Source organism: Acomys russatus, chromosome 26, assembly GCF_903995435.1.
Source record: "Acomys russatus chromosome 26, mAcoRus1.1, whole genome shotgun sequence".
NCBI lineage: Eukaryota > Metazoa > Chordata > Mammalia > Rodentia > Muridae > Acomys > Acomys russatus.
The window spans coordinates 16,311,577-16,455,755 of record NC_067162.1 but is presented as its reverse complement, the minus strand read 5'-3'; the positions used below and the strand labels follow the sequence as shown (position 1 = coordinate 16,455,755).

Here is a 144,179-nt window from a genome sequence, read left to right as displayed (position 1 = left end):
TTTGTCTTGTAGACAGGGCTATTGGGGACAGAACTAAAACATTTCCAGCCAGCCAGATTTCAGCCAACTTCTCTGCTTCCTGTTTATGGGCTATGTGTGTAATGTGTAGTTGCCCTATGCTCAAGCCACCGTGGACCTGATGCCATGTCTTTGGCACTGCATCATCTTAAACTAGAAGCTTCCCTATTTTGAGAGAGTCTGCTCACAGCAGTGATGCAGGTAACTAGACCACCATCCTAACGCGTCTCTGCAAGCAGAACTTAAGGATCCCAGTAAAACCTAGGTGATGAATGGGGGTCATCGAACCATGGGTATCTAGGCTCAGGCCTGCTAGGGACCACTGGGAACAGTGAAGAAATCCAGCTCAGAGCCCCATCCCCTGACTAGGGAGTGGGGCGGTGTGGTATTTACAGAGCATCTCCCACAAGCTGTTGGTAGAGAGTTGCTCCTGTGAGAGCATTAACCTTCCTGATTCCATTCTTGTGAGGACAGAGCAGGCTGAAGTTGCCAGAGAGGTGAGGTATAGAGACACCTCAGCAGTAGATGTGGGGACAGTCCAACCACCAATGCCAGCAGTCTCCTGGCATTCACTTTCATGTTGAGGCCTGGAATGATACGAGTGGACACAGCTTGGTTGTGTAAAACCTTGTGGACATCAAATCTTCTTTCCCACTGCTGTGAGAAAAATACCCAACCCCAGAGATATGGCATCAGGTGACTCCACAGTATCGAGTATAGGACAATACATGTTATGTACATGGCCCATAACAGGAAGCAGACAACAGGCTAATGTACCAGCCTGCGTTTGTAGTTACCGTCCGATTAACTCCATTGTCACATGGATGACCTGGCACATGGCCCAAGCATGGTGCTGAGCACATGGTACGAGTTATGTCCCAGCTGGCACAACAAGCCCGTGAGGAAGATCCTGGCTCAGTCTCCATCTTGAATCCTAAACAACTTGCTAAAGTAGAAGAACAAGGATTTTCCAATCCAGGCAGCCTGGCCCCAGAGCCTTGACTATCTCATTCAGATCTCTGTTTAGAATCTGAGTCTGGCAGCACTAGGCGTGGGCTCCCTTGCTAGAACAACTCATTGTTGACTATTTCTTGTGTTTCATGCTGGGGGCAGGTTATTTCCATTCAGTCACTTGGACTGAGTTTTTCATCGAGGCTGAGCTGCGCATCATTCCTACTTTGGTGCTAAAGACAGCAAGATTCAGATAGGCTAAACCCCACAGCTCGTAAGTGACTATGTGCAAACCCTGAGCCGTCCTGACCCTAGATGCTGAGGTTGACTGCCAGGATGCTATCCTTTTGAACTGGGCCTCAGAAGAAGGGGATGGATAACAATAAATGAGCAAAGTGTCCTCTTAACTCACCTCCCCCCCCCCTAGAGAAAGCAGGTGGGACAAGTCAAGAGTCAGGTGGGTCAGTCAAGAGTTGAGAAGCATTTGGAATGTCACCAACTGTGCCTCCAGCCTCCTGACACAGGCTTAGCACAATCAGCTGAGGTGGTTGATGGCACACAAGCGGACATGCGTGCATCCCTTAATAATACCCAAAGTGTTCTACCACCTACTTCCCCTTCACCCAGCACAGCAGCAGAGCTACAGGTATGGAGCCAACAACCCCACTGTCCTTTTACAAGCCATTCTCCCAAGCCTCTCTCTCTTTTGGAAACATCTCTTCAAGCCAGAAACTAGCATGATGGTGCCGGTGTCCCGCAAGTTGGATTCTGGACATCAGTTGTTATGTCAGGAAAGAGCAAATCCAGGGATGTACTGGGACAGGTGAGAAAGAGGACACCCACCTTGGGTCCTCTGAAGATCACTCTGCAAAGTCACTAGGTAATGCAGGTAGGAACCTGTCTCCCTGCAAAGGAAACAGAGTGACAAAGTAAATGCTGCCTAGGACACCTGACTATGACCAGCAAAGAATAACAAAGGCTGCAATTGACCAAGGTGGCTCTAGATCTTGTTGGGGGACCAGCCAAGCAGCCTTTACTACTAGCTGGTACCAGATGATACAAAGATTTGGTTCTACATATTGCTTACAGTTAGTTAGCATGTATTTTTTTTAACAGCAGATTTTGTATTTGAAGAACTCGAGAGCAATGGAAATCCTTGAAATTCACATGTGGACACCTTGAACCCATTCTAATTCATGGCCATTATCTACCAGGCACTGGTTTCCAGCTGCTCCTTCGAGGACAGGCTTGCATCCTTGGTTGGCCCTACACATAGCTTGCTTTGAGGCGTGTCCCTACTTCCTTTCAGTTGCTGTAATAAAACACTCTGGCCAAAAGCATTATGGGAAAAAGGGATATATTTGACTTTCACACTTCCAGGTCGCAGTCCATTGTTGAGGGAAGTTTGAAACTCCAGCAGGAACCTGATGCAGAAACCGTGGAAGAACGCTGCCTGCTGATTGACTTGCAGACCTGTGCTTGGGTAGCTTTCTCATACAGCCTGGGACCACTTGCAGAGGGAATGGTACCACCCATAGTGGGCTGGAAGCTCCTGTGTCAATTAATACTCCCCACAGACAGGCTCATAGCCAGTCCCATCTAGGGAATACCTCAACTGAAACTCCCTTTTCAGGTAACTCTAGGCTGGATCAAGTTGACAGTTAAAGCTAATTAGGATGGGACGTGTAAGATATAATAACCCCAGAGGAAGCTGCCAAAATGCAGATGGCTGAAGAATTTATATGTCTGCGCTTCTACTGTATGAGGAAACATGGGTATTTTTATGAAAGATCAGACCTTGGAAGATGACAGAAATGACGTGTCCTGTACATGAAATGTGGAAGATGCCTTTAGAGAGGGATCTCCCTGGGTTCTCTAAACCAGAGATGGCCAGAGGAAGCCGCTATCAACCTGTATGTAAGAACAATTATTGCTTAATACACAGTCCAAGGGATAAGAAGGCACACAGTGAGGCCATTGACGTAAGTAGGCAGTTTTCTCTTTGGTATAATATTTCTCTCTCCTCTCCTCTCCCCTCCCGTAACCCCTCCCCTCCCTTCTCCTCCCTCCCTCTCTCTCCCATCTACCACAGAGTTCTAGAATCTATCACTCATGAAGCTCCCTGTATACATGACAGTTTCCCACAAGATGTCTGTGATTACCTGATGGTTGGAAGGTGGTTGGGCCATTTTGCCACTCAAGAGGCCCCCACTGCAGAAAAGGGAAGGCCACTGCTTGCCTATTGCTGGATTATGCATTGCGGTTGGCTTTTAGTTCTTCATGGGCAACTTCAGGGTTGCTACTTTTAATGTCCCTTTGGAACTTGATTTAAACTAAGTAGTGCACAATCAGGAAGTGAAGGGCTCACTCCACACCCTCGACATGATGTACTAGAGAGAAGGGAGTAAATATTAACCAGCAGGTAAATACGGAAGAACCAGCGAGCAGCAGGACGGAGAACAAGATGCAAGCCAAGCTGGGTAACAACAATTACGGTAAAGGCCATCGAGGCTCACATTCAGATTCCTGTGACGCACGCTGACTGTGTGGTAGGAGGCACGTCACTTAGCCCTCTTTAGTCTTTGCTTTCTATGAAAATCTGAGATGGTCGTTTATTCCTTTGAGACTTGTCATACAGATCAAATGACCTCAGGTATAGGCCATGTTAAGGAGACCGACTGGCACTGTTACAGATTCAGTCAACGGTGCTATTTATTTATGTATGCTCCTATGCACAGTCAAACAATAATAAACTTACTATAATTTTGTCTCAAATTTCTTTGCTATGCTCATATTTCAGAAGAAAGGTCAAATTTGGATTTTATGATACTATTCTTTCTAAACATCCAAGTACAAGCTAAACCACATTTGACATGAGTCTAGCTGCCCAAGCAGTAATGTCTACATTATGATGACAGGCAAGGCTTACAGTCCCTGGAGAAAGACTGAGATGCGCCACTGGACTGTGCTGATGCGGGAAGGGTATGGTGTGTGTGTGTGTGTGTGTGTGTGTGTGTGTGTGTGTGTGTGTGTGTGTGTGTGCGTGCGCGCGCGCGCGTGTGTCGGGAGCAAGGGGGTTACCCAACAGGTTGTTAGTAATCAGACAGCTATACAGTCACCCCTAAAGGTCCTAAAGATGGTGGGAAAACAGGCAGCACCAAAGCCACTACAGAAGCATCTTGGTGGAAACAAGCGCCGGCAGGACTCAAGGCCCCTAAGCCATGTGTGCACCTTCTGCACATGATTATGTACTTCCTGCGCATGCACTAGGTAGTTTATAAAAGGAACGCCTCCCATTCCTCTCTCTTTCTCTCTTTGCTCATGCATCTCCAGAGACTGTCTCTGTATTCCCTAATAAACCTCTTAAGTGGATCTGCTGTGTGGCGTGGTTCCATTCCTCCATTCAGCTCTGCTGTTCATTTCTTAACACAGGTGTTTAGAAATACATGCAGAACAGGCTTCCTAGTCCCGAGTGGGCATCCTGTTGAACTCACATCCCATAGCAATGGGAACTGGCAAAGACTGGAAAATAGTAGCCACGGACTGGGGCAAGTATGATCCTAGTTCTTAGGAGACAGAGTAGAAATGGAAACTGGCCTGTCATGAAAGAAGGGGGAAGGGATCCAGGAGACTATAGTTTCATGGTACCTGTTATAAAGTGGTAACTGGCTGGGTACAAGTATTCACTGTGCCATTTTGGAAGCCTTGTTGTAAAACAAACAGGGCACCATTGGTGGGGCTGAAGCAAGGCAGTCCCAGCGGTAAAGGGCACAAAGTCCATGGCCACTTTAAAAGGGAAGTGAAAGGAGGCTGGTATCCTCCTGGGGAGGAGAGATGACGAGGAGGCCACTCCCCCCTGTGACACAGCACTCTGAAGTGAAAACTGAGAGGTTGAAGAGGCCACTTGAGGTCATCATCTTTCTTTCCTTCTCCTGTCACTCTTCTGATGCCTGACCACAGCATGGATATGAAAAGAGGGTCTATTCACATGGGCTTTTTCTTCAATATATGGGAACTTTTGAGGAGGAAACACGAATGTACCTAGGAATATGAGAAACAGATGTAGTCACTGACCCTCTTCACAGCCATTGGTGAGAAACAGAAAGACACATTCCACAATCAGGGCAAGGAATGCCTTTGGGAACCAGTCGGGGTGTGTGTGTGTGTGAAAGCATCAGGTGACTGGAGAAATGGGTATAGACAAGTGTGGAGCAACTGACCTGCTCTAGAAGTGACTTCGAACTCAGCCACCTAGAATAGGGTCTGGCGTGCAGTCATTGCAGCCTTGGTCACATCCCTGGGAGAGGCTCATGCCTTCATAAGAGCAAACCACAGCACGGAGGCTCAGAAAAGCTAAACCCTTCTCCCCATACTCACATGGGCACTATTGTTGGAATGGAGGTTTGACTTCTCATTTATCTAGTATGTTCACACCCCATCCCTTCCTTATGGCAGGCAATAAAAGAAGAAACAAAGACCTAGACAATAGCATAGCCATGCTGAACAGGCAGCTGCTTTACTGAGACCCACTGCCCTGGGGACCTAAAGCCTCAGTAGGTGTTGATAGGAGCCTTAATCTCTGAGTCCCCAGCTTCAGTGAAGAGCAAACTCTCCTGAGGGGGATCCTGGGGAGAAAGGCAGCTTCAGAAACAAGATGAGGGGAGCTGGGGCCTGCCCACTCTTCAGTAGTTTCAAGACCACCTGGGACCAATGACTAGGAAAGGGCAGTGACTGTGCCCGTACTGTGGAGGAGCCTCTGTGTGTCTGGCCTTGTGTCCAGCCTCAGTAGATCAGCTCAGTAAATGGCTGTTCTTCATCATGGGTTGGCAAAGATGAATGCGGAGGGAGGGAGGGAGAGACATTCTGAGTGAATGTGTGTGGGAACCCCCCCCCCCCCCGGGACCCATGGGAAGTGGCAAAGCCCTCCCTAGGTCAGGATCAGGGAGCTTCCCTGGTCTGTATGTAGACCCTGGTAGTGTGGGCAGAAAATGTCTCCCAGAAATGGGAGAGGGAAGAAATTTTTCCCCTTACTGCTCCCCTACAGAGCCTGCTCCTAAGGAGATTTGCTAAACCTGCCTCCTTAAGTTAGCTACCACGAACCTGCTTGTTCAGGCGAGTATCATAAATATGCTAAGCTCCCAAGGTGCTGTATCATCTCTACTTGAAGTCCAGTCTGTCCAATTCCAGCCCCTCTGTGCATCCTTTTGTCTGTCTGTCTGTCTGTCTGCCCTTTCTTCATAACCTGTCGCCCCTAGTTAGAACATATTCTGGGGCCATGTAAGGATGAAACATGAACACAGTTTTTCTTTCTTTTCTACATTTAGAGCCTAGATTTTGTTCAGCACAGTCTAGCACCAACAATGTCTCATGCTTGACCTAATGCAATCTGAATAATCCATTCCCCTTTGCTAGTGATGGTCCAGTGATGTGGACATGGGCACCAGTATTAACCAGTCAGATGTAAGGAAATGTCTGCAGGAAACAGATTCTCTTATTCTGGTAAGACAGGCAGCATGAAGAATACTTGTCTGCTTCTTGTTGGTGTACGGATGTGATGCTTGGGGCGTTGGCAGCTGTCTGTCAACCATGAAAGATACTGCTGACTCATGGAGAGTGGCAGATGACAAAGAGAGCCTGGGTTCATGAAATTGCGCTACTATCCTCCGAAGCACTCAATTCCATATACCCTGCTATGTGAGTTAGCCAAATGTCTTTACTGTTTAAGCTAATTTTGCTTGAAGCTTCTATCAGACCAACAGTGTGAGCATATCATAAAAATGGGATCTGAGTATGTATGTGCCAAATATCCCCAGGTCATCTTTCTGTGACATGAACACACTAAGTCCCAGGAGGTTTATTAGGCCTATGTGTATGAGAAAGAAAGACTTCTCTCTGGATAGATTGAGAGCAATAAAACATTTGGGAGAGGACAGTGTTGGGTTTGCACTGGGCGGGATGGGTGGGGTCTGAGTCTATGAGGGTGGAATGAGATGTCTGAGCAAAGCCCTGCAAAAAAGCAGAGCGTGTGGATAGGGAAGGGCAGCTAGCAATGATGGAGTGGATTATAGAATGGTTCCGGCAAGAAATGAAGCTGGAATGATGACTTGGGCCGGACTGGATGTTCACTCGTGCTTCCGCGTCATCTTACAGGGTGGTGCCTGCCACTGAGTTAGCGTCATGTGTGAGGCAAGAGAAGCTGGGGGCCCAGTCTGCAGTACCTGTGCTTCATGGCAGTTAGGAAGAGCAGAAACCCTTCTGGAAACTGTCAGGGATACATATTAGCTTTATTATTTTAGGACCTCCAAGAAAAAGCCCAGAGAGAAATAGCCTAGGCTGTGGGGACCACAGGGTGTGAGAGGTGCCCAGTGCATGTTTAAGGTTCCAAATGATAGTGGGTTCACATCTCTGATGCTCTTAGGGATGAGCTAATGATCTCTGTTCAACTTCTGCACCACAACATTTCTATCCTTGGACATTCCTAACAACCATTTATTGTTAACTGCTTTACGCCCAAACACATCTTCCTTTAGTAACTTAGGAGCATGGATGGTAGTTTTATTTTATTAGTGTCCAGTGGATAAATAGGATCATTGGCTCCTGTCTATTGTGATATATTGTGAATATATGCATCTCCCTTCTGGTGGTCCCAGAGTAGCTAGGATATAGTTCTTTACCCCTTGACTTTAGATGGCTTAACTTGGGACGTTAGTCAGTATGAAGCCTGCCAAGGGTTTTTAATGTGCATGCCTCTTGTGCTTCTTACATTACCATGAGAAAGTTGCTCTCCAGGGGCATGTTGATTCCAAAAGGAAAAGGAGGAGAAGGAGGAGGGAGAGGAGGAGGAGGAGGAGGAAGAGGATACAGAGCATCTGAACCCCAAGCTACAAGCTGCTGCCTGAGTCTGAGTTCAGTTTCCTCCACCAGGCCAGGGAAATCAGCTCACCTGTAGATGCATGCTAGATAAATGGCTGCTGCTGTTGCCCACGAACCATTAATGTGGCCATAGCTGACTAAAAGGCAGAGTGAGGAGGATATGTTGACTCCCTTTTGCACCTGAGTGCTCGTCAGATAGATGAAGGCTGCTATTATTCCTATAAAATGTTATCATCTTGTTCTCATTTATCCCTGGTGCTGATAACCATTCCTTGTGTGACACGTGCTTGAAATCCTGCCTGCATCTAATTGCTTACTCTTTCACCCAGACCTGAAAAGCCATTGCTCCAGCTGTAGTGTGCCCCTCACAGAATCTATTAAGATCATCACTGCCCTTCTGCTGAAAATAAGACCTATTGCTGCAGCCTAAAATTGCTTTTAAAAATAACTATTCTTCTGGTAGATCTTATTGAGTCTTGGGTTAATTAAAACCCTCAGGTTTTCTGATTCAGTGCCTATCAATCCGGCTCCCCACCTCTGGATGGACATGACTGACTTTTATTTGTACTGTTGAATTGAGATTCTATTGTTTTTAAATATTATGCCAACTTGGTGTTACCTAATGTCACGGCCCCTATTCTACCACCAAATGCAACAACTACTCGGCCTGCCTTATGCCATCTGTGAATCTGGTGAACGTGGCTGCTGTCTTTTCTTTCACATGGCCAAAGAAAATATATTGAGCAACACATGAGGAGAAACTGGAGCTCAGGAGACGTGAGCCCTGCTGGATAAAAAGAACAACAAACTCACATTTAACTGTACGGCTGTGCTACTGTGTTTTGAAAAAAAATATTATCGGTGATATGATAGGAAAGATGCCTTGCTTAGGTCAAACTTTGTAACTGCAATAATTTTACCAAGAGTGGATATTTGGTACAATATAATATTCTGAGGAACTAGACTTGGGTCTTAGCAATCCTTTTTCTTTTCTGTGTGCTCATTAATATGTTTTAATGTCCTCTATTTTATAATGATCAGGGAGCAATACTGAGGTGATGCCTGTCTCCTTGAGAGTCACTCTCTAAGTGTGTTTCGAACCTTCTTATTGGTGGAGCTCTGCAATATTGCCCATTGTATTTCATGATGTGAATTATCGGGGCCCTCTACCCTGCTTAGTCTATCTCGTTGCTTTCTGGACTGGATTAAATTTGGGTACCATTTCAAGATCCAACCTGGTCCTCGATGTCATCTTGCATCTTCTTCCTGTGAATCCTGGATATTTCAGCTGCTGCAGGTGATAGGACAGATGGAAGGACTTGCTGTGGTGGCAACTCTCAGATGCCCAGGGTTACTAGGCACCTCCTCTCCTTAGCCCTGTATTGCAGGCCTCTCACTCACTAACCAGCCTAGGACTTTCCAGTTATCAGTGAGGTGTAAGACCCTGTGAGCCCCACTACCACCACCATTTATGTAACCAAGGAGCAGAAAAGCCTTCTCCTTCCTTCTCCCTTCTCTCACACGCATAGTGGGTCGACCAGATAGCTCCCCATGGTCTCCACAAAGATGCCCACTGGAACTAAGCAGTCATCCTATCAAGTGTGGTACACAGTCCTCTTTGGTTCCTTCATCTTCCTCATCCCATTAGCATAAGCTTTGGCCAAAAGCTTTACTTTGGAGGTGAGAAGACCCTAGTGCCCCTTCGGGAGCTCTCGGTGTTCACACTTCTGCAGCCACGATCTCTGTGACTCAGCCTCCAAGTGGGGCTCTCCAGAAATTCTACGGAACTGATATGCCCAGAAACAAAGGGTAAATATCTCAGACTCCCTCCTCGTTTGGGAAAATTCCAAAGTATGTTCTACATTGTTCTGCAGTGGCCCCTGGTAGGACTGGAACCCAGTGCTAAGTCACTGACACTCTTTATTGGCCTTCTTTTCTTCTTCTTTTCCCTTTATGGATCCTCCTATTGCAATTTCTTGCTGCTAGAATTACAGCATGTGACCCCATGCATCATCATCATCATCATCATCATCATCATTATTTTATTATTATTTGTGTAGATGTTCTGCCTGCCTCTCTTCCTGTGTACCACAGGCATGCACAGTGCCTGAGGGCATCAGAAGAGGGTATTGAATATCCTGGAGCTGGAGTTACAGATGGTTGTGAGCCACCAACGCGTGGGTGCTGAGAACCAAATCCAGGTTATCTGGAAGAGCAGCCAGTGCTGTTTTCAGCTAAGCCATCTCTCCATCCCCCCTTTTCAGATAATTTAACTTCTTTGACATAATCAAAACTCCAAGTAACATAATGTCAATCCTCCAAAACATGCTTTAGAGTTTTTTTTCTACATGATTTAGGGCTGGGTTCATCTGTGACACTGGGCACCTGGGGTTCTCTCTCTCTCTCTCTCTCTCTCTCTCTCTGGGTTCACGTGGTCTCAGCATTCTTGCATTTCTTTGAAGCCTTTCCAGCAGGGTAACTGGCTTTCTAGAGCAGGAGGCCAGGGAAGCTGCCATACCGTCTTCATTTCTGACACATCCACAGGCCAGGCTAAAAGCTAAGGGGATAGAACCTTCCCAAGGCATGGGCACAGAGAAGTGGAGCTATCTGGGAGTCACACAGCCACTGTCCTCCTAGGAGAGGCTTTCACCGAGGCAGAACAGGGCCCCAGACAGAAGGGCATTCTTTATCATTTCATTTGTAAAGATAATTGCACTTTTAAAAAACAATGGTTGAAAACTCTTGTTTCCAATCATAGGATTATAAAGGGACCACAGAAGCCTTTCCTTTCCATTTGTGTCATGCACCATCTAGGAGTCTCAAAGCTAACTGCTCAAAAGAATCACAACTTCTCTCTGACTCGTAGTCTGGTGTTAACATCCTCAACTTCACGTCCTCCTCCTGGCCCTGCCCCCACCCGCTGCTCACTGAGTCCCCATCTGTGAGCTTCGGTCCACCCAGTTCCTGGGTAAACAGCCATTTGCAGAGCACCTGCTATGCTCTGGGCACTGGTCCAGAAGGTCACGATTCCACTAATTTGGTAATTCCCAGCCTCACACACAGCAATGGTGAGCTGGTACCAGCTTTGCCATCTCACAAGATGTGGTTATACACAGCCCTTCCAACTCCACGCTTAGGTGCGGCATGCTGGAATCTGAGCCTCACTTTGGGCCAGGGGAAGGGGCGGGGAGACTTTTAGGTTCATCATGTGAATCTGCACACCCTACAAATGTGGACTTCCTCTCTCTGAGGAGTGGGTTGTTCGACATTCATTAGCATACTCTGGACTTGGTTTTATAGCACTCTTCATCCAGGCTGAGATCAGGCCACTGGTCAGGCTGGCCTACTGATTTCTAACTCTCGTCACTCACATTCAACCACTTTTGTTATTTATGCCGCATCTCAAGATCCAGTCTTCCTGACATCCCATCATCGAGCGCAGAAGGAAAACCAACTCTTCAAATGCAGCCTTTCCAGAACTTCCTCAGAGCTACCCCGTGGTCTAACACTGAACACGAAGGTCTAGATGTGGCTAGTCCCCCAGGGGCTCATGTGCTGGAGTCTTGGTTCTCAAGCCAGAATCATAAACAGGTAGGGTCAGCGAGAGAGGAATCTGGCCACAGAGATTCCGTCCTCAGGAGAGGATTAATGCTGTCTTGGGTGCATGGTTCAGATCTAGTGAGGGGTAGTCCCCAAGTCCCCAGGAGACAACTGCCCTAAAAAGAGCAGACTACCATCTCCATGGTCTCACAATTCTTTGTGGCCATCTTGCTTTCTGCTCTCTTCTACATTGTGGTGCAGCCTATGGCTCTTTGGACATTCTAGACACTAGAACCATCAGCCGAACCTTTTTTTCTCTATAATTTACCCAGCCTCGGGTACTTTGTATAACCACACAGAGTGGAACAGGACAAGCACCCCTCCCACCTCTCTCTTTCATAGAAGCACCTCACCTGATGTCTGCACTAGTTTTCTCCAGGCTCCTTTCATTTTCACCCGCTCAGACCCCTCCCATTAAACCTCCATGTTTATCCTTGTTTTAGCTCTTGGAGGACCTAAACTAAAAAGAAGAGTATCTAGTGTGCTGATGAATTTATACTCATGTACCATACCAGTCGACACTCTCTTAGACTGGACTATGAGGGTAGAGACCAGATCTGTGGGTGTCTTTGGCTTCATCTGCCATTAAGTCCCAGCCACTACTCATGAATGCTTGAGGATTTAACAGAGAAAAGAGGAACACTGGAAAATACAACCTGCTGTGCAAGTAGACGGGTGGCTGAGTGGAATGTGCTCTTGCCTTAACTATAGGCTGTACCTATTTCAGCATGGGAAATAATGATATTGGGGGAGTGTTGTCTGGAAGGGAAGGCCAACAGCCATAAGACTTAGTCAGCAGTCCAAGCGGTCCACGTGATCATTTAGGGACTCAGATTGTATTAAAGTTTGGTGTGCTTAAAGGAGTGAACTCATGGCCTTTGCTCAACCATGAGAGTTTGGTAAAGGAAAATTTAGAAGAATCAATCTAAACGCTTTCCAGACTGACAAGCCAAGAGGCAGGGGACACTGAATACAGGTGACAATGGAGCTAGAACACCTGGCTTGCCTGACTCCACAAAACAACCTTGACCTGGGTCTTGGGGAAGTCTCTTTGCCTTTTCAGCTTATTTTGATATTCCCACATGTGTTGGGTAGTGTGGGGACTCCGGCACTTGTAACTTGGACAGGCCTGGATTCTAAGGGGAGAGGAGGACCCAGACGAGGGGGCGGCTGCTTTCTTGTCCTTACTTTATTTCCAGTACCCACCTCCATCCTTATCCTTTGGAGGGACCCAAGCTGTCTTGCTTCCACTAACAAGTGGAGGACACCTCCTCTTTCTCATGGGCACACAATGTCAGGGCCCCAATCTGTGCCAGCTAAGAAGGCAGGAAGCAGCTGTTTGCCTTTCAGGGAGAGGCTGGGTGATCTGCCTGTGTAAACAGCCATTCACCCAGGTGTCAGGAGGAACAGCTAAGGGGACACAGGCTTCCTCTCGTTGCTCACAGTAATGGTGCAGAGAGCCCAGCTGTTACCCTGCATTTTCCCAGGCACCCTTGGAGTGGGAAGCTGGTCTCTTTCTGACAGGGCTCAAGCAAGATGCTTAGCCACACTCTGTACTCTTGCACTCTTTGCTCAAGTCATTAACTCTTTAGTCACCTGCCTAGAGAAATACGTGCTTATTACCGAGTAGTTTCTTGGCCTATGTGCTGTTTGGGTCCTTCTGTTATGATCAAAATGTTTTGACAGCGACTTGTCTTGTTCAGTGCCCTATCTCCACAACTGGAAAACTGTCTGTGTCTGCTGGTGCTGCTCAGTAAATGGACACTGGCTGATGGACACGTGAGTTTGCTCTAAGTCTGGCACACAGCCACCAGCCTGCAGTTCCATAGTTAGCCCCACCTATCTGAGCGCAGTCAGCGTGCTGTACTTTGTCACGGTGTACCCTTGCCTTTTTCACATCTCTTACGCACTCTAACTTACTTCCATTTACTTCAAAGAAATGTGAATATTATAACTGTAGGTTCCAATCATAACAGATATCAAAAACGCTCTCCACAGATTAAAAAGCAGTCACAAGAGGAAGCCTAATACTGTCATGTACCTCAGAACCAGAGGAATAGTAGGTAGAATTCTAGCTTAATGTTTTTCCTCTTTTTTCTTTTGTCAAAGGCATTTGTTTTGTTTTTGTTTTGTTTTGTTTTGTTTGTTTGATAAAAGATTCTGGTTATGCTAAATGCCCAAGAAGCCTATGGCATCTTCCTAAACAACCTAAGAGTAGAGAAACCATGACACCCATCTGTCCAGTGGGCCAAGTTGCAGGCCTGTAGTTTCCTTCTTAAAAGAGAAAAATCTAATAATGTTAAGGTAGTGTAGGAGACAGCTGGCACTAAGCTGAAAATTTTGCCCAAAACATAATCGTCTGGACTGAATGTTAACAGAAGAGTGAATGACTTTCTCCATGTAATTTAGTGTCTGTGGGCCACATTAAATCATGTTGGTTTATGGTAGAATCTTTGGATTATGGTAGGATCTCTAGAAATCTCAGTTAAATTACACATACATTATCTAGAGTTACATTGTCACTATACCAGTGACATTATTTTGGATTAATTTTCTAGTATGCATCACCTAATATTTACCAAGAAAATACACGGAGAAAAAGCCATGTTCTAAGTAAGTACAGAAAGCCCACAACTTATGATGGCTGGGTTAACATCCTTTGATCTGCCCATGCTACAAAAGCAACATGTATTTAGTAGAAACTGTATTTGGACTTTTGAATTTTAATCCTCTCCCAGGCTAGCCACATACATCATGCCATTTTTTATGATGCCAGGCAACAGCAAGGCACATATCCCACCTGTCTGTGGAATCATCAGCATAAGCAAGAAAGTACCATACAAGGTACTGTATTGCCAGCATTCAGAGAATATAGGCATTTAGTAACTGCATGAGATAGCTAGCACTTTATTATAAAACAGATGTTGGATTAAATGATTTTTGTCTAGCTGTAGGCTAATCCCTGTGTTCTGAATATGTTCCAGACAGGGCAAGCTAAGTTAAGATGCTTGGTAAGACTTAAATCTACTGAGGTTCAAATTGCATTTTTAAAAAACTTACATTGGCTTTATCAGGTCATAGCCTCATTGTAGCTGAGGAGCATCTGTGTCTCTTGAACAAGGGCTGAGATATTGAATAATATCATTCCAGTTCTTGAAAGTCCGTGTCTAATAATTTCAACATCTGGACACACTTTAGGTATGCCCTCAACATCTGTATCTCCAATCACATGGTCCTGACTCCAGAGATGACTGGTTGTGTAGGAGAAGACTTCAGGTGTAAATAAACACAAAATGAAGATAATTTGAGAGCCTGAGTGCTTTTATAAAGATTTGCTCTCCCCTTCCCATGCCCAGACCCCACCCAGTAAACAGTGGAGAGACGGAGCAGTAATCTGATCAGGGGTTAAGGTTGTTCAGATTTGCGCCTCGTTCTCTGTGGAACTGGTCTGTTTCTAGTTTACTCCCACTGCTAGGACATAGCCCTTTGTGGATGCCAACTGAAAACCTAGGGTCCTTGGCACGGTATCTTTTCCCCAGTAGTTTCTCTGCAGTCCATCTTGTGCTGCTATAAGAGAACGCGGCAGGCTGGAGGACTTGCAAAGAATCAGATTGGTTTCTTAGCATTCTGGAATCTGGAAGACCCAATACAGAGATGCTGGAATCCTGTCAGGGTTTCTATGCTCTGGTCTCCCCTGGCAGAAGGCCAATGGTCAAGAAACATAACTGAGTAAGCAGAAGGCTAACCTCTGTCTTAACACATCTCACTTTTGATATCTAGTCTGTTCCAGTACTGAAGAGGTTAATTCATTCATCAGACCTTATACCTAGTCACCTCTCATTAGGCCATGCCTACCAACACTGTGCCGTTGAGCACCGAGTTCCCAACACATTATGTTAGAGGGTTCTGATGTGCCATTTCCTCCTTAGTATTGTTACAGAGTTAACTTCTTCCTTCCTTCTTCCCTTTCTTTACTTTTTTTCCGAAACAGGGTTTCCCTGTGTAGCCTTGGCTGTCCTAGATTCACTTATGTAGGCCAGGCTGGCCTTGAATTTACAAATATTTGTCTGCCTCTGCCTCCCGGAGTGCTGGGACTAAAGGTGTGCACCACAACGCCCGGCCATCACATAGTTTCTCATCTTTTGAATACTGTGTATGGATCTAATCAAGGCCATAAGAGAAGAAGCAGACAGTGTTGAAACCACCACTCTGTACTTGCACCTGTTAGAGAACTTAGCCCCTTGCTGCCTCACTGCCTTGGGCTCTGCTGCTCTTCAAATTAAGTAAATCAAACAAGTCACCTTGCTTATCTAGTTGTCCACAGCTGATAGATTGATCTGTAACAAGCAAATCTACCATTGCCCACTGAAGGGCTTATTACTGTTACTTGGGAAAGGGATAAAACCATGTGTATCGTGGTCTTCCATGACATGTTGGTGACTCGCCAAGCATGCGCTGGACTGGAAGTGTGAAGAAGACCTGTCTTACTACAGACATTGGTTACCTACTATGTAGCGCTTCGTTTTCTGTACATTTTAAAAAATAATACTTAGGCTTCAGTCCTCAATGAGGATCTATTTCTTATCTATTTAGTTAAGAAGAATGTAATATGGTTATTTAGAAAAAGCAAAGAAATAAAAATAGCATAACATAATGGCTCCAAATGGATGAATCAATCAATCTCTCTCTCTCTCTCTCTCTCTCTCTCTCTCTCTCTCTCTCTCTCTCCTTTATTTTTGTCCTTTGAGGGGAAATCTGCTCATGGATATTCATCTATAGATGGCAAAATAGGATGTCTCAGGTGACTCATGCTGTGTCCTGTAGTAATTGTACCACACAGAGCTATCGTAGGAAGGAGCCTCTTCCCTTAGGGATTTTTCTAGGATGTTGAATTACCCTAAAGAACACAAATTATTTTCTCATTATCTTCCTGGTTTTAAATAAAAAGGAGATCAAAATTACAGGAATATTCTATTCTAAGACATTCATAATGCCAACTTTACACTAACACACAACAAATGAATAGGCTTCTGTATTAGAAAGAAAAGCACAGCTCTACAAAGGTCTGCAATTTACACAAAGGCTCAGTTTAAGCCCCACTGCATTATTTTGCCAGCCAATACTGCCAAATTTAGAAGTTAATGTTCATTTCAGTTAATTTTCCTTAGTTTTAATTCCACCTAGATTTCTAGTCCTTTAATATTGTTTTGAGTTTGGGATTTTCCCCAAGTACATTAACCTCATGTTTCAAACATTTTATGAACTAAGAATTCTAGAGACATCCCTTCTATATCCATATTGATTTATTAAAATATTATAATTAAAAAATAATTCAGAATTTAGGGCAGAATAAAGTGCAACTTCACTAAAGACTTTCTTCTATCTTATCTATGCTAAGCCATAACATTGTATGGGATTATGTACTCTGCTTCAAGTCCCTTTAACTACAACATAATGTATGCACTTGTCCTTGATCCAATGGAGTTACCAACACCCTTACCGCTACTCAAATCTTCTTGGTTAATGAACTTAGCCATTGGTTGTAAATTGAAACCAAAGTGGGGGAAGATGATACAGAGAGGACTGGTCCACTGGCTCCTCAGTTCCCAGGAGGTCTGACTTTGTAACTGTCAGTAAGTTTTTTTGTCAACCTCTCATAAACCTAGATACCTTGGAAATGAGACTCTCAAGCAAGGTATTGCCTCCATCAAACTGGCTGGGCGCATGTCTATACATCATTTTCTTGATTGTTGATCAATGTGAGAGGGCCTGCCCACTGTGAGTGGTGCCATTCCTAGCTAGTCAGGTGGTCCTGGGTCTTATAAGCAAGGCAGCTGGGCAAGTTAAGAGAAACCAGCCAGAAAGCCTCATTCCTCCATGGTCTCGGCTTCAGTTCCTACCACCCGGTTCCTGCCTTGAGTTTCTGCTTTGGCTTCCCTCAGTGATGATGGACTATAACCTATAAGTGAAGCAAATCTTTTCCTTCCCAAGTGACTCTTGGTCAGTGTTTTATTGCAGTAATTGAGAAGCAAACTAGAAGAATAATGTCTGGTCCTATAAGGGTTTTTCAGTAGTTTAAAACTAACCAATGTTTGGGCAGAAACAAATATTATGAGCTGGACATGTCTCTCCCAGGTTCATATGCTGGAGTCATCATCCCCAGTATCTTAGGAAGTGACATTTTCTGTACTTAGAGACCTTAATGGTCTGGTTACCTTCAAATGAGGACTTTAGAGTGGGCTGTGAAACAATTTGGCCAGTATCCTTATGAAAAGGGGGGCAGGAGAACAGAGAGACACTGAGAACAGGTGCACACAGAAAAGGCCGTGTGAAGAAACAATAGGAGGACAGCCATCCCTAAGCCAAGAAGAGAAGCCAAAAGGGAAAGCAAAGCAGTGACTGTGCCAGCTCTTTGATCTGGAACTCCAGCCTCCAGAACCAGACCATGAGACATTTCTGTCACAAAACCCATTCAGTCTGTGGCGTTTTGTTACAGCATCCCTAACTGACTAAAGCAGCAAGCTTCAGTGGGATTCATTGCCTTCCGTTATGTGTAACAGAAAGTAGAGTCACTCATGTCAAAGGCTGAGTCAAGTGTTATTTCACAGAGCTAGCAATCAGGACAAAAAGACATCCGGGCTTGGTTTATCAGTAGCTCATAGCATTGCCAAGCATTACCTTTCTTTCCATGTTTCTGTTCCAGCATCCACTAATTAGTACAGTGGTGCTGACCTCAGAGGGGATCACTTCAGGCTGACATGATAGATGTGGGATTTGGGAGGCATGACACCAACAGTGTCTGGAGAAGGACTTATTGTTTCTTGATGTCTTATAAAGGCAAAGAAATCTGTGTTATACACTCTCTGTACTCTTTTATACAGGTCTCCTGGAGACCGGAAATGGATCACGGCTAACCTTCTTGCTGTTGTAAGGAAACACCCCAGGGAACAAGTTGAGAAAGCAGAGATTTATTTTGCTCACGGTTACAGAGGTTTTAAGGGAGGAGGGGGTCGAAGAAGAGCACCTCACTGGCAAAGTGTAGAACAGTGAGAGAATCCTCATGTTATCTAGCTTTCTCCCTTTCCTGCTTTCCATTCTGTCCTAACCAAACTAAACACAAAATTGGTATGGGTTTTCATCTTCTTGGATAATTAAAAGAATTACATGTGTTATCTTATTTGCTACAGATAATTGGATAGGGTGTGGAATTTGCTCAAGACAAGTTCAGAGGCTTGAAACAACTTCCTCAGGACCATGGAGTGTTTGCTCCCGGGACAGTGAAAAAAAAAAAAAAAGCCGAAAAGGTAATAGGATGAAATGATACATCAGAAAGATAATGTCAGTCACTATTTTCTGAACATGACCATGGGTAGCTTAAGTGTATGTCATGCAGAGCCCAGATTAAACTTGATATTCATTCATTTTTATCTCAACTATATGTTGAGCAGATAGTATGAAAGGCCCTCTCTTTATAATTAGCATTAGGAATGAGGATCTGAGAAGGACAATATGCTCGTTCCTTTTAGTAAATAGAGTCAGAAGGATGTCTGTTCATAAGGATGGGTTGGGAGGGCTGAGTGCAACAACAATGAACCACTGATGCCTTAAAACCAAGTGCCATAAAGATGCGTGATTTTGCTCCTGGACAGCTTGAGGCATACATGGTATCTTGAAACTGTTATTTGTGATACCTAATATCATCCAAAGATACCACCACAGGACAAGGAAGGGGTTCGTGAGCTCTCAGTTGTTTTACCCGATGTTATCTCACAGCCTACTCGCCAGTTCTGCTCACACGACTCCACCCCCACCCCTCCCCAGTCCCCACACCCCCCTCCCTCCACCCCCCTCCCCCCATAACAGCAAGAAAAGCTGGGCAGTACACCACAGGGACACTTGGAAAACCGTCCATTTCTGCCACAGGACTTTCGAGAGAATACCTCCTAGATCGATGTGTTGTTTTCTAGTCACTTATGACACTGTACTGGGCAAGGAGTGTTTATAGAAACATCATCTTTGTGACACCTTGAGGTCCGCTGTGCAGGGTGCCTTATCCCCTTGCTTTCAGGCTCTAGATATAAGAAGAAAAAGGTGTTTCTACTGAAGAAAAGTGATGTGTTTATTTCCTTGCCCTGCCAGGGACTGAAGGAAAATACCTGACTTTTTAACCATGCTTTGTCTGAGTTAGGGTTACTATTGCTGTGACAGAACACCACGAACAAAGCAATGAAGCGAGGAAAGCTTTATTAGGCTTCTACTTTCTTATTACAGTTCATCACCGATGGAAGTCAGGACAGCAACTCAAACGGGTGGGAATCTGGAGGCAGGAGCTGATGCAGAGGCTATGGAGGCATGCTGTTTACTCGCTTCCTCCTCATGTTTTGTTCATCTTGCTTTCTTATAAAATCCAGGACCACTCACAATGGTCTGGGCCATCCCATACCACTCATTAAGAAAATGGCCTATAGGCTTGCCTACAGCCCCATCTTATTTTCTCTACCATTATTCATTCATTCATTCATTCATATTACATCTCAATTGTTATCCCATCCTTTCTATCCTCCTATTCCTCCCTCCCTCCCACTTTCACCCTATTCCCCTCCCCTATGACTGTGACTGAGGGGGACCTCCTCTCCTGTATATGATCATAGGGTACAAAGTCTCTTCTTGGTAGCCTGCTATCCTTCCCCTGAGTGCCACCGGGCCTCCCCATCAAGGGGACGTGGTCAAATATGGGGCACAAGAGTTCATGTGAAAGTCAGTCCCCACTCTCCACTCATCTGTGGAGAATGTCCTGTCCGTTGACTAGATCTGGGTAGGAATTCGATGTTTACTGCACGTATTGTCCTTTGTTGGTGCCATATTTTGAGCAGAACCCCTGGACCCAGATCTGCCCATCATAATGTTCTTCTTGTAAGTTTCTAGGGCCCTCTGGATCCTTCTATTTCCCCATTCTCCCATACTTCTCTCACCTAGAGTCCCAATAGGATGTCCTCACATCTATCCCACTTTCCTGGTATATAGCCCCATCTTATAGAGGCATTTTTCTTAACCGAGGTTCTTCCTTGCAGATGACTTTAGCTTGTATCAAGTTGGCATAAAACTAGCCAGCACAGATGCCCTTAAACAAGACATCTCACTTCTGTGACACCCCTTCTTCAACATGAAAGTAGGGAGTAGTATTTATCTATCTGGAGAGATGTCATTGTAAAGTTCTTAAGGCACTAGTGGCCAAGTCCCACCCCTAGTATGCTCCAATGGCTGAAAGGGCTTGCCGCCTGCTGCCAAGTTGTCCCAGCCATTATAGACTCTAACCCTCTGAAACAATAAGCCAAAAATAAACTTTTCCTCCCTGTAAGTTGCCTTGATTGTGGTGTTTTATCAGAGTATCAGAAAAGTAACTAACTCAGTGAGAAAAGTCATCAACAGACTTACCTAGCTGTGAACCTGTGAGTACAATAGCAACTGGCCTGGCAAGATATGCCCATAGGTCAATAGTGGCATGAATATTATGCGTGCAACCAATGGCTTTCTGATTGGACTTGGGCTTATTCCATGGGAGAAAGCACATGGTGTAAATATGGCTAAGAACCCTTGAGAACCTAAGATTATTATTACACTGAAAAGACATAGGGTCAAACTGTTTCCTAAGCGCATACACACATAGATTAGTGCAGCTCTCAGTTCTCATCAAAGAAGCTTCGTTTTTCAGTAGAAAGTGATTCATGTATGACAGGTCAAGTGCAGAGAACAAGTGTCCATGGAGTGCCCAGCCATAACTGGGACCTTAGTATCACCCTACTTTCTCCCAGTGCTCAAACAACATCGTAGACGAGGAAGGAACAGAAAGATTGCAAGAGGCAGAGTGCAGGGAAGACAGATATGAGACAATGTCTTCTGGACATGAAATGGCAATTGCACAAATGAACTCACCGTAGCCGCCCACACAAGACTGGTCAGCATTCCAGCACGGGCTAGGGAAGGAGCTTATGAGCCCCCATTCCTAGCTGAGAAACTATTGGTAGTTGATTGCTTCTAGGGAGAGCGTCCATCTTCTTTAGGAGTATTATCCATGGTAGGTTTCCCCGTGACCCAGTGGTTGGCTCTATATCCCTGTGCCCACGGGGCAGTAGTAATCAGACTCAGTGGTTTTAAAGAGAGAGAGAAAGAAAAAAGAAGAGGACAATGGGAATGGGAAAGAGTTGGGGGATTAGTTGGGATCCCGAAGTAGTTGGAGTTGGAAACGGACTAGATATTGTCAAAATACTTTCTGGCAAACAATAATTGATATGTTGTCTTGGTTTGCCCAGTGGATTTCTTCAGATCAGTTAAATTAAAAAATTTCCTATATTTCCTTTCATGGCACTTGAGAGCTGGCTAGTTCCAAAGAGGTTCACCAGGAAGTTGGAGCTTTCATGGTAAAATTTACCAGTTTTTTCTTGCTCTAGATGCTGATGCATGGCCACGGCATCTCTGAAGAGCTTTGCACCACGGCAGTTTTCCCTAGACCTTTCCTCGTCGGAACTCTTTTATACTAACACATTTTAAATTGACCTGGGTATATAGGTCTATTAAACAGACATACAGTTCCAACATTTGATGATAATACATCATAAAAAGGTATTTTCACACAGTTTGCTGGTCACATAATTTTCTCATTTACTACAGATAAAAGCAAAACCTAATGGATTGGGTTCCCATGATTATTTATTTTTATGTAAAACTTTAAATCTTGGCTGAATATTTGATACTGCAACTTCAACACTTTTTGTTGTTCACCAGGGAAGGGACCAAAAAGGAGGCAACAGCCAAGGACACAGGCAAGCCTGGAACTCATCACCCTAAGGGACAGAGCTGTGGCTTATCCTGAACCAGCACATCACAAGGTCAGTTATCAGTGTTGAAAATCCTTTGGGTCCTTCCTTGCATTTGTCATTTTCTTCCTGGCTACAACTTCTAGGGCGTGTGATTGGACAGTAGTAGACACCATGGAGGTGCTGTTTCATCACACAACTCCAGGGGCAGCATGCCTACTGCTCATCTCAAAGAAGGAAGCTGGGTCTTCCTTGCCCAGCAGTAGCCTCAACAGGAAGGAAGCAAGAGTGTTTTCCCAGCACCACTTGCAAAGACCATTCTTCTGTTTGATTTCTATTATATACTTAACTCTGTTCAATTCCCAGGGTCCTCATTTGAAATTTTTTTAATATTTCCCTTTTCTTCAACATGTTGACACAGGACAGTGTAAGTAGATAAAGCTAAATGATTTTACTTGCTGTCTTTAAGGGGGAAAGCTCTTGGGCTAACTAGCCTTACTTCTTTAAACATGCTTTTTAAAAAGAGTGCAAATCCACTAATCTAACTTGTAAAACATTTAATATTTTGGATATACGGTTTTAATGACCATCCAAAAGTCACAGTGGCTGGACAATGGGAGCTGCCGGCCTATTGTGTGTTGGCCACAAAGCCATGAGGTGGCCCTTTCTCTCGGGTCATGAGGTCAAGCTCCACAGCATTAATTCTGCTGAGTTTCTTTGTTATAAATAACAAACAAGGTCATTTATTTTCCTTCTCTTGTTTCTAATTGCATGCATGGACTCACAGGATGAACTCCACAAACAGGTGGCTGGAATGCTGGGGAGAAAACTTGAAGCCGTTCCAGGAAAGAGGGCATGTCTCACTCTGGTGAAACAGTTTGATGAGGTAGAGACTTAGACCCTGCAGGAGACGCACCTGCACTGTTCCTGGAAAAGCAAACGCTCATCTGTTTGGCATGCACAGATCTACGTAAATGAAGGGAGATGATTTTGCTGCTAGTCCTTGGCTGTTCTCTGATCAAACACAATTGTTTCTCCTTTCTCAAGAAACACACTCTTTATTAGACTCAGACCCTTCTCAGTTATTTATTTATTTGTTTGTTTGTTTATTTACAAGTTTATTGTTTTACAGTTCTTAAAGAGAACATTCCATATAGGTGGATAATCGGAATGCTGGTGTTTTTCCAAGTGCATCACGGAGATGCATTTACATGCAGGGCTCTTTGGAACTGCCCTGGGAAGGTTTAATGTATTATCTGTCTAAGGATTTTCTCTCTTTCTTGCCCCTATTGCTATCCTACTGAAAATAAAATCTGGACTGACCCCCCCCCCCACCTCACCCCTGACTATTTTCAGAGAAAGTACTGGGTCTTCAGCCTTCATTGTTTAGCTGGGCATTGTGGGCAGCCCTGTTGGGGCCTCCTGCTGTAAACTGGCTGAGTTTCCCCATTCCCACTACTGTGGAAGCCTCCTTGCTAGCCACCACTACCTTTGTCTCTTTGAGGGGGGAAAAAAAAAAAAGGAAACCTTTTTCACTTGAACAAAATAAAAACTACCTAGCATTTGTTTCTGGAGCGTAATTATAAACTTCATTGTGCATTCTTCCTGGCTTTGATGCTTATCTTGAAGAGTTCAGTGAAAATAAATTGTTTTTATGAAAACAGAGAAACCATTTGATAAACACGATGTCTCTGAAAATTGTTCCTGCAAAAGAGGTCATTCTTTCACTGTAGAAAAAATAGAATATGTTTCAGAAAACATGCAGGACAACAGCTTAGGATTTCTGTGAATACAGGAATTTTTTTTAAAGGCAGACACACTGAAAATTGCACACCTCCTGATTGCATTGAGTGTATTGGCTTCTAAAATCGCTTCATTGAAGAACTATTTAGACTACAAGCAAATACTTGATGCAGGAATTAATTCTCAGCTTAGAACCCTTAGCTACTAGGTTTCTGGAGTTACAGGTCCATAATTACAGTCTTTCAGAACCTACCGGAAAATCTATCCTTAGTAAAAGTATTAATCAATGGGAGATGTGACTAGTTTTGTGGCCTCTTCCTGGATCTCCTGTACAGAGACAAATATGAACAAATTTGTCTTAATAATGCAAGAAGTAACCTCACAGACACAACTGAGTATATATTTATTATTAAGGAAAGGTTTACTGTTTTCTATCTGCCCATGTTTCTACATCTTTAACTGTAGTAAAATTATGAAAGAAATTTGCATTTCTAGACTAGCAGTTTAGATTTATTAAAAACTGAAACTATAATCCGCTCCCCCTCCCCCACCCTCCCCCACCCCCCACCCCGGAGGTTTCTCCCAGGCAGCATTCCCTGTGAAACCCTTGCCTGTTGACTAGTTTTACTTGGGGCATTGCGCTAACAATCTGTAACTCACATATCCCTTCACCCTTGCGCATGTTAGCCATTGTGAGAACGCTGGCCGGCCAGTCTGACCCTATTTGCATGTGATTCCAACTACAAATGTGACATGCTGATTCTCTGACAGGAAACTTCAATTTCGTGGCCATGTATGAAGGATCCAGACTGGCTGTGTACACTGGCTTCATGATGTGACGCCCAGCTCAGATACAAAACCAAGCCCCAGCCATTTGCCCTCATAATATGTTAGCTGTTACTATGGGAATCGAAGAGGAACTTGAGAAGCTCTGGCCTTGTTAATTTCCATTTGGAGCTGCCGTTAATTTGGCTACATTACACACTGCAAACAAGGATCATAATATTTGGATAGGACTTTTCATCACCCAAATGCAAGAAACTAAGCATATATAATATTTAATAGTGTCTGTCTCATCTGGCTTACATGACTTTCAGAATTTCCTAAAAGTCAGATTTTTTTTGCCAGTTACATTGTCCAGCAGGTTTTGGTTTAACCCAGTCCTCTTGGGTCCTTGATTAACTTGAGGCCACAGAAAGTAGAGAAAAAAAAAAAAACCAACATTCAGAATTCTGTAAAAATTTAAAGTAGCTTTCATACTTTGTAACATTTACTTATTATTTCCTTTAAAAAAATTTAAAAAGATGTTCTTGGATGAACATAGACATCAACCAAACTAATAATGATGACTCAATCATAGATTTCCCTCCCCGCAACTTTACCCACTGCATGGAGTTTCTTTACGCTCAGAACTTAGATTTTGGCTTCATAAGGAATTCCTCTACTGTCACTTAAAAAAAAAAAGTATGTGTATTTGTTCAGGGATGTGTATTTTCATGTGTGTTTGTGTGGGGCGTAATGTGTGTATCTGTGTGGAAATCAGACCTTGGGTGTCTCAGAAAGGTCAGCTCTCCTCCTCCTCCTCTTCCTCCTCCTCCTCCTCCTCCTCCTCCTCCTCCTCCTTCTTACAGGGTTTCTCACTGGACTGCAGGTCACCCATTAGGTTAGACTGGCTGGTCAGTAAGCCCCAAGATCTTGTCTCTACCTTCCCAGCCCTCTTATCACACGCTTGTGCTACCGTGCCCAACTTTTTCTTGTGGGTTCTGAGGACTGAAGGCAGGTCCTCCGGCTTGCAAGGTGAGTGCTTTGCCAACTGAACCGTCCTGCCCTCCAGCCCTCTGCCTCCCTTCTCAATAATGTTAGCACTAACCAGCATGAACTGGGATCCCACTGAAGATGACTTTTTTTTTTTTTTTTTTAAGCAGCTTCCTCAGGTTCAAGGCTAACCAAGTATTGGGAGCCTTTGGTATGGGATGCAGAAAGGAAAACTCCGACAGACTGGAAAGCAGATGTCCTCTATTATAATCACGTCCCAATTGGCCTCAATACTCAGGGCTCTTCATGGGCAGGCCTTATTGATATCCCCTGAAACTTCTAAAATGAGGTGCTATTACCCACACAGTGCAATGGAGAGTTTAATCAAATCAGTTCTAAATGAAGCCTACTATAACTTTAGCGCTCCTGTGCACAAAAGCCCTAAGGCATCTGGATGCCTAAGGTACAGTTCCCCTCACGGAATGTTCCTCAAGTCAGAGGTCCTGCGTGGCCTTGAATCCCACAGTAGCCAGATTCCCTGTAAAGAATGTTCCAGCAGTTAAGTGCTCACCCTTCTTCCCCACCCTCAGCTTCCTTGTAAACCTTCCTCTTATCCACTGCAAAGAGTGCACCATGCATCGTCTGCTGCTCTTGACAATACCAAGCTTCTTGCTATGCGCATCACCTCACCCTCCACTTAAAATACTCCACGATAGCTGTAACATGACAGGTTCTCTTGGGGTAGTTGAATGAGACAAGACCTGTGTGTGTGTGTGTGTGTGTGTGTGTGTGTGTGTGTGTGTGTGTGTGTGTGTTTATGTAGTCCAACACGTAGTCCCTTCTAATAACTTTCTCTTATGAGTCATGTTGGGGCTTTTCTTTCTTATACACAAGTGGGTAAACAGAGGCTGGCATATACTGGGTGCTCAAAGACAGTTGCTGGACACATAGAGACAGACTGCAATGATCAAGTGCACAGACTTCCAAAAGGACCCCTGGACTTCTCACTCTGATGCCTCAAGCACATCTCGGGCCCCAGCGTCCCATTCACCCCTCCCCCCAATACTCACACTTTTGTTTACCTCTCACTCTAAACTATCAAACTATGCAGACTTGTGAGTATTGTATCCTCTCAAAGGCAGACATGACAGGCAGAGGCTTCATGGGAATAGTTTCTAAAACAGTGGGCAAGAGTGGTATGGGATATGGGCAGGCGTTCCCTAAATTCCAGAGGCTCTTGGGGCAAGGTTCTCCAAGTTTCTGTGGGTGCTGCACCCCAGCACATGTAATTCCAGAACCTGCAGCTAGCAGGATTTCTGTTGCAGTGTTTGTGTGCCTGATCCTGGAGGTCTGATGACAACTTCAGGTTTTCCCTCTCTGTAACTTTGATTGTTCATTGTTACGTCTTCCCCTGTAATTAAGCTCATATTGTTCCAGCTGTGTGACACACCTAACGTAAGGTGAGAGAGGGTAACAGTGTGTAGAGACAAACTCATCTTCCTGGCTTTTGATGCTGTGCTTGCTCCCTTTAGGGGTTGCGTGGTAGGAGAAAACCATTTTTTTTCCCCCCGATACCCTGAGTCAGCAGTTGGCTTCTCTCCCTTGGTCAGACCCTGCACTTTGCCGCCATTGTTACTCACAGTGAAACTTAAAAGACGTTCTCTTTCGGGACAACAGGTGGCCACTACAACCTCCAGCTCTGATTGGTGGAAAGGCCACAGGCGCCCAGTGGCCCAGAGAAAGGGCCTCTACTTCTGCATTTCAAGAACGTACTCAATGGGGTGTTGTCCTGATAATATCTCAGCACACTGCCAATTTGTGCAACCCGCTGGGCCATTAGGGAGCGCCGCTGGGTTGTCAGCGTTAAATGGAGACTCGGAGAGGAGACTAGAGCTTTTTCAGGAGGGGGGGGGGGGAAATCAGAGTTAACCCAGTAACAATGTGGGGAGTTGTTCCTTCCCTGAACACACACACACACACGGCTCTCTCAGGCAGTCCTCTGACAAATTTTTGCTAAGCGTACGTACACACACACACACACACACACACACACACACACACACACACACACACACACACTTCACCTAGCTGAAGCTTGGTTCCTGAAGTCCAGTATTGAGCGAAGGTACACACACAGGTGTCCCCGCAAGCTGAGAACATACAGAAACCGGTGCGTGCCTGGAAAAGTTCAGGCCCCCGGGCCAGCGAAGTGATCCAGAGACCACACCGTTAGAGACTGTCCCTGGAAATAGTTTAATACCTTTTCCTTCTAGTCCAAGGTAGTTCCGCAGATAACTGAGCCGGGAAAGGGAGCTCTCACCGCTCCGCCAACGTTTTCTACCGCCAAGGCTGAAGGCCAAACTTTCAAATTAACTCAGAGCAATAAAGCCAAAGGGTGGTGGTGGTGGTGGAGGGGTGGGAGTGGGAGGAGGGAGAAATGTAGATTAAAGAAAGAGAAAGAAATAAGGAGGCGTGGGTGGGTGCAGCGCGGGCAAGTTAATCACCCAGAACCTTTAAGGAAAAGAGGGACATTTTCTCTTGGAGAGCAACGGCCGATTGCCTAGATCCAGTTACTTAAATGCCTTTCAAAAACAAACAAGAGTAAAGAAAATACAAAGAGACCAGACTTGAGGCTTAACTTGGGAAGCTTCAAGTCTGCCTACCTGTGAAAGGTCAGGCCCTAACACTCCTGGAAAATACATGGGGTCCCGAGTGCTGGCTCCCAGGAGCCACTTGCACAGGTTAGTTTTCCGGGATGAAACTCCACCAGGGACTCCCGGGCAGAAGGGTAGGTAGGGTAAAGGAGCTGGGAGACAGGTCCCCATCAACAAGAATTGGGACTGGGTCTGGAGAGAACAGCTTTGGGATGCTGGGACCTAGGGAAGCGAGGGTAGCATAGGAGTACAGCCGGACTCGAGGAGGGGCTGTGCTGGCAGCGGTGGGGCGGCCGAGAGGCCGGGGAGCGAGGAGAGAGGCGAGGCCGCGGGGACAAAGAGGACCGGAGAGGGAAGGGGTGGAACGGAGAGGGGCCGGGATAGGGGCGCGCGGTGGTCCCGGCTGCACGGGCCACAGGGCGGGGCGCGAGCCCGGAGGCGGTCGGCGGCCGAGCGCACCGGCGGGGCGGGCGGCGCGCCAGCTGCCCGCGGTGGGAGGGGCGGAGCGGCGGCAGCGCGGGGAGGGGACCGGCGGCGGCAGGAGGGGGAGCGGTAGGGGAGGGGCCGGGCCCCTTGTCTCAGCGGCTCCTCCGCTCAGTCCGCCCGGGGAGGAGGAGCGGGGCCAGCCGCCGCCGCCGCCGCCGCCGCCGCCGCCGCCGCCGCCGTCCCAGCTTCGCCGCGCACCTGAGCTCGCCAGCCGCCCCGGGCCCCCCGCGCTGCGCCCCGCGCCCCGGGCGCCCGGCCCGCGCGCAGCCAGCTTCCGTGCCCCGGTGGGGCGCGTTCCCCGAGCTGCCTCCCGCTCTCCCGCGGCTCGCGTGGCCGCGCCTTTGTGTGCCGCGGCCGAAGCTCCCGGGCTCGTCGGCGGCCCCCGCGCGACGTCTCTCTAGCCCCACGGGCCGCGCGCTGTTCCCGGGCGCCCCCGGCCGGGCGTCCCTGAGGGTGGATCGTGCGGCCGCGAGGAGGCGGGTAGCGGCCTCGGCGAGCTCCAGTCCCGGCCCCAAGCCCCCGGCCCCGGCATGGATGTGAGGTTTTACCCCGCGGCGGCCGGGGACCCCGCCAGCCTGGACTTCGCGCAGTGCCTGGGGTACTACGGCTACAGCAAGGTGACCGGGCCGGGGGCGGGGGCCACCTCTCTATCCCGGGCGCTTCCCGCGTCCCTCCTAGCCTGCTGCACTTTCTTTCCCATCTTTCCTTCCCACCCTTTGGTTTCTCGGTGCGCCTTCGTCTCTGACCAACTCTACTAGTCTTCTCTTTCGCTCTCCTTCCTACCCACCTTTTTGTCCCTCTGCTGGCGCTCCCTCTGCCCTCCTGGTCCCCTCCCCCGCTCCTCCAAAGCTGTGTGAAGCGAAGTCCCGGGACTGAGCTGAGACTCCTGTGTGATTCTTTGTTCATGTTATTGGTAAACACGATTGCAGCACCCCTACTATGTGTGTACATGGGGAGGGGGGGCACGCTACGTAGGGGGTCCAGATCTCATCCTCCTCCCTGTAGCCTATCTCACCTCACCCACCCAGTCAGGAGATCGTCCCAGATGCTCCTGGAAAACGAGGAACAAACTTTACAGAGTGCCCGTCCCGGGTCTGGGTCTTGGAAGCCTTAAGTTGTAGGACCCTAGCAGGTGCCTCTTATTTCCCTTCCCCTAGGGTGTTTTGGTCTACCAGAGGAAGGTCTCTCTGGAGTTAGCGCAAGTGGCTGCTCTTATTTTATTTTATTATTATTATTATTATTATTATTATTATTATTATTTTGCGGGGGCAGGTTAAGTTTTTCTTTTTCTTTTTCTTTCATGGAGCTCAGAGTTGTAGCTCCACACCATGCCCCAGGCCACCCCGTCTTCCACACCTCTTGCCGCACTAACTTACAGGAGCTAGCGATTCAGGTAGCCATAGGCGAACCTCGGACGCAGTCAGTGGGCTTCCCCAGGGCCGGTTGTCTCTCTTTCCTGATGCTCCCACCACACAGAGCTCTGAGACAGAACCCTGAGAGGGCGAGATTCAGAGAGAGGGCCCTACGCGTTTTCAATGTCTTTTTCTTTTCCCCTTCCCCCCCTCCCCCCACTCCTCCCTCCCCTCCGACTTTTCTTTCAAATCCTAGTTTGTTTATGATTGCTTGGATAACGGAGGAGGAAATACCGAGGCAGCTGAAAGAAAGGTGCAATACAAAACTAATGAATAAATAGCAGGAAGAGGAGGGATTGTATCTGGAGTCCGGACAGTTGGCGGTGCCCCTCGCTAATGAAGGTCTTATTCCTTATTGTTACAGTCCCTTCCCAACTTCAGTGCTAAAGTTTGCAAAAGATCAATGGAGTCTCACTGGCTCGATTCCGTGGCGTGGTGGGCAGCCCTGAACCAGGCACTCGGGGCCCTTCCAGTAACTATAGGATGGAGTGATTTTAGTCCAGCGGTGGTGGTACCTATTTACACTCCAAAATCTGCGATGAGTGCCTTAAGCGTCAAAAGCAAGGCAAGAAGAGGCCGAAGGAAGGCTGGAGGCGGAGTAAAGGATCGGTTCCTGTCGTCAGATTTTGGATTTACTCAGGTTATTAAATGCTTTAAAAAGTCCCCCATGTACGCTCAGTCAGGGACTTAGGCAGCCTAATTAAGTATGTGGTGTTTCTGAAAATCCGCCTAATTGTTCCGGAGGGGTATTACTTGTCTCCTTGGAGCTCAGCCCGCCTATGCAGCCCTCTGTAAACTGGGCATGCTCTTATTTTTGGAAGCCATTACCTTGGTCTACTGTAACTACTTCTTTCTCTGATTTAAGATCAGCAACACTCGAATGACATGCAGATAGAAACCTATTGTATTAAGCAAGTCGCTGCCATACCTGGCAGATCCCTGCTCACTGAGATCCCGAGGGCTTCCAGGGACTGAGGAAATTGTGGGTGTTTTGTGTGTATCTGCTTTCATTTTCTGAGAAGGGTTATTTTGAGTCTATTTAAACCCAGAAGCTTATTTCAGTGACCCTATGTAAAGCTTGAAATCAGACAGTATTTGTCTAGATGCCCTGTCAACTTTAGCAGGGGCAGGGGTGGGTGGGTGGGGGAGTATTTGGTGCCCCCTCTCTGAGTCCTGTGATGACCCTGAAATGTTCTTAGTAAAATCAACAGTGTGATGGTAGGAAAGGCTGTGGGGACCCAACTTGTAAAAGTTGGGATCAGCACTAAGCATTGGGAGGAGTCAAATTGTATTCATTCTAAGGTGTGTCCGCCTTGAATTGTTTGCAGGTAAAGATGTAAGTACCTTTAGACCCAAGCCACAGTACAAATATAGTGTTTCTATATTCTTAATTTCTGCATTATGTGTGTGGGGGAACACAGTTTTTTTCCCCCCCAGCAATTTATCTTTGTACGGAGAATATAACAGAAGAGGAAGTATTAACTTTGTGAGAACAGATCAGCAAGCGCTAATTAAAGGTTTACTGCGTTTGCTTCACAGCTAACTTGCATCTCGAGTGGAGCTTGTTGCCGCTCAGGGTAGATTTATTGACGGCGTAAAACAGCGTCCAAAGACATGCGTTTCTTTCATCTGAAAGTACCTGGAATTATTCATCTCTCTTAAGGCCTGGCTTTCTAAGACTTGTATTATCTCTTTGAGTGAGAAATGATGGATTACAAAAAAAAAAAAAAAAAAAAAAAAAAAAAAAAAAAAAAAGTATGTTTCTGCCTTTTCTTGTTTTAATGACCATCTGGGAAACTTGAGAAGAAATTGAACTCTCGGTGCCGGGGTTTCACAAGGGGAATGCTAGTGCTTATCTTAACATTTATTTATAAACCGTGAATAATAGGGTTCCATTCACTCTCCTTTTAACAAATGACCAGAGTCCTTTGTATAAATTATATGTGAGTGTATTATCTCTACATTCTGTGAGTATATGGGTCCTTTTTTTTTTTTTTTTTTTTTTAAATGTCATCACTCATGAAAGTATACTGTCTATGGAAAATGGATGAAAGAGTTAGGAGGGTTCAGAAGTCATTGCAAGTAGGAGAATAACTTCAAATAAAATATAGCCAGGATCATTAAAATCAGTTAATAATTCATGAGTCAGCCACTGATGTATAAACTTAAAGCCGTGTCTATTTTCTAAGGACTAATTTCCATTTTAATTTTGATCCACTGTTTGAAAATTTCTTTCTTATGATGTGACTAGCAAATTGAACTAAAAAAATCTGTATTTCAAAAAAAGGAAAAAAAAAGTCATTATTGCTGTTCAAGTGAGTTGGCAACCCACTGACAAATCTGGAATTCCCCCTTGGGTTCAGTTGTTATTTTACCAGCAGGAAAATAATGCATAAAATATCAATTACAATGAAGTTGTTTTAAGTGTGCTGTCCCAAAATAAGATCATGCATCTAACATGGGTGTGAGGTTAAGAAAAAAAAATCACACAGTAGGCGATTTGCTTAATACTTTCGGCTTTTTCTTTCCTTTTCAAAATAGGGTTATTACCTTCTTACATTTAGGCAGATTAAGGCCTCAGCCCTAAGCCTTACTTTCTCATTTCTGTGTGATCATCTTATTTAGGACCTTCTGTTGTTTATCCTATGATTCCATCTTACTGGGCCTCTACCTTGGCAGGCTTGAAAGGTAAGAGAGAATGAAGGCTGATTTGTTCCCTGTGTCTCTTCCTGGGGACCATGTTTTCAAATGGAAGAGTTATCGAGAGGGGTTTTTGACGGATATTTCCTAGATCGATATCTTACCCCGACATGAAGTTCGTCACTTCATTTCTAGCATCCGGAGTGCGAGGCTGTTGAATTTCTGAAAACACATTACGATATTTCCATATCCTGCCATGACAGGTCTTAAAATGAGATGTTGAAGCCATATTATGGGAGAGAAATAGGTTTTGTAAAGATTCCATAGCAGTGGCGATACACCCAGCGATCCATAGGGACAGGCAGCAGAGAACAGGGCAGCAGAGGACAGGACAGCAGACTTGCAGGAGCACAGGGTTTGTGGCCAAGCAGAAAGCACCACCCATTTAAAGGCATAGACTAGCTCAGCATTTGCTCCTGTAGTATCACCATGGTGATATTTGGGCCCTGTAATCCACATTTTTCAGTTCTCTTCTGAAAAGAATAATAATCTGGAGTCTCACGTGAAATATCCACAGTTATAAAAGTTGACGGTGAGTTGAATAATTAAAATAATAGCATGGGAGCTTCAAAGTCTATTTTCATGTTGCTTTGCAACGTTGGTCTTAGACAGATTCCTAAGTGGAATGGCACTCCAAGATTTTTTTTTTTTTAAGTCATTTGTAGTTTATGTTCAATTACATGGGGCATTTTACCCCTCTGTCCAGCAAACGTGATCTGTGTAGTACTAGAGTGTACATGGTCAAAGACCTGGGTATTGTGATAGCTGTAAGTTGACTAGACTTTGGGCAGAATGGAAGTTGGTCTGGGAAACCCTCTCCATCGTATCAGACCTTAACACCAGCCATGCCTTGAATTTCATGTCGTATGACAGTGTGGCTAGGTTCACGTTGATCAATTGACATATGTCTATATTTTGTAGACATTTAATTATGTCTACATAACATGCTCCCCCTCTACACACATACACAACTTTAAGTATTTTTACAAGCCATTGAGAAACTTGCAGTCCCAGCGGTCTGGCCTATGGTGACGAAGGAGTACAGTAGGCCCAGTGGTCACAAACTAGAGGCCTACACACTCTCCATTCGGTCACTCCAAATAGTGCGGTACTGAGCTGAACCCTGTGTTCAGTAGGGACAAGCACATAGTTAAGCAAAGAAAATCAATCTGAGGGATTGTAGGTGAAGCCAATGGATATATGTGGTCACAGGGTTCAGGTATGTTGCTGTTTCTGTGCCATCTCTTTCGGGGCACAGACTCAGCTGGAAGCTGAATCCACTTGAGGAGTTACTTTATTTAATCACCACAGTATTTAAAATAAGTAAGTAAATAAATAAATAAATAAATAAAATACCCTCAATTAGTAGACTGTTTCTAAAAACTTTGCATATAAATATAGCTTCCAGCATGCCTTTAATCCCAGCACTCAGGAGGCAAAGTCAGGCAGATTGCTTTGAGTTCGAGGCCAGCCTGGTCTACAAAGCGAGTCCAGGACAGCCAAGGCTAACACAGAAAGACCCTGTCTTGAAAAAGAAAGAGGGAAAAAAAAATAGTCACAAATTTGGTAACAGCGAGTCTGTGACGAGGCATCTTCTGGAAGCACTTCTGAGGGTAACATGTGTCAAACACAGTCTGTGAGCTTCTCTACTTCCTGCTGGGCTCTGCCAGCCCTCAGTATTCCTCTCAGGTGTTGGGAGGCTTGGAGTTTGAAGGCTCTCAGTTACAAGGAGATCCCATCAACCAAGCAAGGCATCATCCAGAAACTAGGTGAAATAAGGTTACTGTCAGTGGAGAAGTTACAGACCAAGTGTGTTGCTTGGTTTGTCAGGTAGGAGAGGTGATAGGAGCGGGAGTGGAGGGTGGGGAGGTGGGGGGGTCATGACCATTTATGGAGCGCTATTTCTCAGTCTTTACACACACGAGAACTTGGGGGACTTGTTAGAATGCAAACTTTTGGACTTTACTCCTAGAGATTCTGATTCATAGGCTAGTTTTAAAGGAAAGATAACGCTGATGACATATATTCTGGGGGAACATTCCCGCCAACACATGTGTTGGGGGTTCAAGAGGAGTTGGGAGCCAGGAACCAAAACTGGAGTCTTTGTGATATCGCAGAAAGTGAAGGAAACAAGAGTTGATGTCTTCCAGAGTGAGGCAGGCAGTAGAAGATAGCCCTTACTGGAGAGCTGATAAACTACTTCTTTTTTTTTAAACACAACCTTTCAGTTAGTGAGGCTGCCATTTAGAAAGTACCGTATGGAGGTATGCTTATTTGGAAATCCTACCAAATTCATAATTTAGAAAAGTGTGTGTGTTTGTGTGTGTGTGTGTGTGTGTGTGTGTGTGTGTGTGTGTGTGTGTGCATGTCCATGTTGTGAACAGAGGACAACTTGTGAGAGTTGATTTGCTCCCTTAACCATGTGAGACCCAAGTAAGGAACATTGTGTGTGACAAACACCTTTGACCACTGAGCCAATTCTTTTTTTTTTTTTTTAATGTTTTTAATGTATTTTATTAACTTATTCATATTACATCTCAATTGTTATCCCATCCCTTGTATCTTCCCATTCTTCCCCCCTCCCATTTTCCCCTTACTCCCTTCCCCTATGACTGTGACTGAGGGGGACCTCCTCCCCCTGTATATGCTCATAGGGTATCAAGTCTCTTCTTGGTAGCCTGCTATTCTTCCTCTGAGTGCCACCAGGCCTCCCCATCCAGGGGCCATGGTCAAGTATGGGGCACTAGAGTTCATGTAGAAGTCAGACCCCACTCTTCACTCAGTTGTGAAGAATGCCCTGTCCATTGGGTAGATCTGGGTAGGGGTTCGAAGTTTACTGCACGTATTGTCCTTGGCTGGTGCCATAGTTTGCACAGGACCCCTGGGCTCAGATCTACCCTAAATCTGTGGACAAATGGATTGAACTAGAATTGATCATGATGAGTGAGTTAACTCAGAAGCAGAAAGAGTCAAATGGTATATACTCACTTGTATCTGGACCCTAGCCAATTCTTTACTATAATAATTGTGGGGAAAAATAGACTAGTTACAGGCTTTCTGTCAGTGTACTGACCCATCCTTATACCTTTGGTAGTTATTTGGGAGGAAACACTTTTAAGTAGTTATTAGTAGTTGGAAGTGATGTACAGTTTGAGGTAACTTAAACTACTACCAGCCATTTATGAAGGAAGACATTTCATTTTCTTCCGAGAAAGATGTGTACTTTTACGTTGGACTGCTATGAGATAGAAATGGTGTTTTTAAGTGTCTCAGAATCACTTTCAAACTGGTTGTTAAAGCAAAGCAATTTTTGCTCAGTATGCTTATAAATTCAAATATTTTTTGAAGATATATTAGGGTCACTTGGAAAAGGAACAAAAATTATACTTAAAAGTAAATAGTAGAGGCTTTTATTCAAGGTGTCCCTGAGCTTCTGATATTTTTAATCTTCTCCTGGGGTGGTAGATCATTTTGTTTCCTAGGTTTGTGTCCTTAATCTTTCCTCAGGGAGGCCATGGTCTCGTAAAGTGTATTCCATGATTACGCAAGACGTATCAGGTATTAGAGCATGCTCCTTAATCCTAATTTAATTTTGCCCTGCTTATTAAAGAATGATTTGAATGTTCTGATAATCCAGAAATTAAACAAATAGGTCAGTATCAAGACACACTGGGATTTCACATACTTGAGTAATGTAAGCCTTACACTTTGAGAGCGACTAGATCTGAAGCTGGGCCCTTCTATTCCGATGTCTTTATGAGGAAAATTGTTTATGTGGAAGAATTGTACTAAGGAGGATGATGATGGGGGGGGGTGCGATTATTCAAGCTGATTTAAAATTGATTTAGAATGAGTAACTGTATTAGAGTGTGAGACTTCCCTGCTGACTCCTGCAGCTGGTTTGTAGTGGGTGAAGGATTTGTTCTCAAATGATACAGATCCCATAGTTTCCTTAAAACTCTTGTAGGAAGTAGTAAAGTGACAGAGGTGCAAATGCTGAGGGGTCTTGTGAACCTTTACAACACATGTGCGCTTTTCTAGAAGTTGTTTTCCTTCTAGAGAAGAAGGATGGGAGCAAAATCTAGAAAATCTGACCCATTAGAGACTAGGTCCAGCAGATCCCTGCCGCCGCCCCCACCCCCTCCCGTTCCCCCATCCCCCCCGCCCCCCCCACCCCTCACCCCATGTGTCTGCTTCTTTAATGAAGAACTTGTTGTTTTTGTTTGGCTTATTTTAAAAAAAAATTCTAGTAAAAATGTTTAGTGGAGACATGATTAAAATAATTACATTATTTAAAAATGCTTTGGGTTGCAAGTGAGAGAAAGCCAGCCAGCTGGGATTGTCGGTCAGGTTTCAGGCATAGCTAGATCCAGAGTCTGAAAGGACACCAAAGACTTACTCATTACTTCTGCCTTCATCTCTTTGGCTTTTAAAGTCAGCTGGTCTGATTTCAGGTAGTGTGACGATGTCCATCAGTGGCTCCTGATGAGAGCAAGTCTCCTTCCATAGACTCTGTCCCAAGGCCCATGGTCATGTGCTATCTCAGGAGGGGACTCACTTATCATGGTTGCCCTAGGGATCGTGGTTGAAGAGTTGGGGAGCCTTCCTGATTCTGGTGAGAAAAAAGCTAAGTGCTGCTATCACAAGATAGGAATCGAGTATCGATAGGGTGGAAATAAGCATCTGTGTATATGCCATCCCACATGATGCTGGAGGCACGGGAAGACTTCCGAGGATCTTCATCTCTCTGTTGATGATCATTCTTTCTGGAAACAAGAATGGGCCTGTGCTTATTTAATGCACACACACACACACACACACACACACACACACACAGGCATTAATATATATGTACACACACACACACAGAGGCATTTATGTATACGTACACACACACACACACATACACACACACACACACACACACACACACGCACACACACACACCGTGGCTATTTGTATTAGGTATAAACTTCTTGCTATGAGCCGAGATTAGATGTGGCTTGCCTTCTAGAGGTCTCTAGTTTGGCTGGGGGAGGTGTTAATGAAGCGTGTGTGTGTGTGTGTGTGTGTGTGTGTGTGTGTGTGTGTGTAGGTATTTGTAAGATGGAGGTTCTAGGCTGATGGTGATTATAAAGGAGCCCTGAGAGTACAAGGGGGAAGAAGGTTCTACAGGCAACTATGCAGTGAGGCGGGAGAGAGCTCATGGGGGCTCTCAGGCTTAGAGCAGATAAGTGGGTAAAATATGACCTTAGAGGAGAGGAGAGGATGAGAGAATCCCAGGTAGGATGTGTTGCCTGGACATAAACACGGGCAAAAGTCCTTTTAGAAGCTTGCATAGGTTGGCCCCACAGGATCAGCATGGAGATGGATTCTTATCTTCCTGGAGTGTGAGAAGTGGTTTCTTAAGACAAGGTTGTGGAGGACGAGAATGTCCGGTGAAGGGCCCAAGCTGCTTCCATGTAGTAGGTAGTAATAGAGTGAAGGGCGCATGCATGCATGTGTGTGAGAACATTCACATGCGCATATGCACATGTGTTTATGGGCATGCGAGTAACTTGGCGGGGATACTAATGAGAGTGTATTTTCAAGGCAGCATCTGGGAATGTCTGAGGAAAAACGGGGGTGGGGGGTGGGGGAGAATGCGAACCCATGGGAGTGATGTTAAGTGATGCGCAGTGGGTCGGTGTGGAGGGTTAAAGGGGAGCTCAGCCTTACACGAAGGCTTGTTAACCACCGAGAAGGAAAGGGAGATAGCTGGCTTTGTGTTGCTCGTTTGTACATATATTTGAGGAGAAAAGATGATAGAGAAGGAGGAAGAGACACCCCCAAAGTCAGGTAGAGGGATGGACATTGACGTGGGGTGAGCACTGATTGGCAAGGCCAGGATCTATGCTTGCCTAATTCTGTTTCACTGCTTCCCCTTACTCCTTGCTTTCTGTGTCCCTACCGCACCAGCCCTCAACCCATCGTGCTGTGTCTAGAACCGTTTCCTCACAGATCTTCACTTCCTCAACCCCTTGGTGCCCAAATGTCACCTTCCAGTATGGCCTAACGACTGAGAATACCCTAGTATCTAAAATACACTGTCCCCATGCTCCTGCTTAGGACCCCAGTTAGTCTGTATAATTTTATTCCTAGTGTGTAACTTCGTTGCCTGCGTTGCTGTTTATTCTGGTTTACTTCCTCCCACTGCATTTGAACCCCTCAAAGCTGGGATTTGTGAACCGCACTTGGCACACTTAAGAAAATGCGACAAGGCATGAAAAGGACACAAATAAAAATGCTGTTGAACAAATATGGCTATAGTCTAATCTTTGACTGTACATGTGTTGGACTCACCACATGCTAGACACTCAGTGATTTGCTTCAGAGCTTTTACATTCAGATCTTATAATTTTCTAGATCACCATTTTATGCGTTCATGGCAGGAACAGAGCAAGGGACTTGATGGTGGATCTTGCTGAGGTAGCAACAAGTCAAGCACAGGGATGGGAGGAACTGATCTTTATCCAGCTTGGCCAAGAAATGACCAAGGAGAGGGCAACCTCCGTGCAGGCCACGGGGAGAACGTATCAGGATTCGGCTTGCATGGTATAGAACAACCAAAGTGCCAAAGGAAAACCTGTGTAGTAATGGATTAAGTGAGCTAAACCTTTACTTCCCTGATCAAGTCTAGAAGGAAGTAGCCCAGGGGTGTTCCGAGACTTCGTGCATGCTGGAGGACCAGGGTGCTCTAGCCAATGGGAGTCTTGTATTCCTAGTTCAAGGTTGAGCTGCCAGTGGTCAGGCCAACAGGTGGGAGGAGGCCAAAGGAGGTCAGAAGCTGCTGTGCAAGTACTTTGCTCATAGCTCACTGGCCAGACTGAGTTAGATGCCCCCTGTGACGAATGGATTTCCCAGGCACGCATCTGTCCTGCAGCTGGCCATGGGGCCAAGCTAAACACCTCCAACTATTACTCTGGATGGAGTAAGGTGCATGAGGAGACATGGGGATTAGGAGGTATGTGGGCAAGAGTTTCTGGTGAGGTCCTACACCCACTACTCCTTGGGTCTATTTTCTAAGTTGAGATTGTGTGCAGTGGTCTAGTTTTTATGCACGTTTTTGTGGCCATTTCCTTCTTAGAAAGCCTTTGGTGAGGGCTGCACTGTGCCAAGATGAATGACTCTTTAGTCTTTTCTTCAGTTTGGACATTTTATTTGGGGCCTGCTTAAAATACCCAACGATTTATGTTTTTTCTTTGCAGACGCCGCAAATCATTATGTCCTCCTCATTTTAATTTCAGGCCCACACTAGCCCCTCTTTTCAAAATATATCTTCTAAGTTTTATAGTGCTGTGTCTCAAGTCCCAGCGTAGGTGACAAAGGTCTGAGCCGGAACCCCTTTCCACTCGATGTCTTTGAAGCCTAAATGTAGGAAAAATGTTGATCAAACCCAGTTTGCTGCTGACTCCTGTCTTCACCTACCTGCCAGACATCCCTTTCTCCAGAAGCCTCCAGACCCGAATGTCCCTTGACCTCTTTTAATCCATGGGTCCTTTCCCTTCACCTTGACTGCCGGATGTGTTGGTTGCCCTGGTTTCTACCCAACCAGCTCTGTTGGCTCCTTCTCAGACATCTTTTCTCTGAATAGTTGTTCACACAAGCAATCTTTACCTGGAGTCCCACCCAGACTCCTCTTCTTACCTCTACCCGCCCATCATGGACCAGTTCTCTTCTTCACCAAGTTACTGGTGGAAACATCTCCTTCAGTGAGCTTTCACTGCCATGTCAAATTCCTTATTCCTGCAAGGACGTGGAATGCCACTTCCAGGGAACCTAGTATTCTAAGCCCCAGCATTCTATGTATGATAGTGGGGACACTCCCGTGTCTATCCTTGGCCCTCTGTGTCTCCCCTTCTTCCCACATTCCTAGATCCTGCTGTTGTATATCTGGATGCTTCTGATGGCTGCTTCTTTGTCACCTGTCTACTGATTTTTCTCATCTTCCCAGAGACCGTGACAGTTCCTCTCAAACTTGGCTTTGTTTTTATTTGTCTTTTGTGATTAAAAACAAATAAACAAACAAACAAACCAAACAAATCCACAAATCTTTTTTGTAGGGATCTTATTTTGGGCCTGCTGTTGGCCCCGTTCTGATGTTTGTATTAGTTAGCTGTGGCTGTGTAACAAACCATTTCTTTAAAAAATTTTCTTTTAAAATTTATACCATATTCTGCCTACATGTGTGCCTGCATGCCCGAAGAGGGCACAGGATCTCATTGAAGATAGTTGTGAGCCACCATGTGGTTTCTGGGAATTGAACTCAGGACCTTTGGAAGAACAGACTGTGCTCTTAACCTCTGAGTCATCTCTCCAGTCCAACAAACCATTTCTAAGCATACTCTGGCTTACGGGTCTGTAAGTTAGCGATCTCAGCAGGGGAGCTTTTCTTTTCCTCTGGGCTTTCTTCTGTGTAGTCACTATAGGATTGCCAGGACACTTTGCCTCTGGAGGGCAGCTGGCTGTCAGTTTGGAGACCTTGTTTTTTTGCCATGCTGTCCCCTACTACAGTGTGATGCTTTGGGCTCATGGTAGCTTCCTGAGAAAGCATGGACTATATAAGAGGGCTAGAAGCCTGCCTGAGAAATGTCACGTAACACCCTCTATCATATTCCGTGGGCCAGAGTGAGTCCCTGGGCTAGCCCGGATTCTAGGGGAGAGGAGATGGTTTTGTTTATGATTGACAGAGAGACAGAATTACGCTGTGCAAGGGCATGGCCATGAAGGTATGCAGAACTATGACCCTTCTGCACTCTACTTCAAGTCTCAGATCTGTATCTCTGACATGGCCTTCTATTCCTCTCTGGCTCCCCATACTCATTCGCGCACCTGTCTTCCCTCCTTCCTTCCCCCCTCTTCTTCTCTTCCTCCCCCCTTCTTTCTCTCCAGCCTAATCTGTGTTACACTTGTTATCTAACCCTCACAAGGATAGTCTAGGCTATTGTTATTCTAGAAACACTTCTGGTGCTGCATTGGTTCACTGCAACACTTCCTTTTCAGTTGCACCTCGCCCCCCAACCCCCACCCCCCCCCCCGGAGTCACCTATCTGTGGTATTGAATAAATCAACACCTTTCCACAGTGGAATACTGGCCACCTTGTTGCATATGGCAACCCTACATTGCTATGCTGTGTGATAACTATTTAGTACGTTTACAACTACGGTGTTTGTAAGCACTGACTTAAGTACCGCTTTTGTTAACCCAGTATGCGTACTAGCTACAGGGAACATTGGCCAACAGAGTAAACTGCTGTGTTTTCAACTTGGCGTCGAAAACGTTTCGTGTTTAATAGCAATCTTATTAGAGTAAGCCAGTCTTTCAAATTCCTTAGCAAGTAGCTGGCGAATTTTCTTACCTGCCTAAGTCCTAGTCACTGTTAATGTCATCGCAGCACCACAAGCCGGGATTGCCTATGTTGCCTTTATAATGCCCCACCTTGCTCAGACATGCTGATTGTTTTAAAATATTAATTTGAAATAGCTATTTTCCTTCTGCCTGCAATCCCAGTTGTTTACAGAAAGTAACTTTCTTGGTGGCTAAATATCCTTGCTCTGTCTGTGGTAATGCTTTTTCAAATGCCTTCTCCATTCCTGACTTTGTTGTAAGTTTCTGATTGTTAGTGATGACAAATCATGTACCAGGAGCTGCTGGCTGGCTTTTTATGGCTTCTCAACCATAGATTTATAGAAAGCACCGTGGTCATGACAACACTGCTTTGGACATCTGGCTTCTCTTCTTCAGGTACTGTGAAAATGCTAGAGCTTCCAGGAAACACAAGATGGGAGGTGGCTGTGGTCAGCATTCTTCCTGCTGCCTGTGCTCACTCAAGCCTGCATGCCTGCGAGGGTGGAGCTTGGGGAAGGTTCAAGGTGCGGACAAAGCAGAGGGACCTCAGGTCAAGGTGAAGGCAACCTGTTAGACTAATGAGATGCCAGAAAGGGATGGACGCTAAAGATTTAGAGAACGACAGAGTGACATCTTTAGAAGGCGTGAGGTTAGGTCAGCATTTGCTAAGGAGATTTGATGACAAACGAGATTTCATTGGTTGAGTTACAGCCACCAAACAGAATTTCCAAACCACCAGAATTCGATGTTCTGAGAACTTTTTTCCCCCCTCTGGTGATAAATTATGCCATTATGCAATTATTGCCTCAGAATCTGTGTCCTCCAGTTTCTTCTCAGAAATGGTCATCTTGGCACCTCTGCTGCTCAGACCTTATTTGTTTACTTAGTTTTCAAACGTCTGTTTCAAGAACTAGCAGTGGTGCGAAGATGTGTTGTGTCCTCTTGTTCAGATAACCAATTCAGTGAGGAGCTTCTGCCAGACTCTAGAACTGCCACTACCAATGGTGAGCCCTTTATTACTGTGCCCTGGTCAGGGTTCACTTTCGCCTTGAGGTAATTTGTGTGAACTAAGCTCTTGAACCTCCTTCATTGCTTGGCTTAGAATGTGGCTCACTGTATCTCTTCAAGTCCTTAGGATGACTCAACAGAGACTCTTCCTAGAAGACTTTTTAACAGGGGGATCTGGAGAGATTTCACTTTGTTTTGTCTTAGGGGTGTATTATCCTTGACATTTTTATTTCTCTCTTTACTTGGCTGCTGAGCAGTTGGAATCAAACAGGAGATCTATGAAATAGCTGTTCAGGGTGCTAGGAGACACTTTGCTATTGGCCACCTGTTTAGATTTTATCAGTTTCTCTTTTTTTTTTTTTTTAAAAAAAAATCAATTTATTTTTCATGTATATGAGTGCTCTGCCTGAATGTCATACATGTGCACCATGTGTGTACCTGCTATCGTCACAAGTCTGAAGATGGAGTCAGATTCCCTGGAACTGGAGTTATGGATGGTTGTGAGCCACCACGTGTGTGCTGGGAACCAAACTCAAATCCACTGTAAGAACAAGAGTCTTGACCGCCGAGCCATCTCTCTAGCACTTTTTATTAGAGTCATGACTTTACTTTTCTTTGCTTCGATTCTTAAAAGTACCACCTCCCTTTTTGAAACTCAATCATGCAGGTAAATAGTTGAAGCGCCTACAAGTGCAGCTGAAACATGTTTGTTTAATGTCAAGGACACTTACATCCTTCGAAAATCAAATTTCCCCACCAGAAAAGGGACTTAAGTCTCCCGTTTCGGTGGTGTAAAACAAGAGAAGCACGCTCTCTCCATTCCTCCTTAGTGTTTGACATTTGCCAGAAGGTTCTTACTAGGTGTTTCCTTCAGAAATCTAGCCTCTACTGGCATGGTAAAAATGCAGAAATTTGTGTCCCTTCGCTGAGGAATCTTTCATGTTTGAGCCTTCACATTACCCAGGAGGGATTAATCCCTGAGAGTAGACCACACTGCGTAATTGCTACCCTACCTAAAGACCATGCTAAGATGGGCCTGTCGTTGGGGTTCCATTATGAACTGTTGATAGATCTACACATGAATAAAATGATATAAAAATGGGCTCCCAAAGGGCCAGAGAGTTTCCCTTTGAGAAAGGGCTGCCCTGGGCTTCAGGCATCGTGTCCAATGGGTACCAGGTGTTAATTGAAGAGAAAGAGTTAACCTGTTCTGTAGCCAGTCATGCTTAGATTGCTTTCAAGTGACTCATGGGTAATGCAAATGTACTTAACCATTGTTGGGCCGGGAGGCGGGTGTTTTGTTTAATCAGCTTTCTGAAAATTGGAAAACTTGACCTTGATAACTTTGGAAAAGAGCCTGACTCCCTCCTTAGGTGGTTCTTGGTTCTGCTTATCAAAGGTGAGACCTGAGAACTCTAATGGGTTTCATTGACTCCAGAGAGTCAATGGGATGCTGGAGGGTGTGAGGCTGGCTACAGATCCACACCAGCTGCCAGCGGAGCCAGGATTCAGCCCTCTACCTGTGATTCTGGCATCCCCCTGAACCTCTCAGGATTTTACTTGGTAGATCTGGGCAATCAATGGTGAGCACAACAGATTTTTCTCCTGCCCCGAAGCACTTAACTTCCTAGGAACACGGATTACTGTGTGATCAGGCCATTCACATCTACAGACAACCACTAGTATTTACAGCACAGGATCATTGGAATAGGGGCTATAGCTCTTATGGAGCGTTCTATTGATGTTAACTGCTGTCATCATTATTATTCTAAGACATTATCATCAGGCTAACATTAGCTCAGGGTTTTCACATGCGGATGAAAGCTAGTACAGACCGTGGGAGACTCATGGTCTCACCGTATCCCAAGGTTTTTTGGAACCATTTGGAGGATTTTCATCATGAGCACTAACATATGAAACTGTGTTCTTGTTTATTTGGACAGGTCTCTCATCCTGAGCAGTTTCGATAGTTGGGACAGGCAGTTCTTTGGGTGTACAGTAGTGTTCAGTAGCATCCCTGGCCTCCACCTATTGGAGGTTAGGCCTCTCTTTAGACACCGTCAAACATCTGGTTGGAACCACTGTTTTGTTTTGTTTTTAAGACTTTTTTGGGGGGAAAACTTTCTGGGATTGTCATTCAAAAACACAAACCAGTATGAGTTATTCATTGTTAGAAAGGGAATTTATTAGTGCACAGGGCAGGTATCTTTTTAGTGTCTGAAGGAGAAAAGGAGGCTCCATCACTGTCTGTGCCCCAGAATAGCTAAGAAGGCCTCTGCTCATTCTCACAATGTGGTCACCAGGGATGGAGGCTCCTGGACCGGCTAAAATAATCTAAGTTTGTCTTGACATTTACCAAACGTTTCCTTTCTTCTTTCTCTCTGGGAATCTCTCTGGGTTAATAAAAATATCTCTTGGGTTTACAAAGCTGTGCAAATAGAGTGGACCAAGGAAGAGAAAGTCTGTGTTCACTCAAGGAAATGCAATTTGTCTATCGACTGGGAATTGACTCAGTTAGGGCCCACCCCTCTCTCTCTCTCTCTCTCTCTCTCTCTCTCTCTCTCTCTCTCTCTCTATATATATATATATATATATATACATATATATATATATATATATACATACACACACATGCTTGAACTAAATCACAAAGCTATTTTGGATGAAGAGTCTGTGTACTGATTATAGCTGAATAGTAGGTAAGACCATCATAGCCTGGATTGTAATTTCCTGCACATTTCTTTTTAGCATCAGCGTGTGAGTTGATGAATTGCATGTTTGGCTTCCCATGTGTCTATTAGTTACTGCTGTTCCTTTTCTTACTTTAAGAATCACACAAACCTGAAAGAGCAGCAATCTTGGTTTACTTCACTCACTATTCAGAAATATGTGGAATGGCCACTGTGTTTGGCATGGAGAGCTCTGAAATTCAGGAGGTAATGTAGCCACTTCCACCTATGAGTTTTCAGGAGCATTGGCCACATGTACTTTGTTTTCTGCTTGGTGCAGTGTGCCCAGCATTTTCAGGCGAATCTCAGTATATAACTAGGTGTAAAATTTTCCAGTAATGATTTAGGGTTCTTCACTTTACTGGCTTTATTAGCTACTTGTACACCTTTGGGAACAGTTGACAGGGTGTCTTAAGCAAGCCTGGAAACAATGCATCTAAAGGAACAAATTCCAAGAAGCATTGTAGTGGTCCACAGTCGCCCAAGAAGTTAGTTGCCTAGAATACCTGGTAGCTCCTTCCCAAGCCCTGGGCTCTGTGACCCTCCCCTCTCTACTATGCCTGGAATTCGCAGAGGAAAGGGGAGTGCTGAAGACAACAATGTTCCCTCTCTGCCTCTGATCAGGGTTTATTGTCAGGAAATCCCCCCTTTCAGGGGCTTCTTTGTCAGCATCCTCTAACCAGCCCTCAGCCCACTACCCCGGCCCCCCACCAGGGGATGATTTCAAGGCTTTATAGAAATGAAAAGTTGCTCTTCTTCTTCTTAAAAAAAAAAAAAGATTGTGGGAGATAAAGTGATTAACACTTATTTTGTTCAGGAACCCATCTGAGCTACCATCCTTGAACACTCATTTGGCTTGGCAAAGGGTAATCTCTTTCAGAAACATGGGACAGAATTGACCAATTCATTATGTATGTAAGTCTGCTTAAGAATGTTTAATTCAGTGTGGCCTCATCTCCTGGCTTCCTAATCTGCCTTGGCTATTCCATTCTCTTTGAGTTTCTGCAGCTCATTTTCCCGCTGATTATTGAAGCTTTCCCTAGACATGCCGGGCCTGGTGGAATCCTGATGAATAGATTTATGGGGGGGGGGGGTGTGCCCTCCTCTTTTAGTTGCTTTTTGAGGACCAGATTGTTCTGGGGTAATTAAACTTGGGAAACTACAGGCTTAGGTATAAAAATATAAGACCACTTAAGCCAGCGAGAGTGTTGGCGAAGGACTTACAAGCAGTGGGAAATTCTTATAAAAAGTAACTATAGGGCAATGTAAACAGTCTGGCAGAATTATAAGATATATAGAGTGCATGGACCAAGAACATAAAATATTGGGAAATGTTGGAAGAACATGAATGCTTACGCGTGATCCATATGACGTGTGTGGACTTCCAGAGGCTACAAAACAGTACAGTCATGAGAAAAGCCTTCCCTTGGTGATGGCCTTCATAGTTGATGCCACCATTATCTATGATAGCAAAGAATTGGTGAGATCAGTTCATATGTGCTTGACAGTAGCCATTGATAGAGATCAGTGTTTGCCTTTGTGTGAGGCCTTGTGTGTAGCTGGTGTAGTTACTGTTGTCTAAACATACTCTTTTAGCAAGTGTTCAGGTGCCTCTTTCATCTGTGCTCTTTGACCTCAATAATTTTGGTAGGTACTTTGGACTCCAGATAAGTTTTCTATTTCCTCGACAGTAGACAGATTACAGAGAAAAGAGTAAAAGAGAAAGAAGACAATGACATCCCCCACAAATTAAGCATATCTTCACTGTGTGTGTGTGTGTGTGTGTGTGTGTGTGTGTGTGTGTGTGTATGGACACCCTCCAAACAGCCACCAACTTATACCTCCTTTAGAAGGAATCACAGCTCCTGTTATCTGCTGCCTCTGATTGACCGTAGCGTGTAGGACACTGCAGCGTGGAGTTATCAGGGTTTATACATTTATCTTGCTTTGTTTTATTTTGTAAGATTTTGAAATGAGAATAGAACAAAGTAGGATATTTTTCCTTTTGTGATTACTATTCCAGCTTTGGAGACTTCCTGAATGATTTTTTACCATAGTGTGAAGACAACATTGGAGTGAATAGGTCAGGGAGAGGAGAGCGCATCATGCTATGGTCAGAAGGCTCAATGTGGGGGCTCAGAGCGTAGAGTTGGAAAAGATGGCGGAGATTTTGAAAGTTCGTGTCTTGGTACAAAGATCAGCCCCATCCCTTCTCCTCTTCCTTCCTCCTTTTTCTTCTCCGCCTCCTTTGTCGGTTTTTGTTTTTTTTGTTTCTTTGTTTTGTTTTGTTTTGATAGTCTTTCTATGTAGCCCAGGCTGGTCTGGAAAACCAGCTATACTGCCTCAGCCTCTGCATTAGCTGCATTACTGGCACGCGGCCAGGGCCAGGCTTTCTCTTTAAAAGGAGATTAAAAACTCCCTGTGATTCATGTGTGCTGCTCAGGTTTCCATTTCAAAAGGTAGCGAGGGGTGGGCATGAGTGAGGGGCTGGTAAAGGAAGAGAAGGAGTGGCCATGTTCTGCTAAGAGCTGTCCCCATTTTTGCTTTCCATGGGTGAAGAGGGTATGCAAGTGTGCGTTTCCTTTAGTCCTGTCTAGTGAGTGCGAGCATCTTCTCCATCCTCATTAGGAGGCTGTATCACCATGCACATGTACCCGTGGTGATTGGAAGTCATTTGCACTTACTGCTTCACCATGTAAATCACGGTAATTTTAGGAAGAAGGAATTGCAAGCATCTAAAAAATTCATTTGAATGCATTCTTCAAATTCCATTTTAATATATCCATTTCTTTCAGGCCGTCGAATGTCTTATCAGAATTATTTTTTAAAACTGAAATAGACCATTTTTAGGCTCTATTGGATTCTGCGAGTTATTAAATTTCATATCTTCCAGGGTTTATTTTTTTCTGGTGCCCATAGTTCAAGATAATGTTTTTTTAATACTACATGCAGAATTCCAGAGATTCATAATCGCTTATGACATCTTAATGTCCACAGTGACATTCCACTGGTCATATCCAACTGTGATAAACAGCTCTATACTCTATAAAAGACGACAGTCACTAAGTAAATGCAGGAAAATGCAAACAGTCCCTCAGTCTCATGAATAATGTCACAGATCCTGAATGTTAATTTTAAAGAAAACACATGCTTAAATTTAAAGTTTATGCCTTCAGCGCATAGTCCTTTTATTCTTCCAGGAAAAAAAAAATCAAATAGCTATACTTTAAATGAATTTAATGAACTGCAAAGACTGACATTTTCACTATAAAAGTCACACTTCATTTAATGAGTAGTTAAATATTGATGCTATATTAAAATACAGGCAGAATAAAAATGGCACAATGGATTTCAAAATAGGAATTCAGAGTTCTTTCATGTTGAAATTTTCATGAACTAAAAAAAAAGTATCATTCATTACAATGTCTTCATAAACACAAATATTCTAGTGAAATAGAATATTAGCGTGCAGTACATTAAATTCCTCTAGATAAACTGAGGCAAGTCTCGCCTTTCATTGTTTGATCCAGTGTCTGTCTTAGCTGGCCAAGGCATCTAGAGATGGGGCTGGGATTGTGGAAGGAGGGGCCTTCAGTTGCCTTGCATTTGCCTACTTGAACAGGAGTGAGACAGCTAGGTGGAGGTATCTGGTCTTCAGGCCTAGCAGTCAGGTGCACTCCCTCTTGCTCAGGGCTCCTCTCCCCTTCCCTGGCAGTCCTGTGTGGCCTTCATTTAGTGTCGACCACCTGTGACTTTTCTGCCTTTGGACACCTACTCATTTTTGTTCCCATCACTTGGAAATGTTCCACACTCCCCTTCAGACCCTTGGCTTATTTTCCTCTGTCCCTAACCCTGTTTTCCCACATCTTCAGATCTTTCCTTCAAAGTCCGTTTCTCAGGGACCAACCTATCTCAAATAGAATCCTTTCCCTTTCGCCTTGTGCGTTTCAACCGTTTCCCTGTTTCACTTTTCTCTGAGGCAACATACTCTTTTATTTATTTATTTATTTATTTGTTTGTTTGTTTGTTTATTTGATTCCCCTGGGCTGAAGGTAACCTCAAGGAGAGAGTCTTGTCTCCTTTGGTCCTTAGTTTATCCCCCGGAGCCTAGGACTGTCTCTAAAGGAGGCATTCTAGATATGTCTGCAATGCAAGAATGAATGACAGAAAAGTAAGCTTTGAACCACACTTAGGATTCGTAAGATAATATTCCCTATGATAATTGGAAATGTGTGACACTGTTCTTGGGGGAGATGTGGACACATGTCTCTATTCACCCTAGATGGGGAAACAACAGCATACCCAAGTAACAGACGCCACCAAAGTCCAAATTGGTGAACCAATGAGTTTTATTGGGGTTACTTACAGGAATATGAGTGAGAAGTCACTAGTCAGACAACAGTAACTCAAAGAGAGCTGCATCACCAAAGCCCACCTCAGCATGGGTGACATCTCATGAAAACTAGAAACCTCAAGTGCACTGTACAGCTTGCAAGCAGCACAACCGGCTGGAGATTATCCTTTCCAGGTGGCTCGGTCCACTTAAGCCTCTTTGGTAGCTCAGCAGATCTCTGCCTCTTGTAGATGGCATTGTCTTGTCTGAACATCTTCCAGGCAGCCCAGCTTGCCGAAGAGTCTCTCTCATCCGTACTTACTGCTTATATATGCTTAGAGAGTGGAAGGCCTGGTGAATTTGGTCAGTTTCAGGGACTTCCTGAAGCCTTTGAGTTATTTGCTTCCTTAGATGTGAGCCTTTCTACAAGATGGGAACCAGGCTTTTTGATTTCTAGTCTATTTCTCATATTTAATTTTAATTTCTGTTTCTATTTTTGAGACAGGGTCTCATGTAGCTGAGGCTGGCTTTGAACTCACAGTGTAGTAGAGTCTGTCCAGGACGTTCTGGCCCTAACTCCTGACCCTCTTGCCTCCATCTCTCTATATGCTTGCATTCAGATGTACACTACCTTGTTCAGATAACTTAAAAAAACCAATTACTCCTAATTGGAAGCTGTAAGGATTGCATATATCTTGTGGCTCATTTGCCTACAGTGGCTAAAGTAGAGCCAGAGTTCTAACTCATTAGGAGTCAAGGCCCCTGAGATTCATGTTGACGAATGAAGGTGGTAAAAAGCTTTCGTTATGTTACATGAAATGCTATTAATATTTGTAGAATGTATCTAGCAACTCTTTCAAGTACACTGTATATATTAATACATTTAATCTTCAACATCCTATGGATGTCCCAAGCAACAGGAGAGGAATAGAGGCCTGACTGTGGTTCAATGAGAACCAACAGAATCATAGATTAGGGAGGGGTAGGTCAGGACTTTAAAGCCATCAGGCTGGTTCCACCTCTTGTGTCCCTTTGTGCCTCTTATACCAGACTTTTCTTTAGAACCTTCTTGAGGCCCAATGGGGTTATAAAATCTAGATGGCAGAAGCTGGAACACAGAAGAGTTTCTGATTCTGTAGATTTGAGTGGGTCCAAAAGTTGACATTTCTGCCAAATTCCCAAGTGATGCTGCTGCTATGATCCTGTATCCCAGTTCAAGTCTCAGTGTCCTGAAGACTCTCAAGATGTCTGGAGGGATCAGGGTCCCTTGAGGAGACAATTGTACCCACTGGAACTTTGCACGTAGTCTACCTGCTGATAATGGTGATGTCGTCACACATGGCCATCGACAGGGCAATGGGTCCTCGGGCCTCTCCTTAGTTGATTTTTCTATTGCTACAGTAGAACATGTAAGACTAGGTAACTGACATAGAAAAACGCTTTGTTTTGGCTTTTGATGTCAGTAGCTAGATTGAGCAAAGGTCGAGCAGTTGCTCCCAGTGAAGGCTATGATCTGCTTCAGCTCAAGTCAGGGGATGGAAGGGAAGTGAGTGAGTGAGTGTGTGTGTGTGTGTGTGTGTGTGTGTGTGTGTGTGTGTGTGTGTGTGTGCAAACGAAGCATCTGTGACTAGGAGGAGAAGTGTGCCGAGGAAGAGCCCTCTCTTGCAGGAACCAGTCGTTTCTGTAGGAAGGAGTCCAGTCTGGAGAGAACTAAGCCATTCTCACAAGAAAGACATTAAATCACTCCAGGGCTTGGGGGGCCCTGGGAACCATCAATGGCCTTTCCTACCAACACCTTCACTCTCTGGCAGGCACACTTTAACCTAAGTCCGGAGGGGACTAACCACAGCCAAGCCATGTAGCAGACTACATCTAAAATGAAGCATGTCCAGGAGCCTTGTGGACTTACGGCACTGATATTTAAGGCGCTGTGTGATCCCAAACATCTACCAAAGAAGGAGAGGCTGCCGGAAATGCTGTAGAACTGGAGGACGCTGCACAGTACTAAGTTTCTACTGTCAGTAGGACCTGGCTTGGTTTTGAAGTGCAGTGTGTTTTTTAAAGCACACTGACTCACACAGACACATTTTCATTTCCCTCTTAGCCTCTTACTACACCAGCGAGGAGCTCTGTTTGGTGCTAACATGTCTTTAACACCTACCACTTGCTAATCTTGGCTTTTTTTTTTTTTTTTTTTTTTAAATGCAGTGCTTGTGCTACAGGGAGAGGGGCTTGGGGAGCACAACGCAGGTCTCAGCCACAGTCGCCCCTGCAGCTGGTAGTCAGCTAGAATGAGATAGATGGCTTTGCCTTTGCCTTGTTGCTTTTCCATTTACAATGCGCACATTTTCCTTTCTGAGTAAAAATGCACATTTGTTTTTTATTCACATCGATGGGCTGAGAGAAGTGAAGGCCCTCACCAGATTTATTTATCTATAATCTTAACATCATAAAGGCGTTGAAGGAAAAAGTCCATAACATCATGTTTGCAGAAAAATCTGTTCTCCACTGACATGAGATTTAAAAAAAAAAAAAAATCAGTTATTATTATTGTGTGTGTATATGATGTGTGGGGGGAGTGCACATGCCATGGTGTACATGTAGAGGCCAGACGACAACCTCCGGAAGTCTGTTCCCTCTGTCTAGCTTTATGTGCTCCCAGGGAACCGAACTCGGGTTGTCAGGCTTGGGTGGCACATTCTTTACCCACTGTTCCACCTGTGCCAGCCCATGACACTATCTTTGTTTCTTGTCTCTTGTGCGTGAGGACTTAGACGTTCTGCTGCTAAAGTGTCGGCTACGGGGATTATATAAGGTGGGTTCCTGCTCCATCATCCCGTCTCTGAGTCTTAAAAGTCTCTCAAGGGCAACAAATTTGGCTCCAAGTTGTTGTATACAGAGAGTGGGGCGTTGGTGGAGCACGCCTTTAATCCCAGCGCTGTGGAGGCTGAGGCAGGTGGATCTCTGTGAGTTTGCTTTACAAAGAGATTCTAGGACAGCCAGGGCTCTGTTACACAGAGAAACCCTAGATCAAAAACAAAAACAAAAAAACAAACAAAAACAAAACAACAACAACAAAACCCAAACAAAACCCCCTGAAAACAACAACAGCAACAGCAGCAGCAACAACAACAAAATAAAACCAAAACCAAAACAAAACAAAATGAAAAACTCCCCAAGCAAGCAAGCAAACAAACAAACAAAAGGAGCGTGAATCTCCATTCACTGACCAAATCCATCCAGATAATCTGTCAGTCACTGGAATTGACAGGCACGGGTTCGAAGGCAGAGCTGTGTGCGTGTTGACGGGAACAGAGTGAACATGCCTTGGAACAGCGTTTCTCGACTCTTGCTCACCGTAAATAGCCAGTAATGGTTGCATCGCTGTTTAAGAGGAAACATTCTGTGCCCTGCATGAGACAAGGTGCAACAGTGCTGCCAGTTGCCTTTTTAAAAAAAACATAACCCTCAACAGTGACAGCATACCAAAGCTCACCATTTCGTGGTAAAAATCAAAGGAATCCTGTCAAGAGGTAGTTGGCTAAAAATCTGTTTCTAGATTATATCCCGAACTTTCATTGCACTAACTACTCTTGTTCTGCGTTCTGTGTTTAGGTTTTGTTTGTCAAGGGTTTTGCTTAGCAGTCCTTCATAGAGTTGGGCCCATTGGCTGTCTTCATTTGCTTTGCAGATTCCTTTGGTTATTGGCACTTTGTTTCTGTGGACATCCCTGCACATTTCACCCTTGTAGGAACAGTTATCCATTCTTAAGCCTATGTTATGGATGTGAGAAATAGATGATTTTTCAGCCATCGCGTCTTTCATCATTTGTGTAGTTAGAATTTATAAGACCCAGAGAGGTGTGATTGGGGCCTGCCTAACTCAAAGAGCCAAGCACTCTGGCGAGAGTCCTCCTTACCCGATAGCCACCTCTCTGATGTTAGGAGCTAATCCTCTGGTAAGTTGGTTAGTGCATCTTGCTGGGACAACTGACAGTGCCTTTTTATCAGTTTGTTTGATGAATGGACTAGCCATTATGCTTCTAGTTTAAATAAGATGAAAGTGGTTGAGGAAAAACTAGTTGTAGATTTGAATGTGACAATTGCAGACTAATGAATGTCTGACAGGCTTTGACTAACTTGCAGTCTCCAAATATTTGAAGATGAGTGGAGACAGGGTAGTCCATCTATCTGCCCAGGACAGTCGGGGCTCCAGAAGGTTATTTTTACGTGCCTTGGCTGAGACAAGCCCCTTTGATCTTCCTAGTGTGATAGCTGCCCCATAATTCATCGTCTCTATGAGGAAGGGTTTCCTGGTGACTGACGTCATGCCCTTCTGTCTCTTCCCCCAGCTTCTAAACCCAGGCAAATCAGTCACTGTCCTTTGTGTTCACACTCAAGTGTACATTTTGGGAGAAAAACAAAAGAGAAAGGATCTGCCCACCCATGGACCATTAATGGCCATGGACATCATATTCGCATCAGAAATGTCATCTTGTCAGAGAAGAGAGTGTTTGGAGGAAGCAGTTCACTGTTGTGGGAGACATAAGCCGAGAAAAGTAGCGAGTTAGTCTTAACATTTGTGTCATTCCGACGGACATGAAGCCCTGACTTCGGACTTACTCTGAGGCATTCTTCTTTCTCCTTCAGGTAGCATTTAACCAACGTTAACGTAGACAGTTAAGATATGCTGCTGACAGTTCTAGTAAACACTGGAATTCTGTGTGAGAATACTGATACTGTGGCTTTGTTAGGACAGATGCCATTAGCAGCAATATAGAGAAAATGTTTTATTAAATACTAATTTCATATGTTATTTAACAAGTAGCTGGCTTTGAACACATTAATCTCTCTTTTTAATTCAAGGTTGATGGTCTGGGTCTTACATATTGTAACCCCGAATAGGCCATTCAATAACTATGCAAAATATCTATTTCTCCCATGGGTATTTGTGCTTTGATATATTCTGATCCTTATTAAATTTAAACAGGATCAAATTTATACAGCTCTGGCAGAGATTTATTAAAATACACTGAATGGACAGCTTGTGGGAGCGCAGCGTACTGTAATAACATATGCCTTTTTACCAGAGAGCAGTAATTATTGAGAATCAAATAAATCTGTAGGGGGTTAAGTATATATGGAAAAGATATCAATTGCAGTTCTTCAAAAACCCAGCCTGGAATGTTTGAAGATGTGTTACTGTGCAAAATAATGAATGTCATCTTTTTAGACTCCAAATATTTAGCAGTGTTTGAAAATGCAGGTTTTAAGGGAATGTTTTAAGTTCCAAAAAGGGGGTGGTTCAACATTATCACAAGCGTTACATGTGTTTAGCACACTCCATCTGCACAGGCACCTGTTTTTCTACTTTGCCCTACTTTTTATTAAACCGAATTGAAAGCACATGTATTATTCTATGTGCAAGAGTTTTTTTTTTTTTTTTTCTCTTTCAGAAATCCATGTCTATTTTGGTTCATGGTTTGGAAGAAAGATTATAAATGGCCCCTCAGTAGGAATGTTTTTGATACTCTTAAACAGGTTCATGTTTTAAGATATACCATTTTGTTCTTATTCTTGTGTTTTTTGCTCTGTCCAGTCACAGTGGCCTTGGTGTGCTGAGTGTGATCAGGTCACAGGGATTTCAATTTAGTCTATGATGTGCTAGGGTGGCACATGCGAGGGTGGTTAAAGCCTAATACTACACGTGAAGGTAAGGGAAGTCAGTCCCTTTGCCCAGGTGGCATGCGTAATCTCACGGAGCCTCATGCATATACACAAATGAAAAATAATAAAACCATGAAAAAGAGACCTGCGGCCTGTTCCTTTGGAGAGTGTATGACACTGATGGTTTCTCCTTCATAACTTTAGGGTTCTCATAACCATAGCCTGTATGAGTAATTTTCCTTGAGCTGTTTATAGACTGGGGTAGGCTGGCCACCAAGAAGGGGATATGGCTGGGAGAAACTATTCTGATATAACACACCCTGCTCGCCACTACACTCTTCTTTTGGAACTGGCCTCTCTGACTGAATATTCCTGCTGTAGAGGTAGAAGCATGGGTGGGGGTGGCCACCCTTCTCCTCCTCCTCCTCTTCCTCCTCTTCTTCCTCTCTGACTGAATATTCCTGCTGTAGAGATAGAAGCATGGGTGGGAGTGGCCACCCTTCTTCTTCTTCTTCTTCTTCTTCTTCTTCTTCTTCTTCTTCTTCTTCTTCTTCTTCTTCTTCTCTTCTTCTTCTTCTTCTTCAAAAATATGTGAATGCTGAGCTGGACCAAGCCCAAGCCAAGGTATCTGGGGGCCAATGGCATGTCTGGGTGGTGGTAGCTAGAGGATGTGAGTTAAGAAACTCCTGAAAGTCCCCCCACCCCAACCTTGTGCCAGTCAGAGGTGGACAGAGAATTGGCAGCTGGTAATGCAATAGGGCGGAAAATCTGTTTTCTGTTCTGTGTGATGTTTTCAGACTGAATTCTTTTACAAATTATTATGCTATGTGTATGGGTGTTGTGCCTGAGTGTAGGTATATGAACCATGTGCATGTCTGGTGACTGAGATGGCCAGAAGATGGTATTGGATTCTCTGCAACTGGAGTTATAGATGGGTTTTGAGCTGTCATTTGGGTGCTGGGATTAGAATCCAGGTCTTCTGGAAGAGCAATCAGTGATCTTGACTGCTGAGCCATCTCTTGAGCCAAATACTGAACACTTTCCCCTAACACTTTGTGGTTTATGAATTTTAAGAGTTAGAACACACACACATATGTATATACACACACACACACACACACACACACACATGTTTCATGTATGTGCCCTTTGCCTACAGAGGACAGAAGCGGGCATCAGATCCCCTGGAACTGTAGTCACAGTTGTGAGCAGCCACTTGGGTGCTGGGAACAAAGCCAGGTCCTCTGCAAGAGCAACCAGTGCTCTTAACTGCTGAGCCACCTCTCCAGCCCTGTGGTGTGTGGTTTTTAGGAGCATTGCTTTGTGAACACTTGATAGGATGCTGGGTTTGGGTGCTAGCTGGGAGTCCATGACCTCATTAGGTACTCCATAGTGTTTACTCTGAGGAGGTCACTGCATTAGAATTCTGTGGAGGGAGGAGGAGCCTGGTGTATTGGTTATAATTTACCTGCAATACAATTTGCCAATGTTGGGTAAATCATATGCATCATCACGGTTTCCTTCTGTCCTTTTGCTGTCAGTCCTCTGACCCTGAGAGGCCTCTCTCATACGTCAACCAAACTGAATCATTACTATATAAGTGCTTATGTAGGCCATTAGGCCTTTAGTGGGTAGCATTAATGCTTTTCTTTCAAATATTTTGCTATATTTTGGTAGTTATTGGTAAGACGAGGAGGTGTCAGGGATTTGTGTTTCAATAAGACTTTATATTATTTGCAATGAAAAAGATTTGTTGAAATTTGTAGCTCTTGACAGTTTTTCCCCTTTCATTGTTCACGAGCTAGTTCTAAGTACATTGAAGTCATAAATCCACTAACTTTCACTTGTAGTTAATTAAAGGTTTGCATCTGTGTCTGTTTGTGGTTGAAAGAAACCCTGTGATTTGTCTTCCACACAGTCAGCTGGAGGTCTACAGTACAAAAGCCTGCTTCCATGGCCAGCTAGTTAAAGCTATAGCAGTATACGGACCTACCTCCTCAAACCTGACAGTTGATTAAAAATATTAAAGAAGACATATTAAAAAAATCTTAGTGTCTTAGTGTTAATCTTTGGCTGGCTCACACTCGTCCTTATGAAATTCTAGTAATCTGACCTTGGAAGTCAGCTGAGGTGTCAAGACTTTAGACCCGGTGGACTCATCCTTTCAGATCTGAAATATGTAATAAATTCTTTAAGGGTTTGTTCATCTTAAATATGTATGTGTTTGAATCTTAGGTAATGCAAGCGTGTGTATGCTTATAATCATAATGCAAGTTTTTTTGTTTTTTTTTTTTTAACACCGATTTTAAATGGTAAGGAAAAGGGCAAAGCCCCAAAGTGACCCTGCTATTACAAGTTAAGAGTTGGCTGAGAAGTTTGGCTGTGGCTGTAAGAAAGATCCTGGTAGTTTATAGACAGTGTTGCCATTGTTCCATAGCAATGAATCAAAGAGCAAGCGCTGGTGTACATCGCTAAAGGTTCCATCAGTCTCAGCATAAAGGAAGTCAGAAGGGCGATGGGGAAAAACTGTCTTACGCTCTTCTTCTGCTCGACCCTGTTTTAGGCAGAGGAGCGGGGTCACTTAGCTTTACGGAGTTGTCAGAAAGTCCTTTTGTATCTGGCACTGCAGTCGGCCACGGAGTGATTCAGTAGTCATGACTGTTATCTTCAAACTGAAATATATCATCAGGGAGGACAAGAAACACTAAATACTTAATTCCTGGAATGAGAAGGAAAAATACTTGTGCCATGCATGATTTAAAAATTTTAAAAAGTCGTTGAAAATTCCACACGGTCAGCTCCCTATGCTCAGAAAATAACTCCCAGCAACACGTAAGGACGGAAACGTCAAATCAAGAAAAACTCACTGGATGGGACCTCATAAGTCATATCTAACCAAGTACAACTCTTCAGGACCAAGGACAGCACAGCAGGGCTCTCTTCACTTAGTTTTCACATTTGCTTAAATTTAGTAAGGAGTCTAAGAAGCGGAGTAACAAACCCCGTCGTATTTTACAGTCTACATTTTGGATGCTTACACTGTGCGTTGGGAGTTGTCTTAAGAGTTGCTGATGGCCTAGCGTGAAACTGTAGTTTCAGAACAGTTCCAAAATGTCATCTCATATTTCCTGTGGGAACTAACCTTGACTGTAGGGCAGCCATGTTCTGGGTTGGGAGCCTTTCATGCCTTGTCCTGCTTTGACTATCAGAAGCTTTAGGTTCCCATGAACTTTTCAACTCCTGTTTCGTCTGCAGTTTTAAGCCTTTCAACTCACGCCATTTAACTGGCAAAAGTGCTAGTTGTTTGAATGGTCGGGGTGTATAGGGCAGGCCTTAGGGACGTCTATATGTTGACTATACAAAAATAGTTAGCCTCTCTCTGTGATGAACCGTGCAGCTCCTGTGGTCATAACAGGAATTAGTGATCATTAGTCTGTCATCATCTGTTGCTTGGAGGACAGTACTGTTTTTAGCCATGACTGGCCAATGACAGCTATGAAAGGGGCTCGCCTTGTCCAGACCATGCTCTTTAGTCCCTTTCATCCTTCACCACAAAGTTCTTAAACGTTCTTTGGTATTCACCTTGGAGAAGACATCTTAGCTTGCTTGAATGTGTCCTACTTCGTTCCCCTCCCCTTCCTCTACCTACCTCCCCAATCTCACATTTTTTTTTTTTTTTTTAACAAGACAGCACAGTCCTTTAGCACTTGTTCCTCTTTCTTCTGGCAGGAATGCTCTCCAAAGCCTCTTCTTTGTAAGGCTAGCATTCTATATTCTGTGTTTCAGTTCGAAAGTACAACTTCCCCGGGGAAGCCCTGTCAAGAGTGTCTTGCCTACCAAGTCCCCATCAGTCACACAATCTCACTGCCTTTACCTGAAGTCTCATGTCCTGCCTTCAACTGTCCTCACTCATTTAGGCCTGAGTTGAAGTCATTTGGGTGAATATGGATTCATAGAGTAGAGCTGGGATGCAGTTGTGCCGTTGGCATTGGTTGTGAATGGATGTGTTGAGCTGTAAGGATGTGTGTGCAGCAAGTTGGAGACAGAGGCTCGGGTTGGTGGGACATCTCTGAAGTTCTGTGGTTGGGTTGTAGTCCCTGTAAGCCCTGTGAATGAATATGCCATATGCCTGCTTCATACTTTCCTCATACAAACCTCCTGGCAGTTTTGCAACTGTTTCTGGGGCAGGTTTTTTTTTTTTTTTTAATACTTTTCATTCAGCCAAAACAAAATGAACTTGAGTCATTTATTTGTCTTCTCTAGAATGTTCCCTGATTTTTGGAGTGTGATTGTAAGAAGTATCTTACACTTTTTGTGGTCAGATTACTCTTTTCGTGGTCAAGTTGGATTGCCAAACGGCCAAATAAATGCAGCCACAGACCATTCTTCACAGTATCCTTGGGTGGTGAAAATACTGGGGCTGTCTTTTTTTTTTTTTCTTCTTCTTTTTTTTAAGATTAGGGACTTGCCAGAACAGTTCTGGAACCTGGAACATCTAATGGCAAGTTCACTTTTCTACTGTGGACCTGCCTCTCAGGTGTCCCTAGTCCATCCTGTCCCCTGTCAGTCACCTGGAAGCTCTTCTTGTGGGAATTCAGAATTCTCTAAAAGTATTAGGGCAGAAATGCTTAACATGCAAGTAGTTTGTTTTTTAAACACATACTGAAATTTAAATGATTAGAATCACCAAACTTTCTGAGGCTTTAAGGGTCACACTGCACATCCTCTTACTCCATTGGACCTGTTTGGGTTACAGTTCCCTGTGTTTATTCTTACACACACACACACACACACACACACACACACACACACACACACACACACACACACGTACGCATGCACAATAGTCCATGGATGCCTCTGTACAAAGCATACCATACAGTTTCTGTCTTTGCACTGGGCCTCTAACCTTGTTCATGTGGATTATAATTGGTGCTCTTATGGGGACACGCAGATGGTCCCAGTGCAGCCTGTGTGTGCAGGCCCTGCGTCACTTGCTTTGATGATCTCAGGGTCATGCTCCAACCATTCCTTACCATATGTTGGTTTTCTGAGGATCACATACTTCCCTGCAGATCTTGGTTGTTTTTCTTCCCATCTTTACATGTGGACACAGTTGTTCTCCTAGGAGCTCCAATTCCTTTTACTAAAGAATAGAATTAAAGTCCAACAGAACAAAGCAACCGACTGCTAGGAGTCATATCTCAGAGACTTCTAGGTGAAAGAAATGACTTCCTGTCAAGCCATTTCAGGTAAGAATTAGAAAAGGAGTGTATGTACCATGAGACATATCTTGATGAGTTTTAATAGCTATTTCACACTTGAGCCCAGCAACCCCAAATCTGTGTTTATTTTGTTATAATACATATGCATGTATTTCTTTGTGAACTCTGGCTTCTTAAGGCCACAGACATTATGTTGATTTCTTTTATTTAAAACCTCTACATCTCGTCTACTGTGTTACTGTAATAACTTTATTGATTACAGTAAATGTTTGGAGGTTACCCATGTTTGTCATAAGGCAGAGAAGAGAAACCAGATAAAACACAGTTGACTTTTTAATCATCTAAGTAGTATCATTTATGCAAAAACTTATTATAGCTCTCACCTTTCCTTGGTAATGCAACTACATTTTTTTTTTTTTTTTTTTTTTTTTTTTGAGGAACAAGGGCATGGGTCGGTACCAGGCGTTGAAAGACTATGGAGATCTTAGAGGGAATATGGAGAAGGGAGAAAAACTGCTCTCATCATTACAAGTAGAAATAGTCCTGGTTTGTGGGAGAGTAGTGCCAAGGGCTTTTAGACTCATCTCTTGAACATCCTGGCCGTCATCACACTGGCTTGGGGACATGGCCTCGCATCTTAGCCTCAGGGTTAACTGCATTAGTGTGTCTGGGGCTGGTAGTCATTAAGTCTACGATATTCACGTTGGTGGGCTGAAAGTTTGTTTTTAACCAAGGCCTTGCAGATGATGTGATTATATGTATTTAAGCCTGTGCGTACACACACACACACACACACACACACACACACACACACACACACACGCACGCACGCACACACACACACGCACACACGCACACGCACGCACGCACGCACGCACACACACACACACACACACACACACACGCAGTAGGCCACATCATCCGGAGGAGCTGTGTGTGGGCGTGTGTGATCGGCAAGTGTGAAATTGAATTTAGTATGAGACTCTCTGTCTTAGGTAAAATATTTGAAAGAACGTGGATCGCAAAATGCTCCCTAGCCTGGGAAAAACTGGAACAAGAGGTTTGGATGTTAAAATTTCACTTAAGTGGTGAAACACTTCGAACTATGCTGAAGAATTTAGATTTAGATTTAGTGGGAAAACTTTAATTTGCTTATAACATGAGATACAAGTTATTAATTGCACCAAAGATAACATGCTAATTAGAAGGTTCGTGTATAGTTGTCAGAGGTTAACAGTGCACACTGACAGACTTGGAATAGAAACTAATTATATTATGTTCTCTAGAAGGAGTATTTTTACCCACGAGTGGAAGATACCTTATTATAGCCCTGTTTTTTTCTAGCTTGAAAAAAAAAAGTCTCTTAACTGTTCTTTGTAATAAAGCTGCAGCGATGAGTGTTCACACCAGCGATGAAGTATAAAAATAGCTTGACTTGCAGCCTTCCCTTCCAGCATAGTCACAGAGACAGTGCACAGAAACGTTATGCATATTTGAAACATAGACGGAAAAACACACAGAGGGGAACCATGTAAAAGTTTATCCTGGCTTGAAAGAAAATCACAACTGTCAAGATTTCTGGAAATACTCCAATACTTCAGATTGATAACAGTCTTCTTTGGATGCTTAGTGGTTCTCGTTACCCACCCTCCACCCCCCGTGTGTGTGTGTGTGTGTGTGTATGTGTGTGTGTGTGTGTGTGTGTAAGATCTCACTTGGCTCACAGTTTCAGAGATTTCAGTCCACAGTTGGTTTGCCCTATTGCTTTGATGAGTCATGCAAGAGAAGACGCTTGCCTCTTCTTGGGAGACGGGGAGAAAGGAGGAGGGACTAGAATCTGTATATGTCCTCAAAGGGACGCTGCCTGTGACTTAACTTCCTCCCGATTGGCCCTACCTCCTCTGGAAGATTCTGTAACCAGCCAATAGTGCCACAGACTGGGGACCAAGCCTTTACCATGTGAACTTTTGGATGGCTTTAAGGATCTAAACTATGGTGGCATGAATGAAAATTATAAAACTTTTAGGTGCAACAGGGAGGTTGTGGAAGCTGTTTAAAGAACACTACAGTGGTCACCCATTTGCTCACCGGTTGCCTTCAGGGAAAGTCGTCACTAATAGGAAATTCTTGTCTCTGCCCTTTTTACTTATAACTCGAAGCGCCCTTCCCCCTTAGAAAGGTCATGTTCACTTTCATCCCTTTGTTTTTCTCTATCACTTGACCTCATATGTGTTTGTTCCTCAACAGTGTTCTTTAACGTGTGTGTGTGTGTGTGCGCGCGCGCGTGCGTGCACGTGTATTTTATTTCCATTGGAGTGGACCTGTGTGTCTATTTTCTTTTGTTCTCTTTCCTCTTTCAGTATTATTTCTGACTTACTCATGTCTAAGCCTGACCTCATGCCTAAACTTCCTGGTTTTGTTACTGGGTAGTATATTCTCACCCACGACCCTGGCACCCACTGCTGTGGTGTGTGTGTGTGTGTGTGTGTGTGTGTGTGTGTGTGTGTGTGTGTGTGTGTGACCATGTAGTCTTGGATGGCCTTGAACTCACGAGGCCTGCCTGCCTCTGCCTCCCAAATGCTGGAATCAAAGTGCCTCCCACACCCACTTGGGTTATATTCTCTTGATCAGTGGAGTTTTGGTTTAGTCACAGCTGCTTTGCTGTCACTATGCTAGCCTTGCAAATACCATTGTTAGCATTTGTTCTGGAGTTTCTCTTTTGTTTTTCCTTAGGAGTGTTGGAGGAAGTAGCTCACTCAGAGATATAGACTTTTTTTTTCTGGAGTGCTTATACTCATCTATAGTTCTAAATTGAGTCTTTCTGTGCTATGAATTTTCTCCAACCTGGGTCTCCTGTTAATATCTCCAGATAGTTTTATGACTAAGCAACTGGACTTAAGTCACTGGAAACATACAATGGACTCTTACAGGGACCCTGTGCTTGCACAGCCTTTGCTTGCAGTGCTTAGTCAAAGATGCCCAATCTCAGTGGTCTGGAGCAGTCGCTAAGCATGGTCAGTAATAAACATCAAGCTCGTGTGTAGTGCTATAGTCAGTGCCACTGCTTACTTGTAAGGTTGTAGCCAACTGACTTATTTCTTCCTGGGCCTCTTTTTGTCATTGAGCAAGATTTGAAGACATGATTTACTTATAACACAAAAGAAAAATAAAAAAGCACTAGCCTTAGTAAAATGTAGTTAAGATCATGGATGTATGTAAAACTTCTACAACACATTTTTTTTTTTTTCTCAGTGTGTGGCACTTGGATTGAGCAGAGCTTGGAGACTTTATTGACCTTCCTTTATTTCACTGATCTATGAATAACAAGGGTATTTAATTTTCTTCAAGTCAGGTTTTTGAAGTCACATCTATTGGGTGACTTATTTTGCTTACTACAGTGTGCAGTTAAGTGTATTAATGAATTGGAGATGCCCATGACTCCATGTTTGCTGTGAAAGTCAAAATCATGGCACTTCTCATTTTTTTTTTTTTAAGTGAAATGCATAAGCTACAGAGATAGCAAGTTCACTCTGTGATTTTGGATTCCCCCCCCCCCCCCAAATAAGACATGCATGTGTTTAACTCAGCTTCAGATTAGGGGTGTCATACATTTTCATGTTAATTAAACATGAACTGGGTGGTTTCTTCAGTTCGTGAGTTGACAGCCACTTTGTTGGAAGTTTGGAGCACTGGGATTAGAGGCTCTGAGAGACTCTAACCAAGGTTTCCAGCTTCTTAAACCTGTCATCCCCTGAAACTTCCTCTGTGAAGGCAGCACCAACAGCACTACCCTCTAAAAGCTGCAACAGCAACAGCTGCTGCTCCTTCTTCTTCTACTTCCTCCCCCCCCCCCCCCCTCCTCTGCCTCTTTCTCCTCGCCCCCTCCCCTCCCCACCTTCTTCAAGACAGGGTTTGTCTGTGTAACATCCGTGGCTCTCCTGGAACTTGCTCTATAGACTAGGCTGGCCTCAAACTCACAAAGATGCACCTGCCTCCAGAGTGCTGGAATTAAAGGCCTATGCCACCACTGCCTGGCTAAACCGAACTTTTTAGGTAAAGTGCATTCTAGGAAAGCCATTCTAAGGAGCGTGAAGTTTCTAAGGAGGCCACTAGTGGGTGGTTGATGTCTCTTTCAGTCTCTAGGATGACGATAGGCAACAGGCTGTTATTGGAGTCCTCTAATAATCTGTTATTCCAGCCCAGGGTGAGGATCTTCCCCCCTGTGCCTTGCCTACAGCCTTTGAGGAGTTCAAATTGTGTGCATGACTAATGTGCTTCTGGCCATGAGTCACTTGGTAAGAGGCTGGCTCCTCTGGTTCTGTGAATACATCACTGTTCAGAAACTCAAATTTCTTAAAAGCTCCTAATCTCTGAGGCCTTTGCTAGCCCTTTAAGATGCCCCCAAGCCAGCTGTAATCAGTGAACCCCACAGCTGGACGGTGTGGTGGGGACGAAGACTGGCACACTACATAATCATCACGCATATATGTCTGCACTTGTGTGTTGAGTTCTCATCTATGAGCCCTTTGCTGAGTCTTGGTTTTTGAAACAGTGTCTTACACAGTAACCCAGGCTTAGCCCCTGGCTTGAGACAGTCCTGTTTCAGCCTGTAGAGAGTGAGATTGCAGGTACGAGCCGCTACACCTGGCTGGTGTTTACCTTTTTGCTCTTCTCTTTCTCTTCACCTTGAAATTGTCCTACCAGTTGGGACAATACTTTTTATCTGCTGTGCTTACTTTTATCTTTTATCGTTATATGTTGTTTCCGTGACAGGATATCTGACAGAATCGACCTAAGCAATGGAGAATTCATTTTCACTTACCATAAAGTCAGGGCTCAGCTCGTGGCTGCTTGAGCAGGACATTGTGGTGTAGGAATGTGGGGTGGGGGACAATTTTTGCCTGGTGCTAGATAGGAACTGAGAGAAAGGCCACACGCGATGGAGAAAGGGCTAGATGTTGCCCCAAGGATATGTCTCCATTGATACTTCTTCCAGGCCCCGCCTCCCACCTTTCACCACCGCCCATTAATGTCATCATGTTATGAACCCCTCAAGGGATTAATCTACTTACTGTATTATAGCTTTCATGATCTAATTGTTTCTGGACACATCACAGATACACCCAAAGGTGTGATCCAATAATCCCCTATGTGGTTTTTAATCTAATCAAGTTCACAGAATTAACACTCGCAGGTAGCGGGACGTTTATATGCCTGGGCAACAGATCTGAGACTTGACTGTGTCTCAGGCATTATGTTACCAAGACCTGATACCAAGAGGAGCTTTGCCCGTTGTTCAATGTTAAACAGCGACAGCCACAAAGTTGCAATTGCTTCTCCCAAAAATTTTTGGTTGTGTGTAAAAGAGCCGCAGAGTTCAGCATGGAGGCTCTTCTCTGGTAATGACTAGAATTTTGGAGCATCAGTTCAAATGTAAGTTAAAGCTCACCACCCAGCTTACAGATAGGCTAAAAGAAAGGTTGACATTGTCTACAGGTTTTCAGTTCTTAACTATATATAAAATTATTAGCTGGTTTGATGCAGTTTTGGTTGTTCTATAGTCTCCAGAAAGCACTTGAGTTCATTGGGTGGGAGCTGAAGCAGTTAGTTTTTTGTTTTGTTTTGGTGGCAAAATCTAGCCATCATCTTTATGACAGTCATATCTGGCTTTGTGTTCTATCATAATCTGAATTACTCTTAAGCTCCAAGATTGCCAGTGACTTTAAAAAATTAATATATTTACTTACTTTACATCCCAGTTGTAGCTCCCTTCTTCTTTTCCTCCCAGTCCCACTCTCTCTCTCCATCTTTCTCCAACCCCTTCCCCTATTCCTTGGAAAAGGGGAGCCCCCATCCCACTAACCTACCTCAGGTCATCATCAGGTCACATCAGGACTGAACACGTCCTCTTCCCCTGTGGCCTAGCAAGGCATCCCTGCCTAGGGGAAGTGGTAAAAAAGCAGGCAACAGAGTCCATGTCAGAGACAGGCCCTGCTCCCCTTACTAGAGGACCCACATGAAGCCTGAGGTGGTCATTGGCTACATCTGTGTAGGGGGCCTAGGTCCAGTCCATGCATGGTCCTTGGTTGATACTTCAATCTCTACAAGCCCCTCCGGGCCCTGGTTAGTTGGGTCTCTTGGTCTTTTTGTGGAGCCCCTGTCACCTCTAGGTTCTTCTATCCTCTGCCCCCCACCCCTTTTCCAAAAGACTCCCTTATACTTTGCTCAATGTTTGCCTATGAGTCTCAGCATCTGTTTCCATCCTCGGCTGCGTGGGGTCTCTCAGAGGGCAGCTATGCTAGCCTCCTGTCTGCAGTCATAGTAGAGTATTGTTAATAGTGTCTGAGGTTGTCTCTTTCCTGTGGGGTGAGTCTCAGGTTGGGTCAGGCATTGGGTAGACATTCCCTCAATCTCTGCTCTGTCTTTATCCCTGCACATTTTGTGGGCAGGGCAAATTTTGGGTTAAAGTTGTTGTGGGTGGGTTGGTGTTTCCCTCCCTCCACTAGGTGTCTTGTCTAGTTAGAGGGTGCCCTCCTCACTCTCCATGACCCTGCTACTAGAAGTCTCAGCTAGAGTGACACCTAAATGTTCCCAGAAGCCAACCCTGTCTTAACTCTCCAGCTTGTCACAGAGATGTCCCCAGCCCAAGGTTTCTTTCCTCTTTGCAGGCCCTCTGTTGTCCCGCCTCCACTCGCCCCAGGTCTGATCTCTACCCTCAATTCTCTCTGCATTCCCTCTCCTACCTTCTTCCCTCAGTGACTTTGTTTAATGCTTGTTTGGAGCCTGGCATCCAGAAGTTATTGTCACTGAAGAAAGAAACAAGCAAGTAAACAAGTGACCCCCTCCTAAGACAGTCAGCAAGGGGATTTTCCTTGAAGTGTGGCTGGAAGAAATCAAGCACTCAGTGCTTGATTCTGTTCCGTTGCTTTGGTTCTTATCTGCATTGCCACTGCGAGGAGGACAGGGACATGGGGCGTGGCAGGCATCCCAGGTTGTATCTGCCTCACCCACCTGGTTCTCCTTTAATTATTCTCCTTGCCTTCCTTCTTTTAAGAGCTGTTGATCTTTGGATGCATTTTAGGCATGAATCTGCTGGAATTATTTTAGGCCACTTCCCTCAATTCGTTCTTTTACCTCATCCTTCCATCTCTCACTAATCTTTCCATCCTGTTGGTCCCCTAAGAGCCTTCTATACCCACAGTCACCAGTGATGGGAAACAAAGGCTTCTTGCAGCCTTTAGACTTCATCCTGGCTTGGACATGTCACCCGAGCAGAGAAACTGTAGAGACGGCTTGGTGCTCAGCTGGCCGTATGGGGATCTGTGTGCGCATGACCATTTCTAATTTCTCCTCATTTTCAAGCGTGAGCTTCTAAGAGGAATAAACCGAAGCACCCTCACCTTCCGTGAGCAACAAAACATGGTTGCACAGCCAGGAATAGCTGGCACATGCTGCCCTCATGTTCAATTTTCCTGAAAGAAGATTCTTAATCTCTGAACCACCATGACCTATTACTTATTAAATATATCATGCTGTAATGAACGTGGAGGTGATGAGTCTGTGGGAGAACAGATATCAGAATCAGGACTCCTTGATTTGAAAATCAACAGAGAAGCAGACCCCAGCACAATGTCTATATTATGGGATGTGTTTGTTATTACCTGCCATGATGGCTTTATTTGAATTCAATGGCACATTGTTCTTGGAGTACTGCATTACAGTATCAGAGCTGGCTAATTTACAGTGTGTGTCTTGTTGCTTAACCTTTTGTTGTTGTTGTTGTTTCAAATAATGTTAATAGCCCTTTAAATTTTTTAAATTTTTAAATTAAAATAGTTACATTATTTCTCCTTTTCTTTCTTCCTTCCAGTCCCTCCCCTAACTTCTCTGCCTTGTTCCCTCTTGATCAAAGTCATGCATAGACACACACACACACACACATAGACACACACAGACATACACACACATAATACACAAACATACATACACACAAACATACACACACAAACATATACACACATATATACACAAACATACACACACAAACATACACACACATACATACACAAACACACACACACACACACACACACACACACACACACACACACACAGAGCCTACTGAGTCCATTTTGTGTTGCGCATATGCCCATGATTCAGGGATGATAGGTTGGTATTGGATAAGTAATAAAGGAATCGTCCCTGAGAATGACTAGTTTTCTCCTTCCCAGCTATCTTCAATTGCCCATAGTTTATTGCCTAGGGGTGGGGCCTTGTGAGCATTCCCTCTTCCACATTAGCATATCAATCCATGTTGTCCTTGCTTAGGTCTTACTTAGGCAACCTTGTTGTTGATGTATCATGGACTTCTTGGTCCTGTGGTTCTTCCAATCTCTCTGCCCTCTTCCATCATGTCTCCTGGGATTGAGGTGCAGCGGCTGTGATGTATGTGTTTCCAGTGGGCATGGGCAACCCCCTGATTGCTTGTTTTCTGTGTTCAGGCCAGGTATAAGTTCTGCAACGGTCTCTGTCTGCATTCTAAATACTTATACTTAGACCCATAGATTAGAGTAGCTCTCACCCCTCAGCCAATAGCTCTTTTTATTCACTTCCCGTTTCTTATTCCTTGGGGGTTGTGGGGGGTGGAGGCTATGTAGACTTTTCTCTAGAAAACCTGAGTACAGCTTAAATACTAATAAAGCATTGTACTTGAATTTGGAAACCAAGGCCATGTGTTTGCCATCTCCCTCACTCATTTACTTCAGGTGAGTCTCCGCTCAGGCTGATGCTGTGTTTCGTGTTATCCCAGATTAGAAGTTAGAAGTTAATAGCAACAGTTGGGGTGGGGATGAGGGGTAGGCAGAGGTCACGTGTCTATGCTAAGTATCCTTTGCATATTCATATCTGCAGCCCTGACAGTGAGACCCTATGGTTAAGACCATTATGTCTTGATTTTACCAGTGGAGAAACTGACACCTGAGGATGACACACTGTTCTGGAACCCAGCCTCGCTCGGCTCCGTGGGCCTTCCTTCTTCATTCTGCATTTTCATGCCTGTCAGTTTTCTTTAATGAACAAACATAATTGTCATAATAGACCATAATCAATATCATCTTTAGAAAAATAGATATTTTAAATCAACATCAGCAAACTAGCTTAGGGATGATGCCCTGTTTTTATTTATTTTATTTTATTTTTTATTTTTATTTTTTGGTTTTTTTTTTGAGACAGGGTTTCTCTGTGTATCCCTGGCTGTCCTGGACTCGCTTTGTAGATCAGGCTGGCCTCGATCTCACAGTGATCCGCCTGCCTCTGCCTCCCGAGTGCTGGGATTAAAGGTGTGCGCCACCACGCCTGGCCAATGCTCTGTTTTTAATAAATAAAGTTTTACTAGAACACAGCTACACTCAGTTATTCATGGTCTGTCTTCTATGTTGCTTTCACAGAAGGGCTCAATAGTTGCAATAGAGACAGGATGGTTCACAGAACCTGGAAGAGTCATTTGCTGGTCCTTTAAGACAAAGCTTATTAACCTCTGGTTTAAAGTAGTACTTGAGTGCCAGGACTGACGGCTCATGAGTATAATCCCAACACTTGAGGCTAAGGCAGGAAGATCAAGAGTTTGAAGCCAGCCTGGGCTACCTGAGATCTTGTATCAGTAAGCCAAAATTATATTTATTACAAGAAGTGATAGTATTTTGATACTAGGCTTAAAAGTTTCCCAGACCCTGAGGATCTTTTCATTGTTGTTTTGAGACAGGGCTTCATTATGTAGCCCAGGTTAGTCTGTTGTTTCCTAAACTGGCTTAAAAATCAAATCATGGCAGCTCTCTTGACTTAGTTTAGTGTAGGCTGAGATTATAGGTGTAAGCCACCACATCTGACTTCCCTATGTTGAGGTTCAGGCCTTATCAGCATGGAATCAAATCTATGCTTGCCATAAAAAGAATTTATAACGTTTAAAACTATGCTACATTTTCTTTTGTTAGAAGTTATATTTGAGATAAATTCCTAGAAATTTTTTATTCTGACTAATTAATTTGGTTGAAATGCAATGTGAAGATCTCCTGAAAAACTCTTCTGCTTTTTATTTGATGTCAATCTGCGCTTTTGGCGAAAATAGGCTTTTATATTCTGACAGAGATTTGTTTGTTTGTTTTTTCTGGAGGACCCACTTTCGGAGGAGGTGATGATTTTGCTCCATTCATGATGCTGGTTGCCTTGTTGAAGCTGGATTTCTGGCAACATAAAAGGAAAAATCCACTTAGAAGTGGAGGTGGAAACTTGAAGCATGGAAAGACATGGACTTTGCTACTCAGTTTAGACTTTTTTTCTTATTTGTTCTGGTTAGGGTTCTGTTGCTGTGATAGACACCATGAACAAACACCAGGAGCAGGTTTGTTTCAGCTTATAGTTACAGTCTATCACTGATGGAAGTCAGAGCAGGAACTCAAGGCAGGAACCTGGAGGCAGGAACTGAAACAGAGCCCATAGAGGAATGCTGCCTACTGCCTTGCTCCCCATGGCTTGCTCAGCCTGCTTTGATGTACAACCCAGAACCACCTGCCCAGGGGCAGCACTATCCAGTCTAGCGGAGGCCTTTTCTTAATTGATGTTCTTTCTTCCCAAATGGCCCCAGTTTGTGTCAAGTTGACAAATAACTAACATTGAATTCCTGTTCCTGGTTGGCTGCAGTTTCCCTTTTTGTGTTCCTGGTCAATGCTAGGTGCTCATGGGATGCTTATGTGTCTGGTGGGCTTGGAGGGATCTTCTAGTAAGAAACAGATTTGAAGTGTGCGAGAAGCAGCATGTTGCTAAGTCACTTGGCGGCATTCGGATTCTTTCTCCTATATTGACGAAAGTCCAGTTTGCTGGCTGTTTGGGTGACAGGCAGCTTTGATGTTATCTTAACCTCTCTTGCCCCTTTACCATAGGGGGTGGCCAGCTGTAGGTATTACATAGGCTTCCTTAGGAAAGGGGGGGCGGTCACAGGGAGCCTTAGTTGCTCATTATCCTGCAAAGATCATCTTAGTCAGGGAAGGTTGTTAAAATGAGCCTGTTCAACTCCGTGCCTTGTGGCAGTACTTTCACCAGTTTGGTCCACACAGATCAATATGTTTTCATTAGGATTGGAGCAGAGTATGTTAATGACTTGACGCTTCTGTGATTCTTTTTCTATTATCATTTTGAGTATGTCTTGACGTATATGTAACGAAGTGAAGTGGTAAAGATTGTGTATGTCGTTCATCAGTGAACAAACCTGTCCTGTACGGGGGTGGAGACCAAGTCAACGCAGTGCCTCAGAGTGGACTGAAGAGCCTGTTGGTGTGCATCACTGTGTGGCCTTGGCTGAAGTCCTTGCTTTATCCCTCTGTAGAATGGGCATTGTGGGTGGCTTTTGTGAGGTGTTTGTAAATACAGAGAGCTTTTTGAACTCTACAGGCTCATGGGCATATGAAGACATTAATCACTGCCGCACATAAGAAAAATCTTTAGTTGATATACAGTGTGAAAAGTACAGAGGACTATTTAGTTACATCTACAAACTGCCCAGTTATTATTTTGAGTACAGATTTTCTTGTTTATAACGGTGCACCAGTTAGTTGCTTAAACAGTCTGAACATTGATTCTATAGGTGTAAATGGGATTGATTGACCAATACTGTATTTTGTTTACTTGGGCACATTTTTTTTTTGTATTTTAACATATCTATAGTTGAAGTCTATCTTATTATCCATAGGGTCATAGGTTTTTATGAAATATCATAGTTTCTACCTCATAAGGTTCTTCTCAAGGATAAAATGGGTGATTATTAGGAAATAGTATGCCTATCACCTAGAAACTACTTCATGATGATGATGATGATGGTGATGGTGATTTTGGTTTTTGCATTATTCTGAAGGGAAGAGAGAAAGCAAAACACAGCAGTGGCTGGAAGGTTTTGAAGATTAGCCCTGACATAACTAGGATCACAGATCACAGATCCATGTTCATGGATCTTAGAAGAATGCTGGTGGTATGGAGTTTGAGAAACCAGGAAGCATTTGGAAGCAATGTAGACAAGTCTGGGAAGCATCATTCTGTTGTGCTGTTGGTTTATATGACCGGGTGCTGGTGGTGGTACCATTTACCAGAGTACTGGGTATTCTTAGTCTATGCCAGGAGTCAGCATCGGTGTTGAGGAGGTGATATGTACAGACATACCTGCTTCATTCGCTCACTCACACACTCTGCCATTTCTCTTTGGCAGTTCCACCTCTTCCAATAGTTAAAATGCACACACACAGCAAAGAAAGATCTAGATGTACGGTAAAATGTGATGTTGTCTGACTTATTTCGCCAAGTAAATGCTGATAAGTTTGTCTTTGAGCTTGGTAAAATTTGGGCCTAATCTCTTTTGCTTGGAAAAGACAAACATCATCAGCCATCCCTTCCCCAGAACTAGAGGGCTCTAGAGCCAACATGAGTGTGCTGCTTGTCTCACTGTGTCGGAAGCAGGCCCTCACAGTTGTCACTTTGTGCCAGGAGCTCTTGTGTTCAAGGCTAGAGATGGCTTCTTGTCATGGTTTCTTGTTTATCTCGGGATGGTCACTCTCAGGACGTGATGGGGGGACAGACAGCCCTGGAAAGAGCCTTTGGAGGTGGCAAGAGCACTGGAAGTGGCAAGGGACTTGGCATCTTCTCCACTCATCCTCTACCTGTTGGGACAGGTCTGAAGTCATGGGGAAAGCTTGTTTTCATATGTCGATAGGAGCACAGAGTCCAGGTGCACGTTACTGTGCCAGTTGAGGATATCCTGAGGTGGGTCATGGGTCCTTGCAGACGACTGGGGTTGGGGAGGTCGGTTTATGAATAATCACATGGATTATAATCCCTTGGTACCCTTGTGACTTGAGATGAAGGATAGGAGGCTTTTTCCTCTACATCCTCAGGCATGTTAGTCTGGTCCTTTACAGTTGGATTCTTCACACTCTTCCCGCCATGGTTTTGTCTTGAAGTCGGTAGATCTTGTGTTGCTGTGCACTTCAACAGTGCTTTATTTAACACTGTGTGTACGTGGGAACATACCTTGAAGGGAGAGAGCTCTCTAGTAATTCCCACGGTCTGGGTTTTGCAGGTCATTTTAAAGTAAACGCCGCCCCTGGCTCCGTGCGAGCAGCTGTCTGAATCACCGGGACTCTGGTGCGGAACACCTGACTCCCTTCTGTTGCTTACTAGCTTTCTAATTTTACCCCTGTGATCACAGTTGTAAAACCTAATTTCCAAGGGGTCTTGGGAATCCTATTAGTAGCTCCGTGTTATAATAGCAATTTTATATTGCATTGGTATTCATTTTCACTATTATGGAATAATCAAATCAGCACCTCTCTTATTATGCCTCCGAAATAGAAAATAATGGGACTGTAATGTAAAACTGCTAATGTGATGAAACTCGCTCATTGTGTTAGGGGAAGAATGTCCTCCTTTCTTGTTCCAGCTCACTTGAAACTGTGATTGAGGAAGGAAATGGAAGGCATTTCTACATCTGTGATAAGGCCCCGCGAACATCCTTCCTTTGAATATGTAATTGTCTTTTGATGGCTCTGGGTTCTCATGCGCACACCTGGAGGCCTTTCTCTGCCACGGTGGCCAATGAGCTGGCAACAGGGTTGCTGCGTGGACCGGTTTTGTGCGGTGGTTTCTCTTTTAATCAGGAAGAACTTTTGATGTCTCTTTGCTTGCGGAGGAGTTCCTGCCCCCCTCCCTCGCTCATCCAGGCCTTCGCGTTTTGTTGTTGTCATTGCTGCTGCTGTTCTTAAATCCTGAAGAGGTTACCCCAACCCCGCCAGTTCTGAGTTGACAGTGATGTTGGGAGGCAGGTCACGTGACTGACTAATGAAGACAGATGAAGAAAATTGCCAGGACCAGGATCATGCAGGGGCTCCCAGCCCAGGTTGTTGGAAGTGTGATGGAATCTCATCGCTTCATTTATCAGTGTCATATTTGGGCTAAAAGTGAGCAGTATTGTTCTCATTTCTCCCAGATGGATAGGTCAACTTTAATATTTATTGCTCTTGTAGAACATTTGTTTGATGTATTTCCATTAGCTAGGCAATAATAGAAAAGCAGTGGAGAGAGACATGAAACAGTTCCTTTCCTATTTGGTTGAAATACAGCACACACTAGTGTGTGACTACGGCCCGAAATGCCATTGATTCTCTCCACACACCCCCTCCTTTGGCTGATGACGTGATTGTATATATTAAAGAGTCCCATGGAAATAAAGGAAACAGCATGAATAAAATACATATTGAAAGCGGCTGGCGGGGTATAAATTGTGTTGTCTTTTGAATTTCATGATTTGGTCATATAATTGGTGAATTTCTCTTGGCTGTATATTCAATTCTTGGTCTAATATCATATTTTAGAATGGGAGGAATGTGCCGGGGAATTGCTTCATCCTCTGGGCTCTACGGTGAATCTCAAGAAGGCTGAAATTTTCGAGAGAGAGCAAATTGTTTTCAGTGGCTGAATAATGTTGATTATTTTCTTTGCATCTTTGCGGGAAGGGATATCTTGTTACAAAAAGTATTTTCCCATATGTTTAGAATATATGAAAGATAAGACCCTAAACATTGAAACAGATAGCCTCAGTGAGAACAGCTAGCTCCCTATTTCTTAGCTGATGTTCACATTTTCCAGTAATCTGGATGCTAGAGTATTATTTTATACCCCGGAACAAACCAAGCTCTCTGTGAGGTAGGTGTTGTCTTAAGTGCAAAGCAAACATCTTAGCCATATGTTTCTATAATTTAAATTAATTTGGTACAGTCATACTGTTAATCTTCAGTGACTTGTTGATTGGCATTTTGCAGACATATTTCTGGAAGGCTCCCAATGCCGTTTTCTGCAGCCTTTCTCTGGCAGTAGCAAAGAGCAACATTTCCACAAATTGGAATCTTGTACAGCACTGGGAAGCGAGCCAAGATTTAAATTAGACAATAACCTCTGCTCTGTATATAGCCCCCATTCCTCAGCTGTAGGCAGAGTGATTTGTTTAATACAGTCAGCCCTGTACCATATAATAGACTGATGTATGAGTCACTCCTTGGCAGTGTGTGTTTCTTAAATTTATATAGATTGAACGACTGGTTGGCAATGTACTTAGTTACACTGCTACAAACAATAACTATTAGCAGGGCTGAAACCGCCTGCGAGGGCCATGCTGGGGGATGTGTTTGTGAGGATCCTGAAGGCCTGTGATTTTTTTTCAGAATGATTCTCCTATGGGGGCTGAGAGACTTCTATTTCATAAACACGAGGGAGCTTCTCTTATTTATTTGTTTGTTTATTTATTTACTTTTAAAGCAAGGCAGCCATAAAAGTTTTACGTTACAGTTTTCTGTTTCTCATTTTCTATTTGTTTAAAATTGCATTGGGGGGAAGCTAATTTGCTTCGAAAATTAAACTAAACATCAGTCTGCTTTTGGGGCAAGACCGTTTGGTTGTGTGTGTGTGTGTGTGTGTGTGTGTGTGTGTGTGTGTGTGTGTGTGTATGTGTTTAAACATTAGCCATTTCTTTTAAAGGAACATCGGTGTAGCTGTGGATTTACCCATGCCTTTCAGGTTGGACTGTATCCCCGGCCTTAGTTGTTCACAGGCTGAAAGAGGCCTTTCTGAACAAAGATCTCTTCTGGAGAGCAGAGCTTGTGCTCCCAGTTCAGTTCATGCTTATTTAAAAGATTAAAATCGTTAGTCCAGATTCACTTTTTCTTTCTCTCTCTCTCTCTTTCTCTCTCTCTCTCTCTCTCTCTCTCTCTCTCTCTCTCTCTCTCTTTTTTAGGTCCAAAAGAAAATTGATTTTGCGTTCCGTGAAAGTAGGGTCTGAAAGAGTATATTCAGGGATGCACAAACAGAGGCAATGTAGAAATCTGTGTGTGCAGCTGAACAAAGCAATTCTGTTTTTACCACTGTGCATTTACTGAGTCTGGGTGTGAAATTTTCTGAACAGAAATTGTCACCTGTGTTATGAAAGCCCTTTTTTTTTTTTTTAAGGCAAAGGGATCATTTTAATATGAAATATTTTAATGCTCTTTTGTTGTTGTTTTGTTTGGGTTGGGGGGCTTTTTTTTTTTTTTTTTTTACCTCTGCCAACTGGAGCATTTATAAAAAAAAAACATATTCTGTAAATATTGAACAATACAAAGACATCTTTCATAACAGTTTATAGTGTGCTGCCGGTGCTCAGTGGGAGCCAAGCAGTAGTTAGTGGCAAATGATATGCCAATCAAAAATTACTATTGCGAGTGTAACCTGGTGTAAAGCAATGTCTTATCTGGAAGTGTCAACTTGACAGAAGCCAACTCTTTGTCTTTTAGTGTTAAGCTCTTGTTTGCCCTCAGTTAATTCTGTCTCCCAAAGGCTCATTTGAATTGCACGAAGGATAATCTGCTTGACAGTTTTATACATTTAAACAATCTTGATTATATAGTATTTTACATGTTTTTAAGCTCCCAGTTACTGTTTTATGTAGGCTTTTAAAGAAGTCTTTAGTCAGAAAAAGAATGAGCGAAATTGATAGGTAGAATCTGATACCCCGTGAGCATCATTTGGTGGAACTGGATATGGGCTCTTCTCAGGGATGGTCTTGTTTGATCATTGATGAGGGGTGGCAGTATGCTCAGAATTGCTGCTACTAAACCTCTAATGAATAAATGAAAGAAAACACAGTACCACAGTTTCTGTGCAACGGATGGAGGTTGGAGCCAATCTTCTGCCCCCCCTCCCGACTTAAATTGGATAATTTCTAGATGAATTTTGGTCCAGGATCAAGTTCCCTGCTGCAAGAATTTGGAGAGGATCTGTGTGTTAACTGTCCTCTGGAAGGGCATGGGTGTGCCTTCATGCTGTGGGTCGTTTCTAGCTAACCATCTGGTACCAGGCACACAGGCTTCAAATCCTGGCCCTCCCACAGGTTCAGCGCTCGGTGGGTTTTGAACAAGGTATTACCCAGCCCCTTTTAGAATCTGCACCTGTACACAGGAAAGGAAGTGATAGTTTCTCTCTAGGGTCACCAGCAAAGTGAGATGAGCTGCAAGGTCCGTATGTCCCGCTATTGCTGAGTGTGTGTGTGGGGTCTTTCCAACTCTAAGGCCAGCATGACCTGGAAAGGGGCGCAGAGACATAACTTTGTTGCCTTCTTTTCTTTTACCTGCAGACTGCTAGGTGGTTGCTGTTGGGAAATCCCATTGCTGTTTTTAACATTTGAAGGAAACATTTTAACATTTGAAGGAAAAGAATTTGAAGGAAAATAAGGCGTCAAGGAATTAAGGCTTTACCTTGAGGGAGAAGCTGATAGGTGGGATTTGAACCCTTGTCCTTGATTTGAGCCCAAGGTCCAGTAGAAATGTAATAGAAGTATATTTCCTGTTCACTTGCAAGAACAACTTCTTCCCAGAGGACCAGTTCATTTCCACTACCAATAAGGGTCCTGAGGACAGTGTGCTAGATGAGTGAATTAATCCACGGAGCTGAGCTATTTCACTTTTCCCCCACGAGCACAGGACCGAAGTAGATGGCTTCTCAAAGGACAGCCTGCAAAGGGAAAACCACAGTCCTCCAGTCTCCCCCATTCAGGCTGCTAAAGTAACTGCCTGGATTAAGAGTGCTGAAGGAGTATTGATTGGTGGAGACCAAGCAAGTGATGTAACCAAACGCATGTTGAGTGCAGCTTAGTGTGGACAGTGTGGGTGTGCGGAGAGGAGGATTTTGAGAGGCAGTTTTAATTGGAGACATGGACTTGATGGGAAATTGGAAGGGCAAAGAAAGCAAAGAATGACCTAAGGTGTATACAACTCCTGGGGTGACTGCAAAAATAGAGGGAGAAGAGAGTAAGCAGGCAACAGTGGTTCCGATTAGCCACTGGTAATGAATAGACCTACAATGTACAAACAATAGAAGAATATTTTGTGTTTCTTTAAAGCCATAGATGTTGCTCTGGTTAGATGTCGGGAGGCACACAGACTAGTAGTTACTCTGGCATTTTATTTTAATTTTTAGATTATAATACAATTACATTATTTCTTCCAAACCTTCACTGGCCCCCAACTTGTGCTTTCCTTCAAATTCATTTTCTCTTTCTTCTTTAATTGGGTCATATGTGTGTGGGGGGGGGGCACGTGCATGCGTTCACATTCATACAACCTGCTCAGTCCGTATAATGTTATTTGTATGTATGTGTTCATGGCTGGCCATTGAGTACTTGTTGACCCATTGGTGCCCTCTTTCCTGGGGAAGACTTTTTCTGAGGCCTCATGAGATTTTTTTCCCCCTCTATGCTAGAATATCTATTGGCTTCATTCCTTCTCAGGTCACGTTTAAGTAGTCACATTAATGACTACATGGCTACTGATATTTCTAGGAGACGCGGTCTCACAGTAAACTCCCTGTGATTCCCGAGCGTGCTGTGCAGGAGTTCTACTGTAGAGGTGTCAGTTGGGTGGGGCACTACAGCTCTGCCCTTTGATGGGCTGTTTTTCCCTGTCACAGTCTTCATCTGCTGCAAGGAGGAGTTTCCTTGGTGAAGAGCGAGGACTACACTTAGAGACAGGTTCTCACTGTGTAGCCCTGGGACTCACTAGGTAGATCAGGCTGGCCTCAAACTTGTAGGAAAGGAACCTGTCTGTCCTGCCTCCTGAGCGGCAGCATTAGATCTGTGATCATTGGCTAGGTGTCTCAGCTTCTTGGGCCCCTACGTGTGATTCATCTTTCAGTCACTTTGCTTTGGGCAAGAATTAGTTGCATGGCTGGCCCAGAAGCAATAGAGCTGGCATCAGGACAGACCCCACACCATAGAAAGGGGAGTGACAGGCCAGGAAAGAGCAAGCGGAACCTGCCACAAGTAACAAGCCCAGTGCTTTGTCAAAATTACAGAGTTCTTTGGGGAACTGAAGGGAGTGAGGTCAAAATTGTTCTTATAGTTGCAGGTGAATGGATCTTAGTTGGGATAGCGGTATTAGTCAGAGAAATGCTTGTTCTTCTAATACGTGAAACTCAGCCATTCAGTGTTGGAGAAGATGAAGGTTTACCCAGCAGGTGTTCACAGGAAGATTGGCAAACAGTGAGGAAGTGTCTCCTGTACTGGCACTGAGCATCACGGGTGTGGCATGGACTGAGCAGCTGCCTGGGTAATGGTGTGCTTATGTTCTGGCCAGGGTATGGGAGACACTCCCTTCTTCTCTTCCAGAGAACTCAGGAGATATTGCAGGGAAGGGTTGGTTTCCAGAGGTGGAGGCAGAGGCTGCCTGGACAAGAAGACCTAGCCTCTAAATAGCATGGGTTAGGGGGAAGATGAGCCATTGAGGACAATTTCTTGTGAGAAGAAAGTTTAGGGAGGACAGACGGAAGTGCTTAGTCTTGTCAAATATTCATTACCAATTGTATCTCTTTGCTCTTGCCAGTAGGTAATTCTCCTCAGATGATATTTAGTGTAAAACGCGCTCTATTGCTTTTTGTCAACACTCTATTTACCCATTCATTTTTTAGCCTCTTCTGGGAACCCAGCATGACGACTTTCATTCTATAGCTCAGTGTATGGATATGCTGAATTTACCTAAAAATTATAGCCCTTCCCCAAGAAGTGGGATTTTGGAAAGGAAGCCAGTAGGTGAGGATGCAGAAGTAGGCTTGTGTCTGTAGGTGAGTATGGGGGTGTGGTTCTGTATGCGTGTGTACGGGGCTCCAAAGTGACATTGCTAGATATCTACATCATATGTGTTTCTCGCTTGTACTTCATTCTGCACCACCTGTTGCTTTGTTGCTTTGACACAGAATCTCATTACGTGGCTCAGGCAGGCTTGCAACTCAAAATCCTCTAAGCCACCATGATTGTACACAAGGTTGTTGTTGTTGTTGTTTTGTTTTGTTTTCACTATCAGTTCCCAGGTATCTTTGTCCCAATTTTAAGTCACCGGTTTCAGATACCTGTTGGAGTGTGATTGTTGAGTAGGCAAAGAGAAGCTGGGTCCTGTCTACTCACTTGGGGTTCTACTTGCTTCCCTTTTGAGTGTAGAGGGGAGTCCCACCTATGACTATCAAGAAAGAAACCCACCTGTTTTGCCTTCAGAAACATTCTTTTGATCTGACTGTTCATAGAAAATAATTTTTCTTCCCTCTTCTAAGTCTACCTTATTGAGTCATGAAAAGAAATTGGAAATTAAGGGAATCTGTGTTGGAGGGCCAAAACAGAGATGTTTTCCTCACCCCACAAATCAAAAATAAAGATAAGGGGGAGAAAAGTGGCTTTGTTTTGATAGGCGTTTGGCTGTAGGCTCCAGAATTGGTATGAAAATTTAGTTTCTACATCAAAGTTAAGGAAAACGTTTCAGAGGTCATAATAACAGTACCATCAAGAATTTCCCAAAACACTGCACAGTAATTTGACTCTAAAATTTATTGTGCATATTCCTTCTGAGAGATTTGCTCAGAACAACTGACAGAGTCAGGTTGCAAGGATCAGCTGTTCTGATTGGAGTCTTCATGGGCCAGGTGCTTGCTTCTGCTCCTAGCTGCGTGGTGTGTAGCTCTGAACACTGCTTGGCACATGCATGTCTTTCATGAAAAGCTAGAAACCCTCTGAAAAATTATAGTGGGCTATTGAAACCTGTCCAGTTATAGTCTTTGGTGTGAGGCCCAACCAGAGCATGTATGTTCTTCCCTTCTCCAAGGAAGTGAACAGAAATACTAGTGACTTACTTAGCACCTACGCACCTTGTGCACAATGTGTCTGATATTGAAAATAAAAGACAACAAAAAAGAGATACAACACTCCTTAGTGACGTTCATCTTTTCTCATCGATTGGTGGGGCAAACAGATCAGGCTAAAATCTCAAATACATACAAAATTACAACCCTGGAAGAGTAAACAAGGTTGTATCTACTGACAGCTCTCCATAAATGTGAGCTCTTGTTAGAAATAGCACATAGTAAGCCCTTTACTGACCGCATATCCAGTTTAGAAAATTTCTCGTTTTCTTGAACACAAATTTAGAAGCATGTCATGAGTCTTTATCTGTGCAGGAAGTCACTCAGGCCATCTAGGGGAGAAAACAAAACAAAGCAAAACAGAAGGCCAATCACATTCTAATGTGGAGAACCCTGGGTGGTGGGGAGAGAGAGACTGTTAGACAGTCAGAAAGGAGGCACAAGACCAACCAGTGAAGGGCTGTGGGAGCAGAGGTGACAAGGTTGATGATAAATGAGAGGAATTCAGCATGGAAAGCTATGGTGGCATCCTCTGTGAACAGATGTTCATCCCAGCGAGGAAGGGCGTTTGTGATTAACAGGCTGTGTATTACAATGGCAGGGATAGGCATGGTCGGATTTCCAGTTTGGAAGGCTATCCCTACAAAAGACAGACAAAGTTATTCTGTAGCCATGTCATGGTGACTGGATAACTAAGAAGGCCATACTGAGAAGAACAGTTGTGAGCTATCTTAAGAAGTATAACAGGTTTATACTTTGATTCCAGGTTTTCTCTAAGAGTATAAACGTGTTAAGATTATAAATATCTTTGAGGTTATCTGTGTTGCAGAGAGAGGGCAAGAAAAAGAAAGGGAGGGAAGAGGATGGGAAGGGAGCAGGGTTGGGAAAGCACACAGATGGGAAGGTTAATGTCAAAACATGCTGTGGTTCCATTTGGGATGAAAAGGGTTTAATGTTCTCAAGCTTTTCAATAGTATCCATTTTGTATGGCACAACAAAATGTTATGTAGATGACAACTCTCAGTGGATCAGAAGAGAAGTGAGAGTATAAGGGTAAATTAGGATTGTCAGGTTCATTAAAAAGAAAGGAAGGATCTATATTTGTGCCACACACTCAGATACTCAGTATCCAACCAACCAAACAGCAAACACCAACCAACACCCAAACACCAACCAACCAACCAACCAACCAACCAACCAACCAACACCCAAACACCAACCAACCAAACAAACAAACACCAACCAATCAAACAACCAAACAACACCAACCAACCAAACACCAACCAACCAACCAACCAACCAACACCAACCAATCAACAAACAAACACCAACCAACCAACAGACACCAACCAAACCTAGGACTAAAGTCAATGTGTGTCATTGACAAAATGGAATGATTTTCTGTGCACGGTGAGAGAGAGAAGGTTGCTGCAATTTGGGTGAGATATTTAAAGGATAGTAATGAGTTGTTTGAGAGGAACATGCCCCAAACTGGAAGAAATAACCTCTGTGTGGGTTTAGTAATGGTGAAGTGTCAAGAGGTTTGCAACCTAATGTTTTGACAATTACTTAGACTAGTCAAGCATTGGTGGTGGACGAGGCACAGTAGAGTGAATTGCCAGCATGTGTGTTAAGAACAGAAGTGGCATGGGGGGGAGGGGAAGAATGACTTTTCAGAAACACTGAATGGCTACTTCCAAATAAAAACATTTCTTCAAAACATAGATGATTGAAAGTGTCGGAGGAGGAAAGGTCATTTGAGATGGAAATATAAGGGAAAAGTATCTGTGGGGTTTTCTATGGAGTCGTTCACAGAGAATTCAATGATAGCTCATCATTGCATAGTGGAGTACAAGCAAGAAGACCATAAGGGGGGAAGGAAAGTCCTGTTGTAGCGATGGAAAAAAAGGAGTAGCCAGGTTGGGGGAAAGGAGTTGTGAGATGAACCTGAGAGAGACTCTGCCATTTTTATTTTCCCTCCACCTTTCCTTTGTTTTGAGACTGAATCTTACACTAGCACAGGCTGGTTTGAAACGTGCTGTGAAGCCTACGCTGGCTTTGAACCTATAGGAATCCTGTTGCCTCAGCCTCCTAAGTCCTGGGATTACAGGTGCGAACCACCATGCCGCATACTTGCTGTTACTTAAGGTTGACTAGGATTGGCATATTTTGACACCTCAGAGAGGGAATTAAGTGAGAGGTGAGTTGATGGGGCTGATTGTAGATCAGGTAGGCTGAGTCTAGGCAGAAGGGGGTATTTCCCCTCATGAAGGGACCATTGAAGTAGTTGGGGGTGACAGTTGAAGACTTCCAAGTCTGTGTGAGGGGCTGAGGTTTTGGTAGTAGGGTGGATAGGAATTGGAGCCAAGTGCCTGTGAAGAAATTGGACAGTAAGCTCATGATGAGGAGGAGAGCAAGTCTTCAGGAGGGGGCATGCATATATTTGCTGCTTATATCTCCAAGGATCAGTAAGTATGTGGGGGTGGTGGTGGTGTTGGATGGATGTTTGTTTACATGTGTGCTATTTCATGAGAGTCCAGCTCATGTTGGCTAATTAATACAGTCAGCCATAGATTTTTAAACCCTTTGATTTTCGTCTCCTTCTGGAACCAAGTAACATCATACCAGCTTGAGTGCCATTTTTCTGTTTTTCCTGGGGGTGGTGGTCATTGCTTTCTTTTTCTACAGTTGGTGTTGTCTCTCCTAGTAAATTTGTTTTTCAAAGTTATGAAACAATGAAACATGAGATCCTGATACTTAACATTATCTCTACAGTTAAGCCACTATTTGCGGTTAGTTCTTCAGAGGGTCTGTGGGGCCATGATGCTCCACGCTCTTAGCTTCTAGGGTAGGGGATGTAATAATGGGAGAAGTTACCTATTAACATGGCCTGGTATGATAAAAGAGAGAGAAAGAAAGATTTGAAGATTCTAAAGAAAGGTGGAAAACTGCCCATCTAAGCTGATGGAGGAGTTTGCTCGCAGTGGACTAAGATGCTTGCTTGGCCCTCCAGAGGCCACTGGTGGGGGAGTAGAAGTGTGCTGGAATATGGGACAAGGAAGGGGTTCAGGCAGAAGAAGACATGGCTAAATTTGAGGATGTGTGAGATGTATTCCAGAGCTAAAATGAACTCAAGGATACATTTACAGAGGAGTCTGGGTGCAGAAAGGACCATAGTGAGTTACAATTGGGGCTGTGCACTAAAAGATGATTTTTTTTTTTTTTCCTAGGAATAGGGGGAAAGATTTGGCATGTGTGAATTTGGCCTTTTCTGACATTCAGAATGGAGAGAGACATTCACTAGTGGTCATTCAGTGTTTGATAATAAACATTGTAATATGTAGGAGTTCTCATCGTGCCGCAGACAAAGCTGGTTACTTAAAGATTTATTTATTTATTATTACGTATACAGTGCTCTGTTTGCATGTACTCCTGCAAGCCAGAAGAGGGCGCCAAAGCACATTACAAATGGTTATGAGCCACCATGTGGTTGCTGGGAATTGAACTCAGGACCTTTGGAAGAGCAGGCAGCGCTCTTAACCACTGAGCCATCTCTCCAGCCCCTAAAGCTGGTTATTTAAAAAAGGGACCAGACATCGCTTACCAAAACCCATTGCTTTGTGAGAAATGGTTCCAAGTGTTATGAGATCCTCAGATTTCCAGTTAATATTTCATGTGTTAATTTCCATTGTAAAATCTAGTCTGATAGTCTTCTCTTTCCCTCAGCCCTCTTCCCCCCCTCCTCCACTGTTTTCAGGGCAATACTGAAGTGCAGGACAGTGTCCGTTTCCAGCTCACATAGCTGCATCCTAATGACTGAATCCTTTAACTCCATTTGTTTCAGTCAGTGTCCTTTCCTTATGGACACACCCTCACATCCCTCATACTCGAAAGGTGCACACGTATAAAGTTAGGAACCGGAAGTGTTTCCTGCTCAGTACATGCTTATAATGTTGAACTTATTCTTATGTGAGGCAAAGGGGACCCGCACCGCCTCCTGCACACACTGTGTTTCCTGCTGTGAAGGGCCACCTAGGAGCTTGTGTTCCCCATATCACGAGGAAGTAGCCCTCTTTTCTTTCCTTTGTATGGGTGCTGTCTGGTTTGGGGTTTTTCTTTTCTTTTCTTTATTTTTTTTTACCCGTGACTCCGCTGCTCTGGTGGCCTCTGAGCTATTGGTGAGGGGAAAGGCCTAGGTTAGAGGAGCGCTAGGCTCGGAGTCACATTCTGTGTTTGACTCCCGCCGCAAAACCCTTGTCCAGTCCCACTGGTTGGCAAGCCTTCCCATGATCCCAGGCGGTAGATCTTCTGTGTGTGGACATCAATTTGCCCATTTGGTCTCGAAGATTTTCCTTTGTAAACTTCTGGCTCTTTTTTTTTTTTAATCTACTGGGGCAATATGCTAAGGGCATACTGTTCATAATCTTTTTTCTTATCAGAATCAGGCCTCTGTGATAGAAGTTCTTTATATACAAGATATATTTTCTTTATACACAAACTTTTTTTTTTTTTTTTTTTTTGCCACAAGGGACCCTCTTGGTGTCCTAACAGAACTAGAGTTGAGGATTTGCCCAGTTCCTTGTGTGTCTAGTTTCACGTGGATATCTCTCTTGTCCTCACAGTTTGCTGAAGGTGGTGGTCACGGGTGCTGCTCTGTGTTTCTGCTCATTTTGAGATAGGATAATGTCCTCAGCATCACGTCGGCAGGTGTATATCAGTCTCCTTGTTCTTTGGACTTTGCAGCACGTGGCATTGCTATTCATTCCTTATGTCCCTCTTGGCAGCAGGAATGCCACCTTCCTAGGTTTTCTCACTATGTCTCTCTAGCCACCTTTCCCCAGCTCTTCAGTTCTGAGGCCATGAAGTACCAGAGGTCAGAAAGGATCTGCTGGGAGCATCTGGGAAATCCCCGTTCTCACCCCGTTTTATGTTTGAGGCTTCATTGAACCCCTGTCCCCATGGGTTTTGCAAGAGTGTCACATGAAAAAGTGAATCTAGAACTTTCCTATGGACTGCAAGCATCTCTCAGTGCCTCAATTCTAATGAGTTTAAAATACACATCTGTTTCAGCGCACACCCTGAAGGATGGCTCAGTTCAGCTTCCTGTTTTGTTGAGTGGCTTTGACACACAACAGGTTTTGGAGCTCCAAACTTAAAAGTCTTGCTGACAGCCCCACCCCCACCCCTTCTCAAAACCTAGTTAAGTCCCAGGCAAATAGGAAATCTCTGATTTCCTTTCTCTCCTTTTCATCCCTTCGCCCTGTTACGGTTACCCAGTCCCGCACCCCCACCTCCACCCGCTGGAACTCAGGCTCTATCACCTAGTCCCCTGTTTCCTTGTTCTTAGCCAGTCTAATTCACTCTCCACCCTGACTTCTTCATGGCACACTTTACAGGTGACGTCACTCCACTATTCCTGTTTGATACTCCATACTGACTGGGTTGCAGTCCTTGGAAGTCAGCTGCCATCTTTTGGGGGGCTCCTGTTGCAAACTTGTTAGAATATACGTGTTGTCAGAATGAGGAAATGAAGGGACAGTAAAATCTGCTGGTTGCTTTTGTCTCCAGGGCTGGTGTTTACGTACATGTTTCCTGCTGCCGGAGAGTAAGGATATCCTTTCTGGGAAGATCCACTGTAGACACATGTTTTTCTGGTGATACAAGCAATGGTTGTTAATTTTAGAAAGCATAGAACAGAAAAGCAAAAGAGGGATGAAATATTATCATTTATGGCTTTAAATCCTGGCTTTGTTGTACCATGTTCATATCCTTCTGCCATTCAAACCCTTTCAGGATGATACAAAATAAAGCGAATGTACTGAAGATGCTTTGGATGCTCGCTTAGCTTGGATGGAAGAGAAATCTTGGGAAAGAACCCTTCTAAGAGAGACTTCTTAAGGGATCAGAGTCTGCAAGGCTTGGTGAACCTGAGGTTTTGTTTGAAATAAGTTACACTTGGTCTAGTGTCAGAAGATGTTTTTTGGTTCGATAACGCGCTGCTTTCGGAAACCCATGTTATTCCCTGGACCTCCCACCGTCTTCCTTGAGGCTAGTTTGAGGGTCTCTTGCTCGATTTTTGTTACAAAGCCACGTTGTATAGTTTGCTCATGACAACATAAAACATTAGCTTTAGGTGCCCCCTCCCCCGCCCCAGAAATAAATCCCATCTCTTTGATGAAACTAGTTAAAAATTAGTCCATGGCCTAGAAAGATGGCTCAGCAGTTGTGGGCCTCGCTGTTTTTCTAGAGGTCCTATATTTGATTCCCAGCACCCACTTGAGGCAGCTCACAGGTACTTGTAATTCTATCTCCAGGGTATGCGATACCTTCCCTTGCCTTTGTAGGCACACACATGCATGCTTGCGTGTGTGCGTGCACACGCACACGCGCTCGCACACACACTCACAATTCTTGAGACAAAACAAAATCCAGCTATGTTTGATTTCTAACATTTTGTAACATCTTGCCTAACAGTGAGCACACTGGACTGTGAAGCTTTCATTAGCCCTCTTGTTTTGAAAAACATCTGTAAGGAGGTGACAGTTGAGCCGGAGTGAGTAGACTTGGCTCTTAGAGCTTTCGTCACAGTCTGGAGAAGAACGCTGGCTTCCTGTGCCTGCCTTCTTACCTCAAGAGGGGTCATCAGCCCTGGAGAACCTTTTGTAGAGAACCTCTCTGTTGCACACCTGTTTGATGTAGGTTTTCAGTTGTGTGTTTTCAGATGCAGTCTCAGCTCTTCCTATCTTGATTTAGTCATTAAAACGTACCGGTGAGGTGCTGTGGACAGTCAGCACCATCCCCAGGACATGGCTTACCAGCAAGGCTGCAGTTTTGGATTGGAGTGTGTGGTAGGGCAGGAGGAAAAGCTTATGGCTAGGGCCAGATGGGAACCTCATGGAATCTGTCCCTAATCCCAGGGGCCCCATTAGACAGGGTTTGCTTTCCATATTAATCTTCAGAGGGAGGCAGCTGCGGTTCTTACAAGTATCATACGTCTAACTTATTTTTAGGATAGCCAAAGAATTTTATAGTTTGGTTTAATAGATGACTTTAACTTCTCCCTCGGTTATTAACCAGCATCATGGGATGTGTGATAATTCTATGTGCTATTTTAAGAAATATATAATATCATATATAATGTATAATAATACGTAATAGATTATATATCTTCATGTTATATAATATATTGTATGGTATATGTAATTGAAATATATGATATGTAATATGTATTATAATTATATATGATATATCATGTATATTATATATCATGCATATATTATAATATGTAAATATAATATAAAAGAAATATAAATATATAAATATTTTCAGTAGTCACAACAAGATAAATAACTTTTTGTTAGGAATAAGTGATGATAGCCTATGCACTTTGGAGGGGAGTCACTGTAAATGGGGAACTAATCTTTTAGTTAAGAGCCAAGGAGCTTGCCTTTGTTTCCCAAGCAAGAATTTCCTCCCAAATATGTTTCAATTTAGCCATAATATAATAGAGATAATATTTTTGAGGCAGTATGTATAGTCTTGTGCTCAAATGCAGCGTTGTCCGTAGCCTTCTGTAATGGCATTATGCCTTTTCACTTGTTTTTCCTGCCTTTGGCCACTTTTGCGCCCACACCTTCCTTCAGGTTGCCTCTGTCTGTCCAGTCAAGACACTCTCTGGAATAGGATTGAGTTGTTTTGCTGACATGAGTAAATCTGAGAGGTGACTTGGGAAGAAGTGCTCACAAATTGCTGGGGAGTCACATCTTTTGGGTTCATGTGAGGTAATGAGACCGTAATCTTGGATGTATTGGTGTGCATTGCCCAGGGCCCGATGAAGAAAATGCCTTTTGTTTAGAGATACTTAATTTCCTGGTTGTTTATACAAAATTCTGAAGTAAATTTGATCTGTGTACCACATTAACACTGGACAACTTGGCTGAATTCCATTATTTGTCTTCAAGATGAAAGCAGTGGCCCTGCTTTGAAGAGATTTTATTTTTACAGTTATGTTTACAAAATGATTAGCCCCATCCTCACACTAGGTTTTAAAAAGCCCACCTTTAAAAAGAGATATAAGAGTTGGGAATAGCTGGCTGAGTGGTATCTGATCGCCCTCATCTGCCCTAAGAACACGTCAGAAGTGGATTTGTTGTCTCACCTGAGCCCTCCCGACTAAAGGGTGATAGACAAACAAACATCACTGGCCAAACAAGAGAAGCGATAATGAGGGCTATGCTGTCAGTTGTCTGGTCAAAAGTTGTCCTTCTGGGATTCAGGTCCCCGTAAAACCACAGTAGGATGTAAGAATCTGAGGTGTTCTTGCTGTGTGTACAAAGGGGCTCCTCAACCATGAGGTGCAACGCTGGCCTGCTGTTTCTCTGGCCAGAGTGGCCCCTTTGCTTTCCCAGAGTCTGAAATGTTCTGAGTGAGTGTCTAAGCCCTGCTCTCAGAGTCATGGCCGTGAATTGTAGACGGTCCCAGACCCGGAGTAGCACTGCGGGGATTAAATGGTTATGCATTAGCCCATAGCATAAATGCGTGTGAGCATATCATTGATGGTTTTTCAGTTGAGGAAACCTTAGGTCTTTGGTTTATCAGACATGATTAAGACTGGAGAATAGACATATAGAGTCACTTAAAATAGTTTGTGATGAATTTATGGGTTTATTGATTTTCTTGGAAACTTTTAGCCTTAGAAGAACATGTTAACTTTTTCTATTTCGTGACTTTTTCTCATCAGGAAGACAATAAGAGCCAATGGATATTTATAAACATAAAGCTCATAGATGACATCGCACTTATCGCTTCCCAGCTGAAACCTTGATACCAGTCAATAATCTTGTGAATAGAGCTCTTCAGAGTCAGCCTGGTACCTACTCTGAGAAAGAACACTGGCGCTCTGATGGCATCCAAGCCACAGTGCTGTGGTAGCCATCTTCTTAGTACCGTGTCTTTCATTTTTTTATATATGCTTGCCTGGGTCTGAGTTTCTTAGGCACTCTCTATCTGGAGATGTTGGTTCTGTTGAGGCCCTGCTGCAGCATCCCTGCTCCTCACCTTCTAGGTAAGACGCCAGGCATGAGCATTCTTCCTGGGGAACAACACCTGCCTCTGCTTGAGAGTCACTAATCTATATGTTTGCATGCCTAAGTTTGTCTAATATATCTATATGGTAACTGTTTAGCTTAGGCAGATGAACATATGATGGTCACAGAACGTCAAATCCTAGACGTTAGAGATAAAAGCCAAGCAGCCGTATAGGAAGACATTGATGATTTTCTGACACTCATACTAAATTATAATTAAACAGATTGATTGGGTTTAGAGAACAGATGTTTTCCCCCTCTGGTTAGTACAATGAGTTACCGAACTGAAGGCATTTTGTAACTGGTCAAAAGTTCTTCATTTAAAAATACAGAGGTTCATTTTCTTTAGTTTGTTGTTTCTTTTTATAATTTGAAACTTCATATTCTACTGGAAGCAATGCTGGAGATACTCGCTAAGGGCCCTCAGTGTAATATGCTTTTAGAGACCTTTGTTTCTTCTTAGAAAGTCTCCGGGGTCCTCAATCATTTGATTGTAGGAAAAACTGCAAAACCTGACAGTACAAGGAAAATAACTCAGATCTTTATCTTCTATGACTTTCGTTTCTACTTTGTTTTAAGGCTTTGTTAAATCATAGTAGCAGCGGATCATCTGACTTTGATGTGGCCTGACTCATACTAGTCATTTGAGGAAAAGGGAAGATAATAAGTGGTTCAGTAGCACATCCCTAACCACGCTGAGGCTGGGGCATTATCAGTCGAGGACTTCCTGGGTTGGGCTCTGGTAGGCTGAGCCTCTGCCCCCAAGGAGTCCCTCAGAGAGACTGACATTGCAATAGATTGCTTTAAAGTAGTGTAGAGTGATGCACGGGTTGCCTTGGAGCATAGAGGAGAAGAATCCATTCCAGTCAGGGGTGAGATGGTATCAATAATAAATGACAGTTTCTGTTTTGTTTGAGACAGGGTTTCTCTGTGTAGCCTTGGCTGTCTCAGACTCACTTTGTAGATCAGGCTGGCTTCAAACTTACAGAGATCTGCCTGCCTCTGCATCCCCAAGTGCAGGCATTAAAGGCGTGCGCCACAGTGCGAACGACAGATGGTGTTTTAAGGACTTGTTTTTTGGGCATCCTTGAAGGTGATACTATCTACATCAGTGGAACCATTTATTGAAAGCTAATTTACACTAAAGTGCCCATGGTAGATGACAGCTAGATTGTTAACTCCTCACAATGATGCCAGTATTTATCATTAGGTCATAGCTTGTTCTCAATCCAAGAGTTCTGCTGTTATTAGAAGTTTGGTTGTAACTGTCACATCTCTTGGACAAACGGATGGGGAATCTTCCTAGCTCTTGAACCAACATCAGACCAAGTAGCTCCCTTTCCCTTCAGGACCAATGACAGAGTTTGCTATAATTCCAGGGATCCTCACAAAACTCAAATCAGATCATACGTTTCTTCTGTCCTTTGCTGTCACCATGTGATGCCCTTTCATTTGCCAAATACACGGAAGATGCACAGAATAGACAATATGAATTTTGGTGCTGTTGGTGGAGATAGGCTCTTGCTACATAGCCCAGGCTGGGTTTGAACTAGCGGTCCCTCCTGCCTCAGGCTCCTGAATCTTGATACAGCTACAGGGGAGCTACCACATCTGCCACAATATTCCCATCGTCTGGAAATGACGGTCCGCTTTTTCTCTTCTGTTGTGGGCCAGATTCGTTCTCTCCATTTTGTCTTTCTCCACCTGCAGAGGCACACGTGTCTCCCATTATCTGTGTTCATCCGTGTTCATGCTGAGGCTCCGCTTTCCACCCTAGTGCACACATGCGGGCTCCTGTACCAGGACTTCTGTTATCATGAGTGCTGGGCTCATATCTCTTGGCTTGCCCCACCTACCACCATGACATTGGGCCTCTGCTCCCAGCTTTCCCTCCCAGTAGACTCTTACTTCCCAGGCAAGTTCCTACAAGTCCCTCAAGACTTCAAGCACATGGTTCCTCTCAGACCAACCCCCACCCCTGGGTTTCCAGTGGAGTTCTTTGATACACATCTAATGTTCTTCCCACAGTGGAGAGTTGTAGCTGGCTTCCCCATTAGTGGAGGCTGAAGTCAGAACTTATTTTTAGCACAGTGTCTATTGCTCCTTCTTATATAATGGGCTACTAATAAATATTACATAAAATACCTCAACAAGACCTCATTTTATCCTGTTATTGAGTTTCTTCATCCTCAGGCTCCTCCCCCTTGGTGGCCCTCTGTGCATGAGGTCATTTCCTGGTGGTTTGACATGACCCTGCTTCTTCCCCTTAGGCAGTCCATTCCCACAGAACTCAGTCATTTCTTCGCTAGAAATGAGGAAAATCGTAAAGACACCAGGACAGGACTCACCTGATGGTGCCCAGCTTGTAATGGCAGAGTCAGGATTCGAACTGCGATCTCTCTAGTTCACCTATTTGTTCATCTGCTCTATACATACATGGAGCACCTATTGTGGGCCAGACATTATCCTATGGTGAAAAGAAACATCACAGAGCCAAAGGAAACCCTTGTCGCTATAGGCTCTCCACCGGAACGAGAGGATGAGACAGTAACAAACATTGTGATGAGTGAGTTTGACACCCGCCCCCCGCCCCTCTCCCCTCTCCCCCTCCATCCTCCCCCTCCACCCCAACCACCCCCGCCACAAGATAGAAGGCGGAGCCATGGGGAGGGTGGTGAAGGTGGGAGTGCCCAATGTGGGTGACTTCAGTATTTGATCTGAGGAAGTGTCTTTGAGGGGTGAACAGAGGGCAAAAACTTATGTAAAGTTAAAGGGGAGAGTGGTCCAGGCCATAAGCAACTGGTGCTGTAGTTCAGGGAAGGGACCTGGCACAGGGGGAGGGGAGGCACCCAAGGCAATGTGCTAGAGCCTGGTGGCAAGAACAGCCCTCTAAGAAGGATTGTTTAAGGGAGGCTCCAACAGCTAGAATGGGTAGCCACCTTTACTCTGGAGAAAGAATTTGCATTTTGATCTGGATACCACAGGGAAACCATGTTTTTGCTTGCTCGTTTTGGTCTTGCCTACGTATGTGTGCGTGGCGTGCATGCAACCTGGGCGCTTGGGTGCCTGCTCTTGTTGATGGTAGATTTCTTCCCTGAGTTATAGTGGAGCTGGACTGCTTGCTGATGCTGGAACTCACCATTCTCACTAGCCTGGCTGGTTAGCTTGGCCGGGCATCAGGCAGCTTGCGTTGCCTGCTCTGCTTCTATGTGCTTCCTGTGGATCAGAACTCACATCCCTTGTGCCTAAGTTCAAGTGGCAAGTCCTTTCCTGGTGAGCCATCTCCCGAGCCTTGCCATCTAGAGTTTATGAGTAGTGAACTCTCCTGTGCTGTCTGTCACAGGATCAGTCTTTATCTGCTTTGGGCTTTTCCACTGGCTACCGGTATGGTTAAGAAAGATGACATTTTATGCAATAGCCCGTTTAATTCTCAAAGCCTTCACAAAGCTGATGACCTCTTACCTTGTTATTATACGATGGAGTACATGGAGGGTGCAAGTACCTAGTTACCTGTAGCTCAGCCAGGATCTTGAACTTATCTCTTAGCTACTTCAATGGGTCCACCCAGGATCTGCGTTTCCCTCACCCTGGCTCTTGTCTGTGTGCACTGTTAACAGGGGCATCCTCATGCCATCCTTCGAGATTTCCTGTTTTGTTTTTGTTTTTCTCTGTAGTGCCAGGGATGGAATCTGGGCCTTTGCACGTGTGGTAGGAGGATACCCCGTTGAGCTCCATCCCCAGTGCTTGTGGTCTCTTTCAGTATGTGCCTCGGATGATGGGTGCACACAAACAAGTGTGCATTTGAAAGGAGCTAGGTTTCTCTCCCAGCAGAACCTTTCTTAGACCTCCCCTTTTTGAAAACATTTAAGAGTACTGAGGATAGCCTATGGGTAGCCCAGGCTTCACGTGCGTCCACTAGTGAGGGGGGCCATGGCTCGTCTCTGACATGGACTCTGTTGCCTGCTTTTTGATCACTTCCCTCTGATGGGACTGCCTTGCCAGGCCACAGGGGAAGAGGATGAACTCAGTCCTGATGTGACTTGATGAGCTGGCATGGATAGGGGGGCTCCCCTTTTCTGAGGACTAGAGGAGGGGAGATGAGGGAAGAGGGGTGGGATGGGGGGGAGGGGGAGAGACTAGGACAGGGAAATAACATGACTAAATAAATTAAAAAAGAAAACCTAAGGTTGGCCTTCATGGCCCCTGCCTGCCTTCTCTCTCCCTGCTCACGTCCTGATTTTGATAGTACCCCCCGCCCCTTTTGGTTTTTTTCAAGACAGGTTTCTCTGTGTCACAGCTCTTTAAACAAGCCCCATGCATGGTTAGCTCCACAGCCTTGCCCATCCTGACTCACCCCTGCCTGGAGCTCCCTGTCCCTTCACCCATATCCTGAGTTCAAGACTCGTCTTCTTAAGTGACTATTTCTTGCTGACTTATTCTTTTCCTAAGTTCAGTGACTCTTTGTTGCCGACTTGGTCCTTATGTCTATGCCTTACTTTTCCTGCCCATCATCTCAGCCTCATGTTGCCCGCCTGAAAGCAACAGTCACACCTCTTCCTCGGCATCCACAGAGAGAGAATGCATTTCCCCAAATAGGCACCCAGCTAGTACTCAGCTCTGTGGGAGGAAGGGGAGGCACATGAGTGGGCTATGCAAAAGACTGCTCACACAGTGTTGTGTTATTGCTGGCATTCTCACTGCAGTGTGCTTAAGGGCACTAGTCTCCCATTTTCTATTCCAGAAACATCAGTGAGTTGTGTGTTGGCCAGTCTAGTGATTACTCCACTTGGCACAAAACTCCCTTGATTCTGAAACTTTGCTCACATATGCGTGCGTGTATATATAATACATATATTTTACATTAAACAAGTGTCCCCCCCTCCCGTCACTGTTAACTTGTCCAGATGGTTGTATGATTCACAAACTCAAATGCATCCGGATCATGAGAATCCAAAGGCCTCTGTGTTTGAGTAGCGCCCATATGTTTAGGTTTTTTTGTCGTTACTTGTGTGGCCACACCACTTGCTAAAACTCTGACAGCAAGGCTTGCTTTCTCTTCTTGAGACAAGTATGGATGTCTTTGGGTGTCCTGGTGAGGGTAAAAGAATGAGGTGGGTGGCCTCTTCACAGACTGTGACCTTTTCCTGTAGGCGAGAAAGGTAAGAGATGACAAACTTCTGGGCCGAGGCTGAGCCTGCATGGAGCCTGTATTCCTGCAAATAACAACAAATGAATGTGAGACCCCAGCATCTCCCTTAGCTCATTTTAGAGGCTTAGAAAAACTCCTTTAAAGTCAGCGTGGGGAGGATGCCTGTTCACTCATTTCAGGAATCTAAGGTAGGAGGGTGGCCAGTTTGGGGCACCCTATACTACACATCAGCATCCCATCTCAAAACAAAGCCCAAAACGTGGGGAGGGAGAGGTAAAAGGTGTATTTTCCTTTTTAAAGAAAATTCAACATGTACACTTCCTGAGAAAAATCTAAATTAACTTTACATTAGAGCCCCACGGCCTTAAGATCTGGTACCGTCAGTCAAGGTAGGGTCAGGTAATTTGCATGCTTGAACAGGCATTGGATTAGTCTCTGGTCTTTGGCTATACACTTTGAATAACACAGATTCAGACTAAAGAACGTTTCTTTGAAAGAGAGTACTTCAAATTAGAAGAAGAAAAAAAAAAAAAAAAAAAAAAAAGGAAATAAGCCATTAAATTGAATACTCACGGGTACAATGATGTGACATTACAGTCCACTTATAATGGTCAGGCCAGGGATGACCCTGATCTCACCTCTGCCCAGTCTTGCATGCATCATCATTTCTTCGCATTGTAACATTCTGAATACTCCCTGCTGGCTGCTAGGAAATGCACTGGGTTGTTGTTGGGCATGACTACTGTCCTAGGCTGCCCATCAGCCCATGGTGCCCTTTCAGGAACAGTGTCTCCCAGATGGGCGTGCCTGGAGAGTGCTACTTCTTAGAAAGCATGTTCCTCTCTCTCTCTGCTCCTTTTGCTCATAGACGTTGGGTGGCGACAATGATGGTGGTGGGTCCTTCTTGTCCTTCTATTTGAGGAGCTGATGCTGTGGTCTGAGGGGCTTGGAGAATGCTTTGGCTTCTCACTGTTGGCTCAATCAGAACAGATCTTTTGAGCACCTACTGTTTACCATTCTTCTGGTCAGTAGGACTTCGTTCCCCTCACTGAATTTATATTCCAGTAACAGGAGGAAGATGAAGACTGTACTACTATGTGGTATTGAAAGTGTTAATGGAAAAAGTAAAGTAGAGAAAAGAAGGATTGAGAGTGTTGGAGGCGGAGGCGGTACAGAAATGTGATTTGTCACTGAACAAGTGGCATCCAGGGAAGACTCACACGGAGAGGATGTATAAGCCAGGGGAGCATTTGGAGGACCAATGATCTAGATGGAAGAACCAGCCAATGCAAAGGCCCTGAGGTAGGCAAGGGTTTGGGGCAGCAAGGAGACCATCAGGATGAGAATGTTGGCATGATGACAGGAAGAAAGCAAGGGTTATCGCAAACATATGTCCCCATCCCTGAGCCAATGGGAAGCCAATGGAAAGTTTTGAATGGGGGCGACAAAGGCCTCTATTGAAGTGTTATATATAATCTGCTGGAAGTTTGGTGGAGTAGGGTAACCTGCTAGGAGGCTCCCGCAGCCAAATAGCAATGGGCTTGGGCAGCGCTAGTAGGAGGTGAACACAGGTCATCTGCTTGGGTTTAACAAGAAAGTTGAGCCGGCAAGATCTTCTTTTGACCATTTGGTGGGAGAAAGAAGAAAAGGCATAGATTCAAGAATGACTTGTCCTAAGGCAGTTCTCTATTGGAGGTGATGGGAAAGACTGTATAGGACAGGCCTGGGGGAGCAAGCAATGCTGAAATAAATGCCTGCTGACATCCAGGTGTTGAGTTTGTGAGCTCAAGCTTTCTGGTATTCAGCAGAAGGCATCTAGACCATTTTAGTCTATCAAAAGGGACATGTATATGTGTGTATATACAATTGTGCATATGTATGATTCTCTGTATATATGTACATATATTTTATATGCTTAATTAGCATCATTGTGTGTGTGTAAATATTTAGATGTTCTTTGCTAATAAACCTTATATTTAAAATACCATAGGTCAGAAATATTACACTTTCGATGTACAAAGTTGAAAATATCCTAAGTTGAAAATGCAGTTAAGACACCAGGCCTATCAAACATCCCAACTCAGGCAGTGTGTTGCAACTGCTTTTATGCTTTGAGTAGGAAGTATTGCCCACAGGCTCATATTTAACATGCTTGCTTCCCCACTGTGTGCTGTTTACTTTGAAGGGTGGGCCACTTCAGGAAGTGGGGCCTAGCAGGAAGACATTGGGGGCAGGCCACTTCAGGAAGTGGGGCCTAGCAGGAAGACATTGGGGGCAGGCCCTGGTTCGTGGTTGCTTCCTGCGTGTTCCTGGACTGTGGTAATGTGCTCTGCCCCTCCCCTCCACGTCTTCCTCTTAGGGTCTGAAACCAGGAGCCAAAATAAGTTATCCTGTCAGGTGAGCAAGAATGCTTACAAACCTACCTTATTGACAGTTGGGAGCAATCACCCACACAAAGCCCAAATTATCGTTGAGCCTTGGCTGCCCATGTGCATACATAGAGGGGCACTTTGTAGACCTAGTGAGAAGAAAATAGAGATAATCAGCATCCGAAAAGGCACTGAAAGAGATGCACCCATGGAGTCTCCTTTGCCTTGGTCATCATGATGACGTTGCTGGCAGGAAACTGTGGCTTGCTGCTGCTGTCCAGTGCTGTAGGAGTGTATCCTGCTGGCCTGGGATCAGAATTGAAAATCCAAGGGGTGTACAGCATCTATGCAGGGCATACCACTTTTACACTGTGGTCAAGTCAAGCCGTCATGACTCCAATCTCTGTAGCTTTTCTTTTCTCCAGATTCCTGTTGGGCCCCTGACCTTTGGTGACACTGTAGATGGTCTTTGTGCCCCCATCAATCTTTGTTTCTTGGTAGGGTGCTCCAGATCTTCCGTGGTAGTCGTCAGCACTGCCATCATTTGTCATATCAGCCTTGCTTGTTTCCCTGTGGGCTTCTGAGCCTCAGTGGGATGGCTACTTGCTAGCCATCAGTCATTCTTCCAGGCTATACTTATCAGAGCCATCAAGAGGGAGTGAGCTTCACCCGCTGCCTCCTCCACCACACGGCCAGGCCTGGCACCCTTCATCTATAGTGGTATAGTTTGTTTATGTAAGTAATTTGACAGATATCTGGCTGAGGATTTGAATCGGATGGTGTCTGCTAACAAATTTAATGGGCGAAAGAGACCAATTTGAAGGGATATCTCTTTTTAAACAATTAAATTTGCACCATTTAGCTGTTTGAGCTCTTATTCTTAATGCTGCTGTACTAGAAGTCTATGCACTTCTTCCCATGGGCATTAAAATAATTTCAGTAGAGATGACGCTATGGACGGGCCAAGCCCAAGTAACTGCCTCGTGCTTACAGATGGGGTTTTGTCTCTGTGTTCTTCTTGGTCCCAAGCTGAGCCAGACTTTCCAATCTGCATTAATTTACTGTGGCATTTCACACGATCACAGGGGCCATGGGCATGATGTTCTTTTGATGCATTCCTACAGAATCCTGCCCTGCTCCTTTTTAATTGATGTCCTTCATAAATTGTGTTTGCCGAAGCCATAATTACTCATCATACAGCAAAAGCAAATCCACCTCTTAAGTACAGCAGGGATGTTCTTTTATAAACCCATTAAGAGACAGGAAGGTGCTCCATTTGCAGAGTGATCTGGTTCTCCTTTACAGTGATATTTTTGGGGATGCCATTTATTGGAGTTTATCGATGTGGATAAGGACCTGTTCCCACTGTGCTCCTCCTGATGGTTAGAAGTCCCACGTGTGTGCGCTCATTAAGACTTCGGGGAATGAGCTGTTTCCTTGCGTCTGTCATAGTAATTAAGGGTCTCCCTTCATTCATCTTACTGGCTTAGAATATTTTGCTTTGAGTCTTGAGAATATGTAAAGACCGTTGCATCATCAAGTACGGGTTCCTGGGATGAATGTCACTGGGGGCTATCAGCACAAAACTTCAGAGCTAGGCAGTGACGTAGGATGGGGAAGTTAGAAACTATCAGAGTTTTTTTCAAATGTATAGGCTTTGTTACAATGTAAAATTAGGATTAGCTTTTATATGAGTGATCCAGGAAAGAGAGAGAGAGAGAGAGAGAGAGAGAGAGAGAGAGAGAGAGAGAGAGAGAGAAGAAGGAGGAGGAGGAGGAGGAGGAGGAGGAGGAGGAGGAGGAGGAGGAGGAGGAAGGGGAGGAGGAGGAAGGGGAGGAGGAAGAGGAGGAGGAAGGGGAGGAGGAGGAAGGAGAGGAGGAGGAAGGGGAGGAGGAGGAGGAAGGGGAGGAGGAGGAAGGGGAGGAGGAAGAAGGGGAGGAGGAGGAGGATCTTCAATGTTTTTGCAATAAGGCTTCCCAAAGAGTTCAGTTATTGTGAGGTAAACAAAAGGAAGAGAACCACGGGGTTATTGTTTTTTTTTTTCTTTTTGGTGGTATGGGATGGAAGGTAGGGTATCTATGGCCCTCATTTAAAAAGTAGTGCTTGGGAACCTCATTTTTGTCACCATTGTGTGTCTCCAGGCCTAGCACTGTAGTTATTTGTAGACTGAGCTTTCACAGAGCCTTGAGACTTAAGGAAGGCGTTGAAGTTCAGCACAACTTTTCCCAGTTTCACTGGGCCTGGGAACCCTTTCCTTGAGGGACATTACAATAGACATGGGAACGTTAGAACACCCTCTGGGAAATTCCAGCTTGCAATCATAGAGTTAACAATAAAGTTTAAAATTTGAACTGATCACCAAGTGAAAGAGTAAATTAATTATATATGGGTCCTGGCATGTGAGGGGCGCAGAGACTGAGACTGGGGGATTTGAGCCAGTGGTGAGTGTTCAAATCCTTGGGGAAGGTGACGTGACCCCTGGAACCCTCAGTTTGCTGACCAGAACAAATAATTTCCTTGTTGGCTGTTGGCGTAAATGGACTGCAGTTAGTCCCACTTTGGGAAATGAAATGAAAAAAATATTTACAGAGGGCTTCCTTGGGTACCACTCATTATTAATCACCATTAAAATACGTGACAGATGACCCTGGGTAGCAGGGGTGATTATGGCTCACCTAAATTTCAGTGGGATCAGCTTTTTATCCTTTCTACAAATACTCTGTGGCTTCTAACATGTCCTGCATGGTTAGCCGAGTGAGTGGCGCTGAGGAGCCCAGCTAAGGCCCTTTTCTCCTGGCCCTGGATGGTATATGTAGCCTAATGTTTTCACCAATGTCGCTGCCTCCTAGGACCTAAACTAAATTTAATTGTGTACAACTCAAAGTTAATTGTTCTTAGGTCATTGTATTAGCGGTCTACCCCAAAGGAGTAGACCTCTTTTCCTTACAGAATCTGATCTGTTTTTAAACATCAAACAAGTAAAAGCAGGACACATAGGGCACATTTTAACATGAAATAAACAGGGGGACCTGGTGGCCCACTCCTGGAGGCTGAGCTCTCAAGAGGCTGAAATGGGAGGGTCCGAAATCTGTTCTCAGGGCAGCCTGGGCTCCACCACAGCAAGACTGGGTCTCAAACAAATGAGCAAACAAACAAACAAACAAACAAAACAAAATTTAAAGAAAGAAAAGGAAGCTAGCACTGGGAGAGAGAAAATAGCCAGGTGCGAAATGCCAGTCCTTTCATTCTGGCGACTGGGTTGGCTGCGGATAGCAGTAAGGGATAGACAGCACGCACTGAAGTGTGGGGTTCAGGGAAGGAACTGTTCTTGTTACTGGGACTACATCCCCACAGCCTCATGTGCGGAAGAGAAACCACGTCCTGCCACCCGCCAACATCTGAAGGCTCCTTGAAACAGGCCGCATCCAACCCCAGGTAGAAAGGAAACCCTTGCTTCTACTTGAAATGATTTATAAAGGCTCCCTCCCGATCACCAAGTGTTTCCAAATTAAAAGCCATTAATTAAGGCCTTACGCAGATACAAGAGATATGCAAGGAGTGTTCTGTCCGCTCCAGCTCCCCCCTCCAGGTGAGAGCTTTTCAAATTATGTGGACCACTGGAGCCACCTGCTTGACTAAACGCAGCCCTCCTCTTGCAGCCCATCAGCACTGCAGTGGTGGCAGCGTTGTTACTGATTTTTCTCATTTCTCCAGGGCAAATACTAATTAATGGATACAATTCACAGCTGATTAGCTGTAGTTTCTTCAGTAATTACATTCGCATACTAACTGTTCTGAAGAGGATTTCTAACCCAGTTCTTATTTCACTCTGAGCTTAATTTGTTTTTTTTTTTTTTTTTTGAATTGTTTAGGCCTTTAGTTTAATGGCCATTTTATTTTCCTTTGTTGTTCTAGGTGCTATTAGATAATAAGTAAGTTTAATCTTAAAAAAAAAAAATACTCTCTGATAATGAGCTCTTTGCCTTAAATGGATTTCTAATTCCCCAACAAAGCCGACATTTAAATAATGTTAAAGTTGTGATACTGGCTGTCAGGTGACTTGGTGGGGCTGGGGGAGGATTGGAACGTGGTATATATAGATTCAAATATGGGTCATATTTGATTATAGGCCTGAGCATTTCATGGAAAAAAAGTACAACAGAAGTCTATGTTTTTGAAACCCCATGCCTTCAGACAAGCCAGGTAAAGGTCTTCTTTAAGGGCTCACGAGTACACCTTCCAGGAATTCTTAGGAAGATAGTCACCCAGATGAGTAGGAATGCTAGAGGAGAGCCGGTCTGATAGCTCAGTGTGTGTGTGTGTGTGTGTGTGTGTGTGTGTGTGTGTGTGTGTGTTGAGGTGTCCTGCGGTGGTTTGTGTTGCCTCTGTAGATTTCTGCAGCACTCTGGAGCCATTAGAGTGTTTCCTGTAAGTCTTGCTTAGCTCTTGGATCCCTAACATGATACAAATATAGCATGCCAAACCTGCTTCCTACAGGTTGAAAGTTGGACCAAGGGCCCCTGAAAAATAAGTGGTCTTGAGAGGAGGAATATGTGGGTTTCCGGTATCCATGTATCTGTTTCCTACTCATTGCTTGTATCAGCCTACATAAACGTCTGCGTTTCTGTGTACCTATTTCTAACACTGTCCATCTGTTTGCCCATCCAACCACGCATTCATTCATCCATCCATCCATTCACGGAGCCACCTACTTATCTCTTGGGAAAATTATACCTTTTATGTTAACGTAATTGCTAGCTTCAATATATATTAGAAAATATCTATATACATTTCACCCCTTGGAGATCACACCTGTGCTTCTTCTGGTTCGTTAAAGGAAATGAATAGAGTACTTTACACAAGGACATATTCTCGTACCATTTAAGAGTCATGAAAAATAACACAGCTCCAGATAATTATGCCCACAGAGCCCTTCCCATATTGCCAGCCTGATAGCAGAATGTTGAAAGCAAAGCAATGCGCCTACCTAGACCATTTGAACCTGAAAATACATTTCTGCCCCCAAATCCGAGTTTTACATTTTGATCACAGGTCCCTGGAAGTAAAGAGCTTACATCTGAAATGCTGATACAGTCTTATTTGTGATGATATGAATGGGCCATTGTGTTAGGGAATGAAATAAAAATTGCTGTGTTCATGGGATCCTGCTTATTTTCTAAACCCCTTTGCACTTAATGTTACATGGAGAGATTAAATAGCAGGGCTTTCAGCAGCTGCGATGGAGCTGGATATGGCAGCGGGCTCTGCTTGGAGACTTTGGAAATGTTCTTTAGTCTTATTTGTTTGTATTCTTGCCACACCCCATTCACCAGAAAATAGAATTTGCAGCTTGGAAATTGAATTGTATCCCCTTTAATTCACATTTTTAACCTACCCACACACGTGACACCTGTTCTTGAAAAGTAAAGTGTGAAGTCCCAGCATGCTTTAAAAGACGTCCAAGTGGTTTTCTTGGGGACTCCTTTTCTTCCAACCTCTGACAAATGCCACTTGAATAAGCAGCACACTAGTGACCAGAGAGCCAGGTGGTTGTAATTGTCTCTTTTCACTGCCAGTCATGGGGGGCGGGGGATACAGAACTATTTTCCAGAATTATTGACAGTGTAACTCTGTGCTCTTGCTGACTGACTGACAGTAAGTACGGTTTCACATGTCCAGTTTGGCCCATGAGTCCCATCACACTAGCCTTCTTTCCCAGTCACTTCTGAGTATGAAATAAACAACCACGGGTTTTTTACGTTGCTTTCCATTAACAGAAATCAATGTTTTCTTTTCCAGTTTGGAAATAATAACTACATGAACATGGCTGAGGCGAACAACGCCTTCTTTGCTGCCAGTGAGGTGGGTGCCTGCCTTAACCGTGTCTGCTCGTGCTTTGTGTGTTGTATAGATAATTTAATAGGCTTGAAGGGAAAAAGCAAGGTATCTGATTTCTCCCTCCCCGCCCCCTCCTGTGGCACAAGGTAACAACTTTGGAGGAAAATGAGAAAAGCCTGTTGGAAAAGAAAATAACCTGACAAGACTTTATCACTGTCTACAGGCTGTTGGTTAACATTTGAAACTTAAGTGAATCTCTTAATGGAAAAAAGCACATACCAAGGAATTACTAATATGTAATAGAAAATGCGACACACACACACACACACACACACACACACACACACACACACACACACACATACACCAAGCTCTGCTCAATATTTAAGCAGATAACTGGGTATTTGGGAGCTTTAATAGACGGTATTTTGCTTCCCAGATCTCTAAGGTTACCATCCTTGAGCACCATGGCTCAGAGAACCGTGCTTGACAGTGTTATGGTTTTTAGTGTGACATACAATGAGCATTTTGCTGTTCGAACCCCCCACCCACCTAGCACAGTGCCCACAATACTAGAGGTCCAATGAGAAATTACTGGGTGTCTGAAGTCAATGAACAGACACTGTCCAAGGCATGGTTGTAGCTGGGAATTTTGGGTGATGGGCTCTGAACGCAGTGTCATATTTTCTCCTGCTTTGTGCTAGTGTGCGGGTGTACATGGAATAAGTGTTGTCTTCTTGCTGTTTCTACAACGTTTCTTGCTCTTGACTTCCCGCCTTTGTCTGGTCTCATTGGCATGCCTTCTGGAGGGAAAAAAAAAAAAAAAACCAAACACCTCAAGATACTTGATTAGATCAATAAAATGTTTTCCTAAAAGGATAGATTGTGTGAGATTGAACATTTTCAAACGAGAGGAAACACAGAAGGATGAAATCAGCCCAAATGGAACAGTTCCTCTGTGGCTCGGGCAATAAAAAGTCTTCATTTTCCAAATACATTCAGTTACAGGAGAGTGAACTAGCTTGACCCCAGAGATTGAAAATAGTAATGGCTTTGCAAATGATCTTAGTACAGGGCAGCAAGTGATAGGAAAGAAATTAATGTCTAAAAATTATTAGCGCAAGTGGAGACTTGAGAAGTAAGGGTCTTTGTAGATTAATTATTTTTCCTGTGACCGCCGTCTCTCCATCTAGAAGACAGCTTAGATATAGGAATACTGTTTGGCACTGGCTGCTCTGCTGTTTGGGATAATGAACACAAGCCCATCTGTAAGGACAACGTGATGTTTCATTCTGTGGCATTTTTTCCCCCTTCTACATTTGAATCAAACATTGATGAAAGCTGTGCTGCCAGCAGCTGTTCAGAAACAATTTAATTCCAGCTGTGATAATTCACCGTGTCAGATGTCGGCTGTTGTATGTTGATACAACAGTTCTCCAGATCTACAGTCTTATCAAAAGGAACAAATGTTTTGAACATTTCAGTACAGATGGTATTTAAGCATGCACACGTACTTTAACATGTTCTAGGTAAACACTGAAAAGTCGGTATCTGTAAAAATTGATCACATTAAACTCTTATGTGATGGTCTGATCAAATGTCCATGTTCTTCATTGGTGATGGGGTTTGTGGTGACTTTTGTTTTCTCAGAAAACAATGTTTTAGATCGGAGGTACTTAATATTATATTTAATGTTGCATCTCTTTTCTCCATGAAAAACTTCATATGTGATATTTTACCTCTCTTAAAAGATAGTTAAGATTTTAGCATCTCCTTGGTTACATATTACAATGTTATTTCATTGCATTGTTTTATTAGGTCAATGTAGACATATATTGCTTCTAACTTAAAATTAATGTTTCCTTTAAAAAAAATTATGCCACGGGGACATATTATATATAACGTGTCTCTCTATATTCCTTAGCAAAAAAAAAAAAAAAAAATTGAAACCCTCTTTAATTTTGACTGCCTGGCCTGAGGTGTGCTTTATACTGGAGTTTAAAAATCTTATAATGGCTTTACTGTGCATCTTCCCGTGATCAAAAAAAATAAAGCCAGAGTAAATGCTAATGTGCCACATTATGGCTCATATCTAATTTCCCAATCACTGCATTAAAAGTAAATTTATCTGGTGTTTTTTTTAACACTTTAATGAGTGCAAACTAATTCGGGAAGACTTTAGGTTGGCACTCTGTAAAGCCTCAGTCATGCCTGAAGCCAGCTTCGTCCACACGGACATTGTCCGAGAAGAACACTGTGGGGACCAGGGTACTCCAAGTTTGAAATTCACACATTAGCTTTATGTTTTCTATCTGTGTCATGATTACTCTGACCATTTTTAAAGTACTTTAAATATTTATTGAAATAATATTTCAAGTGTTAATTACAGTGGTAATGAAAACAGCCAAATGCCACATATCAAGAATGAGTGTTTATCCGTATTGTTAATGTGATATGTTAGATTTCATTAAGCAGTAATGGGGTAGCAAATGAGTCACAAATTACAGTTGCATCTGTTACTAGACCACATTAGTGCCAAAATAACAGTGAATGCAGCCATAGGGTTACATTCATTAGCCAACCGTGTTTGTGGCCAATTCATCCCTTTGTTGCTAAGAACTCAGGGTACCACAGTAAGAGACTGGCATTGGGAGGCGGTATCATTGCAAGAAAGCCCACGTCAAAACATCGGGAACTTCACTCTGGCTCTCAAATGGTTTATCGGGGTTCAGCTATTTTTAAAAAAAAATATCTATCAAGTCTACCAAGGCCCTCAAGGTGGCCATTTGCCCTTCCCTAGATTCCATAGTTCACAAACTCTGTTTTTCCTGGTGAGCTGCAAATAATGCTTGTCAGGTTCTGTGTGCAAGAAATGCTTTTTGTTGAAGTTACCCCCCACGCCCCCACCCCATCGAGGTTTTTTTCTCTTTCCTTTCAGGTGGTTCTTATAAAACATCATAATTGAGAGTTTGAAGAATGATGATTTTTCAGCTCTTAATTAGGTCTCTTTATCAATAATAGCAGACTCCAATTACCCCATGCCAGGTCACTCTTTCAAATACCATTAATAATAAATGAACTACATCTGTGACCCTCTTAGCTAGGAATAAAAAAAAAAAAAATGTAAGTGGCCTCCAAATCCTGTGTCTCACCAAAATGTAGGTGCATATATATATATATATATATATATATATCTGTATATATATAATATAGTAATAATAATAGTAATGATAGTAATAATAGTAATGATCTGGCATGTTGATGTCCCTTCTCTCCTCACCTAAGCCACATTTACAACCCAGCCTGAAGAATATTAGTAGCATTCACAAAAAACAATGCACTAAGATTTACATAGGTTTTAAGCCATTACATTTGTCTCGCAAAGTGAATAGGCAACGCCCATGTACCTAGTGTGGCTGTATCCGTATGGCTTTGCGCTCTCTAGGTAGTCTTTAGAAGTTGAAGCCTGGTAGATGGAGTTCTGGTAAACGCATATGGAAATGTTCATGTAAAAAGAAAACAATCTGCCGTATAGTTTCAATAAAAGCGCCAGCATCTTTTAATACAAGCCACAATAACCCTTACAGAAAATGTTGCATGACACGGTAACAATTTCCATAGAAGCCTTTATTACACTTGGGACTATGCCAATAAAGAAAAAAAATTTAACCCAAACCACAAATTTAATAGTACTTGTTTTATAGGTTGTGGCAGAAAGTAAACATGTGCAATGTTCACTTCTGGGTTGATGGTGTGTGTGTGTGTGTGTGCCACAAATATTGTCAGCATTTTATGAAGCATGTGGATCGTGTAAGCTATTTGAGCTGTTTCCCTAACATATCAATAAAGTGGCAATTTGTTATATAGCCAAATCTAATGTCGCCGATGCTCCAACTAACAACAAAGACAGATGTTGCTAATTAAGTACACATTAAAAAACTGTTAATACTGATACTCCATTAAAACCATATGATAATGAGACTTAAATCTTTAATCAGAATGATCAGCAAAACTTTATATATGGAAATCTGTGTTTAAGATGTTTTCATTTGAGAAATAAATATTTGGCCTAGATATGTAGTGTTTCCTCAGGAAGTTTTTCTTGTTCCCTCCAAGGAGGGATAAAATACAGAAAGTGACTGTGAGGGTGTCTGTATTTTGTTTCCTTTTAGCAGACATTCCACACGCCGAGCCTTGGGGATGAAGAGTTTGAAATCCCGCCGATCACACCTCCTCCAGAGTCGGACCCCACCCTGGGCATGCCTGATGTGCTGCTACCCTTTCAGGCTCTCAGCGACCCCTTGCCTTCCCAGGGAAGCGAGTTCACACCCCAGTTTCCCCCTCAAAGCCTGGATCTCCCTTCCATCACAATCTCAAGGAATCTGGTGGAACAAGATGCTGTGCTTCCTAGCAACGGGCTGCACATGGTAAGCGTCCCACGTGTCACCTGCAACTGCTCTTTGTTGTTTGTCCTCGTGGTAAGGAGCTGGGAGGCTCTGTTAAGAAATATCCCTGCCTGATGGCGAGCAAAGATTGCCCTGTAAACATAGGCTTCAATTGATAATCTGATAGTGGGTGATTGGCAGCCATAGAGGATGGCCAACAAGAGTCTTCCAATAGGAAATGAACTCTAGGAAGGCTTGATGTCAACCAGTCTTCCCCTGTCTTTGTTTTAATGTGGAGGTGTGCTCTAAGTGAGAACTTACTCAGGCGAGCCTTTAAACATGGGAGCCCGTTTTAGTGCCCAGGTCTTTTGAACTTGTTGAATTAGAGAAATACATATATATGATATACGGTTTGCTCTCACCTCAAATCAAATATCAAACTGTGATACAGAGGGAGGGGGGGAAGTCTGCTTATAACCAGCAGAGGAAAATATGGCCTTTGTTATAGTGTGAAATACACCTAATTGTGCTATTTACTGTCACAAGCGTCGAATAAGGCACTCGAGAGAGCAAGGATTACTAATGTGATAATTTTATTTCTGTTTTTCTTAGTGTGCAATTATAGTCAGCAATCGCCAGAGTAAATCTGCTTAAGTATTTTAAACTCTTCTGTTGGGATTGTGTCTTCTCTCCAGCACAGTATATAATGTATTCGTGTCTGTGGAGGTGAGACACTAGCCAGCCATCTTAAAGCAAGAGTAATAGTTTATGCAGCTCTTTTGTTTTTAAAACCCTGAAAAAGTGAGACAGATGTGTTGGTATTAACAAAAACAAATCCTGTTGCTTGTTTACATATTTTTCTGTGCATCAGGACCATGCCAGTGATATGTATTGGTTTCATTTTTAATTCCCCAGATAACAACTCATGATTGCAAAATATGTAGTGGATTAACAGTGCAAAGGCTCAGTGTGGTCTCTGAAATGTAAGATTACTTTACCAAATAGGATTGTGGCAACATAACTGTCTTTGCCTGTGATCTTTTGTGTTTGAGCTGAACATGAGGGGTTTCAGCTTTTCTCTTTCTTTCTTTCTTTCTTTCTTTCTTTCTTTCTTTCTTTCTTTCTGTCTGTCTTTCTTTCTTTTTCTCTTTTTCCGGAGAAGAATGCAGTGAGCAGGCAGAAAATATTCATTAAGTATTCATAAATGTTCCATGACATCATAAATAATTGTTTCCTGTGGACTTTCGTACAGTTTTGTCCCTTTGACACTAGAATAGATGGTCTGTCTTCCTCTCTAGTCTTGCTTGTAATATACTTGGAAAATAATAAAGATAAAAAGGGTGTTTAGTCACCAAGGGAGTTTACTAGGGCTGGCCATATTTATAGATGCTCAGCCAGCCTCATTCAAGTTGCAGAAATACTTAAAAGACCATATAATATATGCTAAAATGTGTACTTTATTAAATTGGTAAATATTTATTAGTAATATAAGACTCTGCCTTTAAATTAAACATCTGATGAATTACCTTGCCTCAAAGCTATAAAACTGTTATTGCTGCTATAAAAAAGTGTAAAGGAGGCATTTTGACTATGAAATTTCATTTCATGGTCAATTGAATTTACTATATTGGAAAGAACTAAAGATGGAATCATAAAATAATTATGATACTCACATACACTTAAAGATAGTGCTTTCCCAGGCTGGTGGTGGAAGCCAAGACTCCATTTTTAATGCTTCTTTTGTAATGTATGGCTAATCATTAAAGAAGTTCAATTATTCCATTGATTTTTTTTCTTTTAAGTATAGGTACTTTAAGTGCAGGCTCTTGTGTTTACATGGACCTCATCACGGTTATGACTACTGGTTTAAAGTTCTGCTCAACCCAAATGCTATTTATTTTTGGCTTGAAGCAAACTAATCTTGTTGGAAACTCTAGTAGAATTTCACCTTGAGAAAAATGTCACGGGATTTTAAATCACAAATGTTGGGAAAAAAATAAAAGGTAGCGGGACAGAATTATGATGAATACGATGTGTCGTTGGCTTTGTTCTGCGGACTCCTGACATGTTCACCTGTAAACTTGAATTCAGAATCGCCAGAGGCATGGTTAAAAATAGGTTATGTCAAGGTTCCTCTCTGTCTCCCTCCGGGTACCGAGTTGCTGGCTACATCCTAATACTCTGCAGAAGCCTCCTCTGAGAGTTCCTGTAGGAAGGTCAACACAGAAGTAATAAATAATACTGTGTACAGCGTGCCTTTCAGCATCGTAGGGCACGTGGGCTGTTTCATGTCCTACGCAAGTAACAAGCTTTATTATCCAAAATGAATATGGCTGTCTGTGAGGGATAGCTACGGTGAATTAAGCCTATCATATAATAAGAAAAGCCAGTTGTTTATGTCATAGCGGACCAGCTTTTCCTCAGAGCTCCATCGGCTTTGCCCTAGAAAGGCTGACAGTTTGTCACAGGACTGATTGGCTGCCTTATTGTTGGCAAGGGGCACAACATGTTTATCTTCCTTAAATTTATGCCATTATTTTTAAAGACAGAGCACAGGAACAAAAAGGGAGAGATTAAAAAGAGGCCGATGATTAGCATTCACATTTTAGGAAATACAAATACCCTTCTGGTATTCAAAAGAGAATTGCTGAAAAATCGAATGTCCGTGGGTTTGTGGCTTCAAAGAACTACTTTGATTTGCTTGTGGTGGCCACAGAGGTTTTAAGACAGGATGTGGTTGGCAGGTTAAAATCAACAGTAGATTTTACTTAAAAATTTCTTACCTCTAAGCATTATTGTCAGTTTAGCTGATCATCTGGAAATTATTTTAATCTACAAAAGATGGCAATTCTGAAAACCGACAGTGTGAGCTCCAAAGGTTTTTTATTTTTTATTTTTTATTTTTTTTTAACACCTCTCTATAATCTGCCCAGCCTGCTGAGTAGCACTGACATCAGTAGTACATCAATTTCAGAAAGTGGATTATTTTTACTAGACAGCTATTGTGACATATTGGGTCAGTCATAAATGAAAGATATTCATGCAAGCATGCAATACTTGTAATGAAGTCTCACTCTGACCTTCTGTATGATTGATTCTGTAATTTAGTTTTCTCAGGCAGTGCCTGAAATGAAATGAAATCATGTTGAACAAGTTTTGAATACCCACAGTGCACCAGGAGAAGAAAAATCTGCAGCCCCAGAGGCTTGAGAGAGAGCAGATGAACGATTTATCTCTATGCTATTATAGCCTTTGCCAGCATTCAACATTTTTTCTTTCTTTCTTTCTTTCTTTCTTTTTTTTTTTTCTTATTTGGCTTAAGTACTTAATTCTGCAGGTAGCTGTAAATGGGAAAATAAAATGCTGCTCAGATTTAAAATGACAGGACAGGGGTATGTGCAGGGGACTGATAAAATATCTTGAATAGAACTGACCTTTCATGTAGCTGAAAGTTACTGGGGGACTCGTTCTCATAATTACCATATAGATTATTTTTATTTCTTTCCCGCAATGAAACATTTCAGAGAGCAGTGCCGCTGATTGAATGAGAATTGAACTTGTTAACATTCTTTTCAGCTCAGCCTGTTGTACATAACAGAAGGTTAGCTTTGATGAATTTCAAAATTCTCTTTGATATCTAAGAAACAGACAGTGAAATAACTGTCTCTAGTTTGATATTTTGTATGCCCCCCCCCAAAGAGAGTTTATAAAACACACAGATAATTCACACACGTTTTTGTGCCTGCATTGTATTTCTTGTGTCGAGGGCCTGTATGTTGTTTGATGCCGCTTTGGATTTAATTGCGATAGCACGTGTGTGTAGAAAATGGTGGGTTGATGCTGTGTAACACAGCAAAACTAGTGCCCGGAAATTGAAAAGGGAGGAGGTGAAGGAGGCATGTTGCAGTGTGAAGTGTCTGGGTGTGCTCAGGTGAGAGAGCAAAGGCTGTGCAAGGCCTCAGGCAGCCAAGGATGAACACTGCACATGCTAACAAAACACTTAACCCACAAGTCAGGTAGATAACGTTTCTGATTAGAAAAGTGGGAGTTTATCAAGTGTCTAAAATGACCGAGTGTATTTTACACGTTTTTGTCGTCTTCTTCACACAATTGGCATGGCTCTAATTTTGATTAAGCTATGAAATTATTACCCTGCTATCTTATACTTTCCCAAAAAAAAAAAAACCTTACATTCCCAAAAAAAAAAAAAAAAAAAAAAACCCATTACCAATTAATACATTGTTTTTAGTAATGTCGCTTAATGTGTTACAGATAAAACAGTTATTTCATGGGTCATTAATGTGTTTAATGTGTGGAACGTTCTATTAAAACAAGCCCTTATTATTATTATTATTATTATGAACATGTTCATCGCTATTGTCAACAGAGTCTGTGCAGCTGACTTGCGCAGGATGGTTACCGTTCAGCCACTGGGGACTGGCAAGTTCCCGTACAGATTGAATGACTGCTGTGCCTGTGTGTTTTAAGTCGAGTTGCTGTCAAAATCCATTTTCATTGTTGGTTAACAATGAAAAAGGAGCAAACCCCTCACTTTTTGTGGACAAAGCCTTGACTATACAAAATCTCAGTTATGAAACTGAAACACACTAACCACTACAAAAGCTTACAGACACCTACGAAGAGCTACAGCAGACTATTAATAACCTGAACTATACTGCTTATGATGCGTTCTGATGGTTTTGTTTTGTTCTGATAATCCGTGCCTCCTCCATGGACTATCAAAACTCACAGTCTGAATGCTTAAAAATTGTCTGTCACTGAAGTCACCTCTCATGTAGCCATTATTCTATGATGGACTGGCAGCCAAATATGCCAGGCCCAGACTCTGTATTCTTTTCCTTTGTAGAGGAGCAGATAGCCTCGAACCATCCAACACTTAAAATATTCTTTCTGCTTGGCCCGTAAATACCACTGAACCTCAACACCTGGGTGCTGTGCTGCAGGTCAGAGTCGGTGTTATCTATAAAAGTGGGCATATGCTCAGAATTAATAAATGTAATTCGCTGTTGTACAGTGCCGTCCATGGCACTTGGCTTGTAGGTTTTAAAGGGTCGCTATTCTTCAATGGTGATATGTCAGTCTGTTTCTGTGTCTCTTCTTTGTAGCTTGGATTAGCTATAGCTGGGTGTTGCCAGACTTTCTCAGCGATGGGGGGGGGGGGGGCGGACTACAGCGTTTGTATAGCATTCATATTTCCGAATGTAACCTGACAGGATGGTACAGTGTGTGTTAGAGAGAAAAGTGACTCTATGTGGTTATCCCAGATCCTTACTGTCACAGCACCTGCCATCTTGTTGTATGTGGCCCTCGCGTGATTGCCACCACCTTGTCCCCACCTTCACACCCACCAGAATAGAAGCTCCAGGCAACAGGAGCTTCATCAGCTGCTGCTTGTGGGCACCTGTGGCCTGGCCTTGGGGCTAGAGCTGTGTGATCTCTTCACTCTGTGAACGCATATGAAAGGACAGGGAAAGAGTGCTTATTCTCTACAAAGCATACATGGCCACTACACTAAGTTGAAGGAAGGAAACCTAAGAGTGTAAGTAGTTGGAAAACTGGAATCCCTCCCTAAAAAATTTAGTGTGGGGTTAAAAGAAATGATCATGACGCTGGCTCTGCTAAGACAGCGGAGCGTCACTGTTATGTGAGTGACCTACCATTGAGTTCTTGGTAACAAACTCTTGGAAGTTTTAGTTTGCTAAGAAACTGTTCACTAAAATTAGACTGCTTTGCATAAGACTCACGTATGTGCAAGTCAGAAACCCAGGATCACGTGTGACATCACAGGCGTGAGAGTAGTGATGAAGTAAACATTGAGGCGTGTAGACAGGAGAGATGACTAGGAAGATGGGAGCTCAAACGGCTCTTGCGGAAGATCCACGTTCTCCTGCCTCCATCCGCACGCCCGCACTGGGCGGCTCCCAGCCGCCTGTAATTCCAACTCCAGAGGATTGGCTGCCTCTGGCCTCCGCAGGGATTCCCCACCCATGTGCCTATTCCCTGCACCACACACATACATTGAAGTGCACATAAGAAGAAATAATAAATCCTAAAAATAAATTTGGTAGGATAGGAGTCTACAGTTCTCATTGGCTTGCTTAGTACACGTGCTTCACAGTCTACAGGGTTAGAGACATTACTTGATAAACATTATGTATACAGTGTTTTTTGCTTGAATGTGCACCTGCATGCCAGAGAGGGCGCCAGATCTCATTCTAGATGGTCATGAGCCACCACGCGGTTGCCAGGAATTGAACTCAGGACCTTCATAGGAGCAGCCAGTGCTCTTTTTTTTTTTTTTTTTTAATTTATTCTTGTTACATCTCAATGTTTATCCCATCCCTTGTATCCTCCCATTCCTCCCCCCCCCCATTTTCCCATTATTCCCCTCCCCTATGACTGTTGCTGAGGGGGATTACCTCCCCCTGTATATGCTCATAGGGTATCAAGTCTCTTCTTGGCTACCTGCTGTCCTTCCTCTGAGTGCCACCAGGTCTCCCCCTCCAGGGGACATGGTCAAATGTGAGGCACCATAGTATGTGAGAAAGTCATATCCCACTCTCCACTCAACTGTGGAGAATATTCTGACCATTGGCTAGATTTGGGTAGGGGTTTAAAGCTTACCTCCTGTATTGTCCTTGGCTGGTGCCTTAGTTTGAGCGGGACCCCTGGGCCCAAATCTGCCTATCATATTGTTCTACTTGTAGATTTCTAGGACCCTCTGTATCCTTTTATTTTGCTATTCTCCCATGCGTCTCTCATTTAGAGTCCCAATAGGATGCCTTCCCCTCTGTCCCAGTTTCCTGGTAAGTGAAGGCTTTCATGGGACATGCCCCTTGGGCTAGTATGCAGATATAAGTGAGTATATACCATTTGAGTCTTTCTGCTTCTGGGTTAACTCACTCATTATGATCATTTCTAGCTCAATCCATTTATCCACAAATTTCGGGAATTCCTTGTTTTTAATAGCTGAGTAGTATTCCATAGTGTATATGTACCACAGTTTCTTTATCCATTCTTCTACTGAGGGACACTTAGGCTGTTTCCATGTTCTGGCTATTATGAATAAGGCTGCTATGAACATGGTTGAGCAAATTTTCTTGTTGTGTGCTGGAGCATTTTCTGGGTATATTCCAAGGAGTGGAATAGCTGGGTCTTGAGGAAGCCCTATTCCCATTTTTCTGAGATAGCACCAGATAGATTTCCAAAGTGGCAGCCAGTGCTCTTAACCTCTGGGCCATCTCTCCTCTGGCTTACTTGATAAACATAATTGCTTGATTGTTGTTAATTTAAAAGTAAAATTTTAACTTGCTATAGGACATGACTCAATAATTGAGCATTAAATTGCTGGCCTATATTTTATATTTGTAGTTACTTTGGTTTTTTTTAAATACAAAGTAATATTTATTACAGATAATTGTTTAATTATTTTAATTCTCAGGAAATATTGATTAAAAACTGACTCAGTGGAAATCTATTTAGTCACACTCTCTCATATTTGGGCTATTTGCTTTTTAATTGGATGCTGTCCTCCAGTGTGAAAATCTGATGTTGGGTTGCTATAGAGAATATTTACTTGACTGTGCAGATAGAAGGTACAAACATACATTTGCATATGAAATTTAAAATACTTTTGACAGTGAGCTCAACCCAGATGGAAGGAAGCATCATTTAATGAATGTATGGAAACAAAAATAGAAAAATAAATATGTAATATTTACAGTTACAAAATAAATGTAAAAGTATATAGCTTACATTTGGGGGAAAATATTTCTTTCTATACCAAGATAAATTGCTGCTCAGTACTTTAAAGAATGTATATGAATGTGATTTGAGTTTTCCTTGCCCTGGAAATGAAAGCACATTGTATCCACCACTAACCTGCCCCCTTCCCCCAGTCCTGTGTGTAGATTTGCAATCATGGTTGGGTTGTGGGGACTTACACAGTCAGGAAGGTTTTCTCAGTTCTCTTTTAGTGTTGGTAAGTCCAGAAGAACATTTTGTTGAGGGGAATGATGTTTCTTTCACACTCCTCAGACCTTGACCCATAAACTTAGGCAGGTCCCAGGGTTCATAGACGCTACTTTATATCTTTTTTCCTTGTAGTAGTTACTTGGTGTTGGGCTCAGCACCAATGGGCTTGGTCTTTCATTATTTTAGCGATAAGACATTTCCCTTTAAAAAAATTACTGTATTGTAATAAAATATTTGTCTTTCATTAATTAATTTATTTCCTTTACAAATGGATCGGAGCTTCCCCTCCTTCTTCTCCTCCCAGGCCCCCTCACATGCCCCCCACCCCCCATTTTCCACTCCTTTTCTCTACATTTCTTTACTAATACAAATTATCGCATGTTAACAGTTTGGGTCAAGAGAGGAAGAGGTGGCTCAGTAGTTAAGATCGTCTACCACTTGAGGAGGACTGGAGTTTGGTTCTCAGCACCCATACTAGATGTCTCATAAAAGCCTGTAATTCCAGCTCCAATGGGGATACGGTGCCCTCTTCTGGCCTCCCCAGGCACCCACACTCATGTGTGCATCTCTAAACACACACACACACACACACACACACACACACACACAATTTAAATGATGAAAATAAATCTTAAAAATAAGTTTACGTAAATGATTAATATTTAACTATAGGCAGGGGTTCAGACATTTCAGGCAAATTTAAGAAAACACAGGATTGCTGACAGAAATGGCTGTTGGCCTGGCCTCTTGTTTAAAAAATGAAGTGGCCCTTTGACCAGGTACAGAGAGGAGCAACTCACAGAGTAGCGACCCTTTGTTGGTAGACAGGTACGTGCATGGTATTTCCAGGCCAGCAGGTAGCCAGCAGTGCTCTTCTGTGAGAGATCATGAGCCTACTCTGCCCATTCCTTTTTACAGTTGGATATTATTAACCCTTGAGTTGCCTTCAGAACACAGATTGAGGTCATCACCTGGACATTTATACTGAATGTCTCAAGTAGGCTTAGGTGGACTACCCACTTCATATTTATTGGAATTCCACTAGGTAAGAGACACACCGTTGAACACCTACTGATCATCCTTTCATGCTGCCATCCAGATCTCCTAGACCAATTTGTCAGCTCCATCCTTTTCTAGCCATTATCCATCTTGCAGCCTAGGGGCCCTGCTGTTCCAGGTCCACTGTTGACAGCCTCTGGCCTGGTGTGTAGTGCTGCACCCTGCTCTGTCTCCTGCACCTCCACAGGTCGCCAGTGTTGGGCATGTGCTGCTCCTCTCTCTGGCTATTGATTTCTGCCTCCTTTTGTACCTTAGCTGTGGGGGCCCTTTGTCAGGGAAGTATCCTGCCATCTCCCTACCTTGTCTTCTCTGGCCCTTTGCCCTCTGTCCACTCCTACCCTGTTTCTCCTCTCCTGGCTAACTTGCCCCCCCAGAACCTGGATCACACGCTGTCTTGTCTCCCTCCACTTGTACATGCAGCTCTCTTGTCCCAGGACATGAGTTTTTTTTTTTTTTTTTTTTCAAGGGCTGAGTGGACACTAAGTATGGTTTGGTCGTAGGGCTCTTTTCTAGTGCGAGTGGGACTCTAGGTTTGAATTCAGAACTAGAACATAAAATTAAACAAACAAGATGAAGAAACAAACAAGTAAGTGCTGCACAGGTTACTGGCGTTCAAATCTTGTGGCTTGCAGTGGTCTCTCAGAACCTAGTACTTACTTTGTCTGTATAAAGAGACCACGGGCAAGTCTTTCAAGACTGAATTTTATAGGGAGGAAATGATTTATAAATGCATGTTATATTTCTTTGTTTTTGGTTATATGTTTCTTTATTAAGTCATTCCTACTAGAGAAGAGCTATGGGCTCTTTTGGAGACATACATGCAAATTCTTCTGTCCTGTGTGTCATGAGACATACATGCAAATTCTTCTGTCCTGTGTGTCATGAGACATACATGCAAATTCTGCTGTCCTGTGTGTCATTGCAGTAAAATGACATCCCATCCTTCTGCTGAATGTCTAAAAGAACATTGAAAATGTTTCAATTTTCTAGTTTCCAAAAACTGAGAATTCCAAAGATTAAGAATTAAATGCTCAGTATAAATTTTTAAAAGAAACTGAAATTAAAAAAATAAGGAAGTCAATAATAATAATAATAATAAGGAAGCCCTAAGATCAATGAAAAAAAAAAAACCTTTTTGTTTGTTTTTTGATAACTAGGGATTTGAAACAGGGACACACCTGTGGTAGAGAAGCCCTCTAGTACTGAGCTACATCCCAGCCTACACATGTTTTAAAGATTAGCTTTTGAAACAGAATATGGTTGGCACTGTTGAGACTCAAAATTCTTCTGAGCAGTTGATAATAATCAGTGGCCCTACCGAAGCTTGAACCTCTGCCCTGTTGACTCTACAGTTTAGAGTCTATAGGCGCTCTTGACAACCAGTCTTCCTACATGGAAGTCCTCAAACATAGGAAGCTGTGGCTCATAGGGAATGTTGGCACATCCTGATGAGCAGGTTCTGTGAATTGGAGTTCCCTTGAATATATTCCAGAGGGTTCTTGGGATCTTGTCCTGTGGAAGATAAGAAGAATAGGGCCAATAACCTCTTGGGTCCAAAGACATGTTTTGTCAAAGCCTTGGCCTCGTCACCAATATTCTTCACAATAATTCCCCAACTGCAGAGGAACACTGTCTTTTTAAATGAATTCTAGTGAGAGAACTCAGTTTAGAAAACAGATGGGCATGAAAATGATTTTGTTAGGATGGATGGTGGTGCTGGAGAGGCCAGGGCCCAGTCTCCTCTCTTTCTGCTGGTACCATCTATTTTTAGGGCACTGTGGCTCATTAAAGAACCATTTTTCCATTGAGCAAGAGGCATTAGCCAGTGACTAGAGACATGCGGACTCACTCCTGTCTGTCTAAAGATTGGTACAGTAATGGTACCAATAGCACAATAATACTAATAACCAATATTTCCAGGGGGTTAAATTAGGAAACACATGTGAGTTTAGCCCAGATCCCAACACCCAGAAACCACTCATGGAAAGTTCCTTTTCATTCTTCCAGCAAAAGAGCCCCGGTAGCCAGTTCACGACTAAAAGTCTGAGTCGCAGGTGGCCTCTGCAAGGAGGCCATGGTGTTGGCTCCCATTCCTTAACAATTCTACTTTGTTAGGGATTCATTAAAGGCATGTACCTCCTTTACAACCCCACTACCCTAATTAGGAGAGAAAGGAGATTAAGGGGAACAAGAATGAAACCTTCTGGGTATCAGTTCCATAGGGCAATTTCCCTGGCATATTTCTCAGGTGTTTTGCAGAATATCTATCCAACATAAGAAGCTGCACCATCCATGTACCCAACTTGGAAATCTCTACTGAGATCACCTTCACCAATCTTGAAACTTTGGGAGCCTTGGGCAGGAACCTCCGATATCCCTCTCTGTTTTCCCAATCTTCCTCTCTCTCTCTCTCTCTCTCTCTCTCTCTCTCTCTCTCTCTCTCTCTCTCTCTCTCTCTCTCTCTTCCTCTCCTCTCTCCCAAATGATCGCCGGTGGTCACTTTTGCAATACAGTCCCCCAGCAGGAATCGCTGGCCCCTGTCTTTTGTGTTGGGCTAAGACTTCCTTCCTCGGAGTCTATACTCAGACGTTTATCAGCTTGTGGAGACAAAGTCTCAATGGAGTCAAGCATCCTAAGACTGTTTTCACCTTGGGTCCAGACTAAGGCAAGATTATATTCTCTTCACACTTGGTTCTTAGCTGATGGCCACTTTGCTGATGAGAGTCCATCCAAAATGCTGTGTGAACAAAAGCTCAGGGTTTCTGAGGAGGAACAATGTCCGGTCACCATAACACTTTGAAGATTGAGCCAAGGAGTTCAGGAGTGGCATTGGCTACATAGTGATTTTGAGGTCAACCTGGACAACATGAGATCCTGTTTCAAAAAAAAAAAAAGAAAAAGAAAAGAAAAGAAAAAGGAGTTCAGGGCCAGCCTTGGCTAGTTAGTAAATTTAAGGCCAGCGTGGCTACATGAGACCTTGTTTCAAACAAAACAAGACAAAGTATTAAACTCCAGCAATTACTTTGATTTAATTATTTTGTGTTATCATCTATTCTGTTTTTCCTGAGTCATACTTTAGTTTTTAACCTGTGTGTTTGTTTGTTATGTTTTATATTTATATGCTTATTTTATATTTCTGCAAAGAAGTTAAGAACCCTTCTCGTTGCTCGAATCCTTTCCTTGTAATGTGACCACTATTAACAGTTGCGGGGGGGGGGGGTCACTTTTTAAAAACTAAGTGAGTAAAAAACGGACTTTATTCTACAGTTGTACCTCAGTTTATCTTTTTCCCATCTTGGATATCATTGTGGCTTGTTAGTCACCGTGTGGAAGTGGTTTTGTCCCATGAAACCATTTCTAGAAGGGAAGGAAGCTGTTCAGTTCTAGCGCGTGGCAGCCCAGGATGCTGCAGAAGCTACACAGAGCCCAGAGGACACAGTCCACACCCCCCACTTACCTGGTCCCATGCATCAGTTGAGCCAAGATGGAGAAACCAAGGCTTAGATCAGCACACCCCTCATCTAATTCGCTGCCTTTTAAAGCTTCCAAACACGTGGTAGCGTGGTGACGTCAGTGTTTATGCAGCCAGTTTTCTTTGACATAGCTTCTTTTTTATTTTATTTTATTTTGACATAGCTTCTTGCTTAGTAGCAAGGAGACTATGGAACTGAGAAACCAAAAGAGCAATGTAGCTATCGACAGTTCTTCTGCTTGTTTAAAAAGAAAAAAGCCTTACCAGAAAGACCCCACCGAGGAACCTTGAGAAGTCTGTATGTAAAATGAAATTCTAGGTCACTCGGGGTTAGATTTTAGTAAAGTCGCAGACTCACTCCAAATGACAGGTTTGAAAGAAATGGCTGGAAAGGCATGTCTTTATTTTGCCTTCTTTGGTATTAAAAAGGAAGGAGTGAGAAAGAGGCAACCATAGTTTAATAGCTTCATGAGACTCCCTGAGCAGGGAAGGCTAATTCTGAAGTCAGAGGAAATAATTTGCACAGAAAACTGATGCTGACGGGGAAGTCCCCACTTGCTGCTCCAGAATGTTTTCAGAAGTGTTATGACACTGAATCACGGTGGGCTCAGCAAAAGAGAACAGAAACGAAGTGGGTTTAAATAAGAACACCGGTGTGATAGCTACGGCACTGAGTGACTTCCGGATGCCCTTGGCGGTATAAGTCAGAATCACGATGTCCGGGGTTACTACTCGGCTGCAGGCAAAAGATTCCCTACCTCAGACAGATTCTGCTCTGTGATGCCAGAGCTCTGGGTCTCTCTGTCTACTCTCTGCTGGGAAGTCGCATTGCCATCAGAGTCCACCTGAGCACGGCCCCTCCTCTCCTCACCTGGCCATGGAACCAGTGCTGGGCATGAGAAGGACACAGACTCATTGGTGAACCCCTAAAGGGGTTGCCTCCTTGGCAAACTGTGCTCTTTAAAAAGGTCACCCAAGGACTGTCCGATAGCAGGACAGCTGGGTTTCATTTTTGGGTTTTTGTGCTTCTGGCCTCTCATCCTTGTAGCAAAGCTGCCATGGTTCTGACCCATCTACACAGTTGCTAACCTTGCAAGTTCGTTGGTATTTGGGAAAACTAAACCTCTTCTCCCCCTCTCCCCTTTCGCTCTTATCTTTGTAGGATCAGAGCCACACACAAGTGTCACAGTACCGCCAGGATCCCTCCGTGATCATGAGGTCAATTGTCCATATGACCGATGCTGCTCGCTCTGGGATCATGCCTCCCGCCCAACTGACCACCATCAACCAGTCTCAGCTCAGTGCCCAGTTGGGCTTGAATTTGGGAGGGGCCAGTGTCCCCCACACATCTCCTTCTTCTCCAGCAAGCAAGTCGGCCACCCCCTCCCCTTCCAGCTCTATCAACGAAGAGGATGCTGATGAAGCCAACAGAGTAAGTTAAGAGATGGCTCAGTATGGAGCCTAGCAGGCAGCTGGGCCAGCCCGGCTCATGCCACGGATTGCAATCATGCTATCACCTTGGAGAAACCTTCCAGTTGATGGTGGATTAAGTTTTTGTTTTATTATTTTTTTTCTTCAAACACAGTTTCTGGTGAAAGGGCACTGAAATGGAAGACCAGGCTCCTACGAGCTGTCAGGCCTCAGGCAAACCCTGAAGTCTTTTTAGGCTTAACTATCCTGCTCTGCGAATGGGTGCGCTTACACCGTGTTGTCAAATAGTCTGGACTCTTGAGAAATTCTAAAGGCTCTGGTTCTGTTGTTAGTATGAGCAAGTTTCGCCCGTTTTGTTGGGTGACAACATTTCAGTAGTGCTGTACCTCAGTGGTAGCCGCATGGTGGTTATTTATGATTCTGTGCCTTTGCTATTGTCATGGAGAACACACTTTTGAATGAACCTAGGTTGCAGATGTGACTTCACTAAATGCCCAAATGGATAGCTTTCCTGAAAACCAGCATTGTGATGGTACACGGTTACTCATTACCATTCTACTAATGGTGTGTTTTGAACCTATTCTGTGTTTGTAGGTTTTCTTCGCTTTAGTTGTGTGAAGGTTTCTAAGAACCTGGGGTGGTGCTCAGCGGTAGGGTACATTTCTACTGTGTGCAAGGCTCCAAGTTCAATCCCCAGCACCACTGAAAGGAAAAAAAAAAAAAAAAAGGAGAGAAAACTATTGCCCAAAGGATTCCTCCACTGGTTCTGAATACCAGTTTAAACATAGGTCCTCGTGTGATTAGTGGCGTAATTGATGGCACTGGTGTGCAGAGGTTCCAATCACTTGTGCATGGGAGAGGGCATTGAGGAAGACTTTATTGAGAAGGCTGTATTTGAATCAGGATGCATAAAAGTCGGTGAGGCAGAAGAAAGAAGCCAGCATTCTAGTCCAGGGGAAAAACGAGGAGCAACGGGGAAGTGTGTGTCCATTTACGGGTGCTGTGGAGTTTGATACGAGGGAAGACAGAAACAGGAAACAGCTTGGGTGTGCGGTGGCTGTCATTTGTGTGCAGGGATGGGCATCTGCAGACGGATACTTTCAATGAACCACTTTGGCCGTCTGTGGTCTGTAGAAAACAGTACACAGACAGGGTCAAGAGAAGAAGGGATTGGCTAGAAGAGACTTTCATGCTTGCTGGTTTGTTTTCGTCCGAGGGAGGAAGGGGTATGGAGTACCAGGTTGAACAGAGTTGCCGAAGAGTCTGAATCTCAAAGACACAGTGATAAGGTGGAAGAGGTAAACTGCTTTCTGTTTGAGAGCCAGCATGGATAGTTTTGGCTTGCGGGGATGATGGTGATGGTGGTGGTGGTGGTGGTGGTGGTGGTGGTGGTGGTGGGCTGGGTGGGTGGGCATTTGAGATGCTTACATTTGAGACTGGAGCTCGGTCCTTTGGAGCTGGGAGGTTGGAGTAAGCCAGTGTGGCCAGAACGCTGAGCATCAGTGTCTTAACTAGCAAAGGGAAGAAGAGGAGCTACAGAAGACTGGGCAGTGAGGAAGAGAGGAAGGTGGCTAGAGTGATGTTTCAAAAGGCGAGAGGTTGTAAAGCATATATATGGTTTGGTCCTGTGGTATCCAGTGAGCACCCAGCTGGGCACAGAGCTGACTCATGCAAAGTTCGTGATATCCCTTTTCACGGAGACTTGACTGGGTGAAGAAAGAGCACAGGTCGTGTCCGCTTAGCCAAGTATGCCTTTTCATATCCAGCTGGGATCCTTCCCTCCACTCGCATGCACTCAGGTGCTGTGTCAAACAGAAAGTGTCCATAGAAACCCGCCTCCCCTTACTCCATTTTAAGTGAGGGTTTAGGCTCATGTGAAGACCAGGAGTCCAATTATCTGATAAAAGAAGATTAAAGTGATCACTATATATCTCTTTACAGAAACGAGTTTTTTTTCTCCTAGCATTCTCAACCCTTTGGAGTCAACAATGAAACATTTTTGTTGTTGTTGTTTGTTTGTTTGTTTGTTTACAGAGAATGTGTCCTGACATGCTGTTTAAACTGTAGCCTCTTTATTTCTAGTTTAGTATTTGAAAATAGTAATGGTTAGAAAGAATTGCTCTGTTCCAAGAGAGACCTCAGACCTTGCCGACTTTAGAGTCTGGTTTTACAGAAGGGAAACCTGGCTTCCGGTTAAGTGTCTACCTGGAGGGAGTCTGGTTCTCCGTACAGATTTTAGGTCATTGGGTAGAATTAAACAAGTCATGCTCATTCTGAAAATTAGGGGAAAAAAAGACTATGGAGTTTACAGAATCATCAAATTAGGTGTATGAGTTATAAAGACTGCTCTTTTAGAAGGAAGGGAGGTGACGTCCATTTGTATGTGGCTGTCACTCAAAAACAGTACAAGCCAGAAATCAGCTGGTGGCTCTCAAAGAATTAAATAGGCAGTGTTCTCCAGAAGAAGTTACTGCGTTAGTAATTGGATTAAATTCCAAATGAACCTCATCCCGTTTTAAAACTATAGTCATATTTGAATTAAGGTTCAAGACTATTAAAACCCAACCCGTTAGTAACTTGAATCAGCTATTGTTTATCAGACCCAAGCCTTGCTTTTAAACAGATTTTGGCAAATGCTTTAGGGTTCTTGATGAGGGCAACCACGGACAAAGTCTTCAATGTATTTGCGCTGTAATGTAGGTCAGAGAAAGCAGAGGTTGGCAAGTCATTTCCTTCTTGGATAGATGGCTATCTCTATAATATGGTCAACGAAAAGCAGGCGACGGGGCCTGTGGGGATCGCTCGGTGGTCAGGAGCACTTGCTGCTCTTGCAGAGGACCCGGGTTTGGTTCCCAGCACCCACATGGCTGCTTAAAACTTTCTGTAACTCCAGTTCCAGGGGATCCAATGCCCTCTCCTGGCTTTCCTGTGCAGTGCATACATGCTGTGTATAAACAATGCTTGCAGGCAAAACACCCATACGCATAAAATAAGAAAAAACAAACCAGTAAATAGGTGATAAGCTGCAAATGAATAGGAAGCTTGGCTGTGCGTGATTTTGGCTCTCTCTCCACGTCAGATGTAGGGTTCTGACTTGAGAGTCCGCATTGCGGCCGCGCCTCTGTGCGCCGCCGCTGCCGCCGCCGCCACCGCTGCTGCTGCTGCTGCTGCTGCACTCAGGGTTGCTTACCTTGCATAATGAACAGCCTTCCTGTAGCTTTCCTGTTAGCCTTGGAGATGTTGAAGTATCAACTGGTGTCCTTTTACAGGCTGTTAATGATGAGTATATATTTCTTTTTTTTTTTTTTTTTTTTTTTGTCTCTAGTTAAAGTAGTTTTGACATTTTTATATTTCTCGCTATCTTGTCCTTTAGAAAGTTTTTATTTTAAGAAAATAAAGATGACCTTTCCTTTATTGTGCAAGTGTAGTGATTACAGCTAATTTCTATTTGCACTTCCAGAGGCTCATTAGCACAGCAACCTTCTTGGAAAGAGGAAAAAAAAAAAAAAAAATCAGCCATACAAAAATCAGTTCTGACCAGTGCTACAGATGGCATGTAACTATGGCAGGGGGCCTTGTTTAAAATATACTAATATGATCCACATTCAAAATGTTATCAGGTTTTCCTTTTAAACCCTCTGACTGTGAACTGTCTTGCTCATGTGTGCGTGTGTAGCATTGTATATAGATAGCGTGGCCTGGTACAGGGTGCTCTGGCTTTCATTAGTCATAATTGCCATGGAAAGCATATGTTGCGAATATATTGAAGCTACTTCCGGGTCTCATTAATCAGTGTTCTAAATGCTAATCTCTGCTGCCCGGCTCACTCTAAGCAAACTTGCCCCTCCCCCGCCTTGGGTGCCAATTCATCTGTTGATGATGCTTTAACAAAAACCTTCAGAGAGCAACTGTGGCTTGGAGTTAGTGTTGCTGCATGCTCTCTCTCGGCAAGTTCATTCTCGGCAGTGAATTTTCTTCCTGCTTTGCAGGCCATTGGAGAGAAAAGAACAGCCCCCGATTCTGGCAAGAAGCCCAAGACTCCAAAGAAAAAGAAAAAGAAAGATCCCAATGAGCCTCAGAAGCCAGTGTCAGCATATGCCCTGTTTTTCAGAGACACACAGGCTGCAATTAAAGGTCAAAACCCCAATGCAACCTTTGGAGAGGTCTCAAAAATCGTCGCGTCAATGTGGGACAGCCTTGGGGAGGAGCAGAAGCAGGTAAGAACAGCGTCTGTCCTGGACATGTATTTAAAAGGCTACCAGAACATTCCGTACATCTAATACAATTGCTCCTTAAGCAAGCCTGTCTAAGCTACAGAATTAAAACACACGCAAACAAATCCAAAGGACTCTGCTCATTATCGATTTCTAGTCAACTTATGGGTACAGGTTCAGAAACCATTCACAGGAGACTTGGAAGAAATCCAGCCAGGAGCCTGCAAGCATAAACTTTTGATGATAATCTTTTCATTTTAAATAATGTGGCATTTCCCCCCTTTGTTCAGAAAGGGCCCTACAAAGGGATTAGGTCCGTCCTGCTAGCTTTTCCATTGATCATCTTTCTGAACCCTCATGCTATCCTGGTGCGTTTTTTAAACTTTGAAGCTGTCTCTGCATGTCTCATTATTGTTGCTGGGCACTTGAAATTTTATTCCAAGTTCATTTTTAAAGCTAGGTAGTGTGATGTGTTCAGAGATCTGCCATGCCGGTGGGATCTGCTTCCTCGGGGGCCTGCTCCTCTAGTCAGCTCCTTAGCTCAAATGGGGGGAAGAATGAGTTCCTTTGGGGTTGGTCTCCCCTACTTTCAGAAACCCCCAATTACCTTTAGTAGAAGTCTTATATATCTGTGGGGGAACAGAGCCCTAGCGGTGATAAAAACACAATGGCTGCTTCAGAAGGGAGGCCTGGAGAGATCTGCATCACGGGCCCGTTCTCGGAGCTGGTTCACTGGAATGAATGGTGCAGCTTGCCATGAGCTTATTACCATACACCCTACACCAGTGTCTGTCCCCACAGTGGAGTTCTAAAGAACCAGGAAACCACTGCAACAAACTTAACCTATTCTGGAGAGAGGTTTTTCACTTCATTCTCGCAGCCAGCCATCCGACTCTTGAAGAAAAACAAAGCCCAAGTCTTGTATAATGCACCTGCACTTAATGTAACTCCTTGATCTCACTCTGGCAATCTCTCATCTTTTATTATTCAAAAGATGCCGAAGATTGGGATGCCTCTATCTTTTTCTCTTTTGTCCAGTTAAAAAATATATATATATATTTATTTGTTTGTTTTGTATGCAACGGCTACTGTGTGTGTGTGTGCGCGCGCACACGCGCATGTGCTCTCGCTCGAGTGCACATACCTATATGTGAAACATTTGAAAACTCAAAGCCAGGGAGACTAGCTTTTTAACTGAGCTCTGTTTATGTGACCTAATTTGTGTAGCAGGTTTATAGCTAAGAATTTATAGCCTGAGGGTGGTGCTAATTGTGGTCTTATTTTAATAGGTATATAAAAGGAAAACAGAAGCTGCCAAGAAAGAATACTTGAAGGCCCTGGCTGCCTACCGGGCCAGCCTCGTTTCTAAGGTAAGCCTGCTGCAGTGTGGGAGCAGTCCCCGTGCACTGGAAACCTGAGCATGGTGCCCTCAGAGCTTGATGCCGTTAGCCCTCACCCACCCGACGGCGTGAACTGTAGGAGCTCCTGTAAGCAGCTGGAGCTGAGTTACCACTACTGGGTGTGCTGTCCTTTCTCTTTTGTGTTTGCAGCCATATTAACACAGTTTAAGTTGCCTGTTATTATTTCCCTGTGTGGTGAGTTGGGTCTAGGTTGACAGCCTCAGTTTGAAACTGGAGGTATGCTTGCCAGGCAGTCTTGAGCAAACCCTAAGATCTCTGGTGGTTACCTTCTTGTAATCGGCAGTGGTGCATTTTTGACCACTCGATTCACACCATATAAATAAATAAGCCTCATGATTACTTAAAATGAAATCATGTTCCAGGTACTAAGACACATAGTATATGCATTGCACATAGGATATATGGTGATGTATTTTAAAGGGCACTAATATACCAGAGCGGCCCTGCTATACATCAGTCAGTATTACCTTTATCTGAAAAGAATATGGACTCCCTCTATCTGTCTGTCTGTCTACCCATCCAGCAATCCTAAGAATTGAACCCACAGCCTCACACATACCAAGCAAGCACTACTGCTAACTTCCACCACCGATTTTACCAGTTACTGATGCACTTGCCCTTCTAGAATTCTGACGGGGCTTCAGGGTGAGTAGCAGGATTTCGTACCGAACTCGTTTCTTCTGAGAATTCGATTCCATTTGATCGTTATTGTCATCTCAAGTACATGAGGCCTCAAAGGCAGGCTCAAAGGGCTCTCTCTCCCTTTCTTCTCTTGGGCACCTGAGCTGTCCCCTCTTTGTGTGATGACCCACCACGCCAGCTGTGCTGAATCAGATCAACAGAGGGCCTCCCGCCTTTGTTGACAGCTCTCAGGACACTTCCCACTTCATTAGAGAGAAAACACTCATCAGGTCACTAGCGAAGCACTTTTTCTGAGAATCTGGAAGATGCCTACCAGTAAATACGCAGACTCTGAAGTCAGAGGTGCAGTGGGTAGGAAACAGGTCTTGTGGGCTCTGGGCACTGTGCTGTGTACAACCACATAGAGGTGTAGTTGATGACCGGGCAGGGAGCAGTGCGTGGACCAGTCTGCCTTGGGTTTACCCAGAGGCAAGGATGGGTGACCTTTGTGTGTGACGGTGTCACCAGTTGACCAGATATGATTTTCAACGAAGAACCACTGTCTCCAAGGGAAATAGCAACCCCAGCTGGGATCTTCCTGCCCATGACTGACTTAGAAGGGATGATTTTAAAATATTCTGACTAGAGTCAGGATTCCAAACTATCACCAAACGCACTTGAATGACCCTTCACCAAAAAGAAAGATTTTTAAAGGATAAATCTGAAGCCATTTATTTTCTTAAATTTAGTAGATGGTATTCACGGGGACTTGAGCTTTATATTTAGGTGGTTGGTAAGGAACTAAAGTCATAGATGAGGTAGTGTTCAGAAGAATTTTCGCCTGGACCCAAGCTCCCAGTTGGTAGCATCCAGTGGCCCAGGGAGGCTCCTTCCCACCCCTTAAAAAGCGGCTCTTAGGGATTTCACAAGTTAAAGAGGCGATCAACTGGACACTTCCAGACTTTCTTCCTGATGAGGGCGAATGTGAGTAAATCCTGTTAGAATGATTAAATGAATCTGGTGGATGGATGAGAATTCGAGAGCATGAGATCTTAGTCCTCAACCATGAGGGCCACAGTGAAAGAGAAGAGCAGTAGGTCTGCATCACATCCCCCTATAATGCGTGCCTCTGCGTGCGTTTCTTCCTTAAAGCTAGTCTGGTGATTTTTTTTTTTTAAATATTAGAGCATATGGGAGTTATATAATGAAATGGTATGTATTTTATTTCGTAAGGCCCTTAACAATTTCTAAGCATAATTTTGCATACCTATAGCACTGTCTTCCCTAAGCCTTTACAATAGGGCTCTCCAGTAACATTCAGTCATGTTGGGTTTTTATGCCAGAGAGCCTTGGCCCGTACAAGAGAAGCGTTTGGTAATGGTGTGTGTAGTCAGATCCATCGGCTACACTGGGTGACTCTGTCTGAGGTCATATCCAGGTTCCCTCCAGTAGCAGAATTTTATAAATCTCGAGTCACAAAAATACAGAAGTAAATATTTAAAATCATTAAAGATGTCTCATGATACTTGGTTGTACCTTGGTGTCCTCTGCTAACTGCCCCCCACAAAGAAGTAGTCCCAAAGGATGGGGAAGCAGCTCAGTGGCTGCGTGCTTCTCTAGCGTGCAGGGGCCCCTGAGTTCCGCCGGCACCACCAAACACAGTCAAGCAAACACTGTAGGCAAACATGGTGCTGTGAAAAATAAAGCATGAGACTCTCTTTAAGGTGGAACATTCCAACCATTTTCGCATGTGTAAAAGAACTTATTTTTGCAGAATTTTGTGTTTTGGGCACAAAAAAAAAAAAAATGGAATAGATCTATCCCATTGTTTAGTGGGTTATTACATTAGACTATGTTTTAATTTTCTCTCTTTATCTATAATTTCACCAATAAATTCTGGGCCTTTGGTAAACCGGAAACACTTCTGAAGTCACAAGTTGCCTCCATTTGGTGTCTTTGAAGAGTGTGGTTATCGTTTTTCCTATATTTGGGTGGTCCCTGAGGTAAATAGTTATGCAAATGGTCTTTTGACATTTTCTAGGGGTTCCCGTTTCTGGTGGTATCTCTTGTTAACTCCCAAGGATTCTCCAAGAACCAGAGACAGTTCTGATTGTGTAGTGTGCAAATGACCTCCGGAACCATAGCTTCCACAGGAGCTCAGTACCACACCGGGCCATGTTATAGGAAGGGGAATAGTTGTGTGACTCAGCCTTCTCAGAGATCTGGAGATGTGCATTGGTAGCGCTGTACTCTGAGGTCTTTCAGTGTGTGTAGCAGCAGAAGGGAGGCTAGAATGGCTACAGTGAAGACCTGTTATGTTTGAAATGTGTCTCAGTTAGGCTTTATCCCAGTTAATGCTGTGTAACAACCAACCACAAACCCTGGTGATGCTAAGAGATAAGCTTTATCAGAGAGCGCCAGGTGCTGGCTGGCCCTTCAGCTGGAGCCCTGCTCTTCTGTCTGATTGAAGGAATGGCGCACCTGCAGCTGGATGCTGACAGGGGCTTGGCTCTGGAGTTGAGGCAGGGCCATAGGTCTATCTTTCTGTGATGGCTGCAAATAGAGAGAGTGACTGGGAGGGTGCACCATCCCTTAAGGAGTCAACTCCGAATTGTAGCTGTTTCACCCTCATCCCATCCCAATGATCAAGCAAAAGCACCCAAAACAGCCCAGACTCAGAGAAAATTTGACTTTGCCTTCTGGAAGCGCTTAAATGGTCACATGACAGATGCCACAGGGACAGGGAAGCATGAATAATGTTGGCTAGTTCTTTCCTTCTTTTCTTTCTTTCTTCTTTTTTTTTTATTTTTTATTTTTTTATTTTTCTTTGAGTCAGTTTAGAGTGTATATTTATAGACTGTAACATTCTGGAACTTTCTCCCTCTACACTCAGGCTGCTGCTGAGTCAGCAGAAGCCCAGACCATCCGTTCTGTCCAGCAGACTCTGGCATCAACCAATCTGACGTCGTCCCTCCTTCTGAACACACCGCTGTCTCAACACGGGGCAGTCCCAGCCTCACCTCAGACTCTCCCGCAGTCACTCCCTAGGTCGATTGCTCCCAAACCCTTAACCATGAGACTACCCATGAGCCAGATCGTGACGTCAGTCACCATTGCAGCCAACATGCCCTCGAACATTGGGGCTCCACTGATAAGCTCCATGGGGACGACCATGGTTGGCTCCACAGCCTCCACCCAGGTGAGCCCCTCGGTGCAAACCCAGCAGCATCAGCTGCAACTGCAGCAACAGCAGCAGCAGCAGCAGCAACAGCAACAAATGCAGCAGATGCAGCAGCAGCAGTTGCAGCAGCACCAAATGCATCAGCAGATTCAGCAGCAGATGCAGCAGCAGCATTTTCAGCACCACATGCAGCAGCACCTGCAGCAGCAGCAGCAGCAGCATCTCCAGCAGCAGATCAACCAACAGCAGCTGCAGCAGCAGCTGCAGCAGCATCTCCAGATGCAGCAACTGCAGCACATGCAGCACCAGTCTCAGCCTTCTCCCCGGCAGCACTCCCCCGCCACCTCACAGATCACGTCCCCCATCCCCGCCATCGGCAGCCCCCAGCCAGCGCCTCAGCAGCACCAGCCTCAGACACAGACTCAAGTATTACCGCAGGTCGGTATTTTCTAAGGCACACGAGGCACGCGGATTTGAGGGAGGCGTAGGGTAGGAGGTGGATGGACTGGAACTTGTAAGTTGACTCTGGTTATGCAGAAATGTGTGACAGATCAAACGGTCCTCTCAAGTGTCTATTAGATAGGCAATAAGAACTGCAGTGTAGCTGGGAAGCATCTTTTAGCTGACGATACATCACTTTGTTTTTAAATAAGAAAGCTGCGCTCTGCCATGTGCTGCCTTTTTTTTTTTTAATTTATTCAGGCTATACCTACAATATGTGAATCAAACCATTTAGTGAATCCTGGGACACGCTGATGACTGCAAACTGGCCTTTCAGAGTCATAGAAAAACAATGGCCTTATTTCTCCAGAAGTGAGCGAACCACACCTCCAGGCTGTTTGAACTTCTGAAGCCCTAAAACAAGTAACTGAGTACAAAGCACAGTTGTAACTACCTGAAATATGAAGATCCAGTTTCATACAAACATTTGTATGATGTAAATACTTGATGGCATTTTTTTGTCATAAAAAAAATAATGTAAATCACAGACTTTTGCCAAAGCTCTTATTTTTTTTTCTAAATCTCTCCAGGAAAAAAAAAATGCAAGTGATTAGATTCAATTATTGATTTATTTACTTACTTCTACTTTGTATCCATGACTTCTCTGAATCAAACCATGGTATATGTTGTGACAATATCTATGGCCACTGTTAGCCCATTATGTTCATTCCGATTAGAAGAAATGTGAATACTATATTATGTGTTTTGAGTGACAAGTTTCGAAAAATAAAAACACTGTATTTTTAAAAGGGAAATGCACTTAAATGAAACAGTTATTACGAAAGTTAAGATTTAAAAAGATGAAGCAAGAGTTTTTATTATGATGTAATACCGGTAGAATATTGAATATTTAAAAGGCACACTACATCTGAAATAATCAATGTAAATATTTTCTTTCCAAGATGTAAGTTTTCATATCATGTGTTGTAAAGTTTTCCTAAACGAGGCTTTAACGTAAACACTGGTGACACAAACCATTCATTGCTACATTGCTTATTGTGTTTTTATGCTGTTTTATACTTTTTTATGAGTTATGATAGCAGCAATTAAGTTGTTTGTATTTTGCTTAACTAAAACAAAATGCTTTTATCTTGCTATAGAATAAACACATTTCAGTAAAATCTGTGGACTGTATTTTGATGCAACGGCAAGGACACTGTTCACTTTTCAAATAAAACGGAATGTCAAATTTTACTTTTGGTCCCTTGACTACGTTAAGATTGGGAACATGGCACCGACCAGCCCCGCGTCAGCTGAGCGACCTCCTCCATTTTCATCTGGAAACACCAGATTCATGACCAAGAATTTGGGTTTTACAGCCAATCACCAGGGCCCCCAAAAAAAGAAGGAAAATGATTTTTAAAATTTTTTTTTTGTTAAGATACAAATATGATACAAATTACCACTAAAAGACAGACAAGATGGAAGTATATGTAAGGCAAAAAAAAGAAGGCAGTTGTCTTCTGTTCAGGGCTGGAACTGGCTGCCGGTGTGTTATTCTTTCTATTAAAGTGAATGGTGGATCCTAATTTTGAGGCCAAAATAAGAATTTGGGTGCCCATTCTCCCCCCCTTCTTCTGCACTCTGTGGTGGCTTCTCTTTGAGAGCTGCGTGACCATGATCCCCAGTTGTCCTGCATGATTAATTACAGCATCTGTCCTGTCAGAAACTGTAATGGAGAGGTCTTGATAAAAATTGCAAATTACGGCTGGCACCAGTCTTAAACTGCTTATGATAAAATGAAAATTAAAACCAGCAAGTGTCAACGCTGACTAGAATCCTAATCGGAAAAGAATGAGGGTACATGGTGGCCCCCCGTTACTGTGCGCAAGGCACTGAAAAACAACAGAAAATGGATCCCTCAAAGTTGTACTTCAAAGGATATTTACTGTATGTTGTGGGTGATGAATAATGAATTTTGCCTTCAATATTTCATAGTCCTCTCATACTCTGTATTATGTACAAATATTGAACAGCGAGAGATTCTAATTATAAATTTATAGGTTTCTTGCTGTAGAAAAATTTATGTCTAAATTGAAGCTTTTCATAAGATGTATTAGTTGGCAGGTATCAGTGTTCAAACAATCTTAGAAGGATGCCTAACCACATCTACAAGGGGCCAATTGTGCTCCACAAAGCAGTGAGCTGCCTGCAACAGACCCATCAGGAGCAAAGCCAGCTCTCAAAGAGTCTCTGTGAATGGGGACCCATCACTGCATAGCAATAAGAACATTTGATATTCTGTTGTGGGACCTTTAGACAAATGTCTTCAAAATTAATTGCTAAACTACATGTGACAGTAATTGTCTCTTAGTTCTATAATTGTCATTTTGAAAACCCATGAAGTATTGCTGGGGAGAAAAAAAAATGTCACTGGTGATGAGCCTTAATTGCAAGTGAAGTCTGTTTGCAACTGTTTGCAGTTACAGGCCGGGTGTTGTTGCTGCTATTATGTGATCCTTTTTTTTCTTTTTTCTTTTTCTTTTTAATCTTAGATTTTTATCACATTTCATCAAATTATCTAAAGTTACTGATGGTCAATTCCGGGGGAAGGAAAAGCTAGCTTAATCACTACAATTAAGAAAATTAATCGCTAGGTAAAACTAGAGAGCAGCAAGAGACCTGAGTGATGTAACGAGCACCCGACTCTTGTTACCAAGTTGTTTTAATCGGGTTTCACAAACCAACTGCTCTCATACGTCGGTTTTCATGAGTGACTGGTTCTGTCCTTGCATGTAAGTAAGGTTTTGGCACCCTTTCCTTTAGTAGGTCAGAAATAAATCCAGGTGATGAAAACCAGTCTAAGAGTCATGGTACCTCACTAGTCAGACCCCAAAATTGTTCCACAGACTTTGAGAGTCTCTGTCTCCCCACACCCCAACCTTCTATGCCCTGCTGCAAAGACATCACTTTATTACTCTGGTTAACTGGCTTCCCTTTCTGCGTTCACCTGTATGGCCCTCTGATGAAGTGTATAGGACTTTTTGTTTTTAGCTGACCTGGGGTCATTAGTTCCTGACTCAAAAAAAAAAAAAAAAGAAACGTAAATGCCTTCGTGCAGCATAATTTCTGCAATACATTACCACCTGACGGAGGTCTGAAGGCTTTTTGAGACAGATGGATTAATATCTCAAGTTTAAGTAGGAGTCCGCCGCTGTCCACTCAGTGGGCTCCAGACATCTGAATGGTCGTCCAGTCCCCCTCCACACACACACACCCCCGCCCCCCTGGTTCTCACTTCACAGAGCATTTTCAGCACTGGACTTCAATCTAACCTTTCCTCCCCCCCTCACCCACCCCCTTTTGTTTGGCTTTTGTTTGGCAACAGCTGTTATTATCGTTTTTTGGTCAGCTGTGATTGCTGGAGGCAAAATAGGACCAGATGGTGTTTTGCTATGCATGAATGGAGCATTAGAGGAGTTGGGACTGAATAGGCCAAGTTTGAATGGTGTCTATGCACCACCTGCCTGCCTTAGCTGCGGCGCGCACACCACAGTAGCATGATCCGTCGCAGACCTACTAGAATCGGATGGGAACGGAGAGAGCCGGGGAGGATTTTTACCCCGTATTTATTGATCTTCCATGCACTAACAGAATAATGCGCTGTACAGTCAATTTGAGTTAATTGCATATGACACAGCATGCACATGTAATCCATCACTCTAGAATTCTGGTTCACTTGAAGGATTTCACTGCTCCATAAAACACACACACACACACACACACACACACACACACACACACACACACACACACATTTAAAAGAATATTCCACAATAATAGACTTAAGAATCTGAGGCTGAGGTTGGAGTGAGGGACGCTAGAAGATAGCTGAAAAGCGGTTTTTGTCAGCAGAAATACACAGTGAAGAAGCCCGCACTGTTGATGGAACAGAAGCTCTCGGAAGCGTAACCTGTCCCTCTATTGCTGCGCAAGCGCTATTCAATTGGTCTTGACTTGGAACATCTTAACTACATAGGTTTTTTTTTTTCTCTATCCTTCAGACGAATCTCAAGGAGGCATGTGTCCCCCCCACCCCCACCCCTGCCCCCTAAAGCTAAAGCTGGTGGATGAGTGTCATCTGCGTAGACTGGAAGCCTACAGGTGTGTGGTTGTGTGTGTGTTACTGAGGAAACGCTAAGCCACCTGGGAGATGTGGAATCAGATATGCAGGCAGACATCTCCATTTGCCTTAGGCCCTAATTACTTAAATTTACTTCTGCAGCATGCAGAGCCCCGTGATGGGTCCCAAAGGAGAGGCAGAGATAAATAGCACCTTCTGTTTACTTGGTATATGTTTGAAATTTTTCCTAATAAAGATTAAAAAAAAATCATAACAGGCCATCCTTCAGTGGAATCTTCAGGGTTGTTTTCCTTGGGGCAGGGAAGGTACCACCACACAGAAGGATTAGGTGTGCCAACAGGAGACATAAAACAAATGTGTGAAAAAAATTTACAACAAATGTGTGTGATTTTCCTTTTAATCTGAGAAAATGAAGATTCTCATTAGGAAAGGGAGAGATTGCAATTGGCTAGGGGTATTAGAGAAAGCTGTATGAAATGAACTGATGTTTATAGGGGGTTGAGGCCTTGGGGGTTGCGGTGGGGGCGGGACAGCTGTCAGAAGCCAAGATGGAAATCTTGACCTAAAAGAGGAGACATCTCCATCCTAAGGGAGGGCAGAAGAAAAGACTCAGGCTGGAAGGAGAGGCACTTGAAAACAGGAGGAGGGGAGTTAAACATACGTGGCCATGTGTTCTTTTGGCAGAGATGAACAGAAGTCCTGGGAAGGGAGTTTGGGGTGACATTTGTTGATGGTTTACTGGGGAGTTGTTAAGCTTGGGTTCTGAAGGTGTTCAGGTGAAAAGGAAAGGACACACACAAAGGGTTGTGACCCAGTTGGCATTTAAACCTGAAAGAAAAGTGGATCAGGATCCCCATTTGAGAATGGTCCCTCCATTTTTGTTTTTTCACACCGCTCCATGCTCTCACCATCACAAAAGCTAAATCAAGGCTTTTCGTTCTTTCCTTCTTTCTTTTTTTCTTTCGTGGCCACAGTAGAATAGGCCTTATCCTTATGTTAGCATCAAGAGAGATCATTTTTCTCATCTGCTGTAAAAAAGAAAGCTATTTTCACTATTGGTTAAAAAAAAAAAAACTCCCTCTTGGAGCTTGAATTCCAACATGACTGAGGATGAAAAGGAGCCCTGGCTTTGTTGCTGAGTCAAACCTCAGGCAGCACCAGGGGTTTGTAGGGGTTGTTGGTTATGGTCTCAATTTAATTTCAAAGAGGAATTTTCACAGACAGAGAATGGCGTGTGGGCGCACCCCTCTTAGCAAACGAATAGTGCCCTTTTGTAGACTACCTCATTATCTCTAGCACTTGCATTGCATGCTATACTTCCCAAAGCAACTTACCAGAAATGACTTCTTGAATTTCTCAGCCAGGTGAGGTGGGAATTAACACAGAACAACGTAGGAAACTGAGGCAGAGACAGGCACCATGGCTTGTTCCCGTAATTATTTTCAAGAGGAATGGTCAGAACTAGAGTAGATGTGCACTCCAGCACTCTGTTTAATCTCATTCGCTTTCAAGTATTTGAACATCCATGGCATTTGTACATGTGTTTGTGTATTAGGGTGTAGGGTGTGTAACGTATGCTTGTGGGTGTAGATGGGTGACAGAAATCCATCACAACACTAAATAGACTAATTAATCCATGTTTTCCTCATGGCTAGGCAAGCAGCAAGCCAAAGCAAGTGCCACCTAACCCATGTTCTCAATGGGGCACAGTGCCACATGGCAGTTTATTTTGGTGTGAATACTTTCCAGTCTGATTGTTTTCGCTACCACCACGGTGTCTTTCTGCCATTATTTTGTATCTGGCAAATGGATTGATTTGTGTTCAAGTATTAGGACAGTAGGCACCACGGCAATGCCAAGGCAGGGTATTTATTGCTTCATGTGTGTAAGAAAGAGGAAATTTTAAGGAAGTTGGTGATGTTGTGCATGATTTAAGGGGCCCAGAGAATTGATCATTTAATGTGGAACAGTAGAGGATGTATGCGTCCCTGGGAATAGTGCAGCAATCCTGTGGCACCGCACTTTATAAGTTTCCACTCCATCTCTGAGAAATATGTGCTTTTGCTGGGTATGGGAATTCAACCCAGCTACTTGTCAAAGGCATCATGTCTCTCATTAGCAAATTCTATTATTGTCTTGATTTTAAGTAAAGCACTAAACCTACCTCACAAGATTGAGTAGACTTGAATTCTAAACATACCTACATGGAAGGCCAGCCATGAGCATTCTGTGAGCAAACACTTGGGGCTTTTATTTGCCCGATCTTTGAGTGACTTCTATACACTCAACACCATAGTGGTTATTTTGAGATCTGGGTCTTGGGTTTATTTTCAGAGTTCTGCTCTACATTTTCTTTCCAACCCACTTGCCTTGCATCCAAGGATATATTGTTACCAAGAAAGATGCTTTTTGATAGCATTTCCTGTTATATGTCAATGTTGTCACTTCTCCAACATGCAGACAGAGCCTTAATTTCCAGTTTGTCACAATGAGCGAAAACGATGCCATGTCCTAAACCTGCCTTAATTGGTAATTTGCAAATTTGACACAAGATCTTAGTCCAAATTACTCAGGCCTGCTGTGCTGCTCCTCACCCTTCCTGCCCGTTCTTAATCCTCTCCTCTGTAATTGGTATTGAGCACGTGGAGCCCCGGGGGACAAATAGCAGCATCCAAGGAAATTACCTACATCCAGTCTGACCTCGTGTGTGTGCTTTTGGATGCCAAATTAAGACATCCATCTTTTAATGTTGGGACAGTTACCTGGAAGAAAAAGTCCCATTTTTTGTCCATAATAACATTTTTATAAAGCATGTCCAAGGGTTGGCACACCTAGCTGGCAACTTGTTAATGATGATCACAATAGTCTGGCCAATAAACATGAGTCCAACCACAGTTCTTTCCAAAGCACAACCTAATTCCTTGCATCTCTCTACCCCATCCCACCCCCAAAGGAGCAAAAGAGCTTAACCCCCCCAGGATCTTGATTGGCAGGGAGATTAGGTCAGTGAAACACTACACAATTGAAGTATGCTAAAGCTCGAGGATTTTATTTGCTTCTAGATCATCACCATAATCATCATATTGCCTGACTCCGCGAGCTGCTAGACACAAAGAGCCGATCCGAACGCAATGCCTTTTTGAGAACGGGCACCAGTGATGTTTGGTGGAGTCACCTGACTTACTTCCTGATACGATGTCCCTGTTTATTTGTAGAGTGTGTCTACATTTGCGTGCTGCTGGGAAACAACTAGCTGTCTGTTGAACAAAACCAACAACAAACACACAAACAAGAAAAACAAACCGAAAACCGAGCACTTTGCTCAGTTAGTCTCTGGGTCAGTCTCCTGACTGAAGCTTCTAGTGAGTTGTCTTGGACGAGAACTTTTCAGAAATCTGTTTAAGCGGCTACTTTCTCTCTCACCTTTTTTTTTTTTTTAAGTTATTTATATGGTGAGAAGCAAGCTCCATCTGAAGGCTTCTTGACTGTGCACCCTTGCCAGCACTCCACGTAGTGACACTGAAGAAGCACCATTGGCCAGCTTAAAATTACTCACCTCCCCGGACTCCTCCCTCACTCCCGAAACACAGGGAATTAGCACAATCTGCAGAACAAAATGCATTCAATGCAAAACGAAAACTTTGCAAATGTGGGGCCAGCATTCTGGGCACCTGGGGGGGGGGGGGAATCATGCTAGTTCCAGTGAGCCTTGCTCCCCTGGTACCCAGGTGATACAGCCAAAGACAGATGCACACAGCATGGGATGATGACCTGGGTGAAGTCAGTTGGTAGGGACTCAGACATAAGCCATGAAACCCCGCCTCAGACTTAATAAGCTACATTTGGGTAAGCCTGTGTTCGTAGACTAGCTAAGAGTTTTATGTTTGATGCAGATGGTGTTTATGTAGAGTTTGCGAGCTCAGCGTGAGAAGCAGTCATAAAACAGACTGGGGTTTGGTACAGTTAGCACAATTACTATTGTGTAATTGAATGCCACAGCTACTATGTAACAATATTTTAAGACGTAGGCTCTGCTCATACTTCCACAGTAGTCCTTAATAATAGGAGATGCGATGCAAACACCGTTGTGTATTCTATGAGGATGTTTACAAACGTATTCCAGGTTTGGCAGAATTAATTGCCAACCTTGTCTGGGTTGTCTTTCTTGAATGCTTAGTGAAACCAGGTCCCCTTCGGCTCAGTATCAAGCTCTGTCATAGTCACCTGTAAGGCCTCAGAAGCCAGCCTCATCAGGCCACCCTCATGAACGGGTAGATGTGAATAGCAACATTTTAGCATTTACAGAACACAAAAGAGTGCAGGCCACTGGGGCGGGGGAGGGGGAGGGCAGGGTATTTAGTTTCTCCAAAGGAGCAAAGGAAACTTAGACTGGCCCAAATTGTGACAGATGTCACATCAGCACATGCTTGCTTTAACCTTTCTGGATAGAAATGGTGAGTTTAGAAAATTTGATTATTAGGTACTATACCTTCTAATCAGGAAAAGGGGTGACTGAATGGTTCTCACGAACCACCAAGCTAGCAAAAAACAAACAAACAAATACCCCAAAGAAAACTCACTTTTAAAGTTTTAAGTAAAAGTTCCCTTTTAATTATGTTTATAAAACAGCTCTTTGTTTCTGAACACAGTAAGGGACAGCAGGGCATTGGAACAAATGTGTACAAATATGTGTTGTGTTGGTGTGTGTGTGTGTGTGTGTGTGTGTGTGTGTGTGTGTTTATATGTGTAGGTCAGAAGTCTAAAGTCAAGTGTCTTCTTCAATCACTTCTTCATTCATCTCTTCTTTTTAAGGCAAGGTCTCTGATCCTTGGCCTTACAAACTGGGCAGGACGAGTTGTTCAAAGAGCTCCACCTTTCTCTGCCTCCCCACTGAGAGGCTCACTACAGGCAAAGTCACCCTGCTTGGCCTTCTCCATGGGTGCTGGGCATCCAAACTCAGGTCTTTGTATTTGCACAACAAAACATTTACTTTACCATTGAGCCATCTTCCCACTGCCTAGAATTTTTGTCTAAAATCACCTGGATGAGCACAGGGATCCTCGCTGTCTCTTGGCCCTCCGCTGAACACTTTGTTCATGCCATGGGACAGTCGGTAAGCTTTGACAGATAGAGGCTTTCTGTAATTGTGACTAACCTTGCCGCTTTTCACTGCTAGATTGTGAGGGTGCAACGTGGATGTATGGACTGTCTGAACACTGCTCTCATTTCCATCATCCCTGATGCAGAGGAATGCAAGAGCACCCGGAGGGCGTGGCTAGTCCACGTCCATCTCCCAGGGTCCTCGTGGCACCCAGGGTCCTCATGGCAATGCACTTGGATGATTCTCTGCCAGGCCACGGCAGGCGGGACAACTTGGGCCTCAGATGTGAGAGAATGCGCGCTCGCTCGCCTTGTTATGGTGGAGACCAGGGCTTAATGTTCTGAGCCTCCGCACGGAAACAACCTGTTTTAGATGGGCGTCCCAGAGGGAATGCTTCCACGTGGCCTTCTGGCTCGGAGGGTGGAGCAGGGGAAAAGGGTAGTGAAGTATGGCTTTAGAATCTTTATGCCTGGCTGTGTAGCTCTGGCCTTTCAGAGATGCTCAGCTGTCTCACTGTTTCCTGTGCTTGGAAAATGGCCAACAAGGCTCCTGATTCGGGAAGAACAGCAGCAACGCGCGTCCAATGAACACAGGAATTGGCTTCCTCTGAGGAGGAGAATGCAACGGCTTAGTGAGCAAGGGTGCTTGGGGTTTTGACCATTTAGGCTTCACTCTGCCACCCTGACACTTTTTTTTTTTTTTCCTTGCTAGCACACGTAAACATATCCATATGTGTTTAGGGACCACTGTGGTTGACCTATGTATTGTAACTATTTGCAGTCTCTTTCTTTCACCAACCTGACTTCATTCTGTCGTACAAGCAGCCCAAGGGACTGCTAATAAAAGGAAACAGTTGTCCTCTCTGATGTAACCTTAGTATGTAGGGATTTCTTTCAAACGCTGCCGCTTCCGCTATTAGTTTGCTGCGAATGCATTGCCTATTAATATTCTCATCTCTTCATGCTCCTTAATATTATTGGCCTCCTTGTAAGCTCTATGCAATAGACTGTTTATCTGACTTCTTCCCCTTTGTTCCATCATCTCATTGGCTTAGATGTAGGCATAATATTACCCAATCGAGTCGTTCACTCCTACACCCACTCAGCAAATATTTACAAGGCTCCCTTTCTTAACAGTGTTATATCCTGATGGGGCATGCCGTTTCATTAATTCCATATTTGGGGACTCAGTGAAATGTTATAAATAGAAATAAGCGGAGATACAGGGAGGGTATAGGAGTGCATACAGAACCGAGGGCAAGTTTGAATAGGGTGGTCAATGAAGAGCTCTCTGGAAAAGTGGCGTGGAAGAGAGAACAAGCCACCCGTCTGCTGAGAGCAAAACACCCCAGGGCACTGAGAACTGAGGCTAGGGCTTCCTTCAGCTCAGTGGGTTTGAGACTCTGCAAAGCAGTCAAGGTGCCCAGAGGAGGACGGTGGAAACAAAAGTCGACAAGATGCAGGTGGGAAGCTGAAAGGAATGCTGTGGAGGGTGGAGCCTCACAGTGGCTCCAACAGCTGCTCAGTTTTTTTTTTTTTTTTAGGTGCATGTGTCTAAAGAGGAATCTTCTCTCTCTCTCTCTCTCTCTCTCTCTCTCTCTCTCTCTCTCTCTCTCTCTTACATGTTTTTCTGAGGTTTGGGTTTTTTTTTGTTTTAAATTTACACTTTCCATTCTAAAATGGTGTGGGGTGATATCTACCACTCAGTCCTTAATGCCACAACACAGTGAAGGTGGGTAGGCATGAGGAGAAAAGGGCGAACAGTGACTGAGAGATGTGTCCGCAGACATCAACATGCCATTTTTTTCTGTTTGTGTGCATTCAAAATTCTCCATGACCAGGCCATCAGGAACCTTAGAAAACTGAATAAAACAAAGCAAGCAAGCAAGCAAGCAAACAACAACAAAACCAGCTCCAAGAATAGATGTGAATGTTTTGGGTTATTATTAGCCTCTATCTATTCTGTCTATGTCCTGATCATTTGAAAACCTTTGGTACAGACCCTGATGGACATAGGGGCATACTCAAGGGAGAAATGGTATCACTGGAAAATGGTGAGCATTGGAATGTTAGGGTCTGACCTCTGACCTGTGCTGGGAACAGATAACTCTGGATGCTGAGTGTACAGGAGACTGCGTGCAACCAAAGCCAAAGCAGGTGACTCAGCAAATGGCAG

At 43.8% G+C, this 144,179-nt stretch overlaps 1 protein-coding gene across 2 annotated transcripts; it reads left to right on the top strand.

Annotated features, from left to right (window-relative positions):
- Nucleotides 1-29,191: 29,191 nt before the first annotated feature.
- Tox3 (TOX high mobility group box family member 3) lies at nt 29,192-134,028 on the top strand. 2 transcript variants are annotated; one of them, XM_051168696.1, is made up of 7 exons: nt 29,192-29,511; nt 104,501-104,563; nt 108,715-108,966; nt 122,613-122,882; nt 126,871-127,098; nt 128,385-128,465; nt 132,031-134,028. In XM_051168696.1, exons 1-7 carry the CDS (start codon nt 29,425-29,427, stop codon nt 132,769-132,771), a joined length of 1,722 nt encoding a protein of 573 aa, XP_051024653.1. In that variant the 5' UTR covers nt 29,192-29,424; the 3' UTR covers nt 132,772-134,028. The 2 variants fall into 2 exon arrangements, with proteins under 2 accessions (XP_051024653.1, XP_051024652.1); XM_051168695.1 differs by having other exon boundaries at nt 108,712-108,966.
- The last annotated feature ends 10,151 nt before the right edge of the window (nt 134,029-144,179 follow it).

Excerpts from the sequence above, each read along its gene's own strand:
- Tox3 (XM_051168695.1), top strand. The coding sequence starts at position 29,425 with ATGGATGTGAGGTTTTACCCCGCGGCGGCCGGGGACCCCGCCAGCCTG. Across the intron at positions 29,512-104,500 it reads GGTACTACGGCTACAGCAAG|TTTGGAAATAATAACTACAT; the intron begins GTGACCGGGCCG and ends TTTCTTTTCCAG. Across the intron at positions 122,883-126,870 it reads ATGCTGATGAAGCCAACAGA|GCCATTGGAGAGAAAAGAAC; the intron begins GTAAGTTAAGAG and ends CCTGCTTTGCAG.